Genomic DNA, 111,510 nt, shown 5'->3' on the forward strand with positions numbered 1-111,510 from the left:
AGGAGAGGAGAGAGGGAGAGAGAGGGGGAGGAGGGGGAGGGAGAGAGAGAGAGAGAGAGAGCAAGAGAGAGAGAGAGAGAAAGAGAGAGGAGAGAGAGAGAGAGGAGAGAGAGAGAGAGAGAGAGAGAAAGAAAGAGAGAGGAAGGAGAGAGAGAGAGAGAGAGAGAGAGAGAGAGAGAGAGAGAGGAAGAGAGAGAGAGAGAGAGAGAGAGAGAGAGAGAGAAAGGGAAAGAGGAAGAGAGGGAGAGAGAAGGGAACAGTAAGACTCTCACATACAGAAATCGTTTTCTCTCTTGTTCACTCGTTTCTCATGGCCAGTTAATAACTTTTCAGGTTTTTTGTGTAAAAAAACAAACATGTTTTTGTCAATGACATACTGAAGAAATAGGTTCTATAAGAGCGTTCCGAAGAGCACCCGATTCAAATCAAACTTTATTAGTCACGCGCTCCGAATACAACAGGTGTAGACCTTACAGTGAAATACTGAATACAACAGGTGTAGACCTTACAGTGAAATGCTGAATACAACAGGTGTAGACCTTACAGTGAAATACTGAATACAACAGGTGTAGACTTTACAGTGAAATACTGAATACAACCGTGCGTACTGTCACTGTGGGACGACGTCATTGATGCACTTATTGATGAAGCTGATGACTGGGGTACACCTCAATGCCATTGGTTGAATCCCGGAACATGTTCCAGTCTGTGCTGCAAAACAGTCCTGTAGTGTAGCATCCGCTTCATCTGACCACTTCCGTATTGAGCGAGTCTCTGGTACTTCCTGCTTCAGTTTTTGCTCATAAGCAGCAATCAGGACGATAGAATTATGGTCAGATATGCCAAATGGAGGGCGAGGGAGAGCTTTGTACGCGTCTCTGTGTGTGGAGTAAAGGTGGTGTAGAGTTTTTTCTCCCTCTGGTTGCACATGTAACATACAGCATAAGTTTGCCTGCATTAAAGTCCCCGGCCACTAGGAGCGCCACTTCTGGATGAGCATTTTCTTGTTTGCTTATGGCCTTATACAAATCATTGTGTGCGATCTTTGTGCCAGCATCGGTTTGTGATGGTAAATAGACAACTATGAATAATATAGACGAGAACTCTTGGTAGATAGTTACGGTCTACAGCTTATCATGAGGTACTCTACCTCAGGTGAGTACTACCTCGAGACTTCTTTAATGTGAGACACCAGCTGTTATTGACAAATAGACACCCCCCACCTCTGGTCCATAGGGCCCTGGTCAAACGTTGTACACAATATAAGGAATAGGGTTCCATTTGGGATGTAACCACTAGGAGTCTCGAAACAGACTTATTCAGATGAACACCATCAGTGTGTTTCTGTGAGAGAGAAACAGAGAGGAAACGTGTCTGATTGGTGAGATAAAGTCTCTCTTCCCTCAGCCACTCCCACTCCGATCCAGCCCACTGTCACTCAGCCAATCCCAGAAGAGTTCCATCTGCGATTTCCTCCTCTTCTTCGGGTGCATCTCAAGCGTTCTTCATTTCTTTTGCTTCCTTTCCTCCCTTCCTTTCCTTTCCTACATCTGCACTGATCTAGGCCTAGGATACATGGGTCACATGAAAGCAAAATGGTAAAATGTTATGAAGGACATCTGATTTCCCTTGTCCAGCTCTGTTCGGATCAGTGCAGATGAAGGAAAAGAAAGGAAGCCACTGTGGATTTTTGAGATGCAGTGATTGACTTCCAGCCCGGCCCTGTCTCTATCTCATTCCTCTGAAGTACTTCCTGGTTCATCATTCTTCTGTAGTAGTTCCTGGTTCATTAACCCATACATACTGCGGTTAAGTCTCATTCCTCTGTAGTTCCTGGTTCATTGACCCATACATACTGCGGTTAAGTCTCATTCCTCTGTAGTAGTTCCTGGTTCATTGACCCATACATACTGCGGTTAAGTCTCATTCCTCTGTAGTAGTTCCTGGTTCATTGACCCATACATACTGTGGTTAAGTCTCATTCCTCTGTAGTAGTTCCTGGTTCATTGACCCATACATACTCTGGCTCCCGAGTGGCTCAGAGGTCTAAGGCACTGCAATTCAGTACTAGAGGTGTCACTATAGGCACCATGGTTCGAATCCAGGCTGTATCAAAACCGGCCGTGATTGGGAATCATAAAGGGCGGCGCACAATTGGCCCAGCGTCGTCCGGGTTTGGCTGGTGTAGGCCGTCATAGTAAATAAGAATTTCTTCTTGCCTAGTTGAATAAAGGTTAAATTGAAAATAAAAAAAATTAAAACATACTGTACTTCAGTCTCATTCCTCTGTAGTAGTTCCTGGTTCCTTAACCCATACATACTGTGGTTAAGTCTCATTCATCTGTAGTTCCTGGTTCATTAACCCATACACACTGCGGTTAAGTCTCATTCATCTGTAGTTCCTGGTTCATTAACCCATACATACTGCGGTTAAGTTTCATTCTTCTGAAGTAGTTCCTGGTTCATTAACCCATACATTCTGTACTTCAGTCTCATTCTTCTGTAGTAGTTCCTGGTTCATTAACCCATACATACTGCGGTTAAGTCTCATTCCTCTGTAGTTCCTGGTTCATTAACCCATACATACTGCGGTTAAGTCTCATTCCTCTGTAGTTCCTGGTTCATTAACCCATACATACTGCGGTTAAGTCTCATTCCTCTGTAGTTCCTGGTTCATCATTCCTCTGAAGTAGTTCTTGGTTCATTGACCCATACACACTGTGCTTCAGTCTAGTTGTTGAAATCACTCACCCAATCCCAAGTCAAGAAGTGACAAATTATTGACCTTCAACATGTTTCACAGCCTGGCTTCGTCCAACATGTTTCACAGCCTGGCTTCGTCCAACATGTTTCACAGCCTGGCTTCGTCCAACATGTTTCACAGCCTGGCTTCGTCCAACATGTTTCACAGCCTGGCTTCGTCCAACATGTTTCACAGCCTTGGCTTCGTCCAACATGTTTCACAGCCTGGCTTCGTCCAACATGTTTCACAGCCTGGCTTCGTCCAACATGTTTCACAGCCTTGGCTTCGTCCAACATGTTTCACAGCCTGGCTTCGTCCAACATGTTTCACAGCCTGGCTTCGTCCAACATGTTTCACAGCCTTGGCTTCGTCCAACATGTTTCACAGCCTGGCTTCGTCCAACATGTTTCACAGCCTTGGCTTCGTCCAACATGTTTCACAGCCTTGGCTTCGTCCAACATGTTTCACAGCCTTGGCTTCGTCCAACATGTTTCACAGCCTGGCTTCGTCCAACATGTTTCACAGCCTGGCTTCGTCCAACATGTTTCACAGCCTTGGCTTCGTCCAACATGTTTCACAGCCTGGCTTCGTCCAACATGTTTCACAGCCTTGGCTTTGTGTCTGCGCTGCAGTATTCATTACTGCTTCACATCGACTGATATCAGTTCAGTGCTTCAATGCTAAATATTTGTCATTAGACTGTATCTCCTTATATATTCTCCCACTAAGACCAAACTATACAAACCAGATGTAATGCTGTAAAGATGTGTGAAGGTACAGTACTGTGATGTATTGTCTGATTACACCCCCCCCCCCTCCCTCCCTCCCTCCCCTCCCTCCCTCCCTCTCTCTTTTACAGAAAGCGATCAGAGTCACCACCTTCATGCAGCGTCTTCGTGCATCTGAAGCTGCTGCAGCCGAGGCGGCAGCGGCGGGAGGGCATGGGGGAGGAGGAGGTGAGGTCCAGGGGGGAGGAGGAGGTGAGGTCCAGGGGGGAGGAGGAGGGGTGACACCAGGCAGCGTATCTCTAGAGGTGACGGTTGAAACCAGCCCGGAGCAGGAGGAGATGAACGGGGGAGTAGGGGTGAGGAGGAGGGGGGAGGAGGAGAGTGTAGGAGGGAGGATCCCTCTAAGTCCCTCCGTAGGGATCTCTCTTTCTGCCACCAATGAACAGCGCTCTCAACCTCCCAGCCAATCAAGTGCCAGTTGCAAACCTCCAGGGGAGGAGCCAGAGAAGCCAGCCTTGAAGAAGACGTCAGGCAAAATGGCTGCCGCATTGGGCAAAACCAAAACAACCCCAGAGCCCAAAACACTTCCTACCCCCACCGTAACCCCTGACATCACCAAGCCCCAGGACACTACCCCCATCTCCGTCCCTGAACCCAAAAGAGCAGCGTCATCGTTGCCTAGCAACGCTGAAAAGAAGCATTCGTCCTCTGTCGCTCCCGAGACTCCAACCACCCAACGGCGCAAGATGGCCGCCCAACTCCACAACACCGGCCCAGGCCCTGCTGCTCCAACAGTTCCCGTTGCTGCCTCTACCACTCCTACAGTTCCCGTTGCTGCCTTTACCACTCCTACAGTTCCCGTTGCTGCCTCTACCACTCCTACAGTTCCTGTTGCTGCCTCTACCACTCCTACAGTTCCCGTTGCTGCCTCTACCACTCCTACAGCTCCTGTTGCTGCCTCTACCACTCCTACAGTTCCCGTTGCTGCCTCTACCACTCCTACAGTTCCCGTTGCTGCCTCTACCACTCCTACAGTTCCCGTTGCTGCCTCTACCACTCCTACAGTTCCCGTTGCTGCCTCTACCACTCCTACAGTTCCTGTTGCTGCCTCTAGCACTCCTACAGTTCCCGTTGCTGCCTCTACCACTCCTACAGCTCCTGTTGCTGCCTCTACCACTCCTACAGCTCCTGTTGCTGCCTCTACCACTCCTACAGTTCCTGTTGCTGCCTCTACCACTCCTACAGTTCCTGTTACTACCACAGCGCCACCCGCTGACAGGAGGCCGGCAGTGCAGGCTCCAGTGGAGGAGAAGAAGCAGGAGATGGACGACGGGAGCTGGTGTCAGACCCAGCTCCCTGAGGCTGTAGCTGAGAGGCCTGCTGGACTGGAGGTTGGGGTGGGTGTAGGTTCCATGGGGGTAGGAACTGGGATGGAAACGGGAGGGCTAGGGACATTTGGAGCAGGGGCAGGGGCAGGGATATTTGGAATAGGGGTAGGTTCAGGAGTAGGACCTAGGATAGGGCCAAGAGGTGACGCGAGCCCCATCGGTAGAGACCAGAGGGCAGACAGGCACAGTGTAGAGTTCAGCATGTCCAGAGGGGAACCCAAACTGTCCGAGGGGGGTTACAGTTATACCGTAGGGTCCCTGGGAAGCTCCCCTAGTCTAGGCCGACACACCACCGCATACGGCCAGGAGGTGGAGCTGGGCGGGTACGGGGGTTCCTACTGCTCCTCTCTGTACGGCAGCGGGGGTGGAGGAGGGATGTATGGGGGACTGGAGCACGGAGGGGTCGGGGTCAGAGGTCATGGTAGTAGTACTGCTGATTGGCAGATGGACAGCGTGATCGAACAGATCGAGAAGCAAATGGCGGCGGTGCTGGAGAAGATCGAGGGGGACATGCCCTCTCTCCTGGAACAGATCAGCGACTGCCCCCAGCCTCCTGAATCCCCACGCAGCACACACACCTCCCCTTCCTCACGCTCCCGCTCCTCTCATCTCTCCCCCACCTCCTCCTCCCTCACCTCTACCTCTTCTCCCCCGCCCCTCCCCACCTCCCCCAGACCCCCTCTCCCCTCCCTCCCCCACCTCACCATCCCCCCTCCTTCCTACCCTCCTCCCTCCCCGCCCACCCACTCCCCTGGCCAGCCAATCTGTGAGCAGGAGGAGAGAGAGGGACAGATGGGAGCAGTCCATTCTAGCCAATCCCCATCCTCCAGGCCAGGGAAGGGCCTATAAGGTGGGTGGGTGGGGTTTGGATCTAATGATGTTCCAATATCCACACTAGAACACCTCTTCCATTCTATAATGTATTCTACAACACCTCTTCCATTCTATAATGTATTCTAGAACACCTCTTCCGTTCTATAATGTATTCTACAACACCTCTTCCATTCTATAATGTATTCTAGAACACCTCTTCCGTTCTGTAATGTATTCTAGAACACCTCTTCTGTTCTATAATGTATTCTAGAACACCTCTTCTGTTCTATAATGTATTCTAGAACACCTCTTCTGTTCTATAATGTATTCTAGAACACCTCTTCTGTTCTATAATGTATTCTAGAACACCTCTTCTGTTCTATAATGTATTCTAGAACACCTCTTCTGTTCTATAATGTGTTCTAGAACACCTCTTCTGTTCTATAACGTATTCTAGAACACCTCTTCTGTTCTATAACGTATTCTAGAACACCTCTTCTGTTCTATAATGTATTCTAGAACACCTCTTCTGTTCTATAATGTATTCTAGAACACCTCTTCTGTTCTATAATGTATTCTAGAACACCTCTTCTGTTCTATAATGTATTCTAGAACACCTCTTCTGTTCTATAACGTATTCTAGAACACCTCTTCCGTTCTGTAACATATTCTTAAATACATTGCTTCATTCTAAGTAGTATGTCACTGGACAGAAGTAGAGCAACAGATGGGTTTTTACATACCAACAGGTGTTTATACTAGACACTAGTACTCCACCAGAAACATGACATTGAGACTGTTCCAGAGTGCGAATTACAAGGGGGGGGCCCTAAATCCAACTATGGAGGAGGAGAGGGTCTCTAAATAATGCTAATAGTAATTTCCATGTAAAAGGGCCCACGAGCACCAACAGGGCCAACAGGGCCCACGAGCACCAACAGGGCCAACAGGGCCTACGAGCACCAACAGGGCCAACAGGGCCTACGAGCACCAACAGGGCCAACAGGGCCCACGAGCACCAACAGGGCCCATCATCACCAACAGGGCCCATGAGCACCAACAGGCCCATCAGCACCAACAGGGCCAACAGGGCCCATCAGCACCAACAGGCCCATCAGCACCAACAGGGCCAACAGGGCCCATCAGCACCAACAGGCCCATCAGCACCAACAGGGCTAACAGGGCCCATGAGCACCAACAGGGCCCATCAGCACCAACAGGGCCAACAGGGCCCACGAGCACCAACAGAGCCCATCAGCACCAACAGGGCCTACGAGCACCAACAGGGCCCATCAGCACCAACAGGGCCAACAGGGCCCATCAGCACAAATAGGGCCAACAGGGCCCACGAGCACCAACAGGGCCAACAGGATCCATCAGCACCAACAGGGCCAACAGGGCCCATCAGCACCAACAGGGCCAACAGGGCCCATGAGCACCAACAGGGCCCATCAGCACCAACAGGGCCAACAGGATCCATCAGCACCAACAGGGCGCATCAGCATCAACAGGGCCAACAGGATCCATCAGCACCAACAGGGCGCATCAGCACCAACAGGGCCAACAGGGCCCACGAGCACCAACAGAGCCCATCAGCACCAACAGGGCCTACGAGCACCAACAGGGTCCATCAGCACCAACAGGGCCAACGGGGCCCATCAGCACAAATAGGGCCAACAGGGCGCATCAGCACCAACAGGGCCAACAGGGCCCATGAGCACCAACACGGCGGCCGTGTCAAATTGGAGGTCAAATGAAAGCTAAGAGCCGAGCCCCCCCCCCATCCTATAAATGATGAATAAACAAAGACTTTGATTTCTGGTCAAACAGATGGAAACGGGGTCTTAGAAAACATCTCTCAGAAACACCCTTACAAGGTGTTATAAATACAGCAATCAATCCAATGTATTTATAAAGCCATCAGCTGATATCTCAAAGTGCTGTACAGAAACCCAGCATAAACCCCCAAACAGCAAGTGATGCAGATTTAGAAGCACGGTGGCTAGGAAAAACTCCCTAGAAAGGCCAGAACCTAGGAAGAAACCTAGAGAGGAACCAGGCTATGAGGGGTGGCCAGTCCTCTTCTGGCTGTGCCAGTTTGAGATTATAACAGAACATGGCCAAGATGTTCAAACGTTCATAAATGACCAGCAGGGTGAAATAATAATAATCACAGTGGTTGTCGAGGGTGCAACAGGTCAGCACCTCAGGAGTAAATGTCAGTTGGCTTTTCATAGCGGATCATTCAGAGTTAGAGAGAGCAGGTGCAGTAGAGAGAGAGAGGTAGAGACGGCAGGTGCGGTAGAGAGAGAGAGGAGTAGAGACAGCCGTTGCGGTAGAGAGAAAGGTAGAGACAGCCGGTGCAGTAGAGAGAGGGGTAGAGACAGCAGGTGCGGTAGAGAGAGAGAGGGGTAGAGACAGCAAGTGCGGTAGAGAGAGGGGTAGAGACAGCAGGTGCAGTAGAGAGAGAGAGGGGTAGAGACAGCAGGTGCGGTAGAGAGAGAGGTAGAGACAGCCGGTGCGGTAGAGAGAGGGGTAGAGACAGCAGGTGCAGTAGAGAGAGAGAGGGGTAGAGACAGCAGGTGCGGTAGAGAGAGAGAGGTAGAGACAGCAGGTGCGGTAGAGAAAGAGAGGTAGAGACAGCCGGTGCGGTAGAGAGGGGGGTAGAGACAGCAGGTGCGGTAGAGAGAGAGAGGGATAGAGACAGCAAGTGCGGTAGAGAGAGAGGGGCAGAGACAGCAGGTGCGGTAGAGAGAGAGAGAGAGGTAGAGACAGCAGGTGCAGTAGAGAGAGAGGGGTAGAGACAGCAGGTGCGGTAGAGAGAGAGAGAGGTAGAGACAGCAGGTGCAGTAGAGAGAGAGAGGTAGAGACAGCAGGTGCGGTAGAGAGAGAGGGGTAGAGACAGCAGGTGCGGTAGAGAGAGAGAGAGGTAGAGACAGCAGGTGCAGTAGAGAGAGAGAGGTAGAGACAGCCGGTGCGGTAGAGAGAGAGAGGTAGAGACAGCAGGTGCAGTAGAGAGAAAGAGGTAGAGACAGCAGGTGCAGTAAAGAGAGAGGTAGAGACAGCAGGTGCGGTAGAGAGAGAGAGGGGTAGAGACAGCAGGTGCGGTAGAGAGAGAGAGGTAGAGACAGCAGGTGCGGTAGAGAGAGAGAGGGGTAGAGACAGCAGGTGCGGTAGAGAGAGAGAGGGGTAGAGACAGCAGGTGCGGTAGAGAGAGAGGGAGGTAGAGACAGCAGGTGCGGTAGAGAGAGAGGGAGGTAGACAGCAGGTGCGGTAGAGAGTCGAAGACAGCAGGTGCGGTAGAGAGAGAGGGAGGTAGAGACAGCAGGTGCGGTAGAGAGAGAGGGAGGTAGACAGCAGGTGCGGTAGAGAGTCGAAGACAGCAGGTGCGGTAGAGAGAGAGAGGTAGCATGTCCGGTGAACACACAATAATGTTGAAGACCCCTGCAAATGAATATCAACACTTAACTGTATATTTAGTTTTGGAGACATTTTTCTGCCTTCTGTGAGTTTTTAAGAAATATTTCCTTGTAATTCTGTTACCACAACCACAATATTGTCTAATTTCTCTCCCTCATGAGGAGGAGGATCATGACAGTTCACATAACAAGTAAAGGTAGACCTACCAATTAGTTATAGTTATTTTACTGATATACATGTTATTTATGAATTATCAAGTGATTGAAACTTGATATTCCATTACCAAATCGGTAATGGAATTTTCCCCAAACATTTGTAACGGAATTTCTGCAATTTAATTTTCTACAATGGGCAATCATAGTAGTCACAAACCACAGTTGGGTTCACAAGTTTGGACAGTAGAGTAGAGTACAGTATAGTACAGTAGAGTATAGTATAGTATATTACAGTAGCGTATAGTATAGTATATTATAGTACATTACAGTAGAGTAGAGTACAGTATAGTACAGTAGAGTATAGCACAGTATAGCACAGCAGAGTACAGTACAGTACAGTAGAGTATAGTATAGTACAGTAGAGTATAGTACAGCGGAGTATAGTACAGCAGAGTATAGTATAGTACAGTAGCGTATAGTATAGTACAGTAGAGTATAGCATAGTACATTACAGTAGAGTATAGTATAGTACAGTATAGTACAGTAGAGTAGAGTACATTACAGTAGAGTAGAGTAGAGTATAGTACATTACAGTAGAGTACAGTACAGTAGAGTATAGTATAGTACATTACAGTTGAGTAGAGTATAGTACTGTACAGTAGAGTATAGTATAGTATAGTACATTACAGTAGAGTGCAGTACAGTACAGTAGAGTATAGTATAGTATAGTACATTACAGTAGAGTAGAGTATAGTACAATATAGTATAGTATGGTACATTACAGTAGAGTAGAGTATAGTACAGTACAGTGGAGTATAGTATGGTATAGTACATTTCAGTAGAGTAGAGTTCAGTACAGTACAGTAGAGTATAGTACAGTATAGTACATTACAGTAGAGTAGAGTTCAGTACAGTACAGTAGAGTTTAATACAGTATAGTACATTACAGTAGAGTAGAGTTCAGTACAGTACAGTAGAGTTTAATACAGTAGAGTACAGTAGAGTATAGTATAGTACATTACAGTAGAGTAGAGTTCAGTACAGTACATTAGAGTACAGTAGAGTATAGTATAGTACATTACAGTACAGTACATTAGAGTACAGTAGAGTATAGTATAGTACATTACAGTAGAGTACAGTACAGTACAGTATAGTTTAATACAGTAGAGTACACAGTAGAGTTCAGTAGAGTACAGTACAGTAGAGTTTAATACAGTAGAGTACAGTAGAGTTTAATACAGTAGAGTACAGTAGAGTTTAATACAGTAGAGTACTCAGTAGAGTTCAGTACAGTAGAGTAGAGTATAGTACATTACAGTGGAATAGAGTTCAGTACAGTACAGTACAGTAGAGTTTAGTAGAGTACAGTTCAGTAGAGTTCAGTAGAGTAGAGTTCAGTACAGTAGAGTTTAGTAAAGTACAGTAGAGTACAGTAGAGTTCAGTAGAGTTCAGTAGAGTAGAGTACAGTAGAGTTTAGTAAAGTACAGTAGAGTACAGTAGAGTACAGTAGAGTACCGTAGAGTTCAGTAGAGTAGAGTACAGTAGAGTTTAGTAAAGTACAGTAGAGTACAGTAGAGTTCAGTAGAGTTCAGTAGAGTAGAGTACAGTAGAGTTTAGTAAAGTACAGTAGAGTTTAGTAAAGTTCAGTAGAGTTCAGTAGAGTTCAGTAGAGTAGAGTTCAGTAGAGTAGAGTACAGTAGAGTTTAGTAAAGTACAGTAGAGTACAGTAGAGTTCAGTACAGTAGAGTTCAGTAGAGTACAGTAGAGTTTAGTAAAGTACAGTAGAGTACAGTAGAGTTCAGTACAGTAGAGTACAGTAGAGTTTAGTACAGTAGAGTTCAGTAGAGTACAGTAGAGTTCAGTACAGTAGAGTTCAGTAGAGTTGAGTACAGTAGAGTTCAGTACATTAGAGTACAGTAGAGTTCAGTAAAGTAGAGTTCAGTAGAGTACAGTAGAGTTCAGTACAGTAGAGTATATTAGAGTTCAGTAGAGTAGAGTACATTAGAGTTCAGTACAGTAGAGTTCAGTAGAGTACAGTAGAGTTTAGTAAAGTACAGTAGAGTACACTAGAGTTCAGTACAGTAGAGTTCAGTAGAGTAGAGTACAGTAGAGTAGAGTACAGTAGAGTAGAGTACAGTAGAGTTCATTAGAGTTCAGTAGAGTAGAGTTCAGTAGAGTAGAGTTCAGTAGAGTAGAGTTCAGTACAGTAGAGTTGAGTAGAGTAGAGTTCAGTAGAGTAGAGTACAGTAGAGTTCATTACAGTACAGCACAATAGAGTACAGTAGAGTTTAATACAATACATTACACACAAGAGTTTAATACAGTACAGTACACAGTAGAGTTTAATACAGTACAGTACACAGTAGAGTTTAATACAGTACAGTACACAGTAGAGTTTAATACAGTACAGTACACAGTAGAGTTTAATACAGTACAGTACACAGTAGAGTATAATACAGTACACAGTAGAGTATAATACAGTACACAGTAGAGCACATGAGTTAAGTGCAACTGTACTGTACATTTTAGTCATTTAGCAGACACTCTTATCCAGAGCGACTTACAGTAGTGAATGCAGACATTTCATACATTTAAAAAAAAAATCGTACTGGTCCCCCGTGGGAATCGAACCCACAACAGTGGCGTTGCAAACACCATGCTCTACCAACTGAGCCACACGGGACTGTACTGTGCTGTATTCTATTGTACTGTACTGTATTCTACTGTACTGTAATGTACTGTATTCTACTGTACTGTAATTTACTGTATTCTACTGTAATGTACTGTATTCTACTGTACTGTACTGTATTCTCCTGTACTGTAATTTACTGTATTCTACTGTACTGTAATGTATTCTACTGTTATTTACTGTACTGTATTCTACTGTACTGTAATGTATTCTACTGTTATTTACTGTACTGTATTCTACTGTACTGTATTCTACTGTACTGACCTGTATTCTACTGTACTGTACTGTATTCTACTGTACTGTAATGTACTGTATTCTACTGTACTGTAATGTACTGTATTCTACTGTACTGTAATTTACTGTATTCTACTGTACTGTAATGTACTGTATTCTACTGTACTGTACTGTATTCTACTGTTATTTACTGTACTGTATTCTACTGTACTGACCTGTATTCTACTGTTATTTACTGTACTGTATTCTACTGTACTGTATTCTACTGTACTGACCTGTATTCTACTGTACTGTACTGTATTCTACTGTTACTTACTGTACTACATTCTACTGTACTGTACTGTACTGTATTCTACTGTTCTGTACTGTACTGTATTCCACTGCATTCTTCTGTTCTGTACTCTACTGTACTGTACTGTATTCTACTGTATTCTACTGTACTCTGCTGTACTGTACTGTATTCCACTGTTCTGTATTCCACTGTATTCTACTGTACTGTACTGTATTCAACTGTTATTTACTGTACTACATTCTACTGTACTGTACTCTACTGTTATTTACTGCCCTGAATTATACTGTTCTGTACTGTATTCTACTGTATTCTACTGTACTGTACTGTATTATTCTGTTCTGTACTGTACTGCATTCTACTGTTCTGTACTGTACTGTATTCTACTGTTCTGTACTGTATTCTACTGTATTCTACTGTACTGTATTCTACTGTTCTGTACTGTTCTGTACTCTACTGTTCTGTATTGTATTCTACTGTACTGTACTCTATTCTACTGTTCTGTACTGTATTCTACTGTATTCTACAGTACTGTATTCTACTGTATTCTACTGTACTGTATTCTACTGTATTCTACTGTACTGTATTCTACTGTTCTGTACTCTACTGTTCTGTACTGTATTCTACTGTACTGTACTGTACTCTGCTGTTCTGTTCTGTACTGTATTCTACTGTACTGTATTTCCCTGTATTCTACTGTTCTGTACTCTACTGTACTGTACTGTATTCTACTGTATTCTTCCGTACTCTGCTGTACTGTACTGTATTCTACTGTTCTGTTCTGTTCTGTACTGTACTGTATTCTACTGTATTCTACTGTATTCTACCATACTCTGCTGTACTGTACTGTATTCTACTGTATTCCACTGTACTGTACTGTATTCTACTCTACTGTACTGTACTGTATTCTACTGTATTCTACTCTATTCTACAGTATTCTACTGTTCTGTACTGTACTGTATTCTACTGTATTGTACTGTGCTGTATTCTACTGTACTGTACTGTATTCTACTGTACTGTACTCTATTCTACTGTTCTGTACTGTATTCTACTGTATTGTACTGTACTGTATTCTACTGTACTGTACTGTACTCTACTGTTCTGTTCTGTACTGTACTGTATTCTACTGTGCTGTACTGTACTGTACTGTATTCCACTGTATTCTACTGTTCTATACTCTACTGTACTGTACTGTACTGTATTCTACTGTATTCTACCACACTCTGCTGTACTGTACTGTATTCTACTGTATTCCACTGTACTGTACTGTATTCTACTGTACTGTACTGTATTCTACTGTATTCTACAGTATTCTACTGTTCTGTACTGTACTGTATTCTACTGTACTGTACTGTATTCTTCTGTTCTGTACTCTATTCTACTGTTCTGTACTGTATTCTACTGTATTGTACTGTACTGTACTCTACTGTACTGTACTCTATTCTACTGTTCTGTACTGTATTCTACTGTATTGTACTGTACTGTACTCTACTGTACTGTACTCTATTCTACTGTTCTGTACTGTATTCTACTGTATTCTACAGTACTGCATTCTACTGTATTCTACTGTTCTGTTCTGTTCTTTGATGTCCAAACTTGTGAAACATAGACTTGTATGATTGGTTCAGATTTTGTCCCGTGATGATATTCCGATAGTTTTCAGGTGTTCCCGGGCTACAAGAGAGTGTAGATTCAATGGCAATCATCGAATGTCATTCCACTTTTTGGTGTTTTGTTCCAGGTGTCTCTTTCCGTTCCTCTAATGGCTGTCTGGATGCTGGAGTTATTTTAGAGAAATTAAAAATTATAAAAGTTATAATTCGCACTCTGGATTGTTCAATTAATTTGAAGAATTAGAAATGAATTGAATTCAAAATTAATCTCCTGAATTGATTGGAGTGAAATGGAATTGATCCCACACCTGATTGTAAAGCTCAACAGATAATTGGTTCAGTCTCCCAACAGAGTTGGTTCAGTCTCCCAACAGAGTTGGTTCAGTCTCCCAACAGAGTTGGTTCAGTCTCCCAAGGTTCAGTCTCCCAACAGAGAACTGATTCCCTCTACTCTACTCTCCTCTATCCATGACTGATTCCCTCTACTCTACTCTACTCTATCCATGACTGATTCCCTCTACTCTACTCTACTCTATCCATGACTGATTCCCTCTACTCTACTCTATCCATGACTGATTCCCTCTACTCTACTCTCCTCTATCCATGACTGATTCCCTCTACTCTACTCTACTCTATCCATGACTGATTCCCTCTACTCTACTCTATCCATGACTGATTCCCTCTACTCTACTCTATCCATGACTGATTCCCTCTAATCTACTCTACTCTATCCATGACTGATTCCCTCTACTCTACTCTATCCATGACTGATTCCCTCTACTCTACTCTATCCATGACTGATTCCCTCTACTCTACTCTATCCATGACTGATTCCCTCTACTCTACTCTATCCATGACTGATTCCCTCTACTCTACTCTATCCATGACTGATTCCCTCTACTCTACTCTATCCATGACTGATTCCCTCTCCTCTACTCTATCCATGACTGATTCCCTCTACTCTACTCTACTCTATCCATGACTGATTCCCTCTACTCTACTCTACTCTATCCATGACTGATTCCCTCTACTCTACTCTATCCATGACTGATTCCCTCTACTCTACTCTACTCTATCCATGACTGATTCCCTCTACTCTACTCTATCCATGACTGATTCCCTCTACTCTACTCTATCCATGACTGATTCCCTCTACTCTACTCTATCCATGACTGATTCCTCTACTCTACTCTATCCATGACTGATTCCTCTACTCTACTCTATCCATGACTGATTCCCTCTACTCTACTCTATCCATGACTGATTCCCTCTACTCTACTCTATCCATGACTGATTCCCTCTACTCTACTCTACTCTATCCATGACTGATTCCCTCTACTCTACTCTATCCATGACTGATTCCCTCTACTCTACTCTATCCATGACTGATTCCCTCTACTCTACTCTATCCATGACTGATTCCCTCTACTCTACTCTACTCTATCCATGACTGATTCCCTCTACTCTACTCTACTCTATCCATGACTGATTCCCTCTACTCTACTCTACTCTATCCATGACTGATTCCCTCTACTCTACTCTATCCATGACTGATTCCCTCTACTCTACTCTATCCATGACTGATTCCCTCTACTCTACTGTATCCATGACTGATTCCTCTACTCTACTCTCTCTTCCATGACTGATTCCCTCTACTCTACTCTACTCTATCCATGACTGATTCCCTCTACTCTACTCTATCCATGACTGATTCCCTCTACTCTACTCTATCCATGACTGATTCCCTCTACTCTACTCTACTCTATCCATGACTGATTCCCTCTACTCTACTCTATCCATGACTGATTCCCTCTACTCTACTCTACTCTATCCATGACTGATTCCCTCTACTCTACTCTATCCATGACTGATTCCCTCTACTCTACTCTATCCATGACTGATTCCCTCTACTCTACTCTATCCATGACTGATTCCCTCTACTCTACTCTACTCTATCCATGACTGATTCCCTCTACTCTACTCTACTCTATCCATGACTGATTCCCTCTACTCTACTCTATCCATGACTGATTCCCTCTACTCTACTCTATCCATGACTGATTCCCTCTACTCTACTCTATACATGACTGATTCCCTCTACTCTACTCTATACATGACTGATTCCCTCTACTCTACTCTATCCATGACTGATTCCCTCTACTCTACTCTATCCATGACTGATTCCCTCTACTCTACTCTATCCATGACTGATTCCCTCTACTCTACTCTACTCTATCCATGACTGATTCCCTCTACTCTACTCTATCCATGACTGATTCCCTCTACTCTACTCTATCCATGACTGATTCCCTCTACTCTACTCTATCCATGACTGATTCCCTCTACTCTACTCTATCCATGACTGATTCCCTCTACTCTATCCATGACTGATTCCCTCTCCTCTCCTCTACACTCCCTTCCTCTACTCGTCTTGCCATCTCCTTTATTGATCCCTCCCGAACTGTAAATAAAATAAACTGAATAGATTCCTCTTTTGTCATGATCTAATCCATATAGGGTTGTTATTAAACCAAGGCCTGTCCCCTGTAGAGAGTCTCTTTGTCCCAGCATGCACTCCATTCTCAATATTGTGCTTCTTTTGACTAGACCCCAAGTAGTGCACTATGTAGGGCAGTGTTTCCCAACTCCAGTCCCCCGTCCTCCAAACAGCCCAACTCCAGTCCCCTGTCCTCCAAACAGCCCAACTCCAGTCCCCTGTCCTCCAAACAGCCCAACTCCAGTCCCCCGTCCTCCAAACAGCCCAACTCCAGTCCCCCAGTCCTCCAAACAGCCCAACTCCAGTCCCCCAGTCCTCCAAACCGCCCAACTCCAGTCCCCCGTCCTCCAAACAGCCCAACTCCAGTCCCCCCGTCCTCCAAACTGCCCAACTCTAGTCCCCCGAACCGCCTATCTCCCGTCCCCCAAACCGCCCAACTCCAGTCCCCCGTCCTCCAAACAGCCCAACTCCAGTCCCCCGTCCTCCAAACAGCCCAACTCCAGTCCCCCAGTCCTCCAAACAGTCCAACTCCAGGCCCCCAGTCCCCCGAACCGCCCATCTCCAGTCCCCCAGTCCTCCAAACCGCCCAACTCCAGTCCCCCAGTCCTCCAAACCGCCCAACTCCAGTTCTCCAGTCCTCCAAACCACCCAGCTCCATTCCTCCACTACCCCCAACAGCCCAACTCCAGTCCTCCAGTCCCCCCAACAGCCCAACTCCAGTACCCCCCAACAGCCCAACTCCAGTCCTCCAGTCCCCCAACAGCCCAACTCCAGTCCTCCAGTCCCCCAACAGCCCAACTTCAGTCCTCCAGTCCCCCAACAGCCCAACTCCAGTCCTCCAGTCCCCCAACAGCCCAACTCCAGTCCTCCAGTCCCCCCATCAGCCCAACTCCAGTCCTCCAGTCCCCCAACAGCCCAACTCCAGTCCTCCACTACCCCCAACAGCCCAACTCCAGTCCTCCAGTCCCCCCAACAGCCTAACTCCAGTCCTCCAGTCCCCCCAACAGCCCAACTCCAGTCCTCCAGTCCCCCAACAGCCCAACTCCAGTCCTCCAGTCCCCCAAACCGCCCAGTCCTGGAGGACTCCTGGAGGACTCCTGGAGGACTGGAGTTGGGCTGTTGGGGGGACTGGAGGACTGGAGTTGGGCTGTTGGGGGGACTGGAGGACTGGAGTTGGGAAACACTGAATAGGGTGTAATTTGGGACGGAGACTGTTTCAAATCAATCCATTTCCCGTCAACTTTTTTTGTGTATTTGTCCTTTTTTGGTTTCTTTAACTATTGTTGGGTGTGTAAACACATGATCACGACTAGTTGGGTATGTCCTATAGTATGTCCACTTGTACAGAAAACCAAGCCTGTAGTAAAACCAGAGGTGATGTGGATGTTGATGTTTATATACACTGACTGATCTTGTATGTCTGTAAGACACTGCTCTTTGACACACAAACTCTCCCAAACAGTATTTTACTGTTCCTTTTCCCTGATCTGTTGACAGTTTTTTAATTTTTTTGATTTTTAATTTTTTTGTTTTTGTTTTTTACCAATTTTTCTCCCCAATTTCGTGGTATCTAGTTGGTAGTTACAGTCTTGTCTCATCGCTGCAACTCCCCTACGGACTCGGGAGAGGCGAAGGTCGAGAGCCGTGCGTCCTCCGAAACACAACCCAACCAAGCCGCACTGCTTCTTAACACAATGCCCCACTTAACCCGGAAGCCAGCCGCACCAATGTGTTGGAGGAAACACTGTTACACCTGGCGACCTGGTCAGCGTGCACTGCACCCGGCCCGCCACAGGAGTCGCTAAGAGCGCGATGGGACAAGGACATCCCTGCCGGCCAAACCCCTCCCCTAACCCGGACGACACTGGACCGAATTGTGCGCCTGCCCCATGGGCCTCCCCGTCGCGGCCGGCTGCGACAGAGCCTGGACTCGAACCAGGATCTGTAGTGGCACAGCCTTGGACCACTGCACCACTCGGGAGGCCCTTGTTGACTGGTTTTGATCATGTTGATTGATTCTACTGCTTTGTTCATCTTCTTCTGATTTGAATAATATCTTTGTTTCTTTTCTGTAAACTTCTTCAGACCCTCTCAGATGTTGGCCTGTCACCTGTCCTTATTCTTATAAGGTCTGTCTGTCTGTCTTTCAATAAAAAGTCCAGAACTAAATTTGTCGTGATGCTGTGGCTCTCTGATTCGTGTACGCATTAATGCGCGAACACACACACACACACACATTTTTAATGGTCACCAGAAATCCACAATAGATCATTTGACATGCTATAAAGATGTGACATCTATCGTAGGTATGCTATAAAGATCCTCTCGAGACTGCAGTAATAGAGAATAGTCTGTTTCTATACATGCCTGAAGAAGCCATGTTGTTTGACCTAGCCAACACAGTGTGATCGGTCCAGAGGGGTTCTGATCTATGTGGTAGCGAAGGATGGTGTAAACTGGTTCAAGAAAGAGGAAACCAAAATCCCGGTTCAGAGCGGTTCACTTACAGAACAGAGATCCTTCAGATAATCACCTAATGAAATAGTCTCTTCTGTGGCTAAACGTGGCGTTGGCTCGCGGCTACGGGAATCACTCACCAAGCTCTTCCTCTTTTAAGCCGTTCTTTGTCTCTCAATGTCCTCTTCTGTCCTTCAATCCCTCCTTCGTTCTATATTTGTCCTTATTTCTTTATCGGTTCTTTTACCCCGCGTCTCCTTCCCCCCGCGTCTCCTTCCCCCGCGTCTCCTTCCCCCGCGTCTCCTTCCCCGCGTCTCCTTCCCCCGCGTCTCCTTCCCCCCTCGTCACCTTCCCCCGCGTCTCCTTCCCCCCTCGTCACCTTCCCCCGCGTCTCCTTCCCCCCTCGTCTCCTTCCCCCCGCGTCTCCTTCCCCCCGCGTCTCCTTCCCCCGCGTCTCCTTCCCCCCTCGTCTCCTTCCCCCCTCGTCTCCTTCCCCCCTCGTCTCCTTCCCCCCGCGTCTCCTTCCCCCCCTCGTCTCCTTCCCCCTCGTCTCCTTCCCCCCTCATCTCCAACTGAGCTACACCATCTCGTGTGCTCTGAACTCCTGTGTGAAAGCTAACAGGAAGTCCAGTCATGTATACAGGAAGTACTCTTCTTGCGGGAGGTGTAGCAGTACTCTTCTTGCGGGAGGTGTAGCAGTACTCTTCTGGCGGGAGGTGTAGCAGTACTCTTCTGGCGGGAGGTGTAGCAGTACTCTTCTGGCGGGAGGTGTAGCAGTACTCTTCTTGCGGAAGGTGTAGCAGTACTCTTCTTGCGGAAGGTGTAGCAGTACTCTTCTTGCGGGAGGTGTAGCAGTACTCTCCTTGCGGAAGGTGTAGCAGTACTCTCCTTGTGGAAGGTGTAGCAGTACTCTCCTTGCGGAAGGTGTAGCAGTACTCTTCTTGTGGAAGGTGTAGCAGTACTCTCCTTGCGGAAGGTGTAGCAGTACTCTTTTGGCGTTGGGTACAATCAATCATCGACACGAACTCCAACTTGTAACACCAGTCATGGAGATTTATTCTGATAGGAACAGCACAAAATTGCACGTCATGCAATGCACGGCTCACCATCCAACTCTGCACTCACGCACTGTACAAAATATAAACCCCCCCCCCACCAGACACAGTAAGTTGCTAGCTAGTATTAGCTGGGATTCTCTACAACACAATGCACAACAAATATTCACCAAAAAACGCTGCATCTTATGTGTTGTGTTCTAATAACATTTACAAACAAATTGATATAATTTGTACATTTAAATCATCACTTGGGAGTCTAAAAATCATTTTTGACGTACAGTGTTTTTGAAACCAACAACTTACTGCTGGTTTGGTGCTTGTTCACTGGGACGATTCCAACTGAAACATCCTCCCTCGTAAGCAAGCTACGCAAACCAGCCAATAAGATGCCATGTTGAGTAGGTGAAGGCAAGACAAAAATAAAACCAAAAACCCATTGGCTTAACAATAAAGTGGCAAGGGGAATCACCAATATAACTCTGTTACATAGGCACATTTGGGCAGTCTCGATACAATATTTTGAACAGAAATGCAATGGTTCATTGGATCAGTCTAAAACTTTGCACGTACACTGCTGCCATCTAGTGGCCAAAATCTAAATTGCGCCTAACTTGGAATAGTTCATTATGGCCTTTCTCTTGCATTTCAAAGAGGGGAAAAAATATATATTTGACCAGATCTAATGTGTTATATTCTCCTACATGAATTTCCCATTTCCACAAACTTCAAAGTGTTTCCTTTCAAATGGTACCAAGAATATGCATATCCTTGCTTCAGGTCCTGAGCTACAGGTAGTTAGATTTGGGTGTGTCATTTTAGGCGAAAATTGAAAAAAAGGGTCCGATCCTTAAGAGGTGTTTAAACACTCCAATCATTGTTGAGGTCTGATATCCTGCTCAGCGCAACAGGAGAAGTAAGCCAATGTCATAGGCCTATCATGAACCAATCATATTTCTCAAATCCTTTCGGGCTAAACTTGGAGGACGTATTTTTTTTTTTTTTACCTTTATTTAACTAGGTAAGTCAGTTAAAAACAAATTCTTATTTATAATGACAGCCTACCGGGGAACAGTGGGTTAAACTGCCTTGTTCAGGGACAGAATGACAGATTTTGACCTTGTCTCTGATTTGATCCAGCAGCCTTTCGGTTACTGTTCCGATCCAACAGTCTTTCGGTTACTGGTCCGATCCAGTAGCCTTTCGGTTACTGGTCCGATCCAGCAGTCTTTAGGTTACTGGTTCGGTTACTGGTCCGATCCAGCAGCCTTTCGGTTACTGGTCCGATCCAGTAGCCTTTCGGTTACTGGTCCGATCCAACAGTCTTTCGGTTACTGGTCTGATCCAACAGTCTTTCGGTTACTGGTCCGATCCAGCAGCCTTTCGGTTACTGGTCCGATCCAGTAGCCTTTCGGTTACTGGTCCGATCCAACAGTCTTTCGGTTACTGGTCCGATCCAGCAGTCTTTAGGTTACTGGTTCGGTTACTGGTCCGATCCAGCAGCCTTTCGGTTACTGGTCCGATCCAGTAGCCTTTCGGTTACTGGTCCGATCCAACAGTCTTTCGGTTACTGGTCTGATCCAACAGTCTTTCGGTTACTGGTCCGATCCAGCAGCCTTTCGGTTACTGGTCCGATCCAGTAGCCTTTCGGTTACTGGTCCGATCCAACAGTCTTTCGGTTACTGGTCCGATCCAGCAGCCTTTCGGTTACTGGTCCAACCCAGCAGCCTTTCGGTTACTGGTCCGATCCAGCATCCTTTCGGTTACTGGTCCGATCCAGCATCCTTTCGGTTACTGTTCCGATCCAACAGTCTTTCGGTTACTGGTCCGATCCAGTAGCCTTTCGGTTACTGGTCCGATCCAGCAGTCTTTAGGTTACTGGTTCGGTTACTGGTCCGATCCAGCAGCCTTTCGGTTACTGGTCCGATCCAGTAGCCTTTCGGTTACTGGTCCGATCCAACAGTCTTTCGGTTACTGGTCTGATCCAACAGTCTTTCGGTTACTGGTCCGATCCAGCAGCCTTTCGGTTACTGGTCCGATCCAGTAGCCTTTCGGTTACTGGTCCGATCCAACAGTCTTTCGGTTACTGGTCCGATCCAGCAGTCTTTAGGTTACTGGTTCGGTTACTGGTCCGATCCAGCAGCCTTTCGGTTACTGGTCCGATCCAGTAGCCTTTCGGTTACTGGTCCGATCCAACAGTCTTTCGGTTACTGGTCTGATCCAACAGTCTTTCGGTTACTGGTCCGATCCAGCAGCCTTTCGGTTACTGGTCCGATCCAGTAGCCTTTCGGTTACTGGTCCGATCCAACAGTCTTTCGGTTACTGGTCCGATCCAGCAGCCTTTCGGTTACTGGTCCAACCCAGCAGCCTTTCGGTTACTGGTCCGATCCAGCATCCTTTCGGTTACTGGTCCGATCCAGCATCCTTTCGGTTACTGGTCCGATCCAGCAGCCTTTCGGTTACTGGTCCGACCCAGCAGCCTTTCGGTTACTGGTCCGATCCAGCAGCCTTTCGGTTACTGGTCCGATCCAGCAGTCTTTAGGTTACTGGTCCGATCCAACAGTCTTTAGGTTACAGGTCCGATCCAGCAGTCTTTAGGTTACTGGTCCGACGCTCTAATCAATAGGCTACCTGCCGCCCCGGTTAGGCCTCCGAACTACTTACAAAAAGTGTGCTTCTGATGAAGAGCAACACACGTACATAGCCATGGGCCTATTAGACTTAGAGATAAAGCCTAAAGTAATTTCGTCAAAGTAATTTGTGAGCCACTCCATCCTCATTAGTTGCTCATTCAACATATTTGCTGCTACTTCTCTCTTGTTTTATTTTTTTAAATAATAATCTAATTGTTCTACTTTTCCTGAGACCAACCAGAAATGTTTCCTTGGCTAAATATTCTGAGATTTTCATAAACAGCCACACATGTGGTCTCTTGTTTCTGGCTACGCTTCAATCGAGCAGTCGGTGTAACAGACTGCGGGAGCGTAGTGATGCTGGAGTACACCGGAGCGCCGCTTCTCACAATGGTGCTCGTTTATTAAAACTAAATAAATGTCTTGGAAGATCACAATGATAGTATACCGTTACTGTTACACCTCATTTATTTAGGATGGTTAGCTGAATAGTCCCCCAAAAAATTATCTTGCGGCCAAATCTCAACCTAGTGCTCACACTAGGTAAATTGTGGCTATATAGTTTGTCAACACCATCTGATATAATCTGCTCACGAAACGGTAATTCATTAAAATGTCAATGCATAGGCTATTCCCATAAAACTGATTGAGATCAAATGCTTGGCATGCAGAGTGCAGGGCGCAGTTCGACACATTTCACTGGTAAAACGTGAAGAATTATTATTCACGATTGACAGTGATGATGCCATAGGCTATTTTTGAGATAGTGTAACGATCGTCATAGAGAGTAGACCAAGGTGCAGCGTGTTGATTGCTCATGATAAATATTTATTTTAACTCAGAACACTAAAGCAAAATAACAAAACAAACAGAAAACGAACGTCAAGTTCTGCGGGCTCAACAGAGCTGTGCAAAAACAAGATCTTACAAACCCAGGTGAAAAAAAAAAACCCTGCTTAAGTATGATCTCCAATTAGAGACAACGAGGACCAGCTGCCTCTAATTGGAGATCATCCCAAACAAACCCAACATAGAAATAGAAAACTAGAACCTGAACATAGAAATACAAAACATAGAAAAACACCCCCTGTCACACCCTGACCTACTCTACCATAGAAAATAACAGCTTACCATGGTCAGGGCGTGACAGATAGGTATGCCTAATTTGGTGTTTGAAGGTATTAAACATTTAAAATTGTATTGAGACAATAGGCAGACGTTGCAATTGAAGAAATGTATTGAATGAATATTCCATAATGATATTCGCTATCTGTCGGTACAACATCTACATTTGTATTGTTCTCCTGGGGGAGATGTTTTTATTCTTGTAGGTTACACTGTCCCGCAAAATCATCCTGTTGTCCCACATTTGGGTACTTTAAATGTGGTCACTCACCCTAACTTGCACTCTAGCCAATAGCTCAAGGCTGTGCGGGTAGGCTAGTCTACATAATGAGGTTATTATGGATAAGAGCAGGGGGGCGCCGCCAGGGATTTTAGGCCCCATGAAAAGATATCACATTGGGCCCCACTGTGAGAGGTGCGTAACTGATGGCAGGGAAGTCAAACGCAGGAGAACTTGGTGAATAGCTGGAGCAGTTTAATATATAAAACCCAACGGCATACAAAACAACAAACACATGGGTACAAAACCCATAGTGCACCAGTAACACATGGGTACAAAACCCATAGTGCACCAGTAACACATGGGTACAAAACCCGTAGTCCACCAGTAACACTTGGGTACAAAACCCGTAGTCCACCAGTAACACATGGGTACAAAACCCGTAGTCCACCAGTAACACATAGCACGAGTACTTACAAATAAACAATTCCCGACAAGGACATGGGGGGGAAACAGAGGGGAAAATATACAACATGTAATTAGGGAATTGAAACCAGGTGAGTGTGAAAACAAGACAAAACAAATGGAACATGAAAAATGGATCGGCGATGGCTAGAAGGTCGGTGACGTCGACCGCCGAACAAGGAGAGGAACCGACTTCGGCAGAAGTTGTAACACCCACTACCATAGTCCACACTAACCCTGCTAAATTACCTATAACCACACACCTCCAGAACCCAATGGGGATGGGGAGACAGGGCTGGTTCAGGGGGATGGGGAGACAGGGCTGGTCCAGGGGGATGGGGAGACAGGGCTGGTTCAGGGGGATGGGGAGACAGGGCTGGTTCAGGGGGATGTGGAGACAGGGCTGGTTCAGGGGGATGGGGATGGGGAGACAGGGCTGGTTCAGGGGGATTGGGAGACAGGGCTGGTTCAGGGGGATGGGGAGACAGGGCTGGTTCAGGGGGATGGGGAGACAGGGCTGGTTCAGGGGGATGGGGATGGGGAGACAGGGCTGGGGAGCCTGTAGCTGCATCTGTTGGGCCTGGCACCAGGCAGGGACAGGAGCAACTGATTTAGTATGAATAACTAGCTAAAAGTTTGACTGCATTGATTAAATGTTGTCTAAAAGAGGAGCGAAATGTAAAAGCTGGAGATATTCAGTAAGTAATGTCAGAGGAGTAGTAGCCTATTTCGCTATGGACTGAGCTGACAGGTTAATTTCCACCGCTCACGGACCAAACCCAGCTTCCTTTGTGATAAATTGGGTGACATACTGTCGCCCGTTTTTTGGAAGCCAGATTTTGCTTTAGGAAGCTGAGACATGCTAACAGTCAGAGGCTTTCTGGAGGTTTACTTTTTGACAAAAAAATAAGAAATTAAAAAGAAACTATTAGTTTTATTTGTAAATGTTTTTGTACCTAATGTTCTAATAATATTTTAGGGCCCCTGTCAGTCACAGGCCCTTAGAATCGTCCTAACTCCCCCCCCCCCCCCCCCTCAATTATGTTCTCCCTCAATCTACACACAATACCCCATTATCACAAAGCAAAAACAGGTTTAGATTTTTTAGCAAATTTATTAAAAGTGAGAACGTGAAATATCACACTTACATAAGTGTTCAGACCCTTTACTCAGTACTTTGTTGAAGCACCTTTGGCAACGATTACTGCCACAAGTCTTCTTGGGTATGACGCTACAAGCTTGGCACACCTGTATTTGGGGAGTTTCTCCTAGTCTTCTCTGCAGATCCTCTCAAGCTCTGTCAGGTTGGATGGCGAGCATCGCTGCACAGCTATTTTCAGGTCTCTCCAGAGATGTTCGATCGGGTTCAAGTCCGGACTCTGGCTGGGCCACTCAAGAACATTCAGAGACTTGTCCCGAAGCCACTCCTGCATTGTCTTGGCTGTGTGATTAGGGTTGTTGTCCTGTTGGAAGGTGAACCATCGCCCCAGTCTGAGGTCCTGAGCACTCCGGAGCAGGTTTTCATCAAGGATCTCTCTGTACATTGCTCCGTTCATCTTTCCCTCGATCCTGACTAGTTTCCCAGTCCCTGCCTCTGAAAAACATCTCCACAGCATGATGCTGCCACCACCATACTACACCGTAGGGATGGTGCCAGGTTTCCTCCAGACGTGACGCTTAGCATTCAGGCCAAATAGTTCAATCTTGGTTTCATCAGACCAGAGAATCTTGTTTCTCATGGTCTGAGAGTCCTTTAGGTGCCTTTTAACAAACTCCAAGTGGGCTGTCATGTGCCTTTAACTGAGGAGTGGCTTCCGTCTGGCCACTACAATAAAGGCCTGATTGTTGGGGTGCTACAGAAATGGTTGTCCTTCTGGAAGGTTCTCCCATCTCCATAGAGGAACTCTGGAGCTCTGTCAGAGTGACCATCGGGTTCTTGGTCACCTCCCTGACCAAGGCCCTTCTCCCCCGATTGCTCAGTTTGGCCGGGCAGCCAGCTCTAGGAAGAGTCTTGGTGGTTCCAAACCTCTTCCATTTAAGAATGATGGAGGCCAATGTGTTCTTGGGGACCTTCAATGCTGCAGAAATGTTTTGGTACCCTTCCCCAGATCTGTGCCTTGACACAATCCTGTCTCTGAGCTCTACGGACAATTCCTTGAACCTCATGGCTTGGCTCTGACAACTGTGTGAGACCTTATATAGACAGGTGTGAGCCTTTCCAAATCATGTCCAATCAATTTAATTTACCACAGGTGTAGAAACATCTCAAAGATGATCAATGGAAACAGGATGCACCTGAGCTCAATTTCGAGTCTGATAGCAAAGGGTCTAAATAGTTATGTAAATACAATAATTATGTTTTTTATTTGTAATACATTTACAAACATTTGTAGAAACCTGTATTTGCTTTGTCATTATTGGGTATTGTGTGTAGATTGACAAGGACATGTTTTTATTTAATCTAATTTAAATGTAACTAAAAAGTAAAAGGGTCTGAATTACTTTCCAACTGTAGCTCTAACCCTGCTAAATTACCTATAACCACACACCTCCAGAACCCAATGGGGATGTCCATATTTAGGGTTTTCAGCAGTTAGTGGTTTTATCTCCGTGAACTACAATTCCAATGCTGTGTTTTAATGTTTAGAAACATCAATAATCATCGCTTTCAAACCGGTTTTCAATACAATCTACAACCTTGTCCCTGACATCCTTGGAGAACTCTTTGGTCTTGGCCATGGTGGAGAGTTTGGAATCTGATTGATTGATTGCTTCTTTGACAGGTGTCTTTTATACAGGTAACAAACTGAGATTAGGAGCACTCCCTTTAAGAGTGTGCTCCTAATCCCAGCTCGTTACCTGTATAAAAGACACCTGGGAGCCAGAAATCTTTCTGATTGAGAGCGGGTCTAATATTTATTTCCCTCATTAAAATGCAAATCAATTTATAATTTTTTTTAAATGAGTTGCAAAATGAATAGGAAATATAGTCAAGACGTTGACAAGGTTATAAATAATGATTTTTAAAATAATAATTGTGTCCTTCAAACTTTGCTTTCATCAAAGAATCCTCAATTTGCACCAATTACAGCCTTGCAGACCTTTGGCATTCCAGTTGTCAATTTGTTGAGGTAATCTGAAGAGATTTCACCCCATGCTTCCTGAAGCACCTCCCACAAGTTGGATTGGCTTGATGGGCACTTCTTACGTACCATACGGTCAAGCTGCTCCCACAACAGCTCAATAGGGTTGTGATCCGGTCACTGTGCTGGCCACTCCGTTATAGACAGAATACAAGCTGACTGCTTCTTCCCTAAACAGTTCTTGCATAGTTTGGAGCTGTGCTTTGGGTCATTGTCCTGTTGTAGGAGGAAATTGGCTCCAATTAAGCGCCGTCCACAGGGTATGGCATGGCGTTGCAAAATGGAGTGATAGCCTTCCTTCTTCAAGATCCCTTTTACCCTGTACAAATCTCCCACTTTACCACCCCCAAAGCAGCCCCAGACCATCACATTGCCTCCACCATGCTGACAGATGGTGTCAAACACTCCTCCAGCATCTTTTCATTTTTTCTGCATCTCACGAATGTTCTTCTTTGTGATCCGAACACCTCAAACTTAGATTCGTCTGTCCATAACACTTTTTTCCAATCTTCCTCTGTCCAGTGTCTGTGTTCTTTCGCCCATCTTAATCTTTTATTTTTATTGGCCAGTCTGAGATATGGCTTTTTCTTTGCAACTCTGCCTAGAAGTCCAGCATCCCGGAGTCGCCTCTTCACTGTTGACGTTGAGACTGGTGTTTTGCGGGTACTATTTAATGAAGCTGCCAGTTGAGGACTTGTGAGGCGTCTGTTTCTCAAACTAGACACTCTAATGTACTTGTCGTCTTGTTCAGGTGTGCACCGGGGCCTCCAACTCTTTTACATCCCGGTTAGAGCCAGTTTGCACTGTTCTGTGAAGGGAGTAGTACACAGCACTGTACGAGATCTTCAGTTTCTTGGCAATTTCTCACATGGAATATCCATCATTTCTCAGAAGAAGAATAGACTGGCGAGTTTCAGAAGAAAGTCCTTTGTTTCTGGCCATTTTGAGCCTGTAATCGAACCCACAAATGCTGATGCTCCAGATACTCAACCAGTCTAAAGAAGGCCAGTTTTATTCCTTCTTTAATCAGAACAACAGTTTTCAGCTGTGCTAACATAATTGCAAAAAGGTTTTCTAATGATCAATTAGCCTTTTAAAATGATAAACTTGGATTAGCTAACACAACGTGCCATTGGAACACAGGAGTGATGGTTGCTGATAATGGGCCTCTGTACGTCTATGTAGATATTCCGTATTAATCTGCCGTTTCCAGCTACAATAGTCATTTACAACCTTAACAATGTCTACACTGTATTTCTGATCAATTTGATGTTATTATAATGGACAAAAAAATGTGCTTTTCTTTCAAAAACAAGGACATTTCTAAGTGACCCCAAACTTTTGTACAGTGGTGAACACTTCGAATACGGAGGAGGAATGGGGGGAAAAAGAGAGGCAGAGGAGGTCTAAGAGAGAGAAGGAGGAAGAGGGTGAGCTTGAGTCGGTTAAAAATTGTGAACGAAGGGAGATGGTTTGTTAAAGTGGTAGAAAGTGTATGCAGAGTGAGCTGTACGCCAGATCGAAGACAGGAGGAGAAAAGGAAGTGAATGAGGGCGAAGTATCGCAGGTGGTATGTGGGGTGAAGTTCTTGGAGCCCGAGGCTTGCGCCGAGGGTCAGGATAAAGATGATTCTACGATCGTAGGAGTGAAAACTTTGGAAAAAGTGGACCCTTGTCTTTTGGCTGATCCATTTGTGGTTTCAGGGTGGGTGAAAATAGAGTTGGGTGCTGTGGAATCAGTGAGGGGAACCAGAAGTGGTCTTGTGATAATAATTGTTTGTGTTTCTGCTGGTCAGAGAGAGAAGGCGCTCCGCTTTAAACGAATGGTGACAAGAGATGGGAATTGTTTTGCTCTCAAGAAAAGGGCTCCACTGAAAGGAGTGATTACTGGGGGTAGAGGTAAATGTGAAAGGAGTGATTACTGGGGGTAGAGGTAAATATGAAAGGAGGGATTATTGGGGGTAGAGGTAAATATGAAAGCTGACCAACTGAAGGGAAAGATTCCCGTTGTTTGTGATGCTCGTCGTTTGGTGCAACGCAGACAGGGTGGCGTGACTCAGACCGGGTGGCGTGACTCAGACAGGGTGGCGAGACTCAGACAGGGTGGCGAGACTCAGACAGGGTGGCGAGACTCAGACCGGGTGGCGTGACTCAGACAGGGTGGCGAGACTCAGACAGGGTGGCGAGACTCAGACAGGGTGGCGAGACTCAGACAGGGTGGCGAGACTCAGACAGGGTGGCGAGACTCAGACAGGGTGGCGTGACTCAGACCGGGTGGCGTGACTCAGACAGGGTGGCGTGACTCAGACCGGGTGGCGTGACTCAGACCGGGTGGCGTGACTCAGACCGGGTGGCGTGACTCAGACCGGGTGGCGAGACTCAGACAGGGTGGCGAGACTCAGACAGGGTGGCGTGACTCAGACCGGGTGGCGTGACTCAGACTGGGTGGCGAGACTCAGACAGGGTGGCGTGACTCAGACAGGGTGGCGTGACTCAGACCGGGTGGCGAGACTCAGACAGGGTGTCGAGACTCAGACAGGGTGGCGTGACTCAGACTGGGTGGCGAGACTCAGACAGGGTGGCGTGACTCAGACCGGGTGGCGTGACTCAGACCGGGTGGCGTGACTCAGACCGGGTGGCGTGACTCAGACCGGGTGGCGTGACTCAGACCGGGTGGCGAGACTCAGACAGGGTGGCGAGACTCAGACAGGGTGGCGTGACTCAGACCGGGTGGCGTGACTCAGACTGGGTGGCGAGACTCAGACAGGGTGGCGTGACTCAGACAGGGTGGCGTGACTCAGACCGGGTGGCGAGACTCAGACAGGGTGTCGAGACTCAGACAGGGTGGCGTGACTCAGACTGGGTGGCGAGACTCAGACAGGGTGGCGTGACTCAGACAGGGTGGCGTGACTCAGACCGGGTGGCGTGACTCAGACAGGGTGGCGTGACTCAGACCGGGTGGCGTGACTCAGACAGGGTGGCGTGACTCAGACCGGGTGGCGTGACTCAGACAGGGTGGCGAGACTCAGACAGGGTGGCGTGACTCAGACTGGGTGGCGAGACTCAGACAGGGTGGCGTGACTCAGACCGGGTGGCGTGACTCAGACTGGGTGGCGTGACTCAGACCGGGTGGCGTGACTCAGACAGGGTGGCGAGACTCAGACAGGGTGGCGTGACTCAGACCGGGTGGCGTGACTCAGACTGGGTGGCGAGACTCAGACAGGGTGGCGAGACTCAGACAGGGTGGCGTGAGTGGTGAAACAGAAGAGTCGTTGTCTCTTTTGAGTTTTGATGTTGAGTCTTTGCCCGACAAGGTAATGTTAGGATATATAAGTTATCCTGTACGAGCTTTTGTGCCGAATACATTACGTTGTTACAGGTGTCAAGGTTATGGGCATGTGGCAGCAGTGTATGGGAGGAAGGTTCCTATGTAGCAGCAGTGTGTAGGAGAAAGGTTCCTATGTAGCAGCAGTGTGTAGGAGAAAGGTTCCTATGTGGCAGCAGTGTGTAGGAGGAAGGTTCCTATGTGGCAGCAGTGTGGAGGAGGAAGGTTCCTATGTAGCAGCAGTGTGGAGGAGGAAGGTTCCTATGTAGCAGCAGTGTGTAGGAGGAAGGTTCCTATGTAGCAGCAGTGTATGGGAGAAAGGTTCCTATGTAGCAGCAGTGTATGGGAGGAAGGTTCCTATGTAGCAGCAGTGTGGAGGAGGAAGGTTCCTATGTGGCAGCAGTGTGTAGGAGGAAGGTTCCTATGTGGCAGCAGTGTGTAGGAGGAAGGTTCCTATGTGGCAGCAGTGTATGGGAGAAAGGTTCCTAGGTGTGAGAAGTGTTCAGAAGCGAATGAGACAAAGGGATGTGTGGCATCGGGGAAAGTAGTGGTATGTGTTAACTGTAGGCGTGCCCATGGGGCTGGGGATCAGAAATATCCCGTGTGAGAGAGGCAGGTTGAGGTTTCCAGGGTTAGAGTGGTGCAGAAGTTGACATATGCTGAGGCAGTGAAGAAAGTAGAGGAATATGGGTCAAGGGTGAGGGATCCTGAAAGGAGTGGTGTAGTAGTAGATCTGGACCAGAACAGAGAGGAGTGGTGTATTAGTAGATCTGGACCAGAACAGAGAGGAGTGGTGTAGTAGTAGATCTGTACCAGAACAGAGAGGAGTGGTGTAGTAGTAGATCTGGACCAGAACAGAGAGGAGTGGTGTAGTAGTAGATCTGGACCAGAACAGAGAGGAGTGGTGTAGTAGTAGATCTGGACCAGAACAGAGAGGAGTGGTGTAGTAGTAGATCTGGACCAGAACAGAGAGGAGTGGTGTAGTAGTAGATCTGGACCAGAACAGAGAGGAGTGGTGTATTAGTAGATCTGTACCAGAACAGAGAGGAGTGGTGTAGTAGTAGATCTGGACCAGAACAGAGAGGAGGGGTGTAGTAGTAGATCTGGACCAGAACAGAGAGGAGGGGTGTAGTAGTAGATCTGGACCAGAACAGAGAGGAGTGGTGTAGTAGTAGATCTGTACCAGAACAGAGAGGAGTGGTGTAGTAGTAGATCTGTACCAGAACAGAGAGGAGTGGTGTAGTAGTAGATCTGGACCAGAACAGAGAGGAGTGGTGTATTAGTAGATCTGTACCAGAACAGAGAGGAGTGGTGTAGTAGTAGATCTGTACCAGAACAGAGAGGAGTGGTGTAGTAGTAGATCTGGACCAGAACAGAGAGGAGTGGTGTATTAGTAGATCTGTACCAGAACAGAGAGGAGGGGTGTAGTAGTAGATCTGGACCAGAACAGAGAGGAGTGGTGTAGTAGTAGATCTGGACCAGAACAGAGAGGAGTGGTGTAGTAGTAGATCTGGACCAGAACAGAGAGGAGTGGTGTAGTAGTAGATCTGTACCAACTATCAAGTGATATACTGTACCGGTCAAAAGTTTGGACACATCAACTCATTCAAGGGTTTTTCTTTATTTGTATTATTTTCTACATTGTAGAATAATAGTGAAGACATCAACACTATGAAATAACACATATTAAATCATGTAATAACCAAAAAAGTGTTGAACAAATCAAAATATATTTTATATTTTTATATTCTTCAAATGGCCACCCTTTGCCTTGATGACAGCTTTGCACACTCTTGGCATTCTCTCAACCTGCTTCCTGAGGTTGTCACCTGGAATGGATTTCAATTAACAGGTGTGCCTTGTTAAAAGTTAATTTGTCGAATGTCTTTCCTTCTTAATGCGTTTGAGCCGATCAGTTGTGTTGTGACAAGGTAGGGTTGGTAAACAGAAGATAGACCTATTTGGTAAAAGACCAAGTCCATTATGGCAAGAACAGCTGAAATAAGCAAAGAGAAACGACAGTCCATCATTACTTTCAGACATGAAGGTCAGTTAATCCGGAACATTTCAAGAACATCTTCAAGTTCAATCGCAAAAACCATTAAGCGCTATGATGAAACTGGCTCTCATGGGGACCGCCACAGGAAAGGAAGACCCAGAGTTACCTCTGCTGCAGAGGATAAGTTCATTAGAGTTACCAGCCTCAGAAATTGCAGCCCAAATAAATGCTTCACAGAGTTCAAGTAACAGACACATCTCAACATCAACTGTTCAGAGGAGTGTGTGTGAATCAGGCCTTTATGGTCAAATTGCTGCAGAGAAACATCTACTAAAGGACACCGATAAGAAGAAGAGACTTGCTTGGGCCAAGAAACACGAGCAATGGACAGCAGACTGGTGGAAATCTGTCATTAATTTTTCAACAGGACAATGACCCAACACCCCTCCAGGCTGTGTAAGGGCTATTTGACCAAGAAGGAGAGTGATGGAGTGCTGCATCAGATGACCTGGCCTTTAATTTATTTTGGGTAACAGACATATACAACAAAATGTACAATGTGGACCCAGAGGATATCACTTGAAAGTATGAATTAAAAACGCTTGTTTCCAAAGTGGTCCTCGATGGTAAAAACAATAACACATATAGTGATTAAAAGGCAAAATTACAAACCACGATAAATACATTCACTTATATTGACATCCTAAAATTGCCACTATTCACTGCACTTCTCCCTAACCTTAAAAATCAACTGTATTAAAACAATCTATTAATTGCACATCATACCGATCCTTCAGATAATACACCTGGCCAGCAGTAGGGGGCGCCAGGGGCAGTGGAGTGGTTTCTCTTACTTAGACAACCTTGTCCAAATGAAAACCTCTGCTTGCTTTTTTAAAGCTATTTCTACTTTTTCTTTGCTTGATCTCCAAGGGGAGGCTATTCCATAGACATGTATAGAAAAAATGTGCTCCTCGCTGTAGTGTTTTCTCTTGGGATTTTACAAGACATAACACTAGCTCTGGTATTGTAACTGTGTTTGTTATAGACCATGTCAATGTGGTTTTTCATATAACCTGGGGCACGATCGTTTAAGATGTCAAACATATAATTAAGTTTAAGTTGGTTCACTCTGGCCTCCAAAGGCAAAAAGCCCACCTACAATGCTCAATGTGGTCAATAAGGTGGATAAAGTAAGTATCAGTGGAATGAGAAGTTCTCAAGCCAGACTGGAGTTCATAAAGCCAGACTGGAGTTCATAAAGCCAGACTGGAGTTCATAAAGCCAGACTGGAGTTCATAAAGCCAGACTGGAGTTCATAAAGCCAGACTGGAGTTCATAAAGCCAGAATGGAGTTCATAAAGCCAGACTGGAGTTCATAAAGCCAGACTGGAGTTCATAGAGCCAGATTGGAGTTCATAAAGCCAGACTGGAGTTCATAAAGCCAGACTGGAGTTCATAAAGCCAGACTGGAGTTCATAGAGCCAGACTGGAGTTCATAGAGCCAGACTGGAGTTCATAAAGCCAGACTGGAGTTCATAAAGCCAGAATGGAGTTCATAAAGCCAGACTGGAGTTCATAAAGCCAGACTGGAGTTCATAAAGCCAGACTGGAGTTCATAGAGCCAGACTGGAGTTCATAAAGCCAGAATGGAGTTCATAGAGCCAGACTGGAGTTCATAGAGCCAGACTGGAGTTCATAGAGCCAGACTGGAGTTCATAGAGCCAGACTGGAGTTCATAAAGCCAGACTGGAGTTCATAAAGCCAGACTGGAGTTCAAAGAGCCAGACTGGAGTTCATAGAGCCAGACTGGAGTTCATAAAGCCAGACTGGAGTTCATAGAGCCAGACTGGAGTTCATAGAGCCAGACTGGAGTTCATAGAGCCAGACTGGAGTTCATAAAGCCAGACTGGAGTTCATAAAGCCAGACTGGAGTTCATAGAGCCAGACTGGAGTTCATAGAGCCAGACTGGAGTTCATAAAGCCAGACTGGAGTTCATAAAGCCAGACTGGAGTTCATAGAGCCATACTGGAGTTCATAGAGCCAGACTGGAGTTCATAGAGTCAGACTGGAGTTCATAGAGCCAGACTGGAGTTCATAAAGCCACAATGGAGTTCATAAAGCCAGACTGGAGTTCATAAAGCCAGACTGGAGTTCATAGAGCCAGATTGGAGTTCATAAAGCCAGACTGGAGTTCATAAAGCCAGAATGGAGTTCATAAAGCCAGACTGGAGTTCATAGAGCCAGACTGGAGTTCATAGAGCCAGACTGGAGTTCATAGAGCCAGACTGGAGTTCATAAAGCCAGACTGGAGTTCATAAAGCCAGACTGGAGTTCATGAAGCCAGAATGGAGTTCATAAAGCCAGAATGGAGTTCATAAAGCCAGACTGGAGTTCATAAAGCCAGACTGGAGTTCATAAAGCCAGACTGGAGTTCATAAAGCCAGACTGGAGTTCATAGAGCCAGACTGGAGTTCATAAAGCCAGAATGGAGTTCATAAAGCCAGACTGGAGTTCATAAAGCCAGACTGGAGTTCATAGAGCCAGACTGGAGTTCATAGAGCCAGACTGGAGTTCATAAAGCCAGACTGGAGTTCATAAAGCCAGACTGGAGTTCATAAAGCCAGACTGGAGTTCATAGAGCCAGACTGGAGTTCATAAAGCCAGACTGGAGTTCATAGAGCCAGACTGGAGTTCATAAAGCCAGACTGGAGTTCATAAAGCCAGACTGGAGTTCATAAAGCCAGATTAGATTTCATAAAGAAGATTGTTCTCCAGAAGGTATCCCTCAAGTTGATTACAAACTCATCTCTCAACAACTTTGGATGAGGTTCTGAGGATTGACACAGGCCTGTAGTTTCCTACATTTGTTTTACTGCTCTTCTTGTGGAGTGGAACCACCCGGGCTCTTTTGAAATCCTTGGGGAACGTACCACTACTAATAGAAAGGTTTACAACATGAGTTATCATTCTAGCAGTGACACGAGCATTATCCTTTATGAATCTTGCAGGAAGGTTATCCAGCCCAGTTGCTTTGTTGGTGCTCATTAAGCATAGTAAACTGGAAACGTTGTCCTCTGTTAGCATGCACAGCTCAAACAAATCATCCTTTGCTATGGTAAAAGTTGTTAATGAAAGACTGGCCATAGTGTGCAGAGCAGGTGGGTAACTCCTTAACCAGAGATGAGGCTAGTGTGGTAAAAACTGTGTTAAAAATAATTTGCGATCTTTGCCTTGTCATAGCATAAAACATCATCAATATCCAGGCCAATACTACAGGATTTGACCTTATGGGGAGTTTTTGAGACAATGTCCTTTAAAATGTTCCACAGTTTATGAAGTTGATGTAAGTAGTCATTAACAGCATCTATGTAATGTTGATATTTGGTCTTATTCATTTTGTATCTTGCCTGGTTTCTACAGTTACTTTAACCATCATAATTTTGTAGTAGATTTGTCCTTCTGAATCTGGCCAGGTAGCGATCCCTTTTTCTGATGAGGTCTAAGATCTCGGAAGTGATCCATTTCCCTGACTGCTGTTTGATTTGAATTTGTTGGATTCAAACTTGTTTCATTGGAGCCAGAGAGTCGAGTGCAGACAGAAACAGATCTTTAAAAAGACACCAATCTTGATCAACATCATCACTGTTTAGTACATGAGACCAATCCAAAATTCCAAGTACTTCAACAAAACGTTCCTTTGAGTGTTGTTTCATAGACTGTAATTTAATGTAGTTATTACCATTTTGGATGTCTTACAGGTACATTTGGTTACCATATGATCACTAAAACCAATATTTAAGACTCCTGGCTGACAAACGTTCTCTTAGTCTGATACAATAATACAAATCCAAAGTTGATTTACTGTCAATACACACCCGGGTTGGCTCAACAATCAGTTGTTTCAGTCCAAATAACTGATTTAAAGTTATAAAGGGCATTTAATAGTGTACTTCTCTGGGATGGTAACTGCACATTTAAATTGAAATCGCCCAGCAGAATACATTCCCTATCAGCCAATACATTGTGATCACAGAAATTCAATTCAAGTCAGTCATAGAAATGATTCTGCTTAGGAGGCCGATAGCACACACCAACAAGTACAGGACGATATTCAGTCGTGGTCCCGTGTGGCTCAGTTGGTAGAGCATGGTGTTTGCAACGTGTTTGCAATGCCAGGGTTGTGGGTTTGTTTCCCACGGGGACCAGTATGAGGGGGAAAAAATGTATGAAATGTATGCATTCACTACTCTAAGTCGCTCTGGATGAGAGCATCTGCTAAATGACTAAAATGTTTTCAAAAAAGTACAATTCAGGAAGAAGTGTTTCTACCCATGTAACCTCAAGACCATCCATTTTCAGATCTGAACGAGGGTTAAAATGCACATCATTCCTAGTAAAAAGACACACTGCCACCGTTTCGGTCAATTCTATGAACGCTATAACCCGGTAGCTCAACCTCATCGTCCTCCATCGAGCCATGTCTCAGTCACAGCAACTACTGCAGCCCGTGTGTTAGAAGCAAGGAGTTTAAAGTCCTCTAATTTAGGCAGCAGGCTCCGTGCGTTCAGGTGGATAAAGTGAAGTCCTCTCCGATTGAAACAGTCAAACATGTTCATTTTCTGTGTCCACTGCCTAAACTTTGACTATCTCATCTAGATTGCACTCATCATCCCTGCTCGTGTCCAGCAGCCCAATGTTTGGCACCACATTTACCCAGCATACATTGCAAACAAGCGAAATGTTACTTTGAAACTTTACAGCTTCATCATATTGACAAGAGTTGGAAAGCTCCACACTTTATGTGAAGAAACAAATCACAAATGTCGCAAGCCACTGCTTTTGAATTCTTCCTTACGGTCTTACCACAGTTTGGGCATTGTTTCTTTAGCTTGCTTTGTGGTGTTTGGGCCAGGACAGGTGTGTACATCGCCACAGAATAGCAGACTGAAAGTAACAACAAAATTGTTGAGGTTAACACCGGTCTCAGCTGCGCTGCAGCGTTTCCTGTGTACCTTCCCCCGAGCAGCTCAGCTGTTCCCGTAGGAAAGGTGATTTCAGGTACCGGTAAAGTTCTTTATGGCCGAAGTTCACACTATGAAAGGGAAGTCTTTCGGTGTAGGTGGAACGAGAGTTTGGGATAATCTCCATATTTGAATTGTAGAATAAATCAGAAACCCGAAGCAAAACTTCTGGCTAGAGACATAATAGTGGAGACAGGATGAGTTCATTAGAGTTACCAGCCTCAGAAATCAAAATAGCGGAGACAGGATAAGTTCATTAGAGTTACCAGCCTCAGAAATTGTCAATATACTGCACCTCAGATTACAGCCCAATCATCCAACCTCAACACAATTGAGATTGTTTGGGATGAGTTGGACCGCAGAGTGAAGGAAAAGCAGCCAACAAGTGCTCAGCATATGTGGGAACTCCTTCAAGACTGTTGGAAAAGCATTCCATGTGAAGCTGGATGAAAGAATGCCAAGAGTGTGCAAAGCTGTCGTCAAGGCAAAGAGTGGCTACTTTGAAAAATCTAAAATGTATTTTGATTTTTAAAATATTTTTGTTGGTTACTACATGATTCCATATCTGTTATTTCATAGTTTTGATGTCTTTATTATTATTCTACAATGTAGAAAATAGTAAAAAATAAAGAATAACCCTTGAATGAGTAGGTGTGTCCAAACTTTTGACTGGTACTGTATGTTTCAGTAAGTTTGGATTTATAACATATATAACAATGGTTATCCAAATGTACTGCAGAGATGGAACGTAAGTCACAGAAAATTAAGGTTGTGTTGGCAGCTGCAGAGAGGTATTTGGGTGTGCGAGACTTGACATCAGAAGAGTTACAGGGTTGGTTCAGTGGTGGTGTCCCATCCTTTCAGGCTGTTGGCCTGAGGTAAGACTAGATAGATATAAGTAGTGGAGAATGATGTTTTCTTTTTTTGTGAGTGTAGTGTTAGATGGTACGGTATTTGTTTTTTGTTTTTTCCCCAAGCAAAGTTTCAGGTAGTTCTACTCCAGTCCAGTAGGTGGCGGTAATGCAACATGTATTGGATTGCCAAACACCGTTAAACCTCATTGAAGAAGAAATACGTGCTGGCTGCAAGCTTGATTTAGAGAGACTCCAAGCGGTGCTGGGAATACCCGGCCGGTAACCGTCCAGCAGTGTGACAATTCACATCTCTCGACTTTTGACAGATGAAAAACGGACAATAACGTTAAGATTAGTTTTTGGAAGTTTGTTAGCTAAGCTGGGGGTTTTTTTTACATTTATTTTTGTATTTGAAATAAAAGATATATATATACTACGGACCAGGCCCGAGTGATATCGGATGTGGTGAGTTTTGAATACTTATTTCGCCAATGCTAACTATGCTAGCTACTGCAGATAGCTACTGAACTTGGGGATTCAGTCAGCACTTGAAAATGTCGTTGGAATTCGTTTTAGCTAGCTACTTGCTAACAACTACGCAAGTCAGTGTTTAAAAAATAAATAAAACCTGTCAATTAACTACTTGGCCAAAATTAACACAAAGAAAATGTCGACATGTTTTATACTTGATAGATAGCGGCTGACAAGCCCTTTAAAAAAATATATATTTATTATCTGTAACTACTGTAGATAACTACTGAACTTGGGGATTCAGTCAGCACTTGAAAATGTCGTTGGAATTCGTTTTAGCTAGCTACTTGCTAACAACTACGCAAGTCAGTGTTTAACAAATAAATAAAACCTGTCAATTAACTACTTGGCCAAAATTAACACCAAGAAAATGTCGATACATGTTTTATACTTGATAGATAGCAGCGGACAAGCCCTTTTAAAAAACATTATTTATCTGTATAACACGCTGGTTAATAACGTCCTGAAGGAGTCGATAACTATAACGTTAGCTCTTTGTTAGCTAACTCATTTACTGTAACCGTCGTTAGCAAAATCACTGGCACAAGCTAACGGATTCAGTTAGCTAATTAGCTAGCTAGCTGGCATGATATAACTTGGTTAGCTCGTACTGCGTCGTCGGCTTTGTTACAAATATGAATCCAAATGGGGCAGCGTTTGCTTAGCTACCTATGTCAATTATAACACTTGTAAACCAACGACATGGGAACATTAACAAGTCCCCCTTTGTGCACCGAGAATATGTTGTACTCGTGCAGAGGAGAATTAAATAATTTGCCATTTTCTTGCTACGACAGAGATCCGAAACCCCTTGCCCCGGCCTCTTTTCCCTCTGCACCCGAGAAGAAGCGGCCCACTTGGGCCTTTTGTGATTTGCCAACCAACCCCCCCCAAACACTCATTCGCCTCAATTCTCCCAAGAATGCTGACCCCCAACCCCAAAATATGGCAGAGCAGTTCCATGACATTCACTTGGCTTGTGAGCCATCTATTCCAGCATGCTATTGTTTGCATTATTTGTTGCAGCATGTAGAACAAAATGTGGATTATACAGCAAACTAAGTTCAGTCTCAGGTTGTTTTTGACCTAGTGATGCACCCATACCACAGATGGAAGGAGCCCAGCCCTTAACCAACAGTGCAGTTCAAGAAGAAGAAAGTATTTACCAAGTAGGCTAAAGTAACACAATAACGAGGTTATATACAGGGGGTACCGGTACCAAGTCAGTGTGCAGGGGGTATAGGCTAGTTGAGGTAATCTGTACATGTAGGTGGGGGCGAAGAGACTATGCATAGGTAACAAACAAACAGCGAGTAGCAGCATTGTACAAGGGGGGGTAAATTGTCCGGTGGGGTTTTTTATGAATTGTTCAGCAGTCTTATGGCTTTGGGGTAGAAGCTGTTGAGCCTTTTGGTCCTAGACTTGGCGCTCCGGTACCGCTTGCCGTGCGGTAGCAGAGAGAACAGTCTATAACTTGGGTGACTGGAGTCTCTGACAAGTTTATGGGCTTTCCTCTGTCACCGCCTATTATATAGGTCCTGGATTAAAAGTCCCAATGCAAAGTTACACCTAATATTTCTATTTTATTAGTTATTCCATAAAAACCGATCAGAATTTCAAAGAATATCGAAGTCATGCCAGAATTGTTTCTTGCAGGGTGTGACGTAATATGGACCCGCAAGCCAGCCTATTTACTGTTAACGTAAGCTCCAACAGAAATACAGGGTCATTTAAAAACCCCGGGAAAGTCATGGAAAATTATTAAAGAAAATTGAAATTAATTTAATTTCTGTTAATGTCATTTATTTATGCAGTTTTAAAATATTTTATCAATAAAGTAAAAATCAGCCAGGATCGGGATGACACTTCTTCACCGTGTCTGTATTTTTAAAAGCATCACCTGCATGTGTGGGAGATGAGTGGGCCGTTGCTCAACAAAGAGAGACTGTCACAATGCAGCAGCATGTACGCCTATAAAATGATGGAGAACAGACTAATAACTAAGTAGCCAATTCAAAACCCATCTTTAACCTTCCAGTTAACTGTTTAGCTATTATTAGCATGCGTTAATGTTTTCATGATTAATTTTAAACTATTTTTGACGAAACAAACAATTCACTTCACCATTGTATTAGTGGGGATTCGATTCAAATCATGATTGTGAATCAAAATCATTTGTGAATCGTGAACACAAATTTTAGGGAAGAAAATATTAGATGTAGCCTGTCTTTTAGATTGTGGTTTCAAAACTTAGTCAGCAAAGTAGCCTAAACACTTCTTCTAAAATAAATTACAAAACTAGAAAAGGTACATTTCCTGAAGACTATTTGTGGTCTTGCTTCAGCTGAATAAAAATATTTTTAGCCTGCCATAGCCATTTTGATCTTTTGATATATTTAATGAGCGAATTATTTAAAAAGGTATGTATTTGGTTGCAATGTTATACATCAAAGGTGGTCAACCATTCTCCAGGAGAGATAATGGGTGTGCAGGCTTTTATTCCAGTACCCCTCTAACAAACCACAATTTTAAAGAAATTAGCTGCTCAAACGGACCTTGATAAACTGGCTCTGATGTGTTTGAGCAGGGCTTGAACAAAAGCTTGCACACCCAGTAGCTCTCCAGACTGAGGGTTGATCACATGTGTTTTATAGAGTTGCCTGACAGCCTCCCAGTGTCGATACCCACATGTGTTTTATAGAGTTGCCTAACAGCCTCCCAGTGTCGATACCCACATGGGACCAAAGAGCAGCCTCCCAGTGTCGATACCCACATGGGACCAGAGAGCAGCCTCCCAGTGTCGATACCCACATGGGATCAGAGAGCAGCCACCCAGTGGCGATACCCACATGGGACCAGAGAGCAGCCACCCAGTGGCGATACCCACATGGGACCAGAGAGCAGCCTCCCAGTGTCGATACCCACATGGGACCAGAGAGCAGCCACCCAGTGGCGATACCCACATGGGACCAGAGAGCAGCCTCCCAGTGGCGATACCCACATGGGACCAGAGAGCAGCCTCTCAGTGGCGATACCCACATGGGACCAGAGAGCGGCCTCCCAGTGGCGATACCCACATGGGACCAGAGAGCGGCCTCCCAGTGGCGATACCCACATGGGACCAGAGAGCAGCCTCCCAGTGGCGATACCCACATGGGACCAGAGAGCAGCCTCTCAGTGGCGATACCCACATGGGACCAGAGAGCAGCCTCCCAGTGGCGATACCCACATAGGACCAGAGAGCAGCCTCCCAGTGGCGATACCCACATTACGCTGACTTGTTTTATACGTAGAATTATTGGTAATGGAAATTTGGTTAAAAGTCATGGGGTAATCAATGGACATACTGTACATTGGTCGTCTGTAATCAATTGGCGGCTAAAGAAAAGTGCGTCGGGTAGCCTAGTGGTTAAGAGCGTTGGGTCAGGAGCCGAAAGATTGCTGGTTTGACCCCGAGCCGGCTAGGTGAGAAATCGGTCGATGTGCCCTTGAGCAAGGCACTTAACCCTAATTTGCTCCCTTAAATCGCTCTGGATGAGCGTCTGCTAAATGACTAAAATGAGAACTGAGTGCATGGAATCCAGAGATGCTCTGTAGGCCAATGCAGTAGTAGGTAGGGGTTCAAGCTCTCCATCACTGTGATGGATTTCCGTCGTATGGATTCTGGAGAGGTCGTTTTTTGAGATCAGCGTAGATCCTCAAACATATATCCTATATCTGCTACATTTGTTAGATGATTTGTTTTTGTTGACATAAGGTAGGTGGTTGCCGCAGCGACGCCTCTCCAAACAGCACCCTGGAGAGATGTGCTGGTTATGGACAAAAATATAAAGGCAACATGTAGATGCTGGTCCCATGTTTCATGAGCTGAAATAAAAGATCCCAGAAATGTTCCATAAGCACAAAAAGCTTATTTCTCTCAAATTTTGTGGACAAATTTGTTTACATCCCTGTTAGTGAGTATTTTATTCCTTGTCAAGATAATCCATCCACCTGACAGGTGTGGTGTATCAAGAGTCTGATTAAACAGCATGATCATTACACAGTTGCACCTTGTGCTGGGGATAACACCCAACACAATGCCACAGATGTCTCAAGTTTTGAGGGAGCGGGCAATTGGCATGCTGACTGCAGGAATGTCCACCAGATCTGTTGTCAGAGAATTTTATGTTAATTTCTCTACCAGAAGCCGCCTCCAATGTCGTTTTATAGAATTTAGCAGTAGGTCCAACCGGCCTCACAACCGCAGACCACGTGTAACCACGCCAGACCAGCACCTCCATCTGGCTTCTTCACCTGCGGGTTGGGGTGTAGGGAGGAGTATTTCTGTGTAATAAAGCCCTTTTTGTGGGTGTAAACTCATTCTGTTTGGCTGGAACTGGCTCCCCATTGGGTCGGCCTGGCTCCCAAGTGGGTGGGCCTATGGCTGCGCCCCTGCCCAATCATGTGAAATCCATAGATTTAGGGCCTAATCAATTTGTCAATTGATTGATTTCCTTATATGAACTGTAACTCAGCAAAATCTTAAATTGTTGCATGTTGCGTTTTTTATTTTTGTTCAATATATTTTGCACTCTAGCCTTCGACAAAGTGTGCGCTGTTTATCACAGGGCGGCACCGGTGAAAGGCCCATATGCCACTGGTTGAGTAAAATTGTCATTGTTTTTGTGCAGAATTGTGAGGTTTTGTGTGTTGGAGGTGCATCTTGGTCCGTTTGGCTCAGAAAATGCCACCCGTGTCAATCTGCCCTATGGCCGCCCAATCCTGCCTTATGAGTGGTCGTCATCGGCCAGTTCTAGGGATTAAAAAAAAAAAAATCCTAGAGAAAAACCTGGTCTGCTTTCCACCAGACACTGGGAGACATTCACCTTTCAGCAGGTACAATAACCTAAAACACAAGGCTAAAAATATACACTGGAGTTGCTTACCAAGTAGACATTGAATGATCCTGAGTGGCTGAGTTACGGTTTTGATCTACATTGGCTTGAAATAGCCATTTTCAAGTCTTGCCAGTCTATCTTGCAATGATCAACAACCAACTTGACAGAGCTTAAATATATCTTTTAAGAATAGTGTTCAAATATTGTACAGTCCAGGTATGCAAAGCTCTTACATGCTGGCCAAATCCGCTCTGCATGTAGATTTATTATTTTATCTATCCTCACCGGACACATTCATGACACACAGGTTAAAATACCCAAACCAACTGTGAACCAACTATATTAATTTGGGGACAGGTCAGAAAACGCATTAAACGTTCATGGACATTGAGCTAGCTTGCTGTTGGTGGCGTATTTGTCCTGAGAGATCCTGTCCTGGCTTGTTATTATACCTGAAATGCATATGGTACTTTTAAAATATATATTTTTTGAATTTTCACCCATTTTGAGTCACGTAAAATTGTGTGTTCTCTACTCTGACAATTACGCCAAAAAATGAAGGGGAAAAAAAGGGAAATCTAGTTGTCTTAAATTCATTTCTCCTTATTCATTTATCTGGCGGTTGGCAACCAACTTTAAGGTGCATTACCACCACCAACTGGATTGCAGACTTTGTTAATTTGTCAATCACCCATGTGGGGTATATGCTTGTAAAAAAAAAAAATATAATTAAAACAATGAGTAGATTGTAGAGGTCGGGATTTGCAGCGCGTCAATCGTCTAAAATATAACCAAGTTTTATTTTAGTGCCTAGCTACGCAGATGCGCTTGGAAAGATTCACAGCTGTAATCGATTACCAAAGTTGACTCTAACATGTATTGACTCGGGTGTGAATACTTATGACAATTCTGTATTTGAATTTTCAATAAATGTGCCAAAATCAAAAAACATGTTTTCACTTTGTCATTATAGGGTATTGTGTTGTAGGTGGGTGAGAATCATATTTAATCCATTTTGAACACAACAAAATATAGAATAAGTCAAGGGGTATGAATACTTTCTGAAGGTACTAACGAGAAAGTGCTGCTGCACAACCAAATTCCGCAATTGCACCTTTTTTGTATTCTACTATTGTAACTCTCACCATTTAAGTTGAGACCCCGACATAAAATCCAGAGGTCCGTGTCGTCATATGTAGCTATGGCCCTGGTTTTAATGGTGGCTACAGCGATTGAACCACTCCTTTTTGGGGGGGGGGGGGGGGGGGGTCAAAAAGTTGGAGAACCAATTGCTGATTTCTTGTACAGCTATAGTGTCGGGTGGAAATGTAAAATTGTAGGGTGAGAGGATTGACATTAAATATGCAGCTTAATAAAAATAATTGATCATGAATATTCAATATTTACTTTGCAAGCTTACCAGCGATGGGGCATCAAGTAACAATACTAACAGGCCTACTGCTCTTTTGGTATGAAATCGCTTGAAATTCATAATTTACTTAAAGCTTGCATTTGGAATTTGTTCAAATTTAATTATTACGTTTTCAAAATATGTTGTAGACAAAATAATAAAAAGGGCTATCTGGTAGCCTCAGACTGTGTGTGTGTGTATATAGATATTTATTAAACTTGACTTGCTCTTACACTACACAAATTTGCCACATTTTGTTTCTGTCCCAGACAGGGTGAAATCCTATGAACTTGGGCTAGGATCAGTATGTTGGTACTGGCGTAGTTTGAGCGGGTCAAGGATGCACTAATGGCTGTTCCGTTCTCCAGACCCGGGTTGGAGTTTTCCGTTCTCCAGACCCGGGTCGGGGTTTTCCGTTCTCCAGACCCGGGTCGGGGTTTTCCGTTCTCCAGACCCGGGTTGGGGTTTTCCGTTCTCCAGACCCGTGTTGGGGTTTCCAGACCCGGGTTGGGTTCTCCAGACCCGGGTTGGGTTCTCCAGACCCGGGTTGGGTTCTCCAGACCCGGGTCGGGTTCTCCAGACCCGGGTCGGGGTTTTCCGTTCTCCAGACCCGGGTCGGGGTTTTCCGTTCTCCAGACCCGGGTTGGGGTTTCCAGACCCGGGTTGGGTTCTCCAGACCCGGGTTGGGGTTTTCCGTTCTCCAGACCCGGGTTGGGGTTTCCAGACCCGGGTTGGGGTTTCCAGACCCGGGTTGGGGTTTTCCGTTCTCCAGACCCGGGTTGGTTGTGCATCTTGTAGTATGTGCATTGCTAGGACTAGGGCTGAGAGTCTTCTGTTCTTTTAACCTGTTTGGTATAGGGGGCAGTATTGAGAATTTTGGAAAAAATATGTTCCCATTTTTAACTGCCTCCTACACCAACTCAGAAGCTAGAATATGCATATTATTGTTCAGGTTTGGATAGAAAACACTCTGAATTTCTAAAACTGTTTGAATGGTGTCTGTGAGTATAACAGAACTCCTATGGCAGGCAAAAACCTGACAAGGCTTCAAGCAGGAAGTACCCTGTCTGACAAGGAGTCGTGCGTCTTACCTCTTTTTATTGAAAAGTAAGGATCTTAGCTGTAACGTGACAATTCCCAGGGCTCCAATAGGCTCTCAGAGCCCGCGAAATAACTGAAGGTTTACGAGGGAACCTCAGGTTGAAATATATTATCGCCTTTTGTAAGTGGATGCTCGGAGGACCTTTCAATGATGCGCGTGCATGAGTCGCTTCTGAGGAGAAATTTTATTCGGCTGTTTAGGCTCAATGCATACTCCCGGTCGGAATATTAACACTTCTCTACGACATAAATGGCATAAAAATTGGTTTTAAACAGCGGTTGACATGCTTCGAAGTACGGTAATGGAATATTTAGACATTTTTGACACGCCAATGCGCCATGCGCGACACCGCGAAGAAGCATTCTAGAACTCACGAACAAAACGTCGCTGTTGGAATATAACGATGGATTATTTGGGACCAAACCAACATTTGTTATTGAAGTAGAAGTCCTGGCAGTGTATTCTGATGAAGAACAAGCAAGGTAAGAACATTTTTCTTATAGGAAATGTGATTTTGGTGGAGGCTGAACTGGGTGGGTATCTAAATAGCTAGCCCTGTAATGCCGGGCTATGTACTTAGATTATTGCAAAATGTGCTTCATCCGAAAAGCTATTTTAAAATCGGACATATCGAGTGCATAGAGGGGTAATGTATCTATAATTCTTAAAATAATTGTTATGCTTTTTGTGAACGTTTATCGTGAGTAATTTAGTAAAATCACCGGAAGTGTTCGGTGGGAATGCTAGTTCTGAACGTCATATGCTAATGTAAAAAGCTGGTTTTTGATATAAATATGAACTTGATTGAACAGACATGCATGTATTGTATAACACAATGTCCTAGGTGTGTCATCTGATGAAGATCATCAAAGGTTAGTGCTGCATTTAGATATGGTTTGGGTTTATGTGACATGATATGCTAGCTTGAAAAATGGCTGTGTGATTATTTCTGGCTGGGTACTCTGCTGACATAATCTAATGTTTTGCTTTTGTTGTAAAGCCTTTTTGAAATCGGACAGTGGGGTTAGATTAACGAGATTCTTGTCTTTAAATAGCTGTGAAATAGTCATATGTTTGAGAAATTGAAGTTATAGCATTTCTAACGATTCAAAAATCGCGCCACTGGATTGAAGTGGCTGTTACGTAGGTGGGACGAAATCGTCCCACATAGCCCAGAGAGGTTAAACATGTATTTTACCATATAGACACACACTGTTTGAATAAAATCAACTACATGTAGGCTACTGAGCTTGTCTGATGCTTTAAGCCCTGCGATTAAAAAAAAAAAAATGAAGACACAAATTACTAAAAAGAGAGAGCCAGAGATCAATTTAGCCTAACCAGACGACAAACAAACCTGTCCCCCCACAAATTCTGCCCTTTATGCTCCTGAAGTTGCCAGTAATGGGCTACACCAGCGGTCAAGCAACCTTTTCCATTTGGAGTGCCAAGTTCTCTGACCATTTCTACTGACCCTGCATGCCAGTTATGATATTCATATGCACATTTTCGTGGAAAAGTTTCATTTTAATTTATAACGATCTTCATATTGCAATGTCATGTGGTTAATCAAAATTCTAACAGTAACTTCTATTGCCAACAAATAAAAACATTGCAGCCTGCAGGTAGAAAATATCCTGATTTTTAAAAATCCTATAAGTCACATTGGCTATCCATGGCCTGTCTGTAAGGAACTTGAAATATTGTATTAACTTGGGTCTGGCCAGAAGCTAGCACTAGCTAACTTGCAACATTAATATAAAATATTATGGTCCTTTAGCATTTCCTGCCCCAGTGAGCTCCAGACAGACACAGCTGTAGTCTATAAGAAGTAATCAGGTAGGTGTTTATATAAAATCTCCACCGGATCAGAGTGGTTATTGAACGGGAGAGAGAGATCTGGAACGTGTTTTAAAATAGGCTACGTTGAGGAACTAGTGTCATTCTCAATGGATGTAAAAAAAAAAAAAATTAACAATTACCACTTTGTTTACTTGCTATTTGAGGCCGAAGAGAGAGATTTTTGAGAAGCTCCACAGTAATGGGGAGTTAAAACAATTAGAAATAGTATCACATCCCCAAAAGGGCACATTTTATAGGCCTACAGACAAGCCAGGTAGCCTAGTTCTATCCGTAGTAAGGACACGCACCTGACTCAACATGGACAGGAGCGCTCCAAACAAAAAGACAATGAATAAATGGACAACTCCGTAAATGGAATGAGATAAACCAAAATGTATTTCTCACAACTGTAGCCTAGGTTGTGCGCTCTGCGAACGTGACAACTGTAAAAACTTTAATAATCATATATCGAATGCATTAACAGAAATTACTATAACCAAACAAACCTTGTAGATTTGAAATGATGGTAATTCATGTTAAATGTACTACTGGTGTGCCATCCCCCCAGCCTCCGCAATGGATTAGTCCACTCTGACAGGCCTCCACAATGGATTAGTCCACTCAGACAGGCCTCCGCAATGGATTAGTCCACTCTGACAGGCCTCCGCAATGGATTAGACCACTAAGACAGGCCTCCGCAATGGATTAGACCACTAAGACAGGCCTCCGCAATGGATTAGACCACTAAGACAGGCCTCCGCAATGGATTAGACCACTAAGACAGGCCTCCGCAATGGATTAGACCACTAAGACAGGCCTCCGCAATGGATTAGACCACTAAGACAGGCCTCCGCAATGGATTAGACCACTAAGACAGGCCTCCGCAATGGATTAGACCACTAAGACAGGCCTCCGCAATGGATTAGACCACTAAGACAGGCCTCCGCAATGGATTAGACCACTAAGACAGGCCTCCGCAATGGATTAGTCCACTCAGACAGGTGTGCCATATTTTTTTTATTTTTATGCAGTGCATTTGCAAAGTATTCAGACCCCTTGACTTTCTCCACATTTTGTTCCGTTACAGCCTTAATCTAAAATGTATTAAAGTTTTTTCCCCTCATCAATCTGCACACAATACCCCATAATGACATCACAATACCCCATAATGACAATGCAGAAACAAGTTTTTAGACATTTAAAACAGATCCTATTTACATAGGTATTCAGACCCTTTACTCAGTACTTTGTTGAAGCACCTTTAGCAACGATTACTGCCACGAGTCATCTTGGGTATGACGCTACAAGTTTGGCACACCTAAGATGAGGAGTTTCTCCCATTCTTCTCTGCAGATCCTCTCAAGCTCTGTCAGGTTGGATGGGGAGCGTCGCTGCACAGCTATTTTCAGGTCTCTCCAGAGATGTTCGATTGGGTTCAAGTCCGGGCTCTGATTGGGCCACTCAAGGACATTCAGACTTGTCCTGAAGCCACTCCTGCGTTCTCTTGGCTGCGTGCTTAGGGTCGTTAACCTGTTGGAAGGTGAAGTTTCGTCCCAATGTGAGGTCCTGAGTGCTCTGGAGCAGGTTTTCATCAAGAATCTCTCAGTACTTTGCTCTGTTCATCTGTCCCTCGATCCTGACTAGTTTCCCTGTTGCTGAAAAACATTCTCACAGCATGATGCTGCCACCACCATGCTTCACCGTAGGGGATGGTGCCAGGTTTCCTCCAGACGTGACGCTTGGCATTCAGGCCAAAGAGTTCAATCTTGGTTTCATCAGACCAGAGAATCTTGTTTCTCATGGTCTGAGAGTCTTTAGATGCCTTTTGGCAAACTCAAAGTGGGCTGTCGTGCCTTTTACTGAGGAATGGTTTCTGTCTGGCTACTCTACCATAAAGGCCTTTTTGGTGGAGGGCTGCAGAGATGGTTGCCCTGGAAGGTTCTCCCATCTCCACAGAGGAGCTCTGTCACTGACCGTTGGGTGCTTGGTCACCTCCCAGACAAAGGCCCTGATTGCTCAGTTTGGCCGGGTGGCCAGCTCTAGGAAGAGTCTTGGTGGTTCCAAATTTCTTCCATTTAAGAATGATGGAGGCCACTGTGTTTTTGGGGACCTTCAATGCTGCAGAAATGTTTTGCTACCATTCCCCATTAATCTCAAGGATGATTAACGGAAACAGGATGTACCTGAGGGTCGGCCGGTAGCCTATTGGTTAGAGCGTTGGGCCAGTAACTGAAAGGTTGCTAGATCGAATCCCTGAACTGACAAGGTAAAAATCTGTCGTTCTGCCCCTGAACAAGGCAGTTAACCCACTGTTCCCCGGTAGGCTGTCATTGTAAATAAGAATTTGTTCTTAACTGACTTGCCTAGTTAAATAAAGGTTATATATTTCAGCAAAAAAAGGAACATCCCTTTTTCAGGACCCTGTCTTTCAAAGATAATTTGTAAAAATCCAAATAACTTCACAGATCTTCATTGTAAAGGGTTTAAACACTGTTTCCCATGCTTGTTCAATGAACCATAAACAATTAATGAACATGCACCTGTGGAACGGTTGTTAACAGCTTACAGACGGTAGGCAATTAAGGTCACAGTTATGAAAACTTAGGACACTAAAGAGGCCTTTCTACGGACTCTGAAAAACACAAAGAAAGATGCCCGGGGTCCCTGGGCATCTGCGTGAACGTCGGGAGACAGGACGGACAGCTGATCGCCCTCGCAGTGGCAGACCACGTGTAACAACACCTGCACAGGATCGGTACATCCGAACATCACACCAGCGGGACAGGAACAGGATGGCAACAACTGCCCGAGTTACACCAGGAACGCACTATCCCTCCAACAGGGCTCAGACTGTCCACAATAGGCTGAGAGAGGCTGGACTGAGGGCTTGTAGGCCTGTAGTAAGGCAGGTCCTCACCAGACATCTCCGGCAACAACGTCGCCTATGGGCAGAAACCCACTGTCGCTGGACCAGACAGGACTGGCAAAAAGTGCTCTTCACTGACGAGTTGCGGTTTTGTCTCACCAGGGGTGATGGTCGGATTTGCGTTTATTGTCGAAGGAATAAGCATTATACTGAGGCCTGTACTCTGGAGTGGGATCGATTTGGAGGTGGAGGGTCCGTCATGGTCTGGGGCGGTGTGTCACAGCATCATCGGACTGAGCTTGTTGTCATTGCAGGCAATCTCAACACTGTGCGTTACAGGGAAGACATCCTCCTCCCTCATGTGGTACCCTTCCTACAGGCTCATCCTGACATAACCCTCCAGCATGACAATGCCACCTCAATGCTGTCTCATTCTCTGCGTGATTTCCTGCAAGACATGAATGTCAGTGTTCTGCCGTGGCCAGAGAAGAGCCCGGATCTCAATCCCATTGAGCACGTCTGGGACCTGTTGGATCGGAGGGTGAGGGCTTGGGCCATTTCCCCCAGAAATGCCTGGGAACTTGCATGTGCCTTGGTGGAAGAGTGGGGTAACATCTCACAGGAATAATTGGCAAATCTGGTGCAGTCCATGAGGAGGAGATGCACTGCAGTACTTAATGCAACTGGTGGCCACACCAGATACTGACTGTTACTTGTTCAGTTTGTCAGTTGTTGAATCTTATGTTCATACAAATATTTACACATGTTAAGTTTGCTGAAAATAAACGCAGTTGACAGTGAGAGGACGTTTCTTTTTTTTGCTGAGTTTATATATATCTTTGAGGAGATGTTTAGTCAGTGTCCATGGTAATCATATACTCTTTCTGCCATATACATGCCTTAAACTACCGTAAACCCCTTACCGAAGGAAACATCCCAAGGATCCCTTATAGCACGGACAGATTTCAATCTGCCCTAGCCAATGGGGGACGGATTTGGAGAGCGCACATATAATATGACATTTGATATGTCTCTCTTCCTTTGAAACGTTTTTGAATGTTTAGTGTTCATTTTGATTTGATTATTTCATTTTTTATTTTAAAAAATATATTTTTTTCACTTTGACAATGTAAACAAACATATGTTTCCCATGCCAATAAAGCCCATTTGAATTGAGAGATTGTTGAGGCAGAGATACGGTATATAACGGCTAGATGGTTTCGGCCCTAACAGTGGGATTCGTCCGAAGGGCGGTAAAGGTCTGCTTATCGCCGTTTCCCCGTGTGGACAGAGTTTTTAATGGAAGTGGATCCTCTCGCTTCGCGTCTTCCTCTCTGGCTGAGGCCACCCCTTCCGCCAGAGATATTTAGAGGAAAGAGTATCTACCTCTGCCATTTTGGTTTTGTTCCCGTCTTGGTGCTCGCAAATACAGGAATCGCTAAATACACAGGACTCGACCAGCTTTAACGACAGTGAATCGACATTATAGTCCCGAAACCTCTTTTTTCACCCCCCCCATTTTTTATTTATTTATTTTTGTCAGCAGAACAATCATCGTTTATTGACGTTTACACACACACACACACGCTGAGCGGTTTGCACAGAGAAGGGGCAGAGAAGGATTATTGGTAAGCCAGGCAAATCAATGGGTACTACTAGCTACTGAATGTATATACGGTTATTTCCTGCTCGATTTTTATATGTTTCATTTTAAAGCCGCATTGTCATAGCCTAGATGTTGCACTCGGGTTTTGTTGTTGATGATTGCTATGCTATTCAGCGGCTCTGTTGTAGCTAACGGTAGCAGCACAGCCATACCTCCGGTACCGTTCTCTGAGTACTAACGTTAGGCCCCGGTCCACGGACCGACCGCATGAAAGAAGGGCAGTCTGGTCATTGTTTTACTCGTTTTTCTTATTCGTGTTCCGACCGTGTTCAGCAGTGATCCACTTAACCAAATGTACTTTATTTTATTTTAAATGTGATTTTAGCGAGTCAGCGGTACACGGCCTACTAATAATAGCTTTGGCCTCTTGCTGATGCTGTTGCCGGACATTTAACGTCCTTTGTTGTTCACCGAAAACGACAGATTAAGTTACGGTGTTTATTCTGGTTCGGTGGTCCAGTGCTGACTGTGTCATCCAGTGAAATAACGTGGATTGTTATAGCCAACAAAACATGTTATGATATTGCTTTCTGTTTCTGTTTTGAGCTTTGCTGTATCATTGTGGTATTTAGATTTTTTTATTTGATTGGGTCAATTTTTCGTTTTACCTTTTTTGATATGAGTTACTTTGTAGCCACATAATGACACTTGACTCTCTCTCTTGCCTCAGTTTGTCCCGTATACATTTGTCGTGGCAGAAGATCAGTAGTTTATTGTCGCCATGCGCTAGTTAGTTATAATACTAGGTCGGCAGGCAGCTGCAGTGGATGCGGCATTTCCGTCTGTCTTGTTGGCTGGTTGTCATGAATCTAGAAGTTACGGTCTGTTCCCACACTGTCCCGGAAACACCGGCTATCCTATCTTGGTGGGATTGCTATTTACTTACAAGCTATTTACCGGTAGATTCGTCCAACGTTTAAAGACCCTATAGCGTGTGTGTGCGATCTCCAACCCGTTTTCTGATTATGTTTAGCTATGACATTTTTAATTCTGTCGCAACTTTTATTTTTTTTAAATGACTGATTTGCTTTGTAAACAGACTATTTTCCTTATATTATGTTTATTTTTGTCGTGTGATGACTACACTGTCATCAATAAGCAGACGTGCTCGAGTTAAATGGCTTCCTCTCTGTATGAGATACTGTTGTTCTATGTGGCCTTGGCGACAGCCCCCCCACCACGAGGCACCGCTACAGTTCACTGCAGTAAAGTTATACTGAATCAGCGTTTTTAGTGTTGAGGCAGAGATTGGGGGGGGGGGGGCTTACATATAATTAACAATAGCAGTAGAGATTGTGTGTGACTTCCTTTATAGTATAATTAAGTGTTAAGGCCCGAGGGTGTGGTGTATATGGCCAATATACCACCGTTTAGGGCTGTTCTTATGCAAGATGCAACGAGGAGAGCCTGGATACAGCCCTTAGCTGTGGTATATTGGCCATGTACCACACACCCTCAGGGGTTCCCGAGTGGCGCAGCGGTCTAAGGCACTGCATCTCAGTGATTGAGGCGTCACTACAGAAACCCTGGTTCGGATCCGGCTGTGATTCGGAATCCCACAGGGAGGCGCAAAATCGTCCCAGCGTCGTCCGGGTTTGGCCGGGGTTAGGCCGTCATTGTAAATAAGAAATTGTTCTTAACTGACTTGCCTAGTTAAAGGTTAAATAAAGATTTTTAAATAAAGGTTACATCAAAAAATGAATACACCACAAACCACCGAGGTGCCTTATTGCTATTATAAACTGGTTACCGGGGCGGCAGGTAGCCTAGTGGTTAGAGCGTTGGACTAGTAACCGGAAGGTTGTAAGATCGAATCCCCCGAGCTGACAAGGTAAAAATCTGTCGTTCTTCCCCTGAACAAGGTAGTTAACCCACTGTTCCTAGGCCGTCATTGTAAATAAGAATTTGATTTTAACTGACTTGTCAAGTTAAAGGTAAAAAAGAGCAGTAAAAATAAATATTTTGTCATACCCTTTGGAATACTGTCTGTTATATAACGGGTGTGTCGAATCCTTGGTTAAAAGCGCATTCCAGCCGGTGTCTATTCCACAAGTTAGCCCGGCTAAATCTATGACGTTAAAATGCCTATTTACTCTGTTCCATCTGATGGCACAATCCACTGTCATCAGCCAAGGCAGGGAAGTTTTATCAACTTGATCTCCACTATAAAAAGCATCTAAACATTATCTCACATTTCTTTTAGACTTAACATTTAGTTTAACAGTGGAGATTTGTATAAACATTACTGTCTGTCTCTCCGACATTTGCAACATTGTTTCAATATTCAAATCGTGCCTCATTAGCATCAGCTAATGTTATGGATGCATCCAAATACATGTCACTAGAAAACAACTTAAACAAATGCAGCTACTTTGCTGTTATTCTGTCTAGCCGTAGTTAGCTAGCTAGCAAGCAAGGGATAAGAACGTTGCCAGCCAATATGGAAATGGTACATTTAAAACGAACGACTGATTTGCGTCTCTTGCAACCGAACCAATAGAATGAACGACCAGCCGGCTTGGGTAGCAACCCTAGATATGTTTCTGGATTATAACTGGTGGAAGGATTAAATAATATGAATAAATTAATCAAAATAACATTTTAATAAATGTCAATCATTATTTGAATTATGTTGCTAACCTGTTGTGTAAAAGTGATAATTCTCTCGAAGAGGTGTTTAGAGGATATATTGGTACGGTTTGCCGTCCCTCGACTTCGTATCGGGCCTAACACCTGTGCCAATACATCCTCCAAACACCGGCTACTCGGGCATTATCACTTAAATATGCCACGGCTGTCAGCCAGTCAGCATTCAGGGCTCGAAACACCTAGTTTATAGTACACAATACCAGTAGAGATGGGGTGAGCCTTCCTTATAGTTTACTGTACCAGTAGAGATGGGGTGGGCCTTCCTTATAGTATAATACCAGTAGAGATGGGGTGGGCCTTCCTTATAATATAATACCAGTAGAGATGGGGTGGGCCTTCCTTATAGTATAATACCAGTAGAGATGGGGTGGGCCTTCCTTATAGTATAATACCAGTAGAGATGGGGTGGGCCTTCCTTATAGTATAATACCAGTAGAGATGGGGTGGGCCTTCCTTATAGTATAATACCAGTAGAGATGGGGTGGGCCTTCCTTATAGTATAATACCAGTAGAGATGGGGTGGGCCTTCCTTATAATATAATACCAGTAGAGATGGGGTGGGCCTTCCTTATAGTATAATACCAGTAGAGATGGGGTGGGCCTTCCTTATAGTATAATACCAGTAGAGATGGGGTGGGCCTTCCTTATAGTATAATACCAGTAGAGATGGGGTGGGCCTTCCTTATAGTATAATACCAGTAGAGATGGGGTGGGCCTTCCTTATAGTATAATACCAGTAGAGATGGGGTGGGCCTTCCTCATAGTATAATACCAGTAGAGATGGGGTGGGCCTTCCTTATAGTATAATACCAGTAGAGATGGGGTGGGCCTTCCTTATAGTATAATACCAGTAGAGATGGGGTGGGCCTTCCTCGTAGTATAATACCAGTAGAGATGGGGTGGGCCTTCCTCGTAGTATAATACCAGTAGAGATGGGGTGGGCCTTCCTCGTAGTATAATACCAGTAGAGATGGGGTGGGCCTTCCTCATAGTATAATACCAGTAGAGATGGGGTGGGCCTTCCTTATAGTATAATACCAGGAGATGGGGTGGGCCTTCCTCATAGTATAATACCAGTAGAGATGGGGTGGGCCTTCCTCATAGTATAATACCAGTAGAGATGGGGTGGGCCTTCCTTATGGAATAATACATAATACCAGTAGAGATGGGGTGGGCCTTCCTTATGGAATAATACATAATACCAGTAGAGATGGGGTGGGCCTTCCTTATAGTATAATACCAGGAGATGGGGTGGGCCTTCCTCATAGTATAATACCAGTAGAGATGGGGTGGGCCTTCCTTATAGTATAATACCAGTAGAGATGGGGTGGGCCTTCCTTATAGTATAATACCAGTAGAGATGGGGTGGGCCTTCCTTATAGTATAATACCAGTAGAGATGGGGTGGGCCTTCCTTATAGTATAATACCAGTAGAGATGGGGTGGGCCTTCCTTATAGTATAATACCAGTAGAGATGGGGTGGGCCTTCCTTATAGTACACAATACCAGTAGAGATGGGGTGGGCCTTCCTTATAGTACACAATACCAGTAGAGATGGGGTGGGCCTTCCTCATAGTATAATACCAGTAGAGATGGGGTGGGCCTTCCTTATAGTATAATACCAGTAGAGATGGGGTGGGCCTTCCTCATAGTATAATACCAGTAGAGATGGGGTGGGCCTTCCTCATAGTATAATACCAGTAGAGATGGGGTGGGCCTTCCTTATAGTACACAATACCAGTAGAGATGGGGTGGGCCTTCCTCGTAGTATAATACCAGTAGAGATGGGGTGGGCCTTCCTCGTAGTATAATACCAGTAGAGATGGGGTGGGCCTTCCTCGTAGTATAATACCAGTAGAGATGGGGTGGGCCTTCCTCGTAGTATAATACCAGTAGAGATGGGGTGGGCCTTCCTCGTAGTATAATACCAGTAGAGATGGGGTGGGCCTTCCTCGTAGTATAATACCAGTAGAGATGGGGTGGGCCTTCCTCGTAGTATAATACCAGTAGCGATGGGGTGGATCTTCCTCGTAGTATAATACCAGTAGAGATGGGGTGGGCCTTCCTCGGGCTCGGCGGGGCTCGGCTGGGTGTGGGCGGGGCTCGGCTGGGTGTGGGCGGGGCTCGGCTGGGTGCGGGCGGGCGGGGCTCGGCTGGGTGCGGGCGGGCGGGGCTCGGCTGGGTGCGGGCGGGGCTCTGCTGTCACTAAATTGATCATTAACATGTTTAATCTGAGCCATTATCTCGTGCTCTGCTGCACAGTCCAGTCATATCTGACTAGGATCATAACATGGTGGCAGAAGGGCTATAACCTCGTCAAATATTAAGATGAGAGATTATTTCACCGAATTTTCCTGGAGTTTTGTCTTGAGTTTAGAGTGATGAAAAGTAGTTAACAGCTAAACTGATATCATGTATCTTCGTTGTTCAGCCCAAGTGGAGCCGTTGCTATGGTTACTCAGACTCCACACCGCCATGAGCAGAATCCATGCAGAGCAATCTGCCTGCGCAGAGATCAAGTGACAGACAGAGAGGAGATGCTAATTTGACATATAGCAAATCGGGGTAGAGCCTGAACATCGCATGCATGAGAAGTAGGGGCTTCAAATGAATGGCCCCGTGCAGGGCTCTAGTTCCCAGGGACTGCCCTGGTCCTTGTTTTACCATATTTGATAATACCTCTATTCATATCTGTTCTCAGGCCTTGTCCCTGTTCTACCAGATGTTTGTCTAGTGGCCAGTGCAGCTGCTCGTTAATTTAGAAAAAATATTTTTGTATTTTCTCTTGGGGTGAGTAGAATTGAATGATGATTAGTGGAAGGAGGGATTGGATGAAGGCTTGTTGTTCTCTTGTCTTCCCTAACTAGATGTGATAAGAGTCCCTCTATATATGCTGCATGCATTCCATCAGTCCTTGTTCTGTAAGTCATGACTGTCTTGTCAATACTTACAACTGTTACATCAGCTGTTTTGAAGGAAAATAACTTTTCCCCTCTGCAGTCTTCATTTAATCCTATTGACATTGGCTGGTCAGACAGCAAGGATTTAGTCAGTTGTTGGCCAAGCAGTCTCATTGCACTGAGATGACTTGCCAGCGAAATCATGACTTGCCAGCGAAATCATGACTTGCCAGCGAAATCATGACTTGCCAGCGAAATCATGGTCATCAAATTTCATGTTTTGATTTTAAAGTCTTCAGTAGGTTGTGTCAGGGCTGTCCAGTACTGCAGTTTGTTAGGATACAGACACTGCTGTTAGGACTACTGTCAGCTGTTTAACCTGTGTGTCTGTCTGTGTCTGTGTGTGTCTGTGTGTGTCTGTCTGTGTGTCTGTCTGTGTGTGTCTGTCTGTGTGTCTGTCTGTCTGTGTGTGTCTGTCTGTGTGTGTCTGTCTGTGTGTGTCTCTGTCTGTCTCTGTCTGTCTCTGTCTGTCTCTGTCTGTCTCTGTCTGTCTCTGTCTGTCTCTGTCTGTCTCTGTCTGTCTCTGTCTGTCTCTCTGTCTGTGTGTGTGTGTCTGTCTCTGTCTGTCTGTCTCTGTCTGTCTCTGTCTGTGTGTGTGTGTGTGTCTGTGTGTGTGTGTGTGTGTTTTGTCAGACAGGAAGAAAGGAGGGCCTCACTCTCTAGGAGCTCAGATGTAATAATTGAATAACCAACATTTCAACAGCGTTCCTCAGGGTATAATGACAACCACTCTGGGTGACTAGTTTATGGAGTGTTAAAGGACACACAGGTGTCTGTAATCATGGCCGGCTGTGGCTTGATATCATTGGTTGATTTACTGATATATAAATAGAACATATAAAAAAACATGAATGGATAGCATACGGTCATAGATACCATGTGGCTAATGGATAGCGTACGGTCATAGATACCATGTGGCTAATGGATAGCGTACGGTCATAGATACCTTGTGGCTAATGGATAGCGTACGGTCATAGATACCTTGTGGCTAATGGATAGCGTACGGTCATAGATACCTTGTGGCTAATGGATAGCGTACGGTCATAGATACCATGTGGCTAATGGATAGCGTACGGTCATAGATACCTTGTGGCTAATGGATAGCGTACGGTCATAGATACCTTGTGGCTAATGGATAGCGTACGGTCATAGATACCTTGTGGCTAATGGATAGCGTACGGTCATAGATACCATGTGGCTAATGGATAGCGTACGGTCGTAGATACCATGTGGCTAATGGATAGCGTACGGTCGTAGATACCATGTGGCTAATGGATAGCGTACGGTCATAGATACCATGTGGCTAATGGATAGCGTACGGTCGTAGATACCATGTGGCTAATGGATAGCGTACGGTCGTAGATACCATGTGGCTAATGGATAGCGTACGGTCATAGATACCATGTGGCTAATGGATAGCGTACGGTCATAGATACCATGTGGCTAATGGATAGCGTACGGTCATAGATACCATGTGGCTAATGGATAGCGTACGGTCGTAGATACCATGTGGCTAATGGATAGCGTACGGTCATAGATACCATGTGGCTAATGGATAGCGTACGGTCGTAGATACCATGTGGCTAATGGATAGCGTACGGTCGTAGATACCATGTGGCTAATGGATAGCGTACGGTCGTAGATACCATGTGGCTAATGGATAGCGTACGGTCATAGATACCATGTGGCTAATGGATAGCGTACGGTCATAGATACCATGTGGCTAATGGATAGCGTACGGTCATAGATACCATGTGGCTAATGGATAGCGTACGGTCATAGATACCATGTGGCTACATGAGCCTACAAACATTTACAACAGCAAAATCCACAATAATCACAACAATGGCTTCAGATCAAAGTCTACGTTGAGACTGAAGGGAGAAAGGGTCTTTAAGTTAAAGATCCAGGCAGCTTCTCGTTTTAACAATAAATTGTCGAGGTCACCCTTTTCTCCTAGGGAGGACGACGTGTTCGATGCTGATATAACGTAGAGACGAGGTTCCCCTCTCCTAGGGAGGGCGACGTGTTCGATGCTGATATAACGTAGAGACGAAACAGTGGGGTTTGTCTTCCAGACAGGGGGCCGGTACGTCGTCTAAGAGTCGCTGTGTTAGGTTGTGAAACTAATAATTGTATGTGTGTGTGTGTTCAGATGTCCAGCTCGCCGCTGTCCAAGAAGCGTCGCGTGTCAGACTCCGAGACGAAGACGGGATCCCACTGCTCCTCCTCTAACTCTGTCAGAACTGAACTGTCTCACACCCCCTCCAACGTAGGTACACACACACACACACACACACCCCCTCCAACGTAGGTACACACACACACACACCCTCCAACGTACGTACACACACACACACACACACCCTCCAACGTACGTACGTACACACACACACACCCTCCAACGTACGTACGTACACACACCCTCCAACGTACGTACACACACACACACCCTCCAACGTACGTACACACACACACACACACACACACACACACACACACACACACACACACACACACACACACACACACACCCACCCTCCAACGAACGTACACACACACACACACACCCACACCATGTTTGTCTTCTATGTCTGTCACAACTGAACTGTCTCTCACATTGCTGGGTTAGTTTGACTGGTTTTCACTCCTGTTGTTTTCTCCAGGGCATGGCTAAGAATGGCAATGATGCAGAGATCGATGAAGGCCTGTACTCCAGACAGCTGTAAGTACCCCATCTATAACCCTTATAAATTACCCAGAACGTTGGTGACAAACTGCTGCCGATGTTTACTGACACCGGCCATATTCAACGGGTTTTGAGCGTTCGTAAATTCATCAGTTATTCTGCTCTCTGGGACACTCAGACGAGAACGCTCTGAAATCGGAGTAGATAGACAGAGTAGCCAACTAACGTCACATAGCTAGCTAACATACCGGTACATACTGCTGTAATGATATGCTATGTGGTTCATAAGGACAGCGTAGCTAGCTAGCATACCGGTCCATACTGCTGTAATGATATGCTGTGTGGTTCATAAGGACAGCGTAGCTAACATACCGGTCCATACTGCTGTAATGCTATGTGGTTTGTAAGGACAGCGTAGCTAGCTAACATACCGATCCATACTGCTGTAATGATATGCTGTGTGGTTCATAAGGACAGCGTAGCTAGCTAACATACCGGTCCATACTGCTGTAATGATATGCTGTGTGGTTCATAAGGACAGCGTAGCTAGCTAACATACCGGTCCATACTGCTGTAATGATATGCTGTGTGGTTAGTGAGGACAGCGTAGCTAACAAATCATCAGCCAACATAACGTGTAAAGTAACTTATTTGAAAGTCATTACTTGATTACATAGTTCAACATTTGTCAACATTTGTCATAAGTTAAAGCAATGAATTTGTATCGGCTCTCGTTGGACTTCAGCTGCGTATTTTCCGCTTTTTCCTTCAAATCTGAAAACGATGTGAAGCCACACCCATTTTCTGAAGAATTGCATTATGGGCCCAAAAAGCACGTAAATAGTGTCCTCTGCCTGTATACTTCGTATTTTGGCGAATTTAGTACAACATCCAGGAACTTTTGGCATAGTAACTATATCCATACTAGGACCAATAAGCATACTATATACTCTATTGACTTTACAAATAGTTCAGTTAGTATGAGTATTTGAACACAGCTCTGATCTCTCTCCATTGAGCCCTAGTGTCCTGGTTTCAGGGCTGAGAGGGCTGACGTAGTGTTATAAAGGTGTTATGTAGTCTTATAAAGCCTGTATTCTCTCCTCCGTAGCTACGTGTTGGGCCATGATGCTATGAAACGCATGCAGAGCTCCAACGTCCTGGTCTCGGGGCTGAGAGGGCTGGGCGTGGAGATCGCTAAGAACGTCATCCTGGGAGGAGTGAAGAGTGTTACCCTGCACGACCAGGGACAGGCCGAGTGGAGAGACCTCTCCTCACAGGTGTGTGTGTGTGTGTGTGTGTGTGTGTGGAGCTTCTCTTTGGGCATGCTCGGGTCAAGATGATATTGATTGGAACGTGTTTTTAGTTCCCGTTAGTTCTACCTGAGAGGAGGACCTGTCTGTGTAATAACCCTGTCTGTGTAATAACCCTGTCTGGGTAATAACCCTGTCTGGGTAATAACCCTGTCTGGGTAATAACCCTGTCTGGGTAATAACCCTGTCTGGGTAATAACCCTGTCTGGGTAATAGCCCTGTCTGGGTAATAGCCCTGTCTGGGTAATAGCCCTGTCTGGGTAATAACCCTGTCTGGGTAATAGCCCTGTCTGGGTAATAGCCCTGTCTGGGTAATAGCCCTGTCTGGGTAATAGCCCTGTCTGGGTAATAGCCCTGTCTGGGTAATAGCCCTGTCTGGGTAATAGCCCTGTCTGGGTAATAGCCCGGTCTGGGTAATAGCCCGGTCTGGGTAATAGCCCGGTCTGGGTAATAGCCCGGTCTGGGTAATAGCCCGGTCTGGGTAATAGCCCGGTCTGGGTAATAGCCCGGTCTGGGTAATAGCCCGGTCTGGGTAATAGCCCGGTCTGGGTAATAGCCCGGTCTGGGTAATAGCCCGGTCTGGGTAATAGCCCTGTCTCTGTAATAACCCTGTCTGTGTAATAACCTGTAATAACCCTGTCTGGGTAATAGCCCGGTCTGGGTAATAGCCCGGTCTGGGTAATAGCCCGGTCTGGGTAATAGCCCTGTCTCTGTAATAACCCTGTCTGTGTAATAACCTGTAATAACCTGTAATAACCCTGTCTGTGTAATAACCTGTAATAACCTGTAATAACCCTGTCTGTGTAATAACCCTGTCTGTGTAATAACCTGTAATAACCCTGTCTGGGTAATAGCCCTGTCTGGGTAATAGCCCTGTCTGGGTAATAACCCTGTCTCTGTCTCCAGTTCTACCTGAGAGAAGAGGACCTGGGGAAGAACAGGGCGGAGGTGTCTCAGACTCGCCTGGCTGAACTCAACAGCTATGTACCAGTAGTGGCCTACACTGAAGCCCTCACCGACGATTACCTGACTCAGTTCCAGGTAAATCTACATTACCCATCAACCCCCTTACCTGGTTAAACTACATTACACTGAAGCCTACTAAACTTGAAAAATGGAGGTAGACTAGTGTCCTGTCCAGGGGGTGTCCTGTATGTACATCAAGCTGTCTCACGAAACAGGAAGTAGACTAGTGTCCTGTCCAGGGGATGTACTGGTACATCAAGCTGTCTCACTGCAGAAACAGGAAGTAGACTAGTGTCCTGTCCAGGGGGTGTACTGGTACATCAAGCTGTCTCTCTACAGAAACAGGAAGTAGACTAGTGTCCTGTCCAGGGGGTGTCCTGGTTCATCAAGCTGTCTCACTACAGAAACAGGAAGTAGACCAGTGTCCTGTCCAGGGGGTGTCCTGTACATCAGGCTGTCTCTCTACAGAAACAGGAGATATCACACAGGAAGCTGCAGCCTACTAGCTTGTCAGGTAGCGTTTGAAGTAACGCAGTGAGTTGAATTGAGCAGCGACCACATTTTGACCACGGGCCATAATGACATTCTGTTCACTCTAATCATGCTAAATTCTCCCACCTAATTTGTCTAACTTGTGAACCGTATATATGGTATAGACGGGGTTTGGACTTGATTTTGTTCTTAATGCAATTCTCTTCTGAATTACTTTTTTTTTGTTTTCTAAACATTGAATGTAATAATGTGTGATAATGTGTCTCTGTGTTGTAGGTTGTAGTCCTGACCAACTCCCCTCTAGAGGAGCAGCAGCGCGTTGGAGACTTCTGTCACAGTAACGGCATCAAGCTGGTGGTCGCTGACACGCGGGGACTCTTCGGACAGCTCTTCTGTGACTTCGGAGAGGAGATGCTGGTGATCGATACCAACGGAGAGCAGCCTCTCTCTGCTATGATCTCTATGATCACTAAGGTTAGTACCCTACTACGCCCTAGATCCTACACCCTAGATCCTACACCCTAGATCCTACACCCTACGCCCTAGCTCCTACGCTATGATCACTAAGGTTAGTACCCTACTAGAATTCAGGCTGTAACAACAAAATGTGGGTATTTTTTTAATCTAAATAAGCTTTGTTGTACAATTTTAAATTTAAAACAGTCAAATACGCTGCATTTCAGTCATGAATTCAGGCCTTGTGAAATTATACTTAGGATAAATATAAGCCTTCCACAACCTTGAGACCTACTAATAGTTGTATAATTTTATCAAAATACAGAGATGCAAACTAGTCACCTTTTCGGTGAAATTCGCCGTTTTTGAATCCAAAATAGGTGACCTACGGGATTCGTGTAGATCTGATGAGAAACGTTTGGGAGGGAGGAGAGGGCTGGAGCGGTACTGGCTGTAAGGGAACGAGTGATCCGCGTTTGGAGCGGTACTGGCTGTAAGGGAACGAGTGATCCGTGTTTGGAGCGGTACTGGCTGTAAGGGAACCAGTGATCCGCGTTTGGAGTGGTACTGGCTGTAAGGGAACGAGTGATCCGCGTTTGGAGCGGTACTGGCTGTAAGGGAACGAGTGATCCGCGTTTGGAGCGGTACTGGCTGTAAGGGAACCAGTGATCCGCGTTTGGAGCGGTACTGGCTGTAAGGGAACCAGTGATCCGCGTTTGGAGCGGTACTGGCTGTAAGGGAACCAGTGATCCGCGTTTGGAGCGGTACTGGCTGTAAGGGAACCAGTGATCCGCGTTTGGAGCGGTACTGGCTGCTGTATCCAAGGCTCAGCCAGTCATTCACATAACAACAGAATGCAGCACCCGACTGAAGAGAGAAGAGACCGCCAACTGACTAGTTACAGCATTAGGGGCGCTCTGGAAAGGCAGAGCAGCGCGTCCCCTGAACGATAACTAAGAGGTAACGTTTGGTGAGAAGCCTGACCACGGGGACGGAGGTGAGAAGGTGATGAAGCGGACTTCATGAGCTGTAACTGGAAAAACAACTGACATTTGGAAAGTTTTTGAGGTGGTGGAATAAGTATTTTTAAGTATCTTGTCAGCTGGATCGAATTCTCCGCTAGCTAGCCAGAGAAATGTTGAGCAACATTAGCGAACTTCAAATGATCAAATAATCAAGTTTATGGTGTGAAAATTAGCTTGCTAATAAAGTCAGACAGCTAACGTTACATCATCAGATGAGTTAACATTAGTAACGTAACCAAATCCGCTATAGTATTAACTGGTATACGACTCCTTGCCGTTCCTCAAGTTATAACGCTGTTAGCTGCTTACTGAACCCTGGCAATCTGTGTGAAATGTTAACTAGCTAACGAACTAGCGTTTTCCCGCTACAGTATGTGGTTAATTTTCTGAATGAGAGAATGAGGTGTTGCTTGTTAAACAGGTGTAGCTGGAGTAGCTGGGCCTGGTTTAAGATGGATGCCACTATAGAGGTGAAAGGAACACCACACACTTTCCCTCTCTCACTTTCTGCCAGCACGTAGAACAAATGTCCCACAGGCAGAAAGTGTACAATGTAATAGTGTTTTTGTTGTGTTGAACTTCACAGTAACACGTGAGTGAGTGGGGGATTACATTATTTTATTTATTTATTTACTCTGTGAATGTTATTTTTGCAAACATGTAGCCTTATGCACTTGATCGACGTCTACTATAGTGGCCACTGTAATGGAGCAGAAATAGAAGGTCTGTTTCAGGACAGGACTGTTCATACAGTGGGATAGGGACTTTTTTCTTGTTGTTCTGGCTCTGAACTCCAGCGCTTTGGATTTGAAACGATACTGTGACTAAAATTTGAGGGTATTTCTTCCATATCGGGTGAACCTTTTTTAGTAAATCCAGCCCTTTGTGTACATAGTCCCCTTTTTTTTTTTTTTTAGTTAAACAAAAGTATTGGAAAGTTAGACGCACAAATATCATACCCCCAAGACATGCTAACCTCTCACCATTACAATAACAGGGGAGGTTAGCATACCTCCAAGACATGCTAACCTCTCACCATTACAATAACAGGGGAGGTTAGCATTTTATATCATACCCCCAAGACATGCTAACCTCTCACCATTACAATAACAGGGGAGGTTAGCATTTTATATCATACCCCCAAGACATGCTAACCTCTCACCATTACAATAACAGGGGAGGTCAGCATTTTATATCATACCCCCAAGACATGCTAACCTCTCACCATTACAATAACAGGGGAGGTTAGCATTTTATATCATACCACCAAGACATGCTAACCTCTCACCATTACAATAACAGGAGGGTAGCACTTTTGGGAAGGGGTATAAATATTTGTGCGTCTAGCTGAATCTATTTGCTCGCTAACAAAGTAGAACAGATGAATTGTTATGAACACACTTCTTCTGTCTGTCCGTCTCCAACTGTTTGAAAAGCATGCTAGCCTGTCCACTGTGTTCAGACGTTGAAATCAAGTGGCCTTCCTTTGTTTCTCAGAATGAGAAGGAGTAGCCAATTGTTTATATACTTTTGTTTTATGCTTAATACACATTATTATGCTTATTGTACAAAAGTCTGTGGTTAAAATGCTGCTAGCAGTAGGTGGTTGTCGCTGTGTGACACAAACTGAGCGTTAATTTTCCAGGATCAATGTTAATTTTTAGTTGTGTCTGTTCTGTGCAATTTGAGGAGTAGCGACTTAAAAAGGGTATCGCTAAAAAAAGTTAGCTTCTCTATTACAGTAAAATGTCTCAATGTGTGTTGGTTTCCATATGACCCATTCTGTTGGACCAAACTTCAAATAGCGAGTTGAAACCACTTGTCAGAGAGGAAGATGTGATCTCTCATCGTTGTTGTGAGTGGTGGGGGGGGGGTTAAATTGGAAGGTGCGAAGGAGACGAGACCAAAAAAGACAACATGAGAACAAGCGGAAATGAACGCTCAAAAACTATAGACGTTTGGAGTATCGAGCAAAAACATATTACAAATTAATCAAATTGGATATATCGCCTAAACTCTACACATTAGGTTAGTCCACTACTAGAGCTGTAGGTGCTGCTGTTTGGTTAGTCCACTACTAGAGCTGTAGGTGCTGCTGTTTGGTTAGTCCACTATTAGAGCTGTAGGTGCTGCTGTTTGGTTAGTCCACTACTAGAGCTGTAGGTGCTGCTCTTTGGTTAGTCCACTACTAGAGCTGTAGGTGCTGCTCTTTGGTTAGTCCACTACTAGAGCTGTAGGTGGTGCTGTTTGGTTAGTCCACTACTAGAGCTGTAGGTGCTGCTGTTTGGTTAGTCCACTACTAGAGCTGTAGGTGCTGCTGTTTGGTTAGTCCACTACTAGAGCTGTAGGTGCTGCTGTTTGGTTAGTCCACTACTAGAGCTGTAGGTGCTGCTGTTTGGTTAGTCCACTACTAGAGCTGTAGGTGCTGCTGTTTGGTTAGTCCACTACTAGAGCTGTAGGTGGTGGGGCTGTTTGGTTAGTCCACTACTAGAGCTGTAGGTGGTGCTGCTGTTTGGTTAGTCCACTACTAGAGCTGTAGGTGCTGCTGCTGTTTGGTTAGTCCACTACTAGAGCTGTAGGTGGTGCTGCTGTTTGGTTAGTCCACTACTAGAGCTGTAGGTGCTGCTGCTGTTTGGTTAGTCCACTACTAGAGCTGTAGGTGCTGCTGCTGTTTGGTTAGTCCACTACTAGAGCTGTAGGTGCTGCTGCTGTTTGGTTAGTCCACTACTAGAGCTGTAGGTGCTGCTGCTGTTTGGTTAGTCCACTACTAGAGCTGTAGGTGCTGCTGCTGTTTGGTTAGTCCACTACTAGAGCTGTAGGTGCTGCTGCTGTTTGGTTAGTCCACTACTAGAGCTGTAGGTGCTGCTGCTGTTTGGTTAGTCCACTACTAGAGGTGGTACGGCTGTCAATCATTTGTTTAGGTGGAGAGCGTCAACGTGTTCCATGTGAGGTAAGAAAAGCAGTAAGGGAACAACTCAGTTAATATATGCCATTCAACAGATGCTTTTATCCAAAGCCGACTTAGTCATGCATGCATCCATGTTACTTATGGGTGGTCCCGGGAATTATACCCACGACCCTGGTGTTACTGCTATGTGCTCTACCAACTGAGCTACAAAGAGCAACGAAGGACCACTCATCATATGTGTGATACATTCCCCGCCCCGCCCCAGTCTTCCTAGTACTGTCTCTTACGTTTTGTATCATTGAGTGGAGCTTGTAACTTCTGTTCCTGGGTTCTCATGTTGTGCAGATCTCATCCCTGCTTCTCACTCTGTTAGGATGCAGCGGGTGTGGTGACTTGTCTGGACGAGGCTCGCCACGGGTTTGAGAGCGGAGACTATGTGATCTTCACGGAGGTGCAGGGCATGGCTGAGCTCAACAGCTGCCAGCCAATAGAGATCAAGACCCTGGGTGAGTCCTATCCTGTAGCAGTATTTAGTATCAGTAGGGAGGGGAGGGCTGCAGTTTTACCGGCTCCTAATCAACTGTGCTATTTTGTGTTTTTTTTCGCATTATTATTTTGTACATAATGTTGTTGCTACCGTCTCTTATGACCGAAAAGAGCTTCTGGAAATCAGAACAGCGATTACTCACCTCGTACTGGACAAAGATTTTTTTTTTCTTTAATGAGTCTGACTCGAAGGGTATACTGCTTCCCTGAGACCAGGCTCAAATCCATGACATCCATTCACAAGGCCGCAGGGCCAGACGGATTACCAGGATGTGTACTCCGAGCATGCGCAGACCAACTGGCAAGTGCCTTCACTTATATTTCAACCTATCCCTGATTGAGTCTGTAATACCAACATGTTTCAAGCAGACCTCCATAGTCCCTGTGCCCAAGAACACTTAAGGTAACCTGCCTAAATGACTACAGACCTGTAGCACTCACGTCTGTAGCCATGAAGTGCTTTGAAAGGCTGATCATGACTCACATCAACACCATCATCCCAGAAACCCTACCCCCTTCAATTCGCATACCGCCCCAACAGATCCACAGATGAAGCAATCTCAATCGCACTCCTTTCCCACCTGGACTAAAGAAACACCTACGTGAGAATGCGAGACACCTCCCTCTGGATCCTGAACTTCCTGACGGGCCGCCCCCAGGTGGTGAGGGTAGTTAACAGCACATCTGCCACGCTGATCCTCAACACGGGAGCCCCTCAGGGGTGCGTGCTTAGTCCCCTCCTGTACTCCCTGTTCACCCACGACTGCGTGACCAAGCATGATTACTGCACCATCATTAGGTTTGCTGATGACACAACAGTGGTAGGCCTGATCACCGACAACGATGAGACAACCTATAGGGAGGAGGTCAGAGACCTGGCCGTGTGGTGCCAGGACAACAACCTCTCCCTCAACGTGAGCAAGACAAAGGAGCTGATTGTAGACTACAGGAAAAGGAGGTCCTGTGTGACTTCGTCAACATCGAATGTCCACAGAGTGAATATCTTTGAGCATCAAAAATATGATGCTTCTGCTGTAGGCATTCATTGGTGGGTGTTGTAGAAATGTAGTTTTTATAGTGAACAATAACTTTTTAGGCACATCCAGTGTGCAATTACCACATTCGGACACTATGGAGAGGTTGAAAGGACACTTGAATGTACCCTGGATACCCCATAACACCACCACAATGTTTGGAGTGAGGTTGATATGGTAGAAATTTGTGTTTTTACTCTGAACAAAAAGCATTTAGGGATTGGAATAACGTAATATCACTGGAATGATCTAATTTACAGACATATGCCAGTTTGGAGAGGTTTAGGGACACTTGGAAACGTCCCGTGACCACACCTGACAACACTTCCTCAAACATCTGCCCATTTTCTAGTTGATAGCTCTATCAATCACATTTTTTTGCATGTCAGTATAACATAATTACGCATGAATAGCAGTTACTTTTGGGTATGTCTATTTAGGCGTAAATCTACATTTTGCCATTACATTTAGGAGGTTATGGGCTTGTAAGTTAGCATTTCACTCTAAGGTCTAGACCTGTTGTATTCGGAGAATGTGACACATACAATTTGATATCGTAGCCTGGTCTCAGATCTGTCTGTTAGCTCCATCAACATAATTTATTATAGTCTTAGCCTGGTTTCAGATCTGTCTGTAATGGCGTGACAATGGCCCTATGATTTGGCTGGACTGCTCGAACAGTCCTAGCACCAGGCTACGATCAAGGCACTGGGACCGGGCTGCGGTCGCGGGACCGGGCTGCGGTCGCGGCCCGGTCCCAGTACCTTCCAGTGTATTTTCTCTCATCTCCGTCCCTCCCTCTCCGTCCAGGCCCCTACACCTTCAGTATCTGTGACACCACAGGGTTCTCCGACTACGTCAGGGGAGGCATCGTCTCTCAGGTCAAGATGCCCCAGAAGGTGGCCTTTGTAAGTACCAGACATTGTCCGCATGTCATGTTGTCAAGTTCAGTGTAGAGGGTGGAATGTGGTGGTTCTCGTTAAACCATTCTGTTACTGTGATGTGGCAGACAGTTTACTGTTTTTACACCAGTGTTTAATGTAGTGGTACAAGCCTGGTAAAATGGGCCGGTTGCATAACAGGTCAATGGGAACATGTAGTTTGACTGACCAGGATTATCTGGGACTCTTAATGCGTGTAGTGATTTCACCAGTAAAGTAATGTCCAACGGTGCATAGTCTACTATTACTTGGTGGAAGAAGGGTTGAGTTAATTCACATGCGTCTCGCCTTCTCTCTCTCTCTGTCTCTCTTTCTGTCTCTCTCTCTGTAGAAATCCTTCACCACTTCCATGGCCGAGCCAGAGTTTGTGGTGACAGACTTTGCTAAGTTTGAGCGACCAGGACAAGTCCACCTGGGCTTCCAGGCTCTACACAGCTACCAGAGGAAACACAGCAGACTTCCCAAGCCCTGGTGCCAGGTACACACACACACCTGTACACACACCTGTACACACACACACACCTGTACACACACACACACACACACACACACACACACAATGATAATCCCATCAATCAATCTTGTGAACAAGAATGAATAAATGTGTTCTACTTATTTTCGACTTCCCTGGGGTGTTTCACCAGCTGCCGTTCCAAAAGCACCAGGAAGTTGAAAATACACTTAAACGTAAAAGTAACTTCCATTCTTGGCGTCCATGTTGTTCCTCTGTACTGGTGTGGTTTATGGAGAGGGAACAAGTGTGTGTGTGTGTGTGAGAGATCGACGGTATACGATTTTTTACCGCCGATACCGATTATTGATGGACCCCCCAAAAAAGCTGATACTGATTAATTGGACTTTAAAAAATATATATTATATATTTTTTTAATTATTATTAAATAAATATATTTGGAATAATGACAATTACAACAATACTGAATGAATACTTTTATTTTAAGTTAATATAATACATCTATTTAGTCTCAAATAAATAATGAAACATGTTCAATTTGGTTTAAATAATGCAAAAACAAAGTGTTGGAGAAGAAAGTAAAAGTGCAATATGTGCCATGTAAAAAGCTAACGTTTAAGTTCCTTGCTCAGAACACATGAAAGCTGGTGGTTCAATATTCCCAGTTAAGAAGTTTTAGGTTGTAGTTGTTAGAGAGAAATAGTCCTATAATTCCTATATCATTTGTATTTCATATACCTTTGACTATTGGATGTTCTTATAGGCACTATAGTATTGCCAGCCTAATCTCAGGAATTGATAGGCTTGAAGTCATAAACAGCGCTGTGGGTCAAGCATTGCTAAGAGCTGCTGGCAAACACAGTAAAGTTTGAATGAATGCTTACGAGCCTGCTGCTGCCTACCACCGCTCAGTCAGACTGCTCTATCAAATCATAGACTTCATTATAATATAATAAACACACAGAAATACGAGCCTTAGGTCAATAATATGGTCAAATCCGGAAACTATCATTTCGAAAACAAAATGTTTATTCTTTCAGTGAAATACGGAACCGTTCCGTATTTTATCTAACGGGTGGCATCCAGAAGTCTAAATATTGCTGTTACATTGTACAACCTTCGATGTTATGTCATAATTATGTGAAACTCTGGCAAATTAATTTGCAATGAACCAGGCGGCCCAAACTGTTGCATATACCCTGACTCTGCGTGCAATGAACGGAAGAGAAGTGACACAATTTTTCCTGTTTTAATATTGCCTGCTAACCTGGATTTCTTTTAGCTAAATATGCAGGTTTAAAAATATATACTTCTGTGTATTGATTTTAAGAAAGGCATTGATGTTTAGGTACATTGGTGCAACGATTGTGCTTTTTTCGCGAATGCGCTTTTGTTAAATCATCCCTCGTTTGGCGAGGTAGGCTGTGATTCGATGATAAACAGGCACCGCCTTGATTATATGCAACGCAAGACAAGCTGTTTAAACTAGTAATATCATCAACCATGTGTAGTTAACTAGTGATTATGTTAAGATTTGTTTTTATAAGATAAGTTTAATGCTCGCTAGCACCTTACCTTGGCTCCTTGCTGCACTCGCGTAACAGGTGGTCAGCTTGCCACGCAGTCTCCTCGTGGAACGCAAAGTAATCGGCCCCCAAAAATTCAAATTACTGACTGTTATAAAAACTTGAAATCGGCCCAAATTAATCGGCCATGCCGATTTAATCGGTTGACCTCTAGTGTGCGTGTGTTATGGAGAGGGAACAAGTGTGTGTGTGTGTGTGTGTGTGTGTGTGTGTGTGTGTTATGGAGAGGGAACAAGTATATGTGTGTGTGTTATGGAGAGGGAGCAAGTCTGTTATGGAGAGGGAACAAGTCTTTACTCGTGTGTGTTATGGAGCAGGAACAAGGCCACTGCTATGTCTTCGGCGTCAGAATGTTCCCCGTCTTCTGCTTCTATCCTCAATCTCTTTACATGAAATGTGGAGGTTAAACCCAGTGTGTCAGCAGTAATACTGCTTCGACTTGTTCGTTATAGGACTAAATACCAAATGGTCACTGGCCTGCAGCACAAAAGGAAATTCAACACGAGTACCACATTCATACTTGACTATTTTATTCACAAATGAGTAAAATGCTCGCGCTGTGGAGCCCTTGGCACCCACCGCCGTGGCTGCTGGAGGGGCCGTCTCGCCCACCGCCGTGGCTGCTGGAGGGGCCGTCTCGCCCACCGCCGTGGCTGCTGGAGGGGCCGTCTCGCCCACCGCCGTGGCTGCTGGAGGGGCCGTCTCGCCCACCGCCGTGGCTGCTGGAGGGGACGTCTCGCCCACCAATGCCTAAATCTACGCGCAGGTGTTAATTTTAGGCCCTGCCTCTCTAGATGAGTGACTGCCCAACACACCACCTGGTGTTATGTTGGGCACCTACTGACCCCAAGAAATATGTTATGAAATTTAGATTTTTCAAAAATAAATGTTTAAGGCATCCTAAGCTACCTGCCTACACATAGTCTGAAGTACAATACCAACATAGGTACTGTAGTAGGTCAAAGCTGTGTGCTGGAAAACCTTGGTGGAGCATGGGTGTATTAGGCGTTGTGGTTCTCATGTAAATTTCCTGTTTTTTTGGTTTCAGACCAATGCCTACTTCTAACTTAAAACGTTGTTTTTGTTTTTAATATTCAGTTTGTTTTACACCAGAAGGTGTAACAACATTTCCACATGCAAAACGTGTCTTTCGATAATGTAATTGATTTATTACAGAGCTAGCACACCTGATTTCTTTTTTTTGTTGTGCTTTTACCTCGTGTCGGAGGAAACACTGTCTAGCTGGCGACCGGGTTCAGCTTGCAGGCACCCGGCCCGCCACAAGGAGTCGCTAAAGCGCAATGGGACAAGGACATCCCAGCTGGGCCAATTGTGTGCTGCCTCATGGGACTCCCGGTCACGGCTGGCTCTGACACAGTTTGGGATCGAACCCGATCTGTAGTGACGCCTCAAGCACTGCAATGCAGTGCCTTAGACCGCTGCACCACTCGGGAGGCCCCTGAAAACACGTATTTTCAACGTCGGGAAAATATGCAATTTCAATGCCAAAATCCCCATTAAAAATCTGTCAGTTTAAGCTAGATGCTTTTTGCATTGGATGTGTCTCAATCCTCCAGCATCCTCCAGTGTCACCTCTCACCTTTCCACAGAGTGGTCATATTAATGTGTAGCCCAAACTGTTAGAAGTTGGCAAATCGCCTATGCCAACTTACAACGAGTCCTAAGATGCTTATGGGGGAGGTAGAGCATGTCGTGTTAATGAGTCTCATCTTTACATAAAGTTTGTAGGCCAAACCATTCGGACGCTACATATTATTTTGTAATAATAAATACTTTTTTTTTTATACTTCAAGGAGTCTTAAAATTCTAAATGAAATAGTACGGAGAATTTTTTTTTTTAATGAAATGTATGCATTCAAGTCGCTCTGGATAAGAGCGTCTGGTAAATGACTAAAATGTAAATGTAAAGTGGACCGATTTCCAGTATGTCTCATGGTCTGACAAACACCGCTCTAGCTCTGACACCTTTCGGAGTGCGACATGCGGTGGATTGAGATGCAACCAGTACAAGCTCTGCCACCTTTCAGAGTGCGACATCGGCGGATGCGGTGGATTGAGATGCAACCAGTACAAGCTCTGTCAGTACTCCAATGCAGAAACACATATTTACAGCTTAAACTGAGATTTTTTTCATTATGCTAATTCGATTTCCGCGGGGGTGCGGACATTGAGCTCAGGGTTAAATCCGCTTGAATCAGTGTAGATGAAGGTGAAAAGACGGGTTAAAGAAGGATTTTTAAGCCTCGAGACAATTAGTGGCTTGCGAAAGTATTCAACCCCCTTGGCATTATTCCTATTTTGTTGCCTTACAACCTGGAATTAAAATTGATTTTTTTTGGGGAGGGGGGTGTTGTATCATTTGATTTACACAACATGCCTACCACATGGAAGATGCACATTTTCTATTGTGAAACAAACAAGAAATAAGACAAACAGAAAACTTGAGCATACATAACTATTCACCCCCCCAAAGTCGATGCTTTGTAGAGCCAACTTTTGCAGCAATTACAGCTGCAAGTCTCTTGGGGTATGTCTCTATAAGCTTGGCACATCTAGCCACTGGGATTTCTGCCCATTCTTCAAGGCAAAACTGCTCCGGCTCCTTCAAGTTGGATGGGTTCCGCTGGTGTACAGCAATCTTTAAGTCATACCACAGATTCTCAATTGGATTGAGGTCTGGGCTTTGACTAGGCCATTCCAAGACATTTAAATGTTTCCCCATAAACCACTCGAGTGTTGCTTTAGCTGTATGCTTAGGGTCATTGTCCTGCTGGAAGGTGAACCTCCGTCCCAGTCTAAATCTCTAGAAGACTGAAACCAGTTTCCCTCAAGAATTTCCTTGTAATTTGCGCCTTCCATCATTCCTTCAATTCTGACCAGTTTCCCAGTCCCTGCAGATAAAAAGCATCCCCACAGCATGACGCTGCCAACACCATGCTTCACTGTGGGGATGGTGTTCTTGGGGTGATGCGATGTTGGATTTGCGCCAGACATGGTGTTTTCCTTGATGGCCAAAAAACTCAATTTTTTTCTCATCTGACCAGAGTACCTTCTGTATGTTTGGGGAGTCTCCCACATGCCTTTTGGCGAACACCAAACATGTTTGCTTGTTTTTTTCTTTAAGCAATGGCTTTTTTCATGGCCACTCTTCCGTAAAACCCAGCTCTGTGGCGTGTACGGCTTAAAGTGGTCCTATGGACAGATACTCCAATCTCCAATGTGGAGTTTTGCAGCTCCTTCAGGGTTATCTTTGGTCTCTTTGTTGCCTCTCTGATTAATTCCCTCCTTGCCTGGTCCGTGAGTTTTGGTGGGCGGCCCTCTCTTGGCAGGTTTGTTGTGGTGCCATATTCTTCCCATATTTTAATAATGGATTTAATGGTGCTCTGTGGGATGTTCAGTTAATGATATTTTTTTATAATCCAACCCTGATCTGTACCTCTCCACATCTTTGTCCCTGACCGGTTTGGAGAGCTCCGTGGTCTTCATAGTGCTGCTTGCTTGGTTGGTGCCCCTTGTTTAGTGGTGTTAGACTCTGGGCCTGTCAGAACAGGTGTGTGTGTGTGTGTGTGTGTGTGTGTGTGTGTGTGTGTGTGTGTGTGTGTGTGTCTACACACACACACGAGTGCACCCAGGTGGACTTTATTTAACTAACTATGTGACTTCTGAAGGTAATTGGTTGCACCAGATCTTATTTAGGGACTTCATAGCAAAGGGGGTGAATACATATGCACACACCACTTTTCAATTTTTAATTTTTTTATACGTTTTTGCAGCAAGTATTTTTTTTTCATTTCAACAATTTTGACCATTTTGTGTATGTCCATTACATGAAATCCCCCGAAAAATCAATTTAAATTACAGGTTGTAATTTATTGTAATGCCACAAAATAGGAAAAACGCCAAAGGGGATGAATACTTTTGCAAGTCACTGTAAGACATGGATTGGGTATGTGTGCCATTCAGAGGGTGAATGGGTAAGACCAAAGATTTAAGTGCCTTTGAACAGGGCATGTTAGTAGTTGCCAGGCGAACCAGTTTGTGTCAAGAACTGCAACGCTGCTGGGTTTTTCACACTCAAGTTTCCCAAGTGTATCAAGAATGGTCCACCACCCAAATGACATCCAGCCATCTTGACACAACTGTTGGAAGCATTGTAGTCAACATGGGACCAGCATCCCTGTGGAACGCTTTCGACACCTTGTAGTCATGCCTATCAATGTAATGCTTTGCTGTGTGTTCCAGGCCGATGGAGAGGAGCTGGTGTCCCTGGCTAAAGAGGTGAACTCCAGCCAGACGGGGTCAGCCAAGGTGGACGAGCTGGATGACACGCTCATTAAGAAACTATCCTTCGTCTCCGCCGGCGACCTGGCGCCAATCAACGCTTTCATTGGTGGACTGGCCGCACAGGAAGTTATGAAGGTAAGGAGCCGCTCACTTCCTGTCTTCTCAAAACTGTCTTTCTGCTCTATATGGTTATACTGTGTGTGTGTGTGTGTGTGTGTGTGTGTGGGTGGACCAGGGTTTCTGTTAGGGAAATGTGGCTGGTGCCCGGACACGTGTCCAGCTGCGTTTTTAATTTACCGGACCCGTTTGCATTGGGTGCGTAACCTGATGAGGGCGTCCACCCATGGTGCTCAGAATGACAGAAAACACATTTAGGGGGGCGCTAGTGAGCAAGCCATGGAGTAGGTCATGTTTATCTGAGCTCCTACTGAAAAAATGTCAACTTAAAAAAATAATAATAATGGTGGAAAGAAATGCACCGTGGCGGTGCTCGAGGTGTTTCTCACCATTATTACACCATTATATATATATATATTTTTTTATGGATTCTCCCAATTACGATCTTGTCTCATCGCTGCAACTGCCCAACGGGCTCGGGAGAGGCGAAGGTCGAGTCATGCGTCCTCTGAAACATGAACCGCCAAACCGCACTTCTTAACACCGGCTGCACCAATGTGTTGGAGGAAACACCGTTCAGCTGATGACCGAGGTCAGCCTGCAGACGGCCGAGGTCAGACGGCCGAGGTCAGCCTGCAGACGGCCGAGGTCAGCCTGCAGACGGCCGAGGTCAGCCTGCAGACGGCCGAGGTCAGCCTGCAGACGGCCGAGGTCAGCCTGCAGACGGCCGAGGTCAGCCTGCAGACGGCCAGCCTGCAGACGGCCAGCATAAGGAGTTGCTAGAGCGATGAGCCAAATACCCCCCCAGGGGTAGTACCCAACTCGCTAACGACCATCAGGTCCTAATGGCCTGGTACTCAGGGCTCTATTGTCCCTCCATCAGGTCACTAATGGCCTGGTACTCAGGGCTCTATTGTCCCTCCATCAGGTCCTAATGGCCTGGTACTCAGGGCTCTGTTGTCCCTCCATCGGGTTCTAATGGCCTGGTACTCAGGGCTCTGTTGTCTCTGCCGGTAGTGTACGTGTCTCCCGGCAGACTCAAACTAATATTGAAAAACAACCTAACATGTGAACAAGAAAAGTAGCCAAGAAACCCCAGCTCAAAGTCGCACTGTACAAGCCTTTCAGGTTAATTCAACCAACTTCTACATTTTGAGCATTGGATTAAAAAATATATAAATGAATAAAAATGATACCAAATGCTGTGACCAACGTGGTGGTGAAGTAGACATTCTTGCCCTCCAGCGCCAAAATCTATCCCCATTTGGCGGGTGCTAATTTCCCACCCTGTTCATGCCCATGATGCAGTGTCTGTACAGTATTATAACTGTCTCTGTCCTAGGCGTGTACAGGGAAGTTCATGCCCATGAAGCAGTGGCTGTATTTTGACGCTCTGGAGTGTCTGCCTGAGGAAGAGGGAGGCGCCATGCTCACTGAGGAAGACTGTGCCCCTGTGAGTACATTTCACACACCCCGACATCTACCACACACACACACACACACACACACACACACACACCACCCACCAATATGCACACACCTAACTCAAACCCTCACAGACCAAACAAATACAGGCACAAAACACATCATGCCACTATTTCAAGTAGAACTATGAAACCTCACTTTCTACCTGTGGTGGGGGGAAAACTATTAAATTACGTCTCTCTCTCTCTCCCCAGAGGAACAGTCGTTATGACGGCCAGATCGCTGTGTTTGGCATCAAGCTGCAGGAGGAGTTGGCTAAACAACGCTACTTCCTGGTTGGTGCTGGCGCTATTGGCTGTGAGCTGCTCAAGAACTTTGCCATGATTGGATTGGCTGGCGGAGAGGGTGAGGTCATCGTGACAGACATGGACACCATAGAGAAATCCAACCTCAACAGACAGTTCCTCTTCAGGTGAGAGAGGGAGGAGGAGGAGGGACAAACTTAACCCATGGAGGGTTTAAATCGTGCAACACAAACAACACTTTAGCCTTTAACCTGTGATCTTACTGTGTCTGAAATGGCACCCACTTTCCTACGTACTGCATTACTGTTGATCAGTGCACATAGGATCTGTTCAGATGTAGTACACTACATGGAATATCATTTTTATTTTTTATTTTACCTTTTATTTAACTAGGCAGGTCAGTTAAGAACTAATTCTTATTTACAATGACGGCCTACCAGGGAACAGTGGGGTTAACTGCCTTGTTCAGGGGCAGAACGACAGATTTTGTACCTTGTCAGCTCGGGGGATTCGATCTAGCAACCTTTCGGTTATTAGTCCAATGCTCTACGCTGTCGCCCCCAAAAGTCTACGTCCCATTTGGGACGTAATTGAGCTGTTATTGCTTCTTGTTTGCTTGTATTTCATTGTTCTTGTGTGAAGTTTTGTAGGTTTCAAAGGAGCTTTATTAAATAAAGTACTGTTTTGGTTTATATTCAGGCCGTGGGACGTGACCAAGATGAAGAGTGAGACGGCGGCGGCGGCGGTGAAGCAGATGAACCCGTCCATCCGGATCACGGGACACCAGAACCGCGTCGGGCCCGAAACCGAGCGAGTTTACGACGACGACTTCTTCGAGAGCCTTCACGGAGTCGCCAACGCTCTGGACAACGTCGACGCACGTAAGACGCACTTTAAACGTTACTCTGCCTTGTGTGCAACCGTTATCTATCGTTATCTATCGTTATCATTGTCAACGACTACAGGCGGTATAGTCGCTGCAGTTATCAACGGCTGCAGGCGGTGCGGCCGCTGCCGTTATCAACGGCTGCAGGCGGTGCGGCCGCTGCAGTTATCAACGGCTGCAGGCGGTGTGGCCGCTGCAGTTATCAACGGCTACTGGTTACCGTTTATACCCGCAGAATTTTAGTCTTAGTTTCAACAGACTGCATCCTGCTTGAACACATAAACAGAAGGTGATTTGTTGTTTAGGGCTGAGGAAGAGGTGTCAGGCCAGTTAAATTAGATTGGTTAGGGCTGAGGAAGAGGTGTCCAGGGGGCTGGCCCAGTTCAATTAGATTGTTTTAGGGCTGAGGAAGAGGTGTCCAGGGGGCTGGCCCAGTTCAATTAGATTGATTAGGGCTGAGGAAGAGGTGTCAGGACAGTTCAATTAGATTGATTAGGGCTGAGGAATATTGGGAACAATTATGCTTTGTGAATGTCCCTCTCCTGTAGGTATGTATATGGTCATATTCCTTGTCTCTCCTCTCCTGTAGGTATGTATATGGACCGGCGGTGTGTCTACTACAGGAAGCCCCTGTTAGAGTCCGGTACTCTGGGCACCAAGGGAAACGTTCAGGTGGTCATCCCCTTCCTGACAGAGTCATACAGCTCCTCCCAGGACCCCCCGGAGAAGTCCATCCCCATCTGCACACTGAAGAACTTCCCCAACGCCATCGAACACACACTGCAGGTAACACACACACACACACACACACACACTGCAGGTAACACACACACACACACACACACACACACACTGCAGGTAACACACACACACACACTGCAGGTAACACACACACACACACACTGCAGGTAACACACACACACACACACACACTGCAGGTAACACACACACACACACACACTGCAGGTAACACACACACACACACACACTCTGCAGGTAACACACACACACACACACACTCTGCAGGTAACACACACACACACACACTCTGCAGGTAACACACACACACACACACACTCTGCAGGTAACACACACACACACACACACTCTGCAGGTAACACACACACACACACACACTCTGCAGGTAACACACACACACACACACTCTGCAGGTAACACACACACACACACACTCTGCAGGTAACACACACACACACACACTCTGCAGGTAACACACACACTCTCTGCAGGTAACACACACACTCTCTGCAGGTAACACACACACACACACACACACACACACACACTCTCTGCAGGTAACACACACACACTCACTCTCTGCAGGTAACACACACACACTCACTCTCTGCAGGTAACACACACACACACACTCTCTCTGCAGGTAACACACACACACACACACCTGTGTGACTGCCGTCCTCTCCATGCAGTGTGTGATGTGTTGGTAACTCTGTCTCCTCCTCTCCAGTGGGCCCGTGATGAGTTTGAGGGTCTGTTTAAACAGCCATCAGAGAATGCCATGCAGTACCTCACGTAAGTCTATAGCCCCGAGTTTAACGGCTTTCTCTGTCTGAAGGCTCCTGGCTGGTGCTCTTACAATAGTATTCATCCCCCTTGGTGTTTTTCCTATTGTGTTGCATTACAACCTGTAATTTAAATGGATTTTTATTTGGATTTCATGTAATGGACAAACACAAAATAGTCCAAATTGGTGAAGTGAAATGAAAAAAATAACTTGTTTCATCAAATGTATATATATATATATATATTTTTAAATGGAAAAGTGGTGTCTGCATATGTATTCACCCCCTTTGCTATGAAGCCCCTAAATAAGATCTGGTGCAACCAATTACCTTCAGAATTCACATAGTTAGTTACTTTACACACAGGTGGACTTTATCTAAGTGTCACATGATCTCAGTATATATATATATATCTGTTCTGAAAGGCCCCAGAGTCTGCAACATCACTAAACAAGCAGCACTATGAAGACCAAGGAGCTCTCCAAACAGGTCAGGGACAAAGTTGTGGAGAAGTACAGCTCAGGGTTGGGTTATAAAAAATATTAGAAACTTTAAACATCCCACAGAGCACCATTAAATCCATTATTAAAAAATGGAAAGAATATGGCACCACAACAAACCTGCCAAGAGAGGGCCGCCCACCAAAACTCACGGACCAGGCAAGGAGGGAATTAATCAGAGACCAAAGATAACCCTGAAGAAGCTTCACAGCGGAGATTGGAGTATCTGTCCATAGGACCACTTTAAGCCGTACACTCCACAGAGCTGGGTTTTACGGAAGAGTGGCCATGAAAAAAGCCATTGCTTAAAGAAAGAAAAAGCAAACATGTTTGGTGCTCGCAAAAAGGCATGTGGGAGATACGGTGGAAAATTCCAAGATTATGTTATAATGCTTTTATTGCATCAAATGGCTGTTTTACGCAACACAATTAAGGGGTCGTTAGAACGCTCATCTATGTGTGTTCTACTGAGGATGGGCCTCTGGGAGATTTAACGCTGACAGGTGATTTATGTCTTTCGGGTGATAAAACCTAAAGAGACCGCATTCCAGAGCATGAGTTAATGTTTTTGTTCTATATGGTACCAGGGGAGAGATGACCCCAGGGCCAGACCCTGGTCGACCCTACAATGAAAGATAACTGTTGACGCAGCAGATATACTGTCTTCTGTGAATTATTATAAGTATCTAATCTTGTAACCCGTTCTATACATCTGTTGTTCGTCATGTAGGTTGAAAGGTGTGTATCTTGGCTATAAAATACCTTTGTAAATATGTCTCGGGGCTCTCAACGAATCATCTGATTGTGATTCGTCGGCCAGCCGTTGTTATCGTAGAGCACTCAATCGATTGACTTTATATGTGTACGTTGTATTGACCTGCTCCCTTATTAATAAGTGAATAAAGATTTAGTTTAAGTATAACTCTTACTTGTGTGATAAGTTTCTCTCGTTTTGATAGTAAAGAAATTAACCACCACAGAGACTCCTCAAACATATGAAACAAGGTACTCTGGTCAGATAAGACAAAAATTAAGCTTTTTGGCAGTCAAGGAAAACACTGTCTGGCACAAACCCAACATCTCTCATCACCCCGAGAACACCATCCCCACAGTGAAGCATGGTGGTGGCAGCATGTTTTTCATCTGCAGGGACTGGGAAACTGGTCAGAATTGAAGGAATGATGGATGGCGCTAAATACAGGGAAATTCTTGAGGGAAAACTTGTTTGTCTTCCAGAGATTTGAGACTGGGACGGAGGTTCACCTTCCAGCAGGACAATCACCCTAAGCATACTGCTATAGCAACACTTGAGTGGTTTAAGGGGAAACAGTTAAATGTCTTGGAATGGCCTAGTCAAAGCCCAGACCTCAATCCAATTGAGAATCTGTGGTATGACTTAAAGATTGCTGTACACCAGCGGAACCCATCCAACTTGAAGGAGCTGGAGCAGTTTTGCCTTGAAGAATGGGCAAAAATCCCAGTGGCTAGATGTGCCAAGCTTATAGAGACATACCCCAAGAGACTTGCAGCTGTAATTGCTGCAAAATGTGGCTCTACAAAGTATTGACTTTGGGGGGGGTGAATAGTTATGCATGCTCAAGTTTTCTGTTTTTTTTTGTCTTATTTCTTGTTTGTTTCACAAGAAAAAATATTTTGCATCTTCAAAGTGGTAGGTATGTTGTGTAAATGAAATGATACAAACCCCCCCCAAAAATCAATTTTAATTCCAGGTTGTAAGGCAACAAAATAGATAGAAATGACAAGGGGGTGAATACTTTTGCAAGCCACTGGCGCTGTTCTATGTAGAAGGCTCCTAGCTGGCGCTGTTCTGTGTAGAAGGCTCCTAGCTGGCGCTGTTCTGTGTAGAAGGCTCCTAGCTGGCGCTGTTCTGTGTAGAAGGCTCCTAGCTGGCGCTGTTCTGTGTAGAAGGCTCCTAGCTGGCGCTGTTCTATGTAGAAGGCTCCTAGCTGGCGCTGTTCTGTGTAGAAGGCTCCTAGCTGGCGCTGTTCTGTGTAGAAGGCTCCTAGCTGGCGCTGTTCTGTGTAGAAGGCTCCTAGCTGGCGCTGTTCTGTGTAGAAGGCTCCTAGCTGGCGCTGTTCTGTGTAGAAGGCTCCTAGCTGGCGCTGTTCTGTGTAGAAGGCTCCTAGCTGGCGCTGTTCTATGTAGAAGGCTCCTAGCTGGCGCTGTTCTATGTAGAAGGCTCCTAGCTGGCGCTGTTCTATGTAGAAGGCTCCTAGCTGGCGCTGTTCTGTGTAGAAGGCTCCTAGCTGGCGCTGTTCTGTGTAGAAGGCTCCTAGCTGGCGCTGTTCTGTGTAGAAGGCTCCTAGCTGGCGCTGTTCTGTGTAGAAGGCTCCTAGCTGGCGCTGTTCTGTGTAGAAGGCTCCTAGCTGGCGCTGTTCTGTGTAGAAGGCTCCTAGCTGGCGCTGTTCTGTGTAGAAGGCTCCTAGCTGGCGCTGTTCTGTGTAGAAGGCTCCTAGCTGGCGCTGTTCTGTGTAGAAGGCTCCTAGCTGGCGCTGTTCTGTGTAGAAGGCTCCTAGCTGGCGCTGTTCTGTGTAGAAGGCTCCTAGCTGGCGCTGTTCTGTGTAGAAGGCTCCTAGCTGGCGCTGTTCTGTGTAGAAGGCTCCTAGCTGGCGCTGTTCTGTGTAGAAGGCTCCTAGCTGGCGCTGTTCTGTGTAGAAGGCTCCTAGCTGGCGCTGTTAGTTATATTAATGTTTTTATGATCCAGAGATGCTAAGTTCCTGGAGAGGACCCTGAAGCTGCCTGGGGCCCAGCCTCTAGAGGTGTTGGAGGCCGTCTATAAGAGTTTGGTGATCGACTGTCCTCACAGCTGGGCCGACTGTGTCACCTGGGCTCGTCACCACTGGCAGTGCCAGTACAGCAACAACATCCATCAGCTACTGCACAACTTCCCCCCAGAACAGGTATATGGAACACTGTTACACACACACACACACACACCGAGTATACAGAACATTAGGAACACCCGCTCTTTCCATGACAGACTGACCAAGTGAAAGCTATAATCGCTTATTGATATCAATTGTTAAATCCACTTCAATCAGTGTAGATGAAGGGGAGAAGACAGGTTAAAGAAGGATGTTTAAGCCTTGAGTCAACTGAAACATGGATTTGTGTATGTGTGTCATTTAGAGGGTGAATGGGTAAGACAAAAGACTAAAGTGCCTTTGAACGGGGTATGGTAGTAGGTGCCAGGAGCACCAGTTTGTGTTAAACCCAGCAGCGTTGCAGTTCTTTTCACACTCAACAGTTTCCCGTGTGTATCAAGAATGGTCCACCACTTGACACGACTGGGAAGCACAGCGACGAATTGATGCTGTTCTGAGGTCAAAAACTCACTGTTAGGAAGGTGTTCTTAATGTTTTGTGCTCTCATTGTTTATACACAAACTGGTGGTACAGTCATACAGTTATTAACATGTTACACTAGTATCATCTCTCCCCCTCTTTCTCTCTCCCCCTATTTCTCTCTCCCCCACTTTCTCTCTCCCCCACTTTCTCTCTCCCCCTATTTCTCTCTCCCCCACTTTCTCTCTCCCCCACTTTCTCTCTCCCCCACTTTCTCTCTCTCCTTTCTCAGCTGACCAGCTCTGGCGCCCCCTTCTGGTCCGGTCCAAAGAGATGTCCTCACCCTCTGGAGTTCAGCACTAGCAATGTGAGTCCTTTCTCTCCCCCTGTCCTCCCTATCTATTACCTTACCCCTCTACCCTAGCCCCCCCTGTCCTCCCTATCTATTACCTTACCCCTCTACCCTAGCCCCCCTGTCCTCCCTATCTATTACCTTACCCCTCTACCCTAGCCCCCCCTGTCCTCCCTATCTATTACCTTACCCCTCTACCCTAGCCCCCCTGTCCTCCCTATCTATTACCTTACCCCTCTACCCTAGCCCCCCCTGTCCTCCCTATCTATTACCTTACCCCTCTACCCTAGCCCCCCCTGTCCTCCCTATCTATTACCTTACCCCTCTACCCTAGCCCCCCTGTCCTCCCTATCTATTACCCCTCTACCCTAGCCCCCCCCTGTCCTCCCTATCTATTACCCCTCTACCCTAGCCCCCCCTGTCCTCCCTATCTATTACCTTACCCCTCTACCCTAGCCCCCCTGTCCTCCCTATCTATTACCCCTCTACCCTAGCCCCCCCTGTCCTCCCTATCTATTACCTTACCCCTCTACCCTAGCCCCCCCTGTCCTCCCTATCTATTACCTTACCCCTCTACCCTAGCCCCCCCTGTCCTCCCTATCTATTACCTTACCCCTCTACCCTAGCCCCCCCTGTCCTCCCTATCTATTACCCCTCTACCCTAGCCCCCCTGTCCTCCCTATCTATTACCTTACCCCTCTACCCTAGCCCCCCTGTCCTCCCTATCTATTACCTTACCCCTCTACCCTAGCCCCCCCCTGTCCTCCCTATTACCTTACCCCTCTACCCTAGCCCCCCCCTGTCCTCCCTATCTATTACCTTACCCCTCTACCCTAGCCCCCCCTGTCCTCCCTATCTATTACCCCTCTACCCTAGCCCCCCTGTCCTCCCTATCTATTACCCCTCTACCCTAGCCCCCCCTGTCCTCCCTATCTATTACCCCTCTACCCTAGCCCCCCCTGTCCTCCCTATCTATTACCCCTCTACCCTAGCCCCCCCCTGTCCTCCCTATTACCTTACCCCTCTACCCTAGCCCCCCCTGTCCTCCCTATTACCTTACCCCTCTACCCTAGCCCCCCCCTGTCCTCCCTATCTATTACCCCTCTACCCTAGCCCCCCCTGTCTTCCCTATCTATTACCCCTCTACCCTAGCCCCCCTGTCCTCCCTATCTATTACCTTACCCCTCTACCCTAGCCCCCCCTGTCCTCCCTATCTATTACCTTACCCCTCTACCCTAGCCCCCCTGTCCTCCCTATCTATTACCTTACCCCTCTACCCTAGCCCCCCTGTCCTCCCTATTACCTTACCCCTCTACCCTAGCCCCCCTGTCCTCCCTATTACCTTACCCCTCTACCCTAGCCCCCCTGTCCTCCCTATCTATTACCTTACCCCTCTACCCTAGCCCCTTCTCTCCCCCATACGTCCTCTAACAGTCTCTCTCTCTAGGACCTCCACATGGACTATGTGATGTCAGGAGCCAACTTGTTTGCCCAGTCGTACGGCATGCAGGGCTCCACCGACCGTGTCGGCGTGGCTCAGATCCTGGACAGCCTATCGGTGCCCACCTTCGTCCCCAGGTCAGGGGTCAAGATCCACGTCTCCGACCAGGAGATGCAGAGCGCCAACGCCAACGTCGGTGAGGAGGAGGAGCTTATGGGCCGTCTGTGTATGGGCCGTCTGTGTATGGGCCGTCTGTATATGGGCCGTCTGTATATGGGCCGTCTGTATATGGGCCGTCTGTACGTCTACTGATGTCTATAGTCAACACTTCTAGTTGCATTTACAGTGGTCATTCCCTGTAGTGACGTCGGAAGCCAATGAGTATAAACCATTGCAGCAGAGTCTGCAGGAGCGTGTAGAACTAAGCCAGCCATCGCAGTAGAGTCTGCAGGAGCGTGTAGAACTAAGCCAGCCATCGCTGCAGTCTGCAGGAGCATGTAGAACTAAGCCAGCCATCGCTGCAGTCTGCAGGAGCATGTAGAACTAAGCCAGCCGATGCTGCAGTCTGCAGGAGCATGTAGAACTAAGCCAGCCGTCGCTGCAGTCTGCAGGAGCGTGTAGAACTAAGCCAGCCGTCGCTGCAGTCTGCAGGAGCGTGTAGAACTAAGCCAGCCATTGCAGCAGAGTCTGCAAGCGCATGTAGAACTAAGCCAGTCGTCGCTGCAGTCTGCAGGAGCGTGTAGAACTAAGCCAGCCATCGCAGTAGAGTCTGCAGGAGCTTGTAGAACTAAGCCAGCCATCGCTGCAGTCTGCAGGAGCATGTAGAATTAAGCCAGCCGATGCTGCAGTCTGCAGGAGCGTGTAGAACTAAGCCAGCCGTCGCTGCAGTCTTCAGGAGCGTGTAGAACTAAGAAAGTTTCTAGATATGTGACATCTGTTATTTATGCTTTTGCCACAGAATGAAAGCCTTCCAAAGACTGGATGGAAGAAGCCATGTTTGTTCTGGACTTGTGTAGTGTTGTATTAAATGACTACTGATAGGGAAGAATCCCAGTTATGATTAGAGTATGTTTGTGTTTCATCAGAAAAACCTATCAAGACAGGTCCCACCTCTCGCCAGCGGCCACGTGAGAGGATTTTACAACATGCCCCTGTCTCATTGGCCTGTTTCCCTGTCTGTCAACCAATGGACACTGTCGGACTAACCTTCGGATGTGTGTGTCTCTCTCTGGTGTGTGTGTGTCTGGGTCTTTGGTGTGTGTGTGTCTGGGTCTTTGGTGTGTGTGTGTGTCTGGGTCTTTGGTGTGTGTGTGTGTGTCTGGGTCTTTGGTGTGTGTGTCTGGGTCTTTGGTGTGTGTGTGTGTGTGTGTGTCTGGGTCTTTGGTGTGTGTGTGTGTCTGGGTCTTTGGTGTGTGTGTGTGTGTCTGGGTCTTTGGTGTGTGTGTGTGTGTCTGGGTCTTTGGTGTGTGTGTGTGTGTGTCTGGGTCTTTGGTGTGTGTGTGTCTGGGTCTTTGGTGTGTGTGTGTGTGTCTGGGTCTTTGGTGTGTGTGTGTGTGTCTGGGTCTTTGGTGTGTGTGTGTGTCTGGGTCTTTGGTGTGTGTGTGTGTCTGGGTCTTTGGTGTGTGTGTGTGTGTGTGTGTGTCTGGGTCTTTGGTGTGTCTGTGTGTGTCTGGGTCTTTGGTGTGTCTGGGTCTTTGGTGTGTGTGTGTCTGGGTCTTTGGCGCGTGTGTGCCTGTGTGCGTAGATGACAACAGGCTGGAGGAACTGAAGACTCTGCTCCCTGGACCGGAAGCTTCTTCTCACTTTAAACTTACTGCCATCGACTTTGAAAAGGTGGAGAACTCTCCCTTTACTCTCATCTCTCTCTACTCTACCCCCCTCTCTCTCTACTCTACACCCCCTCTCTCTTCACTCTACCCCCTCTCTCTTTTTACTCTACCCCCCTCCTCTCACTCTGTGTTCTAGGATGATGACTCTGTGTTCTCTCTGTGTTCCAGGATGATGACTCTAACTTCCACATGGACTTCATTGTGGCTGCTTCCAACCTGAGAGCAGAAAACTACAACATTCCCCCTGCAGACAGACACAAGGTGTGTACGTACACACACTCCCTCTCACACACGGCGCTCTCTGGCTCATTCGCTGTCTCGCTCTCTGTGACGCTGTCTCGCTCTCTGTGACGCTGTCTCGCTCTCTGTGACGCTGTCTCGCTCTCTGTGACGCTGTCTCGCTCTCTGTGACGCTGTCTCGCTCTCTGTGACGCTGTCTCGCTCTCTGTGACGCTGTCTCGCTCTCTGTGACGCTGTCTCGCTCTCTGTGACGCTGTCTCGCTCTCTGTGACGCTGTTCTCGCTCTCTGTGACGCTGTCTCGCTCTCTGTGACGCTGTCTCGCTCTCTGTGACGCTGTCTCGCTCTCTGTGACGCTGTCTCGCTCTCTGTGACGCTGTCTCGCTCTCTGTGACGCTGTCTCGCTCTCTGTGACGCTGTCTCTGACGCTCTCTGACGCTCTCTGTCTCGCTCTCTGTCTCGCTCTGTCTCGCTCTCTGTCTCGCTCTCTGTCTCGCTCTCTGTCTCGCTCTCTGTCTCGCTCTCTGTCTCGCTCTCTGTCTCGCTCTCTGTCTCGCTCGCTGTCTCGCTCGCTGTCTCGCTCGCTGTCTCGCTCGCTGTCTCGCTCGCTGTCTCGCTCGCTGTCTCGCTCGCTGTCTCGCTCGCTGTCTCGCTCGCTCTTTGTGACGCTCGCTGTCTCGCTCGCTCTTTGTGACGCTCGCTGTCTCGCTCGCTCTTTGTGACGCTCGCTGTCTCGCTCGCTCTCTGTGACGCTCGCTCGCTCTCTGTGACGCTCGCTCGCTCTCTGTGTCGCTCGCTCGCTCTCTGACGCTCGCTCTCTGACGCTCGCTCGCTCTCTGTGACGCTCTCTCGCTCGCTCTCTGTGACGCTCGCTCGCTCGCTCTCTGTGACGCTCGCTCGCTCGCTCTCTGTGACGCTCGCTCGCTCGCTCTCTGTGACGCTCTCTCGCTCGCTCGCTCTCTGTGACGCTCGCTCTCTGTGACGCTCTCTGTCTCGCTCGCTCTCTGTGACGCTCTCTGTCTCGCTCGCTCTCTGTGACGCTCTCTGTCTCGCTCGCTCTCTGTGACGCTCTCTGTCTCGCTCGCTCTCTGTGACGCTCTCTGTCTCGCTCGCTCTCTGTGACGCTCGCTCGCTCGCTCGCTCTCTGTCGCGCTCGCTCTCTGTGACGCTCGCTGTCTCGCTCGCTCTCTGTGACGCTCGCTCGCTCGCTCGCTCTCTGTCGCGCTCGCTCTCTGTGACGCTCTCTGTCTCGCTCGCTCTCTGTGACGCTCGCTGTCTCGCTCGCTCTCTGACGCTCGCTGTCTCGCTCGCTCTCTGTGACGCTCGCTGTCTCGCTCGCTCTCTGTGACGCTCTCTGTCTCGCTCGCTCTCTGTGACGCTCTCTGTCTCGCTCGCTCTCTGTGACGCTCTCTGTCTCGCTCGCTCTCTGTGACTCTGTCTCTCTCTCTTTCCAGAGTAAGCTGATAGCTGGGAAGATAATTCCTGCGATCGCGACCACCACAGCAGCGGTCGTAGGTCTGGTCTGTCTGGAGCTCATCAAGATCGTTCAGGGACACAAGAAAGTCGAGTCGTTTAAGAACGGCTTCATGAACCTGGCGCTCCCGTTCTTTGGCTTCTCAGAACCCATCGCTGCTCCCAGCCACAAGGTAGGATTGGAGTTGGCAGGGAGGGTCTGTGTTTATGCGTGTGACTGTCTAGGACAGGGCTCCCGTTATTTTTTATTTTTTTATGTATTTATTTGGCCCCTAAAAATGATTTAATTCCCACTTATAAATACAGACATATGTGATGGTATCCTGACGTAATCAAGCTTTGTGGTCAATTGCAGGGTACAAATGATTTAGAACTACGCTGAACAGAAATATAAATGCATCATGTGAAATCCATAGATTAGGGTCTTATGAATTTATTTCAATTGACCTGGTTTCCTTATATGAACTGTAACTCAGTTAAAACCTTTTTGAAATTGTAGCATGTTATGTTTATAATTTTTGTTCAGTATGTTCTGGCCCCTGACTATGCACTCACAGAGAAAAGGCCCCGTGGCTGAATGTAATTGGGGACCCCTGGTCTAGGATCAGAACACAGAGCAGTATCAAGGGGCCATTTCATAACTAGGTATTTGTATTAGGCAGGGCTGTTCATTTAGTGTTTGTCTGTACCTCTGACAGATTCTTCTGTCCCCACACTTTTCTCTCCCCATCCGTCTCTTTCTCTCCTGCTGCCTCCCTCACTCTCTCCCCATCCGTCTCTTTCTCTCCTGCTGCCTCACCCTCTCTCTCCCCATCCGTCTTTCTCTCTCTGCCTCCCTCTCTCTCCCCATCCCTCTTTCTCTCCCTCCCCCTCTCTCCCTTCCGTCTCTCTCTCTCCCTCCCTCTCTCTCCCCATCCGTCTCTTTCTCTCCTGCTGCCTCCCCCTCTCTCCCCATCCCTCTTTCTCTCCCTCCCCCTCTCTCCCTTCCGTCTCTCTCTCTCCCTCCCTCTCTCTCCCCATCCGTCTCTTTCTCTCTCCCTCCCTCTCTCTCCCCATCCGTCTCTTTCTCTCTCTCCCTCCCTCTCTCTCCCCATCCGTCTCTCTCTCTCTCTCTCCCCATCCGTCTCTTTCTCTCTCTCCCTCCCCTCTCTCTCCCCATCCGTCTCTTCTCTCTCTCCCTCCCTCTCCCCATCCGTCTCTCTCTCTCTCTCTCTCCCCATCCGTCTCTTTCTCTCTCTCCCTCCCTCTCTCTCCCCATCCGTCTCTTTCTCTCTCTCCCTCCCTCTCTCTCCCCATCCGTCTCTTTCTCTCTCTCCCTCCCTCTCTCTCCCCATCCGTCTCTTTCTCTCTCTCCCTCCCTCTCTCTCCCCATCCGTCTCTCTCTCTCTCTCTCCCCATCCGTCTCTTTCTCTCTCTCCCTCCCTCTCTCTCCATCCGTCTCTTTCTCTCTCCCTCCCTCTCTCTCCCCATCCGTCTCTTTCTCTCCTGCTGCCTCCATCTCTGCCTCCATAGTACTATGAGACTGACTGGTCTCTGTGGGATCGTTTTGAGGTGAAGGGTCTGCAGGCCAGTGGAGAGGAGATGACCCTCAGACAGTTCCTGGACTATTTCAAGGTACGCCTGCCCCTCATGCTGAGTTTCTGTGTATGCTGGCGTTCATTGTTTTGTTTTAACGTTTTCTTTCCTTCCTTCCCCTGTAGAATGAGCATCAGTTGGAGATCACCATGCTGTCTCAGGGCGTCTCCATGCTCTACTCCTTCTTCATGCCTGCAGCCAAACTCAAGGAGAGGCTGGTGCTACCGTGAGTCATTCCTAAGGCCGTGCTGTCAGGCCGTCTAGAGCTGACCCCGCCCCGTCTAGAGCTGACCCCGCCCCGTCTAGAGCTGACCCCGCCCCGTCTAGAGCTGACCCCGCGCCGTCTAGGACTGGCCCCGCCCCGTCTAGAGCTGACCCCGCGCCGTCTAGAGCTGACCCCGCGCCGTCTAGAGCTGACCCCGCGCCGTCTAGAGCTGACCCCGCGCCGTCTAGGACTGGCCCGTCGCGCCGTCTAGGACTGGCCCGTCGCGCCGTCTAGGACTGGCCCGTCGCGCCGTCTAGGACTGGCCCGTCGCGCCGTCTAGGACTGGCCCGTCGCGCCGTCTAGGACTGGCCCGTCGCGCCGTCTAGGACTGGCCCGTCGCGCCGTCTAGAGCTGACCCCGCCCCGTCTAGGACTGGCCCCGCGCCGTCTAGGACTGGCCCGTCGCGCCGTCCAGGACTGGCCCCGCGCCGTCCAGGACTGGCCCCGCGCCGTCCAGGACTGGCCCCGCGCCGTCTAGAGCTGACCCCGCCCCGTCTAGGACTGGCCCCGCGCCGTCTAGGACTGGCCCCGCGCCGTCTAGGACTGGCCCGTCGCGCCGTCTAGGACTGGCCCGTCGCGCCGTCTAGGACTGGCCCGTCGCGCCGTCTAGAGCTGACCCCGCGCCGTCTAGGACTGGCCCCGCGCCGTCTAGGACTGGCCCCGCGCCGTCTAGGACTGGCCCCGCGCCGTCTAGGACTGGCCCCGCGCCGTCTAGGACTGGCCCCCGCGCCGTCTAGGACTGGCCCCGCGCCGTCTAGGACTGGCCCCGCGCCGTCTAGGACTGGCCCCGCGCCGTTTAGGACTGGCCCGTCGCGCCGTCTAGAGCTGACCCCGCCCCGTCTAGGACTGGCCCCGCGCCGTCTAGGACTGGCCCGTCGCGCCGTCTAGGACTGGCCCCGCGCCGTCTAGGACTGGCCCCGCGCCGTCTAGAGCTGACCCCGCGCCGTCTAGAGCTGACCCCGCGCCGTCTAGAGCTGACCCCGCGCCGTCTAGAGCTGACCCCGCGCCGTCTAGAGCTGACCCCGCGCCGTCTAGGACTGGCCCCGCGCCGTCTAGGACTGGCCCGTCGCGCCGTCTAGGACTGGCCCGTCGCGCCGTCTAGGACTGGCCCGTCGCGCCGTCTAGGACTGGCCCGTCGCGCCGTCTAGGACTGGCCCGTCGCGCCGTCTAGGACTGGCCCGTCGCGCCGTCTAGGACTGGCCCCGCGCCGTCTAGGACTGGCCCGTCGCGCCGTCTAATACTGGCCCGTCGCGCCGTCTAGAGCTGACCCCGCCCCGTCTAGGACTGGCCCCGCGCCGTCTAGGACTGGCCCGTCGCGCCGTCTAGGACTGGCCCGTCGCGCCGTCCAGGACTGGCCCCGCGCCGTCCAGGACTGGCCCCGCGCCGTCCAGGACTGGCCCCGCGCCGTCCAGGACTGGCCCCGCGCCGTCCAGGACTGGCCCCGCGCCGTCTAGGACTGGCCCGTCGCGCCGTCTAGGACTGGCCCGTCGCGCCGTCTAGGACTGGCCCGTCGCGCCGTCTAGGACTGGCCCGTCGCGCCGTCTAGGACTGGCCCGTCGCGCCGTCTAGAGCTGACCCCGCGCCGTCTAGGACTGGCCCCGCGCCGTCTAGGACTGGCCCCGCGCCGTCTAGGACTGGCCCCGCGCCGTCTAGGACTGGCCCCGCGCCGTCTAGGACTGGCCCCGCGCCGTCTAGGACTGGCCCCGCGCCGTTTAGGACTGGCCCGTCGCGCCGTCTAGGACTGGCCCGTCGCGCCGTCTAGGACTGGCCCGTCGCGCCGTCTAGGACTGGCCCGTCGCGCCGTCTAGGACTGGCCCCGCGCCGTCTAGGACTGGCCCGTCGCGCCGTCTAGGACTGGCCCGTCGCGCCGTCTAGAGCTGACCCCGCCCCGTCTAGGACTGGCCCCGCGCTGTCTAGGACTGGCCCGTCGCGCCGTCTAGGACTGGCCCGTCGCGCCGTCTAGGACTGGCCCGTCGCGCCGTCCAGGACTGGCCCGTCGCGCCGTCTAGGACTGGCCCGTCGCGCCGTCTAGGACTGGCCCGTCGCGCCGTCTAGGACTGGCCCGTCGCGCCGTCTAGGACTGGCCCCGCGCCGTCTAGGACTGGCCCCGCGCCGTCTAGGACTGGCCCCGCGCCGTCTAGGACTGGCCCGTCGCGCCGTCTAGGACTGGCCCGTCGCGCCGTCTAGGACTGGCCCGTCGCGCCGTCTAGGACTGGCCCGTCGCGCCGTCTAGGACTGGCCCGTCGCGCCGTCTAGGACTGGCCCGTCGCGCCGTCTAGGACTGGCCCGTCGCGCCGTCTAGAGCTGACCCCGCCCCGTCTAGGACTGGCCCGTCGCGCCGTCCAGGACTGGCCCCGCGCCGTCTAGAGCTGGCCCCGCGCCGTCTAGGACTGGCCCCGCGCCGTCTAGGACTGGCCCGTCGCGCCGTCTAGGACTGGCCCGTCGCGCCGTCTAGGACTGGCCCGTCGCGCCGTCTAGAGCTGACCCCGCCCCGTCTAGGACTGGCCCCGCGCCGTCCAGGACTGGCCCGTCGCGCCGTCCAGGACTGGCCCCGCGCCGTCCAGGACTGGCCCCGCGCCGTCTAGAGCTGACCCCGCCCCGTCTAGGACTGGCCCCGCGCCGTCTAGGACTGGCCCCGCGCCGTCTAGGACTGGCCCCGCGCCGTCTAGGACTGGCCCCGCGCCGTCTAGGACTGGCCCGTCGCGCCGTCTAGGACTGGCCCGTCGCGCCGTCTAGGACTGGCCCGTCGCGCCGTCTAGGACTGGCCCGTCGCGCCGTCTAGGACTGGCCCGTCGCGCCGTCTAGGACTGGCCCGTCGCGCCGTCTAGGACTGGCCCCGCGCCGTCTAGGACTGGCCCCGCGCCGTCTAGGACTGGCCCCGCGCCGTCTAGGACTGGCCCCGCGCCGTCTAGAGCTGACCCCGCGCCGTCTAGGGCTGGCCCCGCGCCGTCTAGGGCTGGCCCCGCGCCGTCTAGGACTGGCCCCGCGCCGTCTAGGACTGGCCCCGCGCCGTCTAGGACTGGCCCCGCGCCGTCTAGGACTGGCCCCGCGCCGTCTAGGACTGGCCCCGCGCCGTCTAGGACTGGCCCGTCGCGCCGTCTAGGACTGGCCCGTCGCGCCGTCTAGGACTGGCCCGTCGCGCCGTCTAGGACTGGCCCGTCGCGCCGTCTAGGACTGGCCCGTCGCGCCGTCTAGGACTGGCCCCTCGCGCCGTCTAGGACTGGCCCCTCGCGCCGTCTAGGACTGGCCCCGCGCCGTCTAGGACTGGCCCGTCGCGCCGTCTAGAGCTGACCCCGCCCCGTCTAGGACTGGCCCCGCGCCGTCTAGGACTGGCCCGTCGCGCCGTCTAGAGCTGGCCCGTCGCGCCGTCTAGAGCTGGCCCCGCCCCGTCTAGGACTGGCCCCGCGCCGTCTAGGACTGGCCCGTCGCGCCGTCTAGGGCTGGCCCGTCGCGCCGTCTAGGGCTGGCCCGTCGCGCCGTCTAGGGCTGGCCCGCTCGACGGCCGTCTAGGACTGGGCCCCGTCGCGCCGTCTAGAGCTGCCCTCCGCCCGTCTAGGAGCTGGCCCCGCCGCCCGTCTAGGACTGGCCCCGTCGCGCCGTCCTAGGAGCTGGCCGTCGCGCCGTCTAGAGCTGGCCCGTCCCCGTCTAGGAGCTGTGCCCCGCCGCCGTCTAGGACTGGCCCGTCGCGCCGTCTAGGGCTGGCCCGTCGCGCCGTCTAGGGCTGGCCCGTCGCGCCGTCTAGGGCTGGCCCGTCGCGCCGTCTAGGGCTGGCCCGTCGCGCCGTCTAGGACTGGCCCGTCGCGCCGTCTAGGACTGGCCCGTCGCGCCGTCTAGGACTGGCCCGTCGCGCCGTCTAGGACTGGCCCGTCGCGCCGTCTAGGGACTGGCCCGTCGCGCCGTCTAGGACTGGCCCGTCGCGCCGTCTAGGACTGGCCCGTCGCGCCGTCTAGGACTGGCCCGTCGCGCCGTCTAGGACTGGCCCGTCGCGCCGTCTAGGACTGGCCCGTCGCGCCGTCTAGGACTGGCCCGTCGCGCCGTCTAGGACTGGCCCGTCGCGCCGTCTAGGACTGGCCCGTCGCGCCGTCTAGGACTGGCCCGTCGCGCCGTCTAGGACTGGCCCGTCGCGCCGTCTAGGACTGGCCCCTCGCGCCGTCTAGGACTGGCCCCGCGCCGTCTAGGACTGGCCCGTCGCGCCGTCTAGAGCTGACCCCGCCCCGTCTAGGACTGGCCCCGCGCCGTCTAGGACTGGCCCGTCGCGCCGTCTAGGACTGGCCCGTCGCGCCGTCTAGAGCTGACCCCGCCCCGTCTAGGACTGGCCCCGCGCCGTCTAGGACTGGCCCGTCGCGCCGTCTAGGACTGGCCCGTCGCGCCGTCTAGGGCTGGCCCCGCGCCGTCTAGGGCTGGCCCCGCGCCGTCTAGGACTGGCCCGTCGCGCCGTCTAGGACTGGCCCGTCGCGCCGTCTAGGACTGGCCCGTCGCGCCGTCTAGGACTGGCCCGTCGCGCCGTCTAGGACTGACCCCTCTCTCCCCTCCACTAATCTAATCATCTCTCCTCCCCTCCTCTCCAGGATGACAGAGATTGTGACCAAGGTTTCTAAGAAGAAGCTGGGGAAGCATGTTAAAGCCCTGGTGTTTGAGCTGTGCTGCAACGACCTGAATGACGAAGATGTGGAGGTTCCCTACGTCCGATACACCATCCGCTGAACACACACACACACACACTGGGGGGGCTGAATCACTGAGGGGGGAGAGTAAGGAGGGAGGATGGCTTTTGATCAATCACTTGTAGAGGAACGGTTATTGGATCCCTGGTTCAAAATGGATCCCTGGTTCAAAATGGATCCCTGGTTCAAAATGGCACCCTGTTCCCTATATAGTGTACCCTGTTCCCTATATAGTGTACCCTGTTCCCTATATAGTGTACCCTGTTCCCTATATAGTGTTCCCTATATAGTGTACCCTGTTCCCTATATAGTGTACCCTGTTCCCTATATAGTGTTCCCTATATAGTGTACCCTGTTCCCTATATGGAATAGGGTGCCAAACAACGAGCTGGAATCAGATGTTGGGACATGGTTGTGGGGAGATTATAAACGGGTTGGTCCCTGTAACCAACAACTCTGTTACCCTCTCCCCTCAGTAACTCTCCACCCCTCAGTAACTCTCCTCCCCTCAGTAACTCTCCTCCCCTCAGTAACCCTCCTACCCTCTCCCCTCAGTAACTCTCCTCCCCTCAGTAACCCTCCTACCCTCTCCCCTCAGTAACCCTCCTACCCTCTCCCCTCAGTAACTCTCCTCCCCTCAGTAACTCTCCTACCCTCTCCCCTCAGTAACCCTCCTACCCTCTCCCCTCAGTAACTCTCCTACCCTCTCCCCTCAGTAACCCTCCTACCCTCTCCCCTCAGTAACTCTCCTCCCCTCAGTAACTCTCCTCCCCTCAGTAACTCTCCTCCCCTCAGTAACTCTCCTACCCTCAGTAACTCTCCTACCCTCTCCCCTCAGTAACTCTCCTACCCTCTCCCCTCAGTAACCCTCCTACCCTCTCCCCTCAGTAACTCTCCTACCCTCAGTAACTCTCCTACCCTCTCCCCTCAGTAACTCTCCTACCCTCTCCCCTCAGTAACTCTCCTACCCTCTCCCCTCAGTAACTCTCCTACCCTCTCCCCTCAGTAACCCTCCTACCCTCTCCCCTCAGTATCTCTCCTACCCTCTCCCCTCAGTAACCCTCCTACCCTCTCCCCTCAGTAACTCTCCTACCCTCAGTAACTCTCCTACCCTCAGTAACTCTCCTACCCTCTCCCCTCAGTAACTCTCCTACCCTCTCCCCTCAGTAACCCTCCTACCCTCTCCCCTCAGTAACTCTCCTACCCTCTCCCCTCAGTAACTCTCCTACCCTCTCCCCTCAGTAACTCTCCTACCCTCAGTAACTCTCCTACCCTCTCCCCTCAGTAACTCTCCTACCCTCTCCCCTCAGTAACTCTCCTACCCTCAGTAACCCTCCTACCCTCTCCCCTCAGTAACCCTCCTACCCTCTCCCCTCAGTAACTCTCCTCCTCTTCTATTTGAACTTTAAAATGAGGGAGTTGTGAATAAACAGGAACCCTTGACTGCCCTGGCCCTAACTGTAACATAACCTGGGAGGAGGGGGGCAGACTGACAGACGGGGGACCCCCAGGTTTGGTATTTTAACAGGTGTCTCTGCCTCCTCCTCCCTTCTATCTGGTTCCTAAGGGTGGGAGGAGGGATTGTGGGAGGTGGTGGTGTGACAGGTGTTTAAACATTAATTTTATTTTGGGATGGACTTGTGTCCGCCGGCCCTCACCTTTTAGGAACATTGTCTTGATCTGTCTGCTTTTTAAACTCGTGTATCTACAGTGGAGGAGAACATGTGGAATCGGTCTAGTATAGCTGCCATGGCAACACTGAGTATGATCAAATAAATACATTGAATTGAATAAATAAATATTGTCTCGTCTCCTCTTTTCTGTTAACTCACGGGGGGGGGGTTCTATGAAGAGGGAGGAAGAAGTATGAAGCTCTAGCCTGGTCCCAGATCTGTTTGTACTGTCTTATCAACTCCTATAGTCAAGCCTGACAAGACAGCACAGACAGATCTGGGACCAGCTATATGTGATTGACGCCGGGGCTAGGTTGACCGATTTTTAAAGGTATGTTTTTTGGGGGGATAATTCAAGTGTGACGTACTGTACAAACCACAATATATTCTGGGGTCCCAGCAACATCTGCTATACTGAGTACAGTCCTGGCTATGTCGACCACACAGCGAGTTTTTGCCAAATATATTTGCACATGTTATTCATCCAGACGGCTCGCGCGCATCAACCAACGTCTGTAGCCAGGCGCTAAAATAAAACGTCTATTTTTGACGCTTGATGAGCTGCGACTCTCTCGTCCCCTCGTTTGGTATTTAGGAGTATATACCCCGCGGGTGATTTTTAACAGAGGTCCACGCTCCATTCCAGTTGGTGGTGGTAATGCACCTTTAAAGTTGGTTGCCAACCGCCGTATATAATCCACAGAAGAATGAATGAGGAGATTACTAGAAACTAACTAGGTTTCCCATAATCTATGGGTTAATCTATGGATTAATTGTCGGAGTAGAGAGAACACACAATGTTGTGACTCAAAATTGATCGATATTCTACAAAGCTCCTGGGGGAAAAAAATTGCCTTGTGCATTTCAGGTAAAATAACCCAATGTTTATTAGCTAGCAACAGTAAGCTAGCTAGCTAAATGGCCGTTTTTAATGTGTTTTGATATGTACCCAAATTAATATAGTCCTGAGTTTTAATATTTCAATCTGCAGGTCATGATTTTGTGTCTGGTGTAGAGGGACAAAATCAACATGTGTGCGATGGCGGACTGCTCGTGGCCCGGTATAGTCAGCTTGTAAGGAAAACCCAGGTTGTATGCATTAGTGCATATACACTGAACAAAAATATAAACACAACCATTTTAATAAGTTACAGTTAATATAAGGCATAGGCCCACACACTCAGAATGAGTTTATCCCCACAAAATATATTTCTTAAACAAATACTGCTCAGCACACACATCTCTGGTGGACATTCCTGCAGTCAGCATGCCAATTGCTCTCTCCCTCAAAACTAGAGACATCTGTGGCATTATGTTGTGTGACAAAACTGCACATTTTAGTGGCCTTTTGTCCCCAGCACAAGGTGCACCTGTGTAATGATCATGCCGTTTAATCAGTTTCTTGATATGCCACACCTGTCAGGTGGATGGATTGTCTTGGTAAAGAAGAAATGCTCACTAACGGGGATGTAAACTAATTTGTGCAACAAAATTGAGAGAAATAAGCTCTTTATGTGTATGGCACATTTATCTGATTTTCAGGTAGGTCCCTTTTTAAGGCCCGTTTGTTTCCCCCTGGACCAGGAGGACGACGCTAACCGTCCAAATGGATCTCTCTCTCTCACTAACGTGTTGATTTGTTCCTATTGTAAATGATAGAGGGATCTCTCTCACTAACATAGGGGAGAACTAACGAGCTCTGGTGTTGCAGGTGTGCTATGAACAAACTCTGGTGTTGCTCTTCACATTCAACGAGAGACAGACAATACAGTTGAGGAGTGATGGGGGGGGGGGGGGTCGGGGCGTCCGCGGCCATGGAGGGAGCATCTAAATCCCCGATGGAGCCGAGGAAATGTTTGTTCCATTGGACTGTCGGCGTGCAGCATTGAAAACTCCTTTGAGGACTTGCGCCCTGTTAAATGTATGATCTTGGACGTGTTAATTGTTGTCACGGCGAAAGGTCAGGTGGAGACCTTAATTTGTGTAAAATGAATTGAACTGGATGCCGCTAAAGAAAAGCATATTACTCTAGATGAAGAAATATGTTTTACCAATCACCTTGGACTGAAAAAGGATTCAATGAAACTATCGGCATCTTAAAATTCTTCCTAACAAAACATCCAAGAGGATCATAATGGGACTTTTCCTGGGCTACGATCAATTAACGTCACTGCACCCCTCTACTAGCTGGAACCAGGAAATGGATGCGTGTCGGAACCAGAAAGAAGAAGAGTCGTTCTCGTTGCGCATGCCTACTTCCCACGCGTCCGGACTTCAAATTGCTTTGAGCCCCTGTACCAGCTGTCTTCTGCCGGGGGTTTGGGTGTCCCTCCATCTACCTCTTCCTGTCCTAGTCAATCAACTGCCTGGTCACAGCCTGGACCACGGTGGGCCCTCCGCTGGGCCGTGGTCTCTGGATCAGAGCTCTGTCCCCTTTGGCTGTTGTCCTGCACACAGCCTGAACAGCCACTCTCTGGATCAGAGCTCTGTCCCCTTTGGCTGTTCTGTGGTTCTGGTCCAGCAATCAGCTTCGAGACACAGCAGACGCCAGATCATCCCAACTCTTGTGATAAGAACTTGCACATTCATCTTCTGCACATCTACCATTCCAGTGTTTAATTGCTATATTGTAATTACTTCGCCACCATGGCCTATTTACATTTTAGTCATTTAGCAGACGCTCTTATCCAGAGCAACTTACAGTAGTGATTACATACATTTCTTATATTTTTTTTCTCCGTACTGGTCCCCCGTGGGAATCGAACCCACAACCCTGGCGTTGCAAACACCATGCTCTACCAACTGAGCCACACGGGACCAGGTTCACATTAACTTACTGTCTTAACTTACCTCATTTGCACTCACTGTATATAGACTTTTTGTTTTCTTTTGTTCTACTGTATTATTGACTGTATGTTTTGTTCATTCCATGTGTAACTCTGTGTTGTTGTATGTGTCGAATTGCTATGCTTTTATCTTGGCCAGGTCACAGTTACAAATGAGAACTTGTTCTCAACTAGCCTACCTGGTTAAATAAAGGTGAAATAAATAAAAATAAACAAAATTAAAGAGCGTTAGATACAGTTGAAGTCGGAAGTTTACATACACCTTAGCTAAATACATTTAAACTCAGACTTTCACAATTCCTGACATTTAATCCTAGTAAAAATTCCCTGTCTTAAGGTCAGTTAGGATCACCACTTTATTTTAAGAATGTGAAATGTCAGAATAATAGTAGAGATATTTATTTATTTCAGCTTTTATTTCTTTCATCACATTCCCAGTGGGTCAGAAGTTCACATACACTCAATTAGTATTCGGTAGCATTGCCTTTAAATTGTTTAACTTGGGTCAAACGTTTCGGGTAGCCTTCCACAAGCTTCCCACAATAAGTTGGGTGAATTTTGGCCCATTCCTCCTGACAGAGCTGGTGTAACTGAGTCAGGTTTGTAGGCCTCCTTGCGCGCACACACTTTTTCAGTTATGCCAACAAATGTTCTATAGGATTGAGGTCAGGGCTTTGTGATGGCCACTCCAATACCTTGACTTTGTTGTCCTTAAGCCATTTTGCCATAGCTTTGGAAGTATGCTTGGGGTCATTGTCCATTTTTGGAAGACCCATTGCGACCAAGCTTTAACTTCCTGACTGATGTCTTGAGATGTTGCTTCAATATATCCACATAATGTTCCTTCCTTATGATGCCATCTATTTTGTGAAGTCCACCAGTCCCTCCTGCAGCAAAGCACCCCACAACATGATGCTGCCACCTCCATGCTTCACGGATGGGATGGTGTTCTTCGCCTTGCAAGCCTCCCCATTTTTCCTCCAAACATAACGATGGTCATTATGGCCAAACAGTTATATTTTTGTTTCATCAGACCAGAGGACATTTCTCCAAAAAGTATGATCTTTGTCCCCATGTGCAGTTGCAAACCATAGTCTAGGCTTTTTACTGGTGGTTTTGGAGCAGTGGCTTCTTCCTTGCTGAGCGGCCTTTCAGGTTATGTCGATGTAGGACTCGTTTTACTGGGGATATAGATACTTTTGTACCTGTTTCCTCCAGCATCTTCACAAGGTCCTTTGCTGTTGTTCTGGGATTGATTTGCACTTTTCGCACCAAAGTACGTTCATCTCTAGGAGACAGAATGTGTCTCCTTCCTGAGCTGTATGACTGCTGCGTGGTCCCATGGTGTTTATACTTGTGTAATATTGTTTGTACAGATGAACGTGGTACCTTCAGGCGTTTGGAAATTTCTCCCAAGGATGAACCAGACTTGTGGAGGTCTACAATTTTTTTCTGAAGTCTTGGCTGATTTATTTTGATTTTCCCATGATGTCAAGCAATGAGGCACTGAGTTTGAAGGTAGGCCTTGAAATACATCCACAGGTACACCTCCAATTGACTCAAATTATGTCAATTAGCCTATCAGACGCTTGCACAATTTTCTGGAATTTCCAAGCTCTTTAAAGGCACAGTCAACATAGTGTATGTAAACTTCTGACCCACTGGAATTGTGATACAGTGAATTATAAGTGAAATAATCGGTCTGTAAACAATTGTTGGAAAAATTACTTGTGTCATGTACAAAGTAGATGTCCTAACAGACTTGCCAAAACTATAGTTTGTTAGCAAGAAATTTGTGGAGTGGTTGAAAAACGAGTTTTAATGACTCCAACCTAAGTGTATATATATAAACTTCCGACTTCAACTGTATCTTACTGTCAGTAACACCTCTCTGTTCAACTGGTAATATCTACCTTACTGTCAATAACACCTCTCTGTTCAACTGGTAATATCTACCTTACTGTCAGTAACACCCCTCTGTTCAACTGGTAATATCTACCTTACTGTCAGTAACACCTCTGTTCAACTGGTAATATCTTACTGTCAGTAACACCCCTCTGTTCAACTGATAATATCTACCTTACTGTCAGTAACACCTCTCTGTTCAACTGGTAATATCTACCTTACTGTCAGTAACACCTCTCTGTTCAACTGGTAATATCTACCTTACTGTCAGTTACACCCCTCTGTTCAACTGGTAATATCTTACTGTCAGTAACACCTCTCTGTTCAACTGGTAATATCTACCTTACTGTCAGTAACACCCCTCTGTTCAACTGGTAATATCTTACTGTCAGTAACACCTCTCTGTTCAACTGGTAATATCTTACTGTCAGTAACACCCCTCTGTTCAACTGGTAATATCTACCTTACTGTCAGTAACACCCCTCTGTTCAACTGGTAATATCTACCTTACTGTCAGTAACACCCCTCTGTTCAACTGGTAATATCTACCTTACTGTCAGTAACACCTCTCTGTTAAACATCAAGCTCCAAAATATCCAATCATCAGATATACTCTTTTACCCAAAACGGCAGAATATTATGTAATAATATTAATATTACAATATGTGCCTAAAGATAAGTCTTTATGACCTATACACTTGAGTGGACAAAACATTAGGAACACCTTCCTTATATTGAGTTGTACTGCCTTTTTCCCTCAGAACAGCCTCAGTTAGTCAGGTCATGGATTCTACAAGGTGTCGAAAGCGTTTCCACAGGGATGTTGGCCCATGTTGACTCCAATGCTTCCCACAGTTGTGTCCAGTTGGCTGGATGTCCTTTGGGTGGTGGACCATTCTTGATACACACGGGAAACTGTTGAGCGTGAAAAACCCAGCAGCGTTGCAGTTCTTAACACAAACTGGTGCTCCTGGCACCTACTACCATACCCCGTTCAAAGGCACTACAATCTATTGTCTTGCCCGTTCAACCTCTGAATGGCACACATGCCTCAAGGCTTAAAAATCCTTCTTTAATTAACCTGTCTCCTCCCCTTCATCTACACTGACTGAAGTAGATTTAACAGGTGGCATCAATAAGGGATCATAGATTACACCTGGATTCACCTGGTCAGTCGTGGTCATGGAAAGAGCAGGTGTTCTTAATGTTTTGTACAGTCGGTGCATATTTAAAATGAAGTTGAAACTACCTGCGATAGCTGTGATTATTGATCACACTGACAACCTGTACAGACTGAAGACAGTATAGATGCATCTAAATGTGATGGCTGAAGACAGTATAGATGCATCTAAATGTGATGGCTGAAGACAGTATAGATGCATCTAAATGTGATGGCTGAAGACAGTATAGATACATCTAAATGTGATGGCTGAAGACAGTATAGACACGTCTAAATGTGATGGCTGAAGACAGTATAGATACATCTAAATGTGATGGCTGAAGACAGTATAGATGCATCTAAATGTGATGGCTGAAGACAGTATAGACACATCTAAATGTGATGGCTGAAGACAGTATAGATACATCTAAATGTGATGGCTGAAGACAGTATAGACACGTCTAAATGTGATGCCTGAAGACAGTATAGATACATCTAAATGTGATGGCTGAAGACAGTATAGGTACATCTAAATGTGATGGCTGAAGACTGTACAGACAGTATAGATGCATCTAAATGTGATGGCTGAAGACAGCATAGATGCATCTACATGTGATGGCTGAAGTCAGTACAGACAGTATAGATGCATCTAAATGTGATGGCTGAAGACAGTATAGATGCATCTAAATGTGATGGCTGAAGACAGTACAGACACATCTAAATGTGATGGCTGAAGTGGATATTTTTTATTTGTTGATAATAAATTGACATTTTAACATCCATTGGACAAAGATTTTAAATAAAATCAGCACTTATTAAAAAAATCAAAATAAACTTCTCTCACACAGCTGAGAAAATCCCCTTGTTTATCCATATGTGGTGTGTTCCCATTGAGGTCTAAGCTACAGTAAGAGGGTGGGGACAGAGACAGCTAAGTTTAGACGGAAAGATTAGGCATGATTATCTCTCTGATTCGCCCTCGCTCTCTCGCCCTCTTCTCTCTCTCTCTCTCTCTCTCTCTCTCTCTCGCTCTCTCTCTCTCTCTCTCTGTGTGTGAACTGTTATTTAGGGGAGGACGTGACCGTGTCAGGACAGGAGAGAATTACAGCGTTAGGAGAAACTAGAGACGTCCCATATCTGACAGAATATACAACATTACACCCCAAACAGGTGATGTCCCCTACCTGATCGACACGCTACACAGTATTACAGCGGGTGATGGACTACAGCGTTACAGCGGGTGATGGATTACAGCTGGTGACTGGATGGAGACCTGATAGACTACAGCGTTACAGCGGGTGATGGACTACAGCGTTACAGCGGGTGATGGATGGAGACCTGATAGACTACAGCGTTACAGCGGGTGACAGACTACAGCATTACAGCGGGTGATGGTTGGAGTAGAGAGATATATCAATAGAACAACCAGGTGAGTTTCTGTCCGGTCATCTTTTAAAGTATTAGTTATAGTGGTAGTTATGGTATTAGTTATAGTAGTAGTATGGTATTAGGTATAGTGGTAGTATGGTATTAGTTATAGTGGTAGTTATGGTATTAGTTATAGTGGTAGTATGGTATTAGGTATAGTGTTAGTATGGTATTAGTTATAGTGGTAGTATGGTATTAGTTATAGTGGTAGTTATGGTATTAGTTATAGTGGTAGTATAGTAGTAGTTATAGTGGTAGTTATAGTGGTAGTAGTGAGTGGTATTATAGGGAGTAGTTTATAGTGGTAAGTTATAGTGGGTAGGTAGTTATGTGTATTTTAGTAGTGGTATTATAGTGGTAGTTATGGTGGTAGTTATAGTGGTAGTTATGGTATTAGTTATAGTGGTAGTATAGTATTACTTATAGTGGTAGTATGGTATTAGTTATAGTGGTAGTATAGTGGTAGTTATGGCATTAGTTATAGTGGTAGTTATAGTGGTAGTTATAGTGGTAGTATGGTATTAGTTATAGTGGTAGTATGGTATTAGTTATAGTGGTAGTTATGGTATTAGTTATAGTGGTAGTATAGTATTACTTATAGTGGTAGTATGGTATTAGTTATAGTGGTAGTTATAGTGGTAGTTATGGCATTAGTTATAGTGGTAGTTATAGTGGTAGTATAGTGGTAGTATGGTATTAGTTATAGTGGTAGTATGGTATTAGTTATAGTGGTAGTTATGGTATTAGTTATAGTGGTAGTATAGTATTACTTATAGTGGTAGTATGGTATTAGTTATAGTGGTAGTATGGTATTAGTATAGTGGTAGTTATAGTGGTAGTAGGGTATTAGTATAGTGGTAGTTTATGTGTGGAATTAGTTATAGTGGTAGTTATAGGGTAGTATGGTATTAGTTATAGTGGTAGTATGGTAGTAGTATGTATTAGTTATAGGTGGTAGTACTGGTATAGTTATAGTGGTAGTTATGGTATTAGTTAGAGGTGGTAGTAGAGTATTAGTATATAGTGGTAGTATGGTATTCAAGTTTATAGTGGTAGATTATGGTTATTAGATATAGTGGGTAGTAGTAGTATTAGTTATAGTGGTAGTTATAGTGGTAGTATGGTATTAGTTATAGTGGTAGTATGGTATTAGTTATAGTGGTAGTTATAGTGGTAGTATAGTATTAGTTATAGTGGTAGTTATAGTGGTAGTATGGTATTAGTTATAGTGGTAGTAAGGTATTAGTAAGGTATTAGTTATAGTGGTAGTTATAGTGGTAGTATGGTATTAGTTATAGTGGTAGTTATGGTATTAGTTATAGTGGTAGTAAGGTATTAGTTATAGTGGTAGTATGGTATTAGTTATAGTGGTAGTTATAGTGGTAGTATGGTATTAGTTATAGTGGTAGTTATGGTATTAGTTATAGTGGTAGTTATAGTGGTAGTATGGTATTAGTTATAGTGGTAGTATGGTAGTAGTATGGTATTAGTTATAGAAGTGGTAGTATGGTATTAGTTATAGTGGTAGTTATGGTATTAGTTATAGTGGTAGTATGGTATTAGTTATAGTGGTAGTATGGTATTAGTTATAGTGGTAGTTATGGTATTAGTTATAGTGGTAGTATAGTATTAGTTATAGTGGTAGTATGGTATTAGTTATAGTGGTAGTATGGTATTAGTTATAGTGGTAGTTATAGTGGTAGTATAGTATTAGTTATAGTGGTAGTATAGTGGTAGTATGGTATTAGTTATAGTGGTAGTATAGTATTAGTTATAGTGGTAGTTATAGTGGTAGTTATGGTATTATTTATAGTGGTAGTATAGTATTAGTTATAGTGGTAGTATAGTATTAGTTATAGTGGTAGTATAGTATTAGTTATAGTGGTAGTTATAGTGGTAGTTATGGTAGTAGTTATAATGGTAGTTGTGGTATTAGTTATAGTGGTAGTATAGTATTAGTTATAGTGGTAGTATAGTATTAGTTATAGTGGTAGTATAGTATTAGTTATAGTGGTAGTATGGTATTAGTTATAGTGGTAGTAATAGTGGTAGTATGGTATTAGTTATAGTGGTAGTATAGTATTAGTTATAGTGGTAGTAAGGTATTAGTTATAGTGGTAGTTGTAGTGGTAGTATGGTATTAGTTATAGTGGTAGTATAGTAGTAGTTATAGTGGTAGTATAGTATTAGTTATAGTGGTAGTTATGGTATTAGTTATAGTGGTAGTATAGTATTAGTTATAGTGGTAGTTATAGTGGTAGTATGGTATTAGTTATAGTGGTAGTATGGTATTAGTTATAGTGGTAGTTATAGTGGTAGTATGGTATTAGTTATAGTGGTAGTTATAGTGGTAGTATGGTATTAGTTATAGTGGTAGTATGGTATTAGTTATAGTGGTAGTTATAGTGGTAGTTATAGTGATAGTATGGTATTAGTTATAGTGATAGTATGGTATTAGTTATAGTGGTAGTTATAGTGGTAGTATGGTATTAGTTATAGTGGTATTAGTTATAGTGGTAGTATGGTATTAGTTATAGTGGTAGTTATAGTGGTAGTATGGTATTAGTTATAGTGGTAGTATAGTATTAGTTATATTGGTAGTATGGTATTAGTTATAGTGGTAGTATAGTATTAGTTATAGTGGTAGTATGGTATTAGTTATAGTGGTAGTTAGTAGTGGTAGTATGGTAGTAGTTATAGTGGTAGTTATAGTGGTAGTATGGTATTAGTTATAGTGGTAGTTATAGTGGTAGTATGGTATTAGTTATAGTGGTAGTATGGTATTAGTTATAGTGGTAGTTATGGTATTAGTTATAGTGGTAGTATAGTATTAGTTATAGTGGTAGTTATAGTGGTAGTATGGTATTAGTTATAGTGGTAGTTATAGTGGTAGTATGGTATTAGTTATAGTGGTAGTATGGTATTAGTTATAGTGGTAGTATAGTATTAGTTATAGTGGTAGTTATAGTGGTAGTATGGTATTAGTTATAGTGGTAGTTATAGTGGTAGTATGGTATTAGTTATAGTGGTAGTATAGTATTAGTTATAGTGGTAGTTATAGTGGTAGTATGGTATTAGTTATAGTGGTAGTATAGTGGTAGTATGGTATTAGTTATAGTGGTAGTTATAGTGGTAGTATGGTATTAGTTATAGTGGTAGTTATAGTGGTAGTATGGTATTAGTTATAGTGGTAGTATAGTATTAGTTATAGTGGTAGTATGGTATTAGTTATAGTGGTAGTTATAGTGGTAGTATGGTATTAGTTATAGTGGTAGTATGGTATTAGTATGTGGTAGTATGGTATTAGTTATAGTGGTAGTATAGTATTAGTTATAGTGGTAGTTATAGTGGTAGTATGGTATTAGTTATAGTGGTAGTTCTAGTGGTAGTATGGTATTAGTTATAGTGGTAGTATGGTATTAGTTATAGTGGTAGTATAGTTAGTTATAGTGGTAGTTATAGTGGTAGTATGGTATTAGTTATAGTGGTAGTTATAGTGGTAGTATGGTATTAGTTATAGTGGTAGTATGGTATTAGTTATAGTGGTAGTATAGTATTAGTTATAGTGGTAGTTATAGTGGTAGTATGGTATTAGTTATAGTGGTAGTTATAGTGGTAGTATGGTATTAGTTATAGTGGTAGTATGGTATTAGTTATAGTGGTAGTTATAGTGGTAGTATGGTATTAGTTATAGTGGTAGTTATAGTGGTAGTATAGTATTAGTATAGTGGTAGTTATAGTGGTAGTATGGTATTAGTTATAGTGGTAGTTATAGTGGTAGTATGGTATTAGTTATAGTGGTAGTGGTAGTTATAGTGGGTATTAGTTTATAGTGGTAGTTATAGTGGTAGTATAGTATTAGTTATAGTGGTAGTATGGTATTAGTTATAGTGGTAGTATAGTGGTAGTTATAGTGGTAGTATGGTATTAGTTATAGTGGTAGTATAGTATTAGTTATAGTGGTAGTTATAGTGGTAGTATGGTATTAGTTATAGTGGTAGTTATGGTATTAGTATAGTGGTAGTTATAGTGGTAGTATGGTATTAGTTATAGTGGTAGTATGGTATTAGTTATAGTGGTAGTATAGTAGTTATAGTGGTAGTTATAGTGGTGGTATGGTATTAGTTATAGTGGTAGTTATAGTGATAGTATGGTATTAGTTATAGTGGTAGTATAGTATTAGTTATAGTGGTAGTTATAGTGGTAGTATGGTATTAGTTGTAGTGGTAGTTATAGTGGTATAATGGTATTAGTTATAGTGGTAGTATGGTATTAGTTATAGTGATAGTTATAGTGGTAGTTATAGTGGTAGTATAGTATTAGTTATAGTGGTAGTTATGGTATTAGTTATAGTGTTAGTATGGTATTAGTTATAGTGGTAGTTATAGTGGTAGTATGGTATTAGTTATAGTGGTAGTTATGGTATTAGTTATAGTGGTAGTATAGTATTAGTTATAGTGGTAGTTATAGTGGTAGATAAAGTGGTAGTTATAGTGGTAGTATGGTATTAGTTATAGTGGTAGTATGGTATTAGTTATAGTGGTAGTATAGTGGTAGTTATAGTGGTAGTATGGTATTAGTTATAGTGGTAGTATAGTATTAGTTATAGTGGTAGTATAGTATTAGTTATAGTGGTAGTATGGTATTAGTTATAGTGGTAGTTTAGTATTAGTTATAGTGGTAGTATGGTATTAGTTATAGTGGTAGTATAGTATTAGTTATAGTGGTAGTATAGTATTAGTTATAGTGGTAGTATAGTATTAGTTATAGTGGTAGTTATAGTGGTAGTATAGTATTAGTTATAGTGGTAGTTATAGTGGTAGTATAGTATTAGTTATAGTGGTAGTTATAGTGGTAGTATGGTATTAGTTATAGTGGTAGTTATGGTATTAGTTATAGTGGTAGTATAGTATTAGTTATAGTGGTAGTATAGTATTAGTTATAGTGGTAGTTATAGTGGTAGTATAGTATTAGTTATAGTGGTAGTTATAGTGGTAGTATAGTATTAGTTATAGTGGTAGTTATAGTGGTAGTATAGTATTAGTTATAGTGGTAGTTATAGTGGTAGTAT

General features: G+C 46.3%; 1 protein-coding gene across 3 annotated transcripts; it reads left to right on the forward strand.

The window, feature by feature from the left end:
• Positions 1-39,109: 39,109 nt before the first annotated feature.
• On the forward strand, positions 39,110-97,922 carry LOC115168738 (ubiquitin-like modifier-activating enzyme 1). 3 transcript variants are annotated; one of them, XM_029724279.1, is made up of 25 exons: positions 39,110-39,335; positions 60,933-61,049; positions 61,444-61,502; positions 62,578-62,746; positions 63,686-63,820; positions 64,514-64,711; positions 69,000-69,132; positions 71,017-71,114; positions 71,479-71,625; positions 77,469-77,645; positions 78,970-79,080; positions 79,307-79,524; positions 80,057-80,238; positions 80,833-81,029; positions 81,733-81,797; positions 85,013-85,208; positions 85,885-85,959; positions 87,392-87,581; positions 88,471-88,512; positions 89,130-89,218; positions 89,383-89,475; positions 90,907-91,098; positions 92,438-92,539; positions 92,626-92,726; positions 97,333-97,922. In XM_029724279.1, the coding sequence occupies exons 2-25, from the start codon at positions 60,933-60,935 to the stop codon at positions 97,466-97,468; spliced, it is 3,222 nt and encodes a 1,073-aa protein (XP_029580139.1). In that variant the 5' UTR covers positions 39,110-39,335; the 3' UTR covers positions 97,469-97,922. The 3 variants fall into 3 exon arrangements, with proteins under 3 accessions (XP_029580139.1, XP_029580138.1, XP_029580140.1); XM_029724278.1 differs by lacking the exon at positions 39,110-39,335 and adding an exon at positions 52,875-53,130; XM_029724280.1 differs by lacking the exons at positions 39,110-39,335; positions 88,471-88,512 and adding an exon at positions 52,876-53,130.
• The last annotated feature ends 13,588 nt before the right edge of the window (positions 97,923-111,510 follow it).

The sequence above is a fragment of the Salmo trutta genome, chromosome 30 (assembly GCF_901001165.1).
Source record: "Salmo trutta chromosome 30, fSalTru1.1, whole genome shotgun sequence".
In the NCBI taxonomy this organism is placed as follows: domain Eukaryota; kingdom Metazoa; phylum Chordata; class Actinopteri; order Salmoniformes; family Salmonidae; genus Salmo; species Salmo trutta.

Bases quoted from the DNA above. Each gene is read 5' to 3' on its own strand.
- LOC115168738 (XM_029724279.1), top strand. From the start codon at position 60,933: ATGTCCAGCTCGCCGCTGTCCAAGAAGCGTCGCGTGTCAGACTCCGAG. The intron at 64,712-68,999 runs GTTAGTACCCTA...TCACTCTGTTAG, and splicing joins TGATCTCTATGATCACTAAG to GATGCAGCGGGTGTGGTGAC. The intron at 71,626-77,468 runs GTACACACACAC...TGTGTGTTCCAG, and splicing joins TTCCCAAGCCCTGGTGCCAG to GCCGATGGAGAGGAGCTGGT.